Here is a 144,179-nt window from a genome sequence, read left to right on the forward strand (position 1 = left end):
GCAGGAAACTGGTATTGTTTTAAGGAAATAAATATGTCAGCCTCCCTATCCCTCTCACTTTAGGTGTGTTTTAAATAATTTTAGACCCCTTTGCAAGATTTTAGATTGGGCCCCCTAAGGGGCATAACTAGAAGTTCCCGCACCCCTTGCAAGAATTTGAGCGGGCCCCCACACCCCCACCCTGGGGCCCGCTCATGGCCATTTGGGGGGGGCAGGAGGGGTCGCAGCATGAGGGGAGAGATTTGCACATCAGCGGGGAGGGGGGACAGTCCCCCCTCCCTCACCTCAGGCTCTCCCCTCTGCGCTCCCCCTTCTGCATCTATCTAAGTGTCAGCAGCAGCAGCTATAATTACCTCCATTTACCGCGGAGGTTGTCGATCTGCAAGGGCTTCACATTACTTCCTGTTAAAACAGGAAGTGATGTGAAGCCCTTGCAGATCGGTGGTGAATGGAGGTAATTATAGCTGCTGCCGCTGCCGCCGCTGCTGACACCTTCATATATGCAGGAGGGGAGCGCAGAGGGGAAAGCCCGAGGTGAGGAGGGGGGACTATCCCCCCTCCCCACTGATGGGCAAAGCTCTCCCCTCATGCTGCGACCCCTCCTGCCCCCCCCCAAAACGGCCATGAGCGGGCCCCAGGTTGGGGGTGCCCGCTCAAATTCTTGTAGGGGGGCCCGGGGACTTCTAGTTATGCCCCTGAGGGGGCCCAATCTAAAATCTTGCAAAGGGGTCTAAAATTCGGTAAAACCCCTTTCTGGGGTCAGTAGTGTCTGAATCACACACCTAAAACTAGCATGTGGAATCCAGGCACTCAGTCTCCAGTCAGAAAAATCCGATCTGCGTGCTTGTTCAGCGTCTATGGCTAAATTATTAGAGGGAGGGTGAGCAGAACAGGCAAGCAATTTGAATTATTTAAAAGTAAATAAATATGTCAGCCTCCATTTCCCTCTCACTTCAGGTGTACTTTAAGTACGTAAGTGTACATGAAGGTAAGTAGATATTGAGAAATGTTTATTGGTGAGCTGCAAGAGGACCTTTGGCGTTTTTCTTGTTTTAGTAGTCACTGCATAATGTGTAAACCTGCACAGTGCCATTGCATTGCCTATGCCCTCCATCCTTCCTCAGCTCAGTCCTACACCCATCTGAAATTTCTCATATTTACCTTTCTCATTTGATACACATGTAAAAGGGCAATTTCAAAGCAATTAAAAATTACACTAAAACCAGACATTGTGCAGTGATGTATGATGTTTATTCAGCTTTGGTTCATCTCACAGGATGTAGACACAGGTTCACTTTAAGCAGTGGCCTGTTCAGTCGTCCATGCATATAAACCAAGCACGGCAGCACACATGAAAAAGCCTAAGAAAAGAAAATGCTTTTGGTAATGGGTAAAGTTACAAAGAATTTTCCCAAAGTATAATGTACCAAACATAACTGTTTTTACATCTTAATGTGTTTAAGTGGATATATAGCAATCTCCATCAACACGTAGCATTGCTCGGCTGTTCCTCATTTTTCAGCAAAGCTCTGGAGCTCGTCTCTGCAATCTGCACCCAGCAACATCAATAAAGCAGAGATCATTGTGCTTTGTCAGGTTTTGTTTTGCAACATTATGGGACATTTTCTACTGTTTTGGATGAGTGCATAAACTCTTATTGCTTGACAATTAACAAAGCTAGTAATAGAGATGCAATGTAATTTACCTTAATACAAGAGATCTCCGTTAAAAAATTAAACTATTGAACTCTTCTATTGTAATAAAATGGGAATTCTCCTAATTTACTTTTTATAACAAATTCTAATGGGACTGAATTCTGCTATGTGTGAATAGTTCTACATGGGAAGCAAAATTAACTAAATCTACCACATTATGCTTTGGAACAACACAGACGATTGGGGTCATAAAATGCGTAGCAAGATCAGGACTGCGTTGTAAACTGTTATTTTCTGATGAGATGTGGACACGTCTTTACTGCCATCATAATCAACTTAGCGACAAACCTTAAGCCAAAACAGCTGGTTATCCACACACAGAAATAAAAATAAATGGATAGCTAGATAGATAGATAGATAGATAGATAGATAGATAGATAGATAGATAGATGAAAAACTTAACATAAGTAAAACAGAACTAATAATTTTTCCACCGTCTCTGGCCACCTCTCTGCCTGAAGTAACTATAAATGTTAATAACACTCCCATAACTTCAGTTCCCAAAGCACGGTGCTTGGGGGTAATAGTCGACTCTTCTCTCTCTTTTATTCCTCATGTTAACTCCATAACCAGCTCCTGCCATCTCCAACTCAAAAATATTTCTCGTATCCGTCTCTTTCTCACTCAAGACACAACCAAAATGTTAATACATGCTCTTATAATTTCTCGTCTGGACTACTGCAACATACTACTTTGTGGACTACCTTCTAACAAACTGGCCCCGCTCCGGTCGGTACTGAACTCAGCTGCTCGTCTCATTCATCTTTCTTCTCGATCTTCCTCTGCGGCTGATTCCGCGTCCAGCGCGGCGGTTTGCACGCAGCAGCGTGCGTCTTGTGTGGCTGGGTTTGTTAGTTCACACAGGTTGAGGAATACGCGCGCACGTGCTGAGAGGCAGAACCTTTATGACAAACGAGGAGGGATCAGCTGACCAGGTTGGTAAGCTGACCCCAGAGCAAGTGGCTATTGGTTGATCGGTCATGGGTGGCGCCGTAGAGCGTCGCTCTATATATAGTCACTGCTGGTCAGTCTCAAGTTGTCTGCTGTTGCGAACACTTACGTGAAAGCACTCAGACCATAGTCAGATCCCACAGTGTGTTAGAACCAGGAGGACCTGGGAATTCACACTGAGCCAGATTACTTCTGTGTTATCTTTGTGTTATACTTCAGACTAGTTCCAGGGTGTCGAGACCACAGACCTCACACCCAAGACTAGGGATTCTGTGTTATCATTGTGTTATACTTCAGACTAGTTCCGGGGTGTTGAGACCACAGACCTCACACCCAAGACTAGGGATTCTGTGTTATCATTGTGTTATACTTCAGACTAGTTCCAGGGTGTTGAGACCACAGACCTCACACCCAAGAATAGGGATTCTGTGTTACCATTGTGTTATACTTCAGACTAGTTCCAGGGTGTCGAGATCACGGACCTCACACCCAAGACTAGGGATACTGTGTACCATCATATTATACTTCAGACTAGTTCCAGGGTGTTGAGACCACAGACCTCACACCCAAGACTAGGCATTGTTTGATATCTGTTATGACCTATTGCATTTCTGACTATCCCTCTGCTTTCTGATTCGGTACCTACGCATATCTGATTACCTGTTGCCAACCCTGCCTGCCCTTGGTTACCGAATCAGCCTTCTGTCTCTGTACCTTATCTGCCTGTGTGTTGCCGACCTGGCTTGCCCGACCTTGAGAGCTATCCCTCTCCTTGAGAGATTAGTCTCCAGACCTGCTGGTGACACCCATCTTCCAGGTGTCACTCAGCCTCAGGTCCTTCCTGCTATCCAGCCTGGGGCTCCACCCCTTTGGATGTCTCAGGCTGCTGGAAGGTTTTTGCACTTCCCAGAGGAAGGCATTTCTCATACTGTCAAGGACCACCTGCTCCTCGGGTGGTCCCACTCAAAGTCATTACTGTTGCACCAAACACTCACACTATAGAGTTGTCCAGAGGTTAGTTATACTTGGATTATCGGTGATTCTGCAGATCATCAATAATCAGGTATATATCTGTATTCTTGGTGATACTGCAGATCACCAAGAATCAGATTCTCTCTGTGTGCTGACACCGATCGTTACAGGCACACAATCTTCTGTTGGCCTCCTCTAGAATCACCTCCTCACATTCATGCTTACAAGATTTTGCACGCGCTTCACCCCTTCTCTGGAATCCGCTCCCACACCACATCCGTCACTCGCCAACCTTTGTTACTTTTAAACGCTCTCTAAAAACTCATTTGTTCTGACAATCATATGCGCTACCTTAGTCCACTTCCCTTTGTCCTAAGACCAAATTGCACTCCTACTAGGTATCCTAAAACACACTGTCTTTATATATTTTATCATATACTACCCCTCCTCTTGTTTCCCCCATTCCCTTTAGATTGTAAGCTCGCAAGGGCAGGGCTCTCTCCCCGTTTTGTGTCTTGGAAATCATTATACATTTTATTCATCATGTTACTTTTATCAATGTCATTACCACTTCTGTATTTTGTATTCTGTATGCTGTATCATTTTTTTTTGTATTTTGTCACTAATTATGTATCTTGTATATTAGTGTACACCATTGTCTGTATTATGTACCCCATGTTTGTTTCTTACTTTGTACAGTGCCACAGAATATGTTGGCGCTTTATAAATCAATAATAATAATAATAATAATAATAATAATAATAATAATAATAAATAGATAGATAGATAGATATTATACTTTCGTTTTTTTTTAAATGTTGACACAGCATAGTCATTTGAAGAGTACACTTGGCATGTTTAATATAAGGGCCCGTTTCCACTGTGCATGGCAAGCATCTTGCGAGACACAATAGCGATACAGCTATGATGCAAGTTGCATGCGAACCCCTCCAGCCGTGCCATGATTTGCATGTATTCCCTGTTTTTGTGCCGCTTGCCATCCAATTTTTTCCCGGCAGGCAAATTGGATGGGAGCCTATTGATTTCAACAGGCTGTGTTTCCTCATTAACATTTGCGTGTGGGGAAGTGCAATGATTCGCACACATTGGAAATGGGCTCTAAATTCTCTGCCTCTGTTATAAATGGGGTCATATGGCAACTACTAACAGGAATGGGTTAAATAAAATAGTTCAAGCCAACAATATAAAATAAAATACAATAAATGCAGCTATGTATTCTGATATCTCTAACAGAGCATTTTCATTATCACCTTATATTATTAGGGATCAGTCAGCACTACTAGACACAGTTAGTTGTTTGAGCCCCTCCTTCTCCCTAGAGAAATGGTATTTCTGGGAAACCAGCAGGTATACAAGCTGTGGGGTGAAGTCAAGGTTTGCAGTCTGTGATGGTTTGGTCTTCACAGGGCCACCTATCACAGGTTCACATAGCTTTTCTACAAGGTCTCTTTCAGATGGAAGCACTTCACAAACACATCACAAAGAAAGCAGTAGGATGGTAAAATAAAGGATGGAAGCAGGAATAACAAAATTAAGTGTAGGCAAACAATGGATAAGTTCAAATCCAAACAGACAAACACTGGGGTTGTCTCTTGGAATCAATATTCTTTTATTTATTCTACGTTCACAGTTTCTTCAGATTGCAGACAAAAAGTATCGACACAGAGTTCCAATTCACATACAAGACTGCCTGGCTGACACATGTTTCACGGCCAAAAAGCCGCTTCCTCAGAGGCACATCGTATACAAACATCCAATGCGCCACAGTAAAAAAACACAGCAATCTGAAGTTCGTTGAGATACTGTGCTCAGCGATGAACCATGAATGTGAATTGGAACTCTGTATCGATACTTTTTGTCCGCAATCTGAAGAAACTGTGAACGTAGAATAAATAAGAGAATATTGGTTCCAAGAGAAAACCCCAGTGTTTGTCTGTTTGGATTTGAATTGTTGCAGTAATTAGGGGTGGAACAATGTTATTATTTTTATTCGTACTTGTAGTGCTGTAAACAATGGATAAGGCAAACACCAAAGCAAAAAGGATAGTAAACACAGGGAAATTAAGATCTATAAAACTGATAGTTAACACAAAAGTAGTAAGATCTAGAACACTAAGGAAGTGCACAAAAATATAAGTAATATCCAAAAACAGGAGGCACAAGGAGGGAACATATTCATACACATGTCTGGTGTAGAAGTTAAGAGCAATGGCCCAGTTAAACCCATAGCCACAAATACAAAAACTAAGATAAAATTGAGTAGTAGAGATGGCAATGTAATACCAGAGGCATAGATAGCTGGACTATAGAAAAAAAACTATCCACAGGATGGAGCAGTGATTAACAAATGGCGAGATAACCAAATACTAAGGCATCATGGATAGTAGAATAATACACAAGGCGAATTCAAAGACAGGAAGTCAGTGTTACAGCAACACAGATCAGAAAGACCAAAAGCCTGTACACAATTGCAAAAGTGACCTTTTGAAATGATCATTCTTGATCATTTTGGTGGGCTTCTACTGTACAAAGATGCCGTTCAGCTAGGGAAGGAAGAAGATGAATGGGAGTGAGCTTCCAGGGACTGCAGAAGCATATAACACACATGGTATTGTAGCAAACCAAATCACTAATGGCCAGTCAACAGGCTGAATCAAATGACTGAGCAACCTACATTGAAAATTGGTTCAGGCCTAATGCTCCCAAGTGTACTGAAGGACAGACCAGGTGTAAACCAATGAGATTACAGAAGATCTGAAACAAGTATAGAGAGATATAGAAAATTAATTAATATTAAATAGTTGGTCAAATTAACCTAGACTCTTCTCAAGAACCTAAAACAAAACAAACTAGACTTTTATACTAGGAGAACATTATGAGACATCCCTTTGGTCTGAAGTAGACTTTAATGCTTGGGAAGGTAAGAAAGGAGGAAGACTGTCAGTTAGGGCTGGTGCACACGAAGAGCGGTTCAGAGCATTTTTAAAAATGCTTGCACTTTGAAAAGAGCTTGGTTAATGCATTTCAATGGGATGGTGCACACCAGAGTGATTCTGTAATGCTTGGGGGGTATACTTTCTGAGTCAGCGTGTGTGCTCAAGACTATGAAACTGGGTAACGGAATAGGCTACAGGTGGCTACAGGAGTAATGAACAAGGGAGCAAGATTGCCCAGAGCAACAGCAGCTCTGGGCTTCTGATACCGCCTATCACGCTAGATGCTATGTGATACAATACACAACAGACGTGGTCGGTAACAGGCTAGGGTCATACACGTTAGATCAGATGGCTGCGGTACAATGGACTAGGCGGAATCAGAGTCGGTAACAGGCTAAGGTCATAAACGTTAGATCAGATGGCTGTGGTACAATGGACTAGGCGGAATCGGAGTCGGTAACAGGCTAAGATCGTATCTAAGTCAGTCTGGCAGTCGATAGAAATATATTAATTGAGTAATGAAAGTCGCATTATTAATATAGAATGGCTGCTTAGTGTGACACCGCACTAAACCTTGGGCTGAGTAACAAGACAAACAACAGACAGACAGATGGAATGCTTTGCCAATCTAGTCGCTGCCCCAGCGACAGCAAACATTGATGCTGACATAGACAAGACAAACAGGTAGGAGCATAACTAATGGCAACCGCTGCTTCAGTTATGTCCTCAGGAACAAGGCAAGAAGGATAACTACCAGTCACCAGCGTGGTGAAGGCTGTCTCCAATTAGCAGGATAGTGGACTTCACTGACCCTCCGCGGGTGCAGCAAACATCCAGCAGGCATGGAAATACAAAGCAAAGCAATACACAATAAATTCACAGCATGGACCCAGCAACAACTCAGGGAGCTGTACGCTATGTCGGGTCGAGCCTGAAATGGGAGGCAGACTTTTATGTGGACATTAGCCAATGGATGCAGGCATGCAAATTCACACACAGCCGAATGGTAATCACTCAATCCTGAGCTGCTCTGAGCTGCAGAATGATTGCAAATGACAATGAGACTTATTGCAAATGCACAACCGAATGCAAGCAGATAAGTCAGAACTGCCTGGTTGCAGTTCCACAGCAACTGACAGAACATGCTTACAGGAGAGATCCTGACAGATTTTTCTTTTCCCCAATCGCAAACTCGTGCCCTGTAGCATTTTTGCTAAAGTGGATCCGAGATTGACTTTTATGCATTGCATAATTGTGTTCCTTTCTTATTGTTTATAGGGCATTCCTCAAGCCAAACACTTTTTTTTGTTTGTTTTAATACTCTTATTCCCTATAAACTAAACAAGCCTCGCCCACAGGTTTTCAGAGAGCCAAGGCATTTTCAGACAGAAGCAAGGGCTCATGGGAGCTCAGTCTGGGCAGGAGGAGGGGGGGTATTACTTGCCAGAGATTTCAGAGGCAGAGGGAAGGAGGGAGGAGGACGGGGATTAGGTTTTTTTTCACAGGCTCAAGATTCAGTGCTCAAGATGCAGATAAGCTTGCCTGTTTGTAATGTTTACAAACAACATGGCTGCTGTCATTGTATCACAGGAAGAAATAGTCATATTCTATTGAAGCTGTTTGTAGCTAGATTTGCTGTGCAAATGATCTAAACTTCAGATAAGATATATAGACAAGTTACTTGTTATAGTTAGTTTTTCATCTCGGATCTGCTTTACATATAGAAAAGTGGAAAATCACTCTGATCAGATTTTCCAAGCATTTTTGTTACGGAAGCTGTTCAGTTACAGCTCGACTGTAACAAAATATAAAAAATGCTATACAAAAATGCTCCAAAAACATTAGGCATGCTTAGAAAATCGCTAGGCACATGCCTAGAATCAGCTTAAAAAATCACTTCAAAAAGCACTAAGGGTTTGCGATTATGTTAGTGCTTTTTGGTTTGCACTCGCCCTAAGACTGAATGATGTAATTTAGCAAAGTATTATATAGTTCAAACCTCTTTTTAAAACAAGGGAGAGATGCATTTCTTATATTCCAGGTCATAATGTGAATACAGCTACTTAAATTCCCCAAAGCAGTAAGAGGAACCTGGCTGTAAGTAGGGGCTCCCTGTGTCTAAAAAAAAAAAAAAATCACACATTGGGTTTGATTCACTAAACCATGATAACTCAAATATCACACCTTATCAAAGATATCACACCTTATCAAAGTTAACACGACTTATCAGAGTAGCATAACGAGTGCTACGAACCCGCAGGGGCTCAGGGCAGGACGAGTGCCATTGCCAATTACCAGGCATACTTTCGTAGCGCTTGTTATGCTACTCTGATAAGGCGTATTAACTTTGATAAGGTGTGATATCTTTGATAAGGTGTGATATCTTTGATAAGGTGTGATATTTGAGTTATCATGGTTTAGTGAATCAAGCCCATGGTGTACATGGATGATGGTACTGCCAGCTCTCAGACTTAGGCACTTTAAAATATGGCAACTTTACACAGGCTCATTGCGACTAAAAACAATTGAAGTTAAGTAACAGTGCTGTATTGGGAAAGTAAGTATGCATAGGCAAATGTAGGGAGAGATTACACGAAAAAAAGGCTCAAGGAAATTTGGGTGTCGGAGAATAGCCGATAGTAGAATATCAGTAAGATTTACTGATATTCTATAATTTAAAGAGGTAATTAAATGGTAAAATATCAGTAAATGTTACCAATATTTTACTAAAACTAAACCTAACCCTACTATCACACAGGAACCTTCCCCCTCTCTGATGCCTAACCCTAACCACCACCCCATCCCTGCCAATGCCTAATACAAGCCCCCTCCCCTAACTTTAAACCCCCCTTCCTGGCACTTATCTTTAAACCACCACCTTACTCAGGACCGGATTTACCATCAGGCACTGTAGGCATGTGCCTACAGGCGCCTGATGATGGAAAGGTGGCTCACTCCCCTCCCCTATTGCCTCCCTCCCTCCTTCCCTATGCAGAGTCCTGAACAGAGCATAAATGATGGGTATGTGCTCAGCTCTCAGAATTCCACTGATGAGATTTCCTTTCAGTCTTAATACTTCATACAGAGGGTACCTCTGGCTACCTAATTCTAAGTGACACCTGTAAAAACCTATGACAGGCAAGAGAAGTAAGGGAGAAGTGACCGCTGGGCCAGCCAGCATACTTGTGGTGCGATTTGGTGGGGGTTTGTAGGTTCATGGAGGGTGAAATCTAGGGTGCCAGGACATTTGTGCCCATAGGCTCCTGTGATGTAAATATGGGCCTGACCTTACTAAAGTCTAGCCTCTACCACACCATAAATAATGAAAAAAATTGAAATTTTAAAAATGATACATTTCAAAAATGATTAACTTCAAAAAATAATTATTTTCACTAAATGACACATTTTGGGCAGGGTGGCCCTAGTGCCATTGTTTATTGGGTGCCCACATTTCTGTTTTTTGGCACCCAGTAGCTGATATATGTGTAATAGTAATAGTGGCATCCAAAGTGTCCATTAGCTGCATGCGCCCAAGTTTCCTGCTTCTGGAATTACAGCTGCCCAGAATCCCCCCTCAGACTGGGGCTGGTGCAGTGTCTGGGGACAGGCACAAGTTGAGACATCAGAATGTCTGCAGGCATCTTGCAGCGCACAGCACCATGTTGCTGCCAGTACTATGTTACACCCTGCCCCTTTTATTTCCTGTTTACAGTTGACTTTGGATGTAGCAGCAGAATGTGTACAGAACAGCTCTGGGGAACTTGAAAGAGTCCAGGTATGAGCACAGCACTGTGCTGCTGCTGTGTGCTAGTAACGAAGGAAGTCGGGACCTTGCAAAAGGCTTCACTTCCTCCTTCATTACAGATGTCGGCTGTCCTCATTATTATCTGTATTATCCTGTAACAACAAACTGAATATGCTGCAGAGGCCAGTAGCAATGCTTACAATATACTTTTCAGCTGGCTTCTGTAGTGATAGGAGAAGAAGCACTGAGGGAGGTCTGGACAGATTGCTTGCTGGTCTCGAGCTGCCCATATGATAGCCTTCTTAAATCCAATTGCCTCTACTCCTCACTGAAGTGTGTATCTTGCAGTTGCCCATGTCTTTTACACACTCTCATTATACTTATATTTTACTATAATACTATTATATTTTTCACACATCTCAGTATAGCCCTGCAACAAAGAATAATGCAATCCTGGTCAAGTATCTCTCACTTTCTTTTGTGTTGCCTCCCATTTCCTTCTGCCCTGTCCTTCTCAGTTATGTGTGGTCCGGTATTGGTCATGGAGAGAATCCAAAGACATGACAAAAAAAGTTGTTTAGGTGATACCTTTAATGACTAACTGTACAAGATTTCTTTGTAAGCTTTCAAAACTTTGAGTTTCGAAAGCTTGCAAAGAAATCTTGTACAGTTAGTCATTAAAGGTATCACCTGATCAACTTTTGTTGTTATATCTTTGGATTCTGTCCTTCTCACTCGCCTACTCTGTCCTGCGTGTTTCTCCCTCTGTCTCCCCTATTCCTGCCTCACATTTTTCACCCTCTCCTCTCTTTCTTACCCCCACTATCTTCTTCCCCACAGATGCCCTGACACTCTTCCACTTTCCCCCCTTTCCCCCCTAAAAAATATATATTTAATAATCTATAATTCAAATTGAGAAAACTTAGGAGAAAAGGTAAATTAGATCTGAACCAATATTGTTTTTTATCAAATCTACCCGACATAAAACGTACATTGCATGTCTACCTTAACCTCCCTGGCGGTTTGTTAAAATCCGCCAGGGGGCAGCAAATACCTTTTTTTTATTTTATTTTTTTTTTCATGTAGCGAGACAATGTCTCGCTACATGATAGCCGCTGCTGAGCGGCATTCCCCAGCCCCTCCGATCGCCTTCGGTGAACGGAGATCAAGAGATCCCGTTCAAAGCCATGGCGACGGGGCGGGATGACGTCACCGATGTCATCGACGTCGTGACGTCAAAGGGGAATCCGATCCACCCCACAGCGCTGCCTGGCACTGATTGGCCAGGCAGCGCACGGGGTCTGGGGGGGGGGTGGCTGCGGCAACGGGTATAGCGGCGGATCGGCGGGTAGCGGCGGCGATCGGAGGTTACACAAAGCTAGCAAAGTGCTAGCTGCGTGTAACAAAAAAAAAAATTATGCAAATCGGCCCAGCGGGGCCTGAGCGGTGCTTCCCGGCGGCATAGCCCGAGCTCAGCTCGGGCTTAGTTACCGCCAGGGAGGTTAAACTGTAGTAAAAAAAAAAAAAATAACTTAATGAATAAAATAACTTATTTTTTATTATATTAATTTATAAATGATTTTGTCAGTCTTTCCTCATTGTAAAATCTTTCCTTACCCTGATTTATATTCTGAAATTTATCACAGCCGGCGACATCTTGGCCTGTCAGGGGATCCCTGAGGAATGTTTGTTTTCCTCCCTAGGCTAAGCATTACTAGGTGTGTGGGATTACTTACCAATATACAGCAATATATAGATTTAGAAAGTGTTTTTCTAAAACAAGGAAAATTACCATAAACGTGGGCATCCTGAATAATTTACTGCATTCTACTATATGTCACTACAGTGCCTCTTTAGCTCCATTGTGCCTGCATAGTTAGTGAGACTTATGTTATTCATGTCTTAAAGCGGTATAAAACCCCGACATAACATTCAATAAAAACATGTTTTTCTACTTTTTATATGCCATACAGTTATCATATTTGCTTTTGTGCATAAATATTATTATTCATTTAGAAATTACAAGTTCCCAAAGTACACTTTATTTGCTCTGAGAGCTGACTTTGCATTTTATTCATAACTAGTTTATTCATCGTGTAATTTAAGCTGAAATGCTTTCTGAGTGTCTGACTGTGTACAGGAGAGTCTGCAGTGTCAGAGAACTGTTTATTTAATTGTATCAAATGAGGAATGTAAACACAAGATACCATTATCTCCAGTTCGGATGCCTCCAGCTTTCCCAGCAGGGAGCTTGTAAGTCCTGTGTTTAACCCTTTGAATGCTGTTCTAGTAAAAAAAAAAACATTGGTGGCAGTATATAACATGCTGTAAATAATCTCTTAGAGCAAAGAAGAAATGCTGGGTTTCATTCCGCTTTAACCTATTGAATCTAACTCCTCCCCAGTACCAGCTAAAATACAATTACTCCACTCACATTCTCTTATACTGACTTTCCATAAGATGTATGAAATTAGTAGTAGTAGTAGTAGTAGTAGTAGTAGTAGTAGTAGAAGCAATTGTAATAATAGCAGTAGTTGTAGAAGCATTACTATCATCATAACCATCATATCAGTTTGTATTCAGTGTGGAGTTGTTGCCAATAGTTGGATGAAAGCTCAGTACTATGTGCAATGTTGCATTTGCATGGCAATTTAACTTTAACCTCGTTTAGCTGAGCTCCATCCTCGATCACACATGAACTGTCGGACATATACTACAGGAGATGATTCAGGTTGCTCTTGGCACAGTTGCTGTAGTAATGAATAAGGACGGATTATTTTCCCTGGTATCAGTTCTGGATAGTCTCTCTGCCTTTACATTCCTTAATAAGACAGTCATTCCCTCTGCTTTGGGTAGTAATGGCTGTTCAGCCCTTGATTTTCAATATAATCTCTCATTCGGAGATGATAATTTAATTACATACATTTAAAAGTGCATAGGCAATTTAAAATAACAGTTTAACAGCACTTCAAGCTTTATTAGATGGAGAAACAGCAGTGGGATATATTCATTTTGCCAGGCTTAAAATGTAACTTTGCTGAATAATAATAATCTCAGGCTGTAAAAATACCAAATTTCAAATGTTAAAAAGTAATGCTTTTAAAGGTTACACTATATTTTTTTTTTATCAGAACATTGTGCCTGTTTTGATATTTAGCGTGCTAGGCTATGTTGTTTGGATCTAATTAAAAATACACACCGAGCACAGCATTAAAAATATTTTTATTACATTGTATACTTGTATGCTGTAAAAAAAAATCTTTTCCTAATCTGGAAAAGGCTTTATGCTTGTGAATATCTATCTATATATCTATCTATCTGGACACCTTTTAAGTTTTAGAGGCCTTTTAATTGCAATTATAAAGAGTTTCTTCAGCTACATGTGCAGATAAACCCCTTACTCAGTTGCTATTATTATTATTATTATTATTATTGAGCATTTATATAACCATGTACTCTAAAAACCAATCTAATACCTGCCATTTGTATTCTTGGTTCGGAACAGGAACACCCGCATTCAGCTCCATTTCAGCATGGGACAGCAGGACGGGGTGTGTTTCATTTAACTCTGATTGGTACAAGAAGGTACTCCTTCCAAGTCCCTGAGTTAGAGGGGCCCTGATCAAGCTACAAAAATCAAATCTAGTCTTACCTGGGGTTTCCTCCATCCCCCCTGTAGCTTGTGAGGTTGCTCAGTGTCCTCTGGGTCCCCTCCGTGGTCCCACTGTTGGCTACGTTAACTCGGTGACTTCAGCTGAAGTCGTGCATAAACAGCTTTTCCGCGCACCCGCGCAAACATGTTGCAGTAAGCGTCCTGTGCATGCACGGTTCAGTCTTTCGAGAACCGCAAATGTGCTGGACAATTACGGCGACTCGGAGAGTGATTTGATGACGTGCTTGAATGGAGCTGCCAGCTGGACCACGCAAGGGCCCAAGAGGGTCCTCGCAAGCTGCAGAGGGGATGAAGGAAGCCCCAGGTAAGTTTAAATTTGAATATTGTAGCTCTGCTCATGGACTCTTTAAATGAAATTCACCCTGTCCTGCGTTTAAGTGCTGAAATGGTGCTGAGTTTCAAACCACAAGGTCCGGAATTCAAACAACAACTCTACCTACCTACCATTGTCACATGCCCTTACAAGACTTGAAGGCTAATTTGTATTGACATCAAGTAACTTATTAATATGTTTTCAAGGGTGAAAACCAAGGTGGCAGGAGAAATCATACACAAACAAAGGGAAGAGTTACAAACTCAGTGTAACATCCTGGCTGAGATTTGAACCTGAGATTTTAGCACTACACGGGGTTACTCAAGCAAACAAGAGCCCATAGACGCCTATTATGCAAATGGTAAATATCTGTTCAAAGGTGTATATTGTCTTCTTAATGTCTACTGAAGATAGAGCATAATGTTATTGTGATGATTAATGGAGTTTAAGGACCCTCTCCTTTGTTTAGGCATGGTTGTTTGACATAGAGATTAATGAAAGTTATGGGGGGGGGGGGCTATGTTCTTTAAATCCCCCCCCCCCAAAAAAAAAATAATAAAAAAAAAAAATGGCTGTCAATTAACATCCAGACAGCGGTCGTGCAGCCCCCATTGTGTCCAAAGTCCAACCGCACAACTGGGACATGACAGTTTTCAGCCAAGACACCTCCAAAAAATTATGCAGCAATTGTGTTTTGGGTTAAATATAGGTGGTATCAGTGGCCTGTGACACCCTGGCGGTGGGAGCTGCACAGGCAGCAGGAGCAGGGCAATGCAGCAGCAGCAGGTGTAATACATGCCATGAGCATTCCGGACAAGGCACGTGGCAATTGGCACTTGGCACGTGTCACGTGGCACTTGGCACGTGTCACTTGGCACGTGTCACGTGGCACTTGGCATGTGGCATGTGCCAAGTGCCACATGGCACGTGCCAAGGGACACGTGCCAAGTGACATGTGACACGTGCCAAGTGCCACGTGACATGTGCCAAGTGCCGAGTGACAGTCAGACAGCAGAGAAGACACTAGTGCACACTAACTGTCACACTGGCACTGCTCACAGCACAGCAGTTCTGTAGAAAGCTAACACAGTAGTACTACTACTCTAACAAATACTAGCACTGACTGCAGTACTACAGTACTAACTACACAATAACACAGTAATCCTATCCCCTAATCCTTAACCTAATCTATACTGTAGCTAGCTAAGGCTAATAGCTGGCCAGCAGGCAGCAGCTGGCCTGGTCTGTGCACAGCACACACACAGACATATAGCAGCTGCAGCAGCCCTGCAGCACAGCACACACTCTGACTGTCACACAATGAAATCAAGCTAATTAACAATACAACAATAGTGTAGTGATAGTGAAGGGGTTAATCACTGAACAGCTTTAGGTTTATCACTACATACAACACTGCTAGGCCAGCAGCACTGCAGCATATCTCTCAGTGACTGAGCAGTCACACAGGACGAGATTTCTCATCATGGCGGTCGCAGGAGGGCTGGCCATGGTTCCCTTCTGTGATTGGGTGCCAGGGCTTAGGCTGCGAGCCCTCTGATTGGCTCAATGAGGTCAGGTGGGGCTGGCCAAGGTTCCCTTCTGTGATTGGTTGCTAGGGCTTTTGCTGGGAGCCCTCTGATTGGCTCAATGATGTCATCTCCTTAGTTATAGTATTCGGATCCAGATATCCGCTGGATATGCGCGAATATCTGGGTATGCGACTAAATATCCGCGGTTTGCAATCCGGATTTGGGCCCAGGTATCTGGAATCCGAATCCGGTTGGATAGCTGAAAAAAGTTTGGTTATCCGGGTTACCCGGATATCCGGAATCTGGATGAGCACCACTGGTGTTAGGCATAGGTGGGGTAGTGTAGTGTTAGGCACATCGGTATATGAGGTGAGTGCTAAGCATAGTTAGAGGAGGGTTAATGTGAGAGTTATATTATGATAGATCATACTATAATATCAGTAACATTACCGGTATTCCACTATCAGATTCATCTGGCACACAAAATTACATTTCAGCTTTACCATGAGCAAAAATTATAGCTTGGCATAATAAAGTTAAAAATATTTTTTTTTTCTTTTTGGCCAACCAGAGCAAAATTTTTGCAGCTGCCCATGTAATCTAAGTAACCAGATGATTATTAGAGATGTCATGAATCTCCATAAGTGCAGCAAAAAAAAAAGTAAAGTGTACCTGTAGAGAGTAAGTGCTCAAGGCAGATACTCACCTTAGGAGAGGGAAGTCTCTAGACAATCCAGAGGCCCCCCACGTCAATCTCGAGCTTGTTGTTCTAGTGTGTGCACCCCCTGAACCTTTCAGACAGGGTCTTGTCAAAGAGGTTTGCATGGCCGTTCTCCCGTCCCTGTGTGAGCATGGCCCCGCCCTACTGCATAGGCGCAAGATGGCCTGTGCAGTAGCACAAAGCCATTCATGCACAGCTTTTTCCGTCATGTTTGACCAGCTGCATACTACTGTGCAGGCGCGGGCCATCAGTGAGCACGTGCAAAGCGGCCACGCTCATTCATGGATTGGAGTGCAGCTGAAAACTTTTAGAGAGTCTCGGGCAGCGGCTGTGGTCTGGCTAAGGATGTGGGAAACCTCTGGAGGATCCCGAGGCTTCCTTCTACTGAGGTAAGTATCTGACTTTTCCCCCTTAAAGTGACAGGTTTGCTTTAAGTATAATGTTATTTTCACAAACACAATCGTATATTTTTGCTGCTATTTGATTCCACTGAGTACCTGTGTGCCTCAGCCCAACAGTTTGCAGGTCTGCAATGAAACTTCAAACGGGAGCACTTTTATATTCACGTTCTGTCATCACATAAGCAGACCCCGCAGGCACACAACACGCTGCTGTGAATAGATAGAATCAAAATATAGTGTAGTCATTTTTTTTATTTTTCATATTTTCATCATCTTCACCTTGTCTTGTAAAGATTTCAAAGGAGACAGAATTTAGGCTGGGCAGAGGAAGACCCGTGGAGGACTTCCAAAATAAAAAATCATCAGGAATCAAAGCTACAGAAGGTATGAAAAGTACGCTGGAGGCTACAGCTTCCTCCATTTATTTTTCTTTCATATTATTTTGAAGATGATTGCTTCTCCACTCAGCCTCCCCCTGTGATTAAGAAAGATGATTAAAATGCATTTGTACCCCTTCCATGACCTGTTATGCTTTGTACAGTCATTTATTAACACTGCCAGTATTGAGTAAAGAGGAGTCTGGAAAATGTTAAACATACCAACCGCAGGAATTCACAGATATGTGCCATTCCATTTTATGCAGCCAATATGAGCCGTTTGTCCCAAATTTGGGAGGTCTGTGTCCTTCATTTGGATCCTATCAGCCGGAGACGAGCGAGGCCTCGGTTATTAAGCCATTATGCTAAGCACATTTCAATGAGGGCTTCTGCTTTTAACAAGTGAGAAAAAATGCTCGCATAAGAAAGGCAATTTTCATTAAAGATTCATTATGAAAAAAATTACCTGCAGTTGAAAAGTATGAAAAATCTACTGATTCATTTAGCTAACAATAATCCTCCAGCAATTAGAAAATGAATCGCCAGAAAAAGTGTTTCTTCTTCCCAGTCAATAGGCCTCATGTGGATTGTGATTATGAATAATGCTTTGCAGTGCAGCAGGGGTACAGAACCTAGGGCAATGCAGCCCAGGCTGGCACGGAAGACCTTTACTTGTGGCAGGTGATGTCAGATCTAGCCTCTCAGGAATACTTTGTGCATAGTCATCTGAGGAAGTTAGTCATACTCCAGGCTAATTTCCCAAGTGTCAGTGCTCTGTAATGGATGCATAGCACTAGTAGCTACAAATAATGGCTGGAAAGCAAGTCCACTGTCCACTCATGCACTGATATACCATACTAACGTGTAGACAACAGCTTTGAACATGTATTAGCTGCTACAGGCGTGGATTTACATCACAGAAGCCTATAGGCAAAGCTGTCCTGGTACCTTAGACTTCACCCTCCATGAACCTACAAACATCTTAGCCTAAAAGACCATTTTTCATGGACTAAAGGCAATGGTATTATTCTTTTAAGATGTCCCTTTGGGCTGGGCTATGTGGGCAAAATTCATGATCAGTCAGGGTTCATTTGAATGTATATCTTAGTTGTAAGGCGAGTCAGAAAATGTGGGTGTCTGCTATAGGTGGAAGTTTGAATGCCCCATAGGGGCCCATTTAAATATTGATTTTAAGGGGAATTTTGGACCAGATTTTTTTTTTTTAAGATTTTCCAGTGGATTAGTGAGAGGGGTGGGGGGAGCGGGTTATGATTAAAGAGAAACTCCGACCAAGAATTGAACTTTAGTCCAATCAGTAGCTTATACCCCCTTTTACATGAGAAATGTATTACTTTTCACAAACAGACCATCAGGGAGCGCTGTATGACTGATATTGTGGTGAAACCCCTCCCACAAGAAACTCTGAGGACTGTGGTACTCCTGGCAGTTTCATGTCTGTGAACCTTGTTGCATTGTGGGAAATAGCTGTTTACAGCTGTTTCCAACTGCCAAAAAAGCATGCAGCAGCTACATAACGTGCCAACAGTAAAAATGTCACCATATAATAAATGTCAGAATGTAAATCAGGGATTTAAAAGATTTAACAATAGGAAAACACTGACTAAATCATTTATACATAATTATTGTAAAAAAATCAGTTTTCTTTCAGTTATAACTGAGAGCGACTGATTAACCTACCTGGCGGTAAGCCCGTGCTGAGCACGGGCTATGCCGCATAGGGGGATTTCTCAGGCCCTGCTAGACCGATTTTCATAATTTTTTTGGGAAGAACGCAGCTAGCATTTTGCTAGCTGCATGTGCCCTCTGATCGCCGCCACTCCGCACCGATTACGCGGCGCTCCCCGCGCCGTGAGGGCCCCCCCCCAGACCCCGTGCGCTGCCTGGCCAATCAGTGCCAGGCAGCGCTGAGGGGCAGATCGGGTCTCCCAATGACGTCACGACGTCGATGACGTCGGTGATGTCATGCCGCCCGTCGCCATGGCGACGGGGGAAGCCCTCCAGGAGATCCCGTTCTTTGAACGGGATCTCCTGATCTCCGATTGCCGGAGGCGATCGGAGGGGCTGGGGGGATGCCGCTGAGCAGCGGCTATCATGTAGCAAGACTTTGTCTTGCTACATGAAAAAAATAAAAAATAAAAAAAAAGACTTTGCTGCCCCTTGACGGATTTTCAATAAACCGCCAGGAGAGTTAAAGAGAACCTGAACTGAAAATAAAAAGTCAAAATAAATATACACAGGTCATACTTAACTCAATTTAGTCTACCTCTGTAGTCTACTCCTCAATTTCTTTCTCCTCTCCTGCGTCCCATCTGTCCACTGTGATTAATGGAATTCTCCGTCCTCCATTTTAAAAACGGCCACTACCCCATAACAGCTTCCTGGTCAGCACACTGTTAAACTGCAATATCACCCACTTGAGCCATAGGGAAACATGGACATTACCTTGCACATTCAGTCGTAACTGACAGCTGCTGATATATAACTGACAGCAACTGGTATATTTCAGTTCTGCCAAAATATTGTCAGAACTGGAAGGGATCACTGTAAGAAGAAAATGGTGAGCTTCTGAGAGGAACTGACGGTGAAGTTAGTATGTAATATTCATTTGCAGGTACATTATGTGTTTATTTTAAATAATTTTACTCGCTTCAGGTTCCCTTTAAGTGTAAAAGACCCTAAATCAGTTGTTCTCAGTTATAACTGAAAGACAACTGATTTTTAAAGTAATACCAATGTGTTCCTATGGCACAGTTTCCACTATATGCGTTTTAACTGGAATCTTTTTCACAATGCACTGTGGAAAAACGCATACTAACGCACACTAACACATACCAACAAATTAAGTGTAAGGGTAGGAACACACTAGGCAGAATTGCATATGCGTTTTCCATAGCACATAGTGGAAAACGCATATGCAATTCTGCCTAGTGTGTTCCTACCATAAAAGGGTCCTCAGCCATGTAGGTGGCTAAGATTAGCTGTGGGTTGGGTGGTTAAGGTTAACCGTGGGGGGGGGGTGTTAATGTAATCCGTGGGGGGGTGGTTAACGTGTACCTGAGGCAAAAAGTAGTGCAATTATACATACCCTTGGGCTTCCTCTAGCCCCCTTCAGGCCATTGGGTTCCTCACCGTTCTTCGGGGGCCACCTCAATACTCTGCTAACTGTCCGGATAACTCTTCCAGTTGCCCCAAGTCGGCCATGTACTGCGCATGTGTGGCCCAGCCGCATGTACATTCCCATCATACACTCATCAACGGGAACATTCTGTGTCTGTGCAATACCACTGTGATGGGGGCACACGCACTGCTGCACATGTGCAGCACATGGCAACAGGTGGCGATTAGAAGATATACCTGCATGGCCAATCGGAAGAATCGAATGTTAAATACTCAAACAACCAGTAGACTGAATGTGTGACTCGTTACATTTCTCTAGTGGTCTTCACCCAATAAAGGAAACAGGGACGCTGCAAGGGTACAACCGACCCACGCAACAGCTTGGGGCCCCAGAATCTGCAGGGGCACTGGGATGGGCTGTCCTGTGCTTCGTGGCCCCCATCTGTTGTAACTCACATGGCTCTTGATCCAGCGCCGAATCTCACTGCTTTTTGCCGCTTAGTGTCTGGTCACCATGATTATATCTGGCCAGCACCTCTCATGATGTCAGAGGCAGTAACCCAGAGTTAAGTGGCTTGGAGGAGAGTGGTGAGATTCGGCACTGGATAGGGCCCATGTGAGTTACGGCAGAAGACGGCCACAGAGCACAGCAAAGAAAGGGGACCAAGAGGCAACACAAGGGGACCAAGAGGCGACACAGGGAGACTAGAGGCGACACAGGGGAACCAGAGGTGACACAGAGACAAGAGCAGACACAGGGAACCGAGGGGGACACAGAGGGCATAGTCGTTGCAACTCGGAGGGAGAAGCAATTCAGGGTCCGGCAATCGCCGGATAGCCCAATTTCCTGTACGCGGGGCGCGAACTGTAGCATTGCTGCTATAGCCACGCCAAACTCAGGCTCTAAAAAGCACTCTGTGCCCGCCAAGAAGCCCTGCCTCATTAGCATAACCCCTAAAAGGATTGTTAATGAAGTCCCATAGAGTCTCAGGTCTGTCTTCTATTGTTGATTATTGGTCACTCACAGGGCCGGTTCTAGACTTTCTGCTGCTTGAAGCAAACTTTGGAGGATGCATCCCTTTTTCCCCCCAGAAATGCTGATATATATATATATATATACAGTATATATATATATATATATATCTATGTATATATATATATATATGCACCCTATCATATATACCTCATGGGACCAATCAGGCTATATACCATATACCATGCGACTAATCAGGTAGGGGTACTCGCTCCAGACTGTCCAATCACAGCAGCTCACTACTCCCTTTGCTAACCCATGCTAATGGTCTCGCAGGCAAGACCACAGTACCGTCATTAGGCCAATCAATGCACTCGTTCAGTAGCAGTGACATCTGACACCAGTTAAAAAAAGGAGAAAACTGCAGCTGTGATTGGCCAGTCTGGTGCCAGCCCCCACACCTGATTGGTAGTGTGCCAAAGCTTCCTCTCTGACCAGCCATGGTGATATCTCCCTGGTGATAGTTTTTTCCATAGAATTACTTGATAAGAGGCATATATCGACACATCACCTACTAATGATGTCATAGGTAAGGGTGGTCGGTGCCACCAGTCGAATAAGGACGGGGATTTGGGCATGCGTGGATGAGGAAGGTAGTGTGTGTGCCAGAAAGGCGGGTGGTAGAGTGAAGAGGAGGTGTGCGCCAGGTGGCCCAAAATGTTTGTCCTAACAACACTGCCACCAAGTTTTTTTTTGACTGATTCACATGATTCAGGTGGCTTCATGGTAGGTCCGTCCCTGGTTGCTCATTGTGGATGTTCCCGGTCTAGCTAACTGGAGCAATGATATACTGTACTTGTGGATTAAAAAGGTGGCTGTATTTGCATTAGACTGTACAATAAGCATAAAAAAATACTGAACTTGAATTTTTTTTATTGGCAAATCCAAGCCCTCTAAGCTATACATAGCAGGATGCAAACTGAAGATTATTATAACATTAAATAACAATGATTTGTGAACCACTGATACACAGAATAGCATTTTATTTTAACAAAGGTGGTATTTCAATGACTATACAATAAAGATAGTTGAAAAAGGGGAGTTTCTCATGGAAAGGGGAGTTTCTCATGGAAAAGCAGCAGGTGTGCACAGTGGGAGACAAGGCTTTCTGGGGGAGGGCATGACTGGCATGATTAGGTGGGGGCATGGCTATATTTGGAGGACACCTTTCCACTGCCTGTACCGAGTACTTCCTAGGCTACGTGGGTATGGCTGACAAGCGGTGGACACACCACTGGTAGCTGCCTACATGAAATTGGCCTAACTCTTATGTGGATCATATAGGACCATAGAGGGAGGTTACTGAAAGGTTACTGAATAAGTAATTATACAGCTGCAGTCTCATGCACAAACTCTCAGAAAGAAATTCTTAAATAAATACAGGATGTTATTGTTTTATTTTGTTTTAGACTTGACTGTCTGAGTGTGTTCACAGGACTGCAGCTGCACAACTCTTACTGTACTTTACTAATTCTTAAGCAACCAACTTGATGATTCTTTTTGACTCATATGGGTGTTGCAAACTCTTCCCATCTAAATGCAGGTAATCATGTAGCTCTCAATTGAGGCTTTTTTGGAGGACCAGATGCCCCGTCCCTTCCTTCCTCATTTGTCCCTCTTTCAGAACTGATGTACACATTTCTGTAAATACAGCAGCGTCCCCAGTATCCGGCACCGGTGGGGATGTGCTTGTCGGTTGCTTGCACAACTAGCCGAAAAAGCTGGCACCTCCTTCCCAAATACTCACCGAACCTCCAGCAATGTCTTGTAGACTTCCTGCATCTCCTAACGGAGTTCTAGAAGCTTTCCGGTGTCCTCCGTGCACCGAAAACCGGTGTTTCACGTAACCCAGTGCGGGTCAGGTGACTCGCTGGCTTCTGTGCATGGACATGGGAAAGCCGCTAGCAGGGCCGGATTTGTACTTTCCAGTGCCCTAGGCCTGCTGTCACCAAGCGCCCCCCCCACCACCACCACCACCAAAAAATATTCTATCCAACACTCTGACTAGCGATCACAGGTTTCAATGGGCTCATTTCAATTGTGCTGCTCTGCCCCCCATTCAACAAATAATTCCTGTAATTTTGCGCTCCTGCCCGAATGTGCACAGCAGACGATAGTTTTCTGGGCATACATACTTGATGATGTATGACCGGTACTTGTCACGAATGCATAACACTGCCTCGGTTGTTGTGCACATCTGGGCAGGAGCGAAAAATTACAGGGAGCGCGAGTGGACAGAGCATGCGCTGCTTCTTTGTCCTCTGTGTGACTGGCTGCAATCGGAGCCACAAAGAAGTGGCAAAGCAGTGCAATGGAGAGACGTCCAACCAAAACAGAGAACAGGTAAGTAGCAAACATCCTGTCAAGAACCACTTTGGATGTTCTGTTGTAATTAGAGTGGACCTGAACTCAGAACTTACACTCTTCTCTAAAAGATATGTAACAACATAACCTTTAAAGAAAAACATTTCTTTGTTACAGCTGATACAAATCCTGCAATAAATCTGCAGCATGTCTACTTCCTGCTTTCATGGAAGCAGACATATTGATAACATCCTGTGGTTTCAAATGAGCTTAGATGTTGTAGTAGTCAGGTGACACAGTGTAGAGATCAAATTACAACTTGTTAATAGACACAGATGAGGGGGAATTAGACAGGCTCTCTAAACACATAAAGGGTGCATTTTTCTATGTTTTCCTTCTGTCCTGTGCAAGAGTTCAGCTCCACTTTAAAGCATCTGAATTACATTAATTATACTTGCTGAAAAATCTATGTATCTCTTTTGAATGCTGAATGTACATATGGGTGGTGTGCTGTAACATATTGACAGTATACAAGAACAAAGTCTGAAGAAGGCTTATTAGCAGAAAGCTTACTCTTTTTATTTTAAGCCAATAAATGGTATCATTCTGATTCAAAACTCTCTGCTTTCACTGATGGCTAAGATGGTACAATGCTCTACTGCTACAGGAAAGTAGAAGGATGCCAAACCAAACCAAACCATACACACTAGCATAGAGGTAGTAACAGCTCAGGTGACAGTTTAGCAATTAAAGGGACGCAAACAACATTTTTATTCCTGCAGTTCTCATAGATGTTGGGAGCTGAAGGACAGAAAATGAGTCAGGAAAGAGTTAACTGAAACGGAGAAGAGATCACTGCTAACAAGGGAAAAAAAGAGAAACTGAAACAGAGAAGAGATCACTGCTAACAAGGGGAAAAAAGGAGAAACAGTCATAAATTAGGGTTAGATAAGAAAGTAATTAACAACTGCTGGGGTCAGTGTCACAGCTGTAAAAGAGGTGAAGAAACTAGCAGAGCTCACTGATGTTTGTGAATGCCTGCATTAAAACTCAGTGGAACTTAGTTCTATCTGCTTTGTATTGTAAATCCCTGGTATTTTTCACATTGCTTTGTATGTCCATCATACAGAGGAATGGATCATCAGGTGACAGCAGATGCTGATTGTCATAACACATCAGGAAGTGAGAGAGAGAGAATCAGGTATTGGGGAACTCTGGAATGCATCTATTAGTGCAGAGCAGGGCACTGGCTGGCTGCACTGCGGGACCAGAAGAGATGATTTACTTTGACATATGACCTCTTCTCTCTCCAAGTCCTGATGCCGTTCTTTCCCAGAAATCTGTCCCTGGCCGCTAGTAGTGGCAGGATGGCTACAAGATGTTGCTGGAGGATCGGTTATCCCTTAGGCATGCCGGTTAGTTGAGATTTCTGGTTGCCTGAGTTCCAGATAATGGGGACTTTGCTGTATGTTTTTTCTTCTCAAAATGTGTTTGACACTAAACTTTACTCTTACCTAGGGGCATAACTATAGCCCCTGAGATCATGGGGAAGAGAAAGGGGGGTCTGAAGAATAAGGAGGCCCGCCTCTCTCTCTCACACATCTACAGAGCAGAGCAAAAAATGCCTAGCAGTGGTTCCTGGATGATTTATTTCTGTAAAAGCATTTGCATGTGAGTGTGCAGGGTTGAAGGGTTAGATGACTTTTCTGTGTTTTGTAATCTGACAGCTGATTGGTTTGTGTCCTTATCTACTATGAATATGGATTGTGTCTGCTGGGCTGCTAGGGAGGAAATAAGCAAACAGTTCATAAAACATGCTTTAGCTGGCTAACCTGTATTGTGGCACCTATAGCTGGCTAACCTATAGTGCGCTACCTATAGCTGGCTTACCTATACAGTGGCACCTATAGCTGGCTAACCTGTACTGCAGCCCCTATAGCTGGCTAACCTATACTACGGCACCTATAGCTGGCTAACCTGTACTTCGGCACCTATAGCTGACTAACCTATAGCCACCTATAGCTGGCTAAACTTCAGTGGGGGAACCTATACTTGGCTACTTATACTAGGGGCACTTATACTCACCATTGACATTGCTGAACCCTTGTCATGTACCTCCAATTCCCTAGCGTTCTGTGTTGATGACACCAGGGTCAGGCAGCGTTATCAACATCTGGCAGCAATTTTTTTTTTAAATTGAATTTAATAAAATAACCTGCTGGGGGATTCCGAGGACACAGGAGAGCTAATGTATAAATGCACACACCGGGGGTACATTTATACACTAGGAGGAAGTGGTGAGGCAGGCGGCAGACATGGCCAATTCCCTAGAGATTTCATGCTGAAATTGATCGGGAATCGGCCTGTGGTGTATGGGCAGCCGACAGATGTCTCTCTAATCAGATTCGTTCAGAAAGAGATTTGTCTCTTGGTTAAATCTTCCCATCATCGCTAGATGTATGGCTACCTATCCAATTGTATTAGTGTTTGTTGAGCAGCTGCAGCTTGGAAGTGTAAATGATCAGAGATTTGGGGGAGTAATTTTGAAATTTAGTTTTGATTAGATTTTGTGGTTCAAGTTTTTATTCTACTCAAAATGTATTGCTTGACACACTTTGGAAAGTTACAGGAAAAAAGAGTTATGAAAATCAACTGAAATACCTTTTGCACAGAAATCCAGCAGAAACTGAATGCAAGGGAAGTTAAAAAAAAGACCTTCAGCTTTATAGTATGTGAATCATGTACATTACAACATTTTAAGAAAAATGCACACCTCACACAGGTTGACATGAGGAGTATTTTGTCAAACCAAACCATGGTGAGTTAAAGTTTTAGTGACGCAATGTTTCCTTTGAATGTATACACAGCTCTCTAAAGAGAAGAAAAATGTTGTGTGATGTGGCAGATCCTGTAAAATGTGATAAAAATCTAATAAACAGTCTAGAGAACCTTGGAAATACTGCAGTATCTGCCAAAGTCAGCTGACGGCTCTTCCCAGAGAAAATAAAGACGCTTAGGATTCAAGGTCATTACGCTCACAAATCAAGTGACTATGGAACACTGAAGTCAGCTTATGACCATCACTACTGTCTCTCGGAGTGGACTTCAAACACAAGAAAATACACCGGTGCTAAATATAGTCATATTATCAGTCAGTGTCCAGCCTTGAGGTCTTCAGTTACTTGATTTTGTATTACTGCCTTCAATGTAAAGTGGGGATATTCTCTCTTTGGTTCTTTGGAGAAATTAAAAAATAAAATAAAATCAGATTTGTGGGAATGACTACACAGGCGTTAGAAGATTGCACCTCCTCACATAAATTGGCTATTCACTCTGGGACTAGAGAACAGGCTGTTGCTAGCCATTTTGCTTCTCATTGCCATAATGTCAGCCAGTTGAGGGTCCAAGTCATTGACCCCCCCCCCCACACACACACACACACACATACACACACACACACACACACACACACACACACACACACACACACACACACACACACACACAGGGAAGGTGACAGGGTCAAATTGTTGCTAAGACTTGAGGTATTCGGGATCAGGAGGTTGGATGCAATGGGACCTGGGGGTCTCAATCGAGATTGCGATTTGGGTCATTGTGTATAATAACAGATGTTTTGGTGTTTACAATAATGACCGGGGCGCTTGGGGCCTGCTCTTTCCCGTGGGTCTTATTTTTGTATTTTTTTGCATTTTTATTGTTTTGGGGTCCCCATCCCTGACTGGCTGCCACCTTTGTGAATTTGCTGACCCCCTCCATGCCCTCTCCTCCACTCTCCCCACCCTAACCTGTCCTAATCTTGCTGCAGCTTAGTATCACCAAACTCTCTGATCAGCCCTAGAGAAAGCTGCTCCACCAATATTTCGCCGCAACCGACCCCCTAACCCCCAGCCCTGGTGCACTACCCATACTCGCAACCTCCAGAGAAAAACTAGACTTAACCAGGATTTCCTACAGTACAAGACCAACCTGCTGAAGTTCCACACTGCCCTTGCTCATGCGAAGCAGGAATACTTTACCAAGCTCATCGGAGCACAAGCTTCCAACCCCCGACGTCTTTTTGCCAATTTCAACTCCCTGCATAAATCCACCCCCCACCCTCCGTTTCCTCCCTCTCTGCCACAGATTTAGCCACCCACTTCACCAACAAAATTGTCTCCATCTGCCAGGAAATATCCAATCTCCAATCTTCACCTCCCACCCCCTCCCAACCAGCTCCTCCTCCACCCTATCCTCCCCCCACATCCTTCACTCCTACTACCACCGAGGGAGTCAATCACCTACTGCAGACTTCCCATACCACTACTTCCCCCCTTGACCCCATCCCTTCTGATTTACTCAAGCCTCACTTCACGGTCACGGAATTGGCCCCAGTCCTCACTACCCTGTTCAACCTCTCCCTATCCACAGGCACCTTCCCCTCAGACTTCAAGCAGGCCACTGTACTACCCCTGCTCAAGAAAGCCTCCCTCAACCCCTCGCTACCCTCCAACTACCGTCCTATCTCCCTCCTCCCCTTTGCCTCAAAACTCATTGAGCGTCTGGTTCACAAACGCCTGACCCAGTACCTCAATGCCAACTCACTGCTAGACCCACTGCAATCTGGATTTCGGCCTGCCCACTTAACCGAAACTGCTCTCATTAAAGTGGTCAACGACCTTGCCTTAGCTAAAGCTGAAGGTAAATACTCCATTCTCCTCCTCCTTGACCTTTCAGCAGCTTTTGACACAGTAGATCATCCCCTACTCCTCCAGTCCCTCCAGTCCTTGGGCATTCCTGATCTCGCCCTGTCCTGGCTTTCATCCTACCTCTCCAACCGCTCCTTCACGACCGCCTTCAATGAGTCCTCGTCCACCCCCAACCACCTCTCGGTGGGAGTCCCCCAAGGTTCGGTCCTTGGCCCTCTACTGTTCACCCTATACACATCCTCCGTTGGCAAGGTTATCTCCTCCATGGCTTTTAACTATCATCTGTATGCAGATGACACCCAGATCTATCTCCACACCCCTGACATATCCACCACTACCATGGACAAGGTCTCCTCCTGCCTATCAGCCATCTCCTCCTGGATGTCCGCTAGGTTCCTGAAACTAAATCTAGACAAAACAGAATTTATGATCTTCCCACCCCGGCCATCCACGAACCTCCCAGATGTGCATGTCACTGTTAACCACACTACCATTCGCCCTAGCTCTCAAGCCCGCTGTCTGGGTGTCACCCTGGACTCCGCACTCTCCTTCACTTCCCACATCCAAAACCTCACAAAGTCCTGCAACTTCCACCTTCGTAACATCTGTAAGATTTGCCCTTTCCTGACCTCTGCCACCACCAAACTCCTCATCCATGCCCTCATAATTTCCCGCCTTGACTACTGCAATGCCCTGCTGTCTGGTCTCCATATGACCCGAACAGCCCCACTGCAGTCCATCATGAATGTGGCAGCCAGAATTATCCACTGCTCCCATCGCTCTACCACAGCAGATCCCCTCCTAGAATCCCTCCACTGGCTTCCTATCCAGTCCAGAATCAGATTCAAGATACTGTGTCTGACCTACAAATCTGTCCACAAAACCTGTCCAACCTACATTTCCGATCTTACTCAGAGGTACACACCAGACACCAAGCTGCTCACTCCGCTCTTCCAATGAACTTTGCCTAACTGCCCCCGCGGATCACCCAGCCCCATGCACGCCTCAAGGACTTCTCAAGAGCTGTTCCAACACTATGGAACTCCCTACCTACACCCATTAGGGCAGCCCCCTCCTTTAACATCTTCAAGAAAGCCCTCAAAACTCACCTTTTCACTCTGGACTACTACCCCTCACAAGTGCTCTAAACCCACAGCTGAACTCTGGTCCCCTACCGTTCATGTCCTTACCTCTCCCACTAGATTGTAAGCCTTTGGGCAGGGTCCTCCTCCTTTTGTGTCCTACCTGATCTTGCACTTCCATTACTGTGAACCCATGCTATGCATCTGAGTGAACCTAACTTGCCTAATCTCCATGCTCCATCCAGTGACTGACTAAGCATTACCTTGTACTCATACTGTGCTGTGTGATCTGGTTTTCTTGTATTCCTGTATTGTCATATTGCTGTATGTCACCCCTAAATATTGTCTGTAACCTAAATTAATGTTCAGCTCTGCGTAATATGTTGGCGCTTTATAAATACAATAAATAAATAAATAAATTAAATAAATAAATTTATATTTTGTAGTGCTTGCGGCTGCTGGTACGAGAATGTACAGGCTTTAGTTTTGATTTATTGTGCACTGACTGGCTGATGTCTTGGGTGGCCGCTAGTCAGCAACAAATGTTTTGCTTTGTCATCCCGAACTGGCTGTCATCTTGATGCTGTTGCCAGTTTGGGAATGTTCACAAGGTTTCTTAGTTTTTGTGATTTGTGCGCTGACTGGCCCGCCATTTTTTGGCGGCCACCAGTCAGTGACACTTTTTGTATTTGTGGTTTTTTTTACATCTTCCACTTGCTTTTTCATTGGGTAAGAGTTAATAGCCCCTTTTTCTAGATTGTATTTGGATTGGTTGTTTATTGATGCATCTATGTACATGACGATTGACACTTTCCGGGTATATACGCAGACGTTTTATGCGTATACGCATATGCATTGATAAATGCATGCATATTTTTTTACGCGTACGTCATGCGTCTGATGTTTTTGACTGTGGGCTGTTTCTTTTTGACAATTGGTCAGCGTTTTCATGTTTACTTGATGGGGATCAGGTCCTCTTGCAAGTGGGTGTGTTTTTGGAGGTAGACTCTCATGGGATTGGTTGGCAACAGGGCGTCCTGGGTCCTTTTGATTGGCTCCCTAGTGGAGCAACCACTATATAATGCTGCTGTGAGTGTTCATATTCAGAGGGCATGTTGGCTTGATAAAGAGAGGAGTTCCTCTCAAAACGTCCTCGTTGTCTGCCCTATTTGCTGTATCCTGCTTTATGCCTTAAATAAATAAAGAGCTTAATACAAACTTGCTGGGTCCCTTCTCTTCGCATAGCTTTATTTATAACATTTATTTATTTAAGCATTTATATAGCGCCGACATATTACGCAACACTGTTCCAAGTATATTTTCTTGTCACTAACTGTCCCTCAGAGGGGCTCACAATCTAGTCCTTACCATAGTCATATGGCTATGTATGTATCGTTTAGTGCATATATCATAGTCTAGGGCCAATTTAGGGGGAAGCTAATTAACTTATCTGTATGTTTTTGGGATGTGGGAGAAAAACAGAGTACCCGGAGGAACCCCACGCAGACACGGGGAGAACATACAAATGCCTTGCAGATAATGCCCTGGCTGGGATTCAAACTAGGGACCCAGCTCTGCAAGACTAGAGTGCTAATCACTACGCCTCCGTGCTGCCTATAACATTGCATCGATCTGTCATATTTGCAGTTTGGAAACCACATTTTAAGCTGTAAAACAGAGCAGAGCTAATGACCCTTTGAACTTTCCTGCAGTGAAACCTTATCTCAAGCGGTCTCTCACTATTTCTTAGCTGTTTAAACTATTTATAAAACAGGGCTGAGTTCCACCAAGTTGGTTGAATAGCTTAGAGAAGCTATTTTGCATAGATAACAACTCAAGTATTTTAACTCTTCCTGTACTGGAAAAACAACAAGACATTTTTCTTTGCTACAAATGTTCCCTTTGTTATCTGTACTACACATACCATTCATTATCTCTACATTTTCTCTACACTTCAGATTTGCTTTAAACTTAAAGCCTCATACACACGACTGACTTAAAAGACTTACGAGCTGAAATAAAAAAAAAAAGTTAATTACCTTAGTGCACTATTAGAGCTCTGTGTAGACGATCTGTGCCTCCCTTGTACTTTCCAGACCCTCTGTTATCTTAATCCTCTTATCATTACAGGCCCCGACCCAGCCCAGGGTCGCCTTATCTCTGGGCACTACAATCGCCGCTTTAAAATCCCTCTGCCTGCTTAGCTCAAAGAGACGTTGCTACGTAGGATTGCAGCCCTGCTCGCAGCCCATCGTCACTCCGTACACTGAGTCATAAATCACAACATGACCGCCCACATGACTGATTTCACTTCAAGCCAGCCGGGCCCCCTCAGCACAGAATAGGAACGCTGAGAGATAGTGAAAGTAACCTAATAACAGCATTTGTTTACAGGAGATTTGGAATGTAGATTTGGAATGTAGATTTGTAGAAATGGAGATTTGGGCACGGCTGGCTTGAAATGAAGTCAGTCATGTGGGCGGTCATGTTGTGACGACCACATGATTTATGACTCAGTGTACGGAGTGACGATGGGCTGCAAGCAGGGCTGCAATCCTACGCAGCAACGTCTCTTTGAGCTAAGCAGGCAGAGGGATTTTAAAACGGCGATTGTAGTGCCCAGAGATAAGGCGACCCTGGGCTGGGTTGGGGCCTGTAATGATAAGAGGATTAAGATAACAGAGGGTCTGGAAAGTGCAAGGGAGGCACAGATTGTCTACACAGAGCTCTAATAGTGCACTAAGGTAATTAACTTTTTTTTTTTATTTCAGCTCGTAAGTCCTTTAAGTCAGATGAGGTGGCAGATAACGACTGCCCCAGCCGATAATCAGGTATGTGTACAGCAGCTGGCGACCCCCAATCCACGAACTATCCATCAGATGGATCTACTCAACCCTAGCAACGTCGATCCCATTGTTCACTCCGTTCCCCCGCCTGCTGCTTGACGTCCCACATGCGCCGCTCGTCGTCTTCCGGCTATGCTACACAGCTGACATACGTGTGTGCAGCCCGGCCCAGTGATGTCGCTCAAGGGGACCAGGTGCTGAACCCCGACATCAGATGTCAATGTGTACCTGGCCTAAGGCTCTTGGCGGGCTAGGAGTCAGAGAAATTTGACAAGGTTAGGGTTAGACTGCATGGAGGTTCCGGCCACCAGATGTCACATGGGAGGGCACTGAGATATTATTGCAGACTCTACAGCACGTGTGTACAAAACAGCAAGTTCTTTTATCTGTTTTGTAAATTGAACACAACTTGCTGTTTCAGCCTCACAAATCTTTCTAGAGTTTCCCATTTTTATTTTTTTTATGATTATTATATTGCATTGTTTTAATAAGACACCTTATCTATTGCTCAGCTGTCATATCCTAAAGAGGATCTGTCTCCATTAACAAGAAGCAATATGGAAACTCGATGAAGTGTCAGCATGTATCAATAATGTACGCTCATCTTCACTTAATAAAAAGGATGTGCATCTTGACAAAGTCTCAGCCCACCCAAAGCTGCTCGTGATTTGGATTTCTTCCCAATAACAACACTCCCTTCAAAGCTTTGACTAAGCCTGAGGCTGATTAATATTTTTGCTTGAATCAAGCCAGTCTGTGCCCAGACTGGCCCACAGGAGGTCTCTGTCGCTACAGACATGTCCTCGGGGGCAAAGCTAGTTTACCTTTCCAATTCTCTTTGTCGGTGTGATCATAAAATGCAACTTTGCTCTAAAACATATAGAGTACCCAATATTCAAAGTGCTCGAATGAAATGAGGCTGAGATAAAACACCCTGGGTCCAGATTTGGTCTCAGCATAATTGTGGACTGATTGCCAACTTTACACATTTAATGAAGACATTTCAGTTATTCTTTGCCCTTACTTACAGAGATGTCACCATCATTAAAATAATTAATGTAATTGCTCCAAGTCTTCTGACACCGGTAATCAAACATACTTTTACTAATAAACAAAACAAGCATATAAAACGAACAGTGCACCACCATTTTTTTCCTATTTAAAGTAAATCTTCAGTCCCTCTTGTAAAGAAAACTTCTTGACTGTTGTAGGAGAGTCACATGACCAGTTGAGCGTCCACTGGAAATGGTACCACCTATACCAAAGAAGACAGAAGTTGATTGTTTAGTAATCTTCAGATATGACATGATGACGGATTACTTACCTACATATTTCTTGGTACTGGCAGTTGATATTAAAGTGGAAGCTAAACATGTCCTTAGTAAACTTAGTAAGACTACAAATCCATCATACTACTACACATATGAAATTCACCAAATTTACCAGATGTACGGGTTCCATGAGCTAATAGCCTCAGCCAGGTTTTTCTAAGCTACTATGTGTCACTGAAATGCCCTATATGTATCTCTACTCTCAAGCCAAGTACACACATACGAGAATTGTTGTCCATCGGAGATTGGGAAACAATCCCTTGGGCGACAGTTCAGGGAACAATGCTGCACAGGCACATATCTAGCCTTGAGGTTAGCAATGTGTTTTGCTGCTGATGGGTGGGTGGGAGGGGGCTGGTATCGGCAGAAAATAACAATGTGATTGATGACACTCTGGCATCAGGGGTTATTAAAGAACCCTAAAGGATGGACCCTTAATGATGGCCTAGCAAAATTGATCGGCGGTTGCTGTACACACATACCAGCAGTCGTTATCAGCATTCAGCTGATGGGTTTTGCGTGTGTGTACATAATTTAAGGCTTCAACAGAATGAGATGAGCTTATCATCTTACTAACAAAGGTAAAGCTGACTGCACAGACGCATAACCAAGAATTCCTGCCACAAGTACAGAGGTGATTGCTGTCTACTGGATTTTCAGAAGAAACCACATTCAAACAGGCCACCAGTAGTTAAACCGGATCTCCGGTAGCTAAGTGCACTGCTCAGATTGTTTTAGTGTAATGCCTTACTTGCTAAAATATTTTGAATATTCTCCACCTAGACCAGTGATTTAGATAACAATCGATAAATCACATTCTGTGAGTAATGCTCGACATACACAAATGCAATTATGCGCTGGATCAAGCCGATCCCGGCGCATCCCCTCTCGTCCCCGCCAGCGCCTGTATCGATCCCCGCTCGTCCCCGCCGGCGCTCCTTATCTTCCGCTCGATTCCCTGCTTTTGTCCGTTCCACGGGGATCGAGCGGGGAATCTATCCGGCGGGTCATCGGACCTGTCAGATATTATCAATCCAGCCATCAGCGGCTCGATTGATAAGCAAGAAACTTACCGTGTATTCCCAGCATTAGATCTGCAGCTGGACATCACATACAGATGAATACAGGCTACTCTCTCAGCTTGCTGATAGGATAAAAGAGGTCAGCAGATAACCAAAGATAACTGAAGAATCACCGTACTTATGCCCACCCTCAACCAAGCTCGATTAATAGCACTATGCAGTACTGTGGTGCCACATTGGCTCACATTACAGCCCACCCTCACCCAAGTCAGTAAAAAAAAGGCTTTAAAAGACTGAAACTCCAGTCAGAGGATAACTATTCACACGCTAATCTGTCACCACAACTGAACCTTAAAAACACCCCCTCACGCGTCAGACCTTAACACCCTGCCCCCCCCCCCCCCCCCCACACACACACACACACACACACACACACACACACACACACGCACGCACGCACGCACGCACGCACGCACGCACGCACACACACACACACACACACACACACCACACACACACACACACACACACTTATGTCTTGACATATATTTTGTGTGTTAATGTCAAGACATAATCAAATATTTTAACAAGCTTTTGTTACTCAGACTTAAGTCCCAGCTATTTCCAAACTATGGGGAAAATGTTCTAGGCATTGTAGAAGAGGGTTAGAACCTACTGCTTGTTTTATTGGCATTAATATTTCCCACTTTCTGTTCCTTGGACCTCTATGACCCCTACAGAAGTTTAATTTGGGCCTTGTTAGTCTAGGGAAAAAGAAAAATAGCACACCAATAAAATGTGATGAGATACCTAACTTCCCAAATCTATGAAAATATATTTAATTCATTGTATTTAGATACAATGAATTAATACTCTGTAAGAAAATATATCTATTTTCTCTTAGGCTAGGATGTAAAGAAGACACAGATAGCCATAAAAACCTAATGAGGTATAAGTTTGCTTTGATGCTTAACAAAAATATAGCACAATTGTTTTCCCCCATTGGAATTCGGATTTAATAATAACATTGTTTAAAGAAGTATGTACAGGCTGAGATTTCACTGTCTATGCAACCCATTCAAAATTACTCTTAATTTATTTTACAGGTCGAGAACATGCCATTTAACAAAATGTCATCTTTTGGTAAGTAAAAGGGATTTTATATAAAGATTTTTATTTCATTTATTTTTTATATGTGAACTGTATCTCATCCGTCATACTTACATTTGTATTATGTTATTTATATTCACTTCATATTTGCAGTACGCTCATACAACTTCCATATAATATATACATATATCGCATGGAGATCTATAAACCGGGTGATTACATTTGTCAAGCCGGCGTTCCGCTTTGTGTACATTAAAGCAGAGATCATACCTCCACTGAGTTCCATTAGGAACACAAGCCGGTTACTGTCTACAAATCATCCCCGAGCTGAAGGTTTTTTTGGTTGCGGCAGTGAGAAGCGAAGAGGAGAGGAAAAAAAATTAGAAAAATTTCAATTTCAGGAGCATTATTATTTTCATTAATCATGGAAGGCGCTGTCACCTCTGTCCTTACACTTTAGAGGGAGATCTATTAGACGGTCCATTTAGTCTGAGCCATATTACCTCATATGTTTTCCTGGCTGACCAAATAAGACTTAAAAGATAAAACAATTTACTGTTCATTATGATCCGTGTCAGCGGAATCAATCTATTAACCTATGTTAACTGGATAGGTGCCGTTGCCCCCTCACACGCGCTCTCTCTAGATTTCAAGGCAAAAAAGAAATAAATATATAGCTAAATAAATAAATAACGGGAGGGGGAAAGAAGATGCAAAGGAAAGCAGCGCCCATAAAACGCAGCAGATGTATAATTTGCCAGGCGAATACAACTTCATTTTCCAGCAGTAACGGCTGCTCCCTCCACATCTTCATGCAGCCCCTGACCTGTGAAGAATTCTAACAAATTGGCTTCTATTGTGAAGCCAAAAGGTGTCATCAATGAAGGGACGGTTCGCTGGTCCTAAAGTATGATGGGAAAGCATTTGTGTGTGCTGGAATAAAGAGCCTTGGCTTTATGAAGGTAACCCTTTCCACGTCCAAAGCCGGTTAATGGCGCTTCTTGAAGAAGAAGGGCAGAAGTATTTTTTAAGAGACACGGAAAAAAAAAAAAGGCGCTAATCTTTGCTTAATTACAAGCCACAAAACAAGCACATTCAGTTGCTATAGCACCGGCAATTCAGTCTAAATCAATAAGGCAAAAAAGAAAAAAAAAATACAAAAACAACTAACTAGCAGTGACTGAAGTTATCTTTCCTGATCCGGCATCATTAAAGAGAAATCTGATGGACGGGGTTTCTAGACTTTGCAGTATAACTCTTCTCTTTGTACTGCTTTGTGGAAGAAGTCCTGCATTTTCTAGTTAAGCCATTTCACCCCATATTTCTAATCAGCTCAAGCATGATTTGTGAAACCGCGATAGGGTAGGGGGTTCATGAAAATTGGGTAGAGTCGGAATTCCTAATTGGCAACAAGTATCTAAAAGTGGCAAGAATAAGTAGTGATGGTTTGGGATCATGGGGCACTGGCACATTTTTGTTCCTCAAGCATGATATCTATTTCACAAAAAATAATTGTTTGATTTAGCAGCTGAAATACTGGCTATAAGAAGCTCTATTCCAAGCGTAGGGAGTTTTTAAAGTGTACCCGAGGCAATATGTGACATGATGAGATAAACATCTCATCAGTTTATTTTCACTTCGGGTTCACTTTAAGTATTTTCTGATGATGCCTACACAATTTTGGTTTAAAAAATACAGACATTATTTATTATTAGTAATAAGGGAATTAATAGACATTATTTACATTATATTTTTTAATTTGACTTCCCAGGCGCATTTCAGCTGTTTGGTAAAAATTTGTCAGTACAGGTTACTTGGCCTGCTGGGTATAAAATGAATTCTAATTTGGAGCAAATTTTTCAGGACATTTTGGCTTTCTACCTTGAGAGACCTCTCGCCGCTGCACCAGGATAAGGCCACATTCACAGTAAAGATAGATGTCACTTGAACTAGTCTTTTGTGATCACATTGGCTGACAGTGTATCGGTGCATAGACACCTACTATTTATGCAAACTGTCATGATCAAGCTTGATCCTATGGATGGCACTGCAAGCAGAGGTGTAACTACAGGGAGCAGCCCCTGCAGCTGCTGGAGGGTCCAGAGCTGTGAGGGGGCTCCTACTAACCTTACCTTCCTCCAACAAAGGGGAGGGGGGTCCTTCAGATCAGGTGTTTTTCTGGCTAAGCTTGTTATGAGTGTGAAGATTATGATGGCCACACTTGTTTTATGACTTTCACAAGATGGGCTCCCAAGCTGTGAGGGACACCAGGTGTAGGCAAGGGAAATGGGGAGAACATTGAGGGGCCCCATCAAAGTGTTGCTGGGGGGCTCATGATGTGTAGTAGGTACACCCCTGACTGCAACAGAATATTGCTGTACAGACACATCACTTTGGTGTACTAGAGTGGCATGTTCTTTTGTATGGTGAGGGGAGGAGTGTCAACAACAAGCATACAACAGAGTGGCTTCCAGTAGTTGGGACAAGGAAAGGAACACTGCTCTCCGGGGTTGCTAAAGATTAACAATCCAGATCCAGATGACTCCCTGGGGGAGTTCATGGTGGCATCTGAGAGTCCCCTTTAAGAAGGGACCCCAGATGCCCACCCCCCTTCCAAGGAGAAATGAGTATAGGGGTACAAAGTACCCCTTACCCATTTCCACAAAGGGTTAAATGATATAAAAACACAACCATGAAAAAAGTCCTTTAATAATCTTAATTAACCAGAAATACTTACCTGTACCTTTAAAAAAAAATTCCCACAGCAATATCCTCGGTAATGATCCAACGTATACAGTATCCTCTATCTTGCAATCTTCAATGAAGTTGATTGAAGATCTCCCACAGCAATTACCTATACTATACCTTACAATGCGTCCTGCCGACGTATAGCGCTGGCTCCCGCTGTCCTCCCCGCCTCCTCACCTGTCACCCTCACCTAGCCTGGCACCTGGTGCACCCATGGGTGCAATGGGTGCCAGCCTAGGTGAGGGTGACAGGTGCAGGCAGGTGGGGAGAGACAGTGGGAGCCGGCGCTATACGTCCTGCACAGGACGCATTCTAAGGTATAGTAACCGGCTCATCAATGAGCCGTTTTTTTTGTATTGAATCGAATGAATCAGCTCTGAACCGATTCATTGATGAGCCGGTTACTATACCTTAGAATGCGTCCTGTGCAGTACGTATAGCGCCGGCTCTTGCTGTCTCTCCCCACCTACCTGCACTTGTCACCCTCACCTAGGCTGGCACCCATGGGTGCACCAGGTGCCAGGCTAGGTGAGGGTGACAGGAGAGGAGGCGGGGAGGACAGCGGGAGCTGGCGCTATAAGTTGGCAGGACGCATTGTAAGGTATAGTAATTGCCGTGGGAGATCTTCAATCAACTTAATTGAAGATCGCAAGATAGAGGATACTGTATACGTTGGATCATTACCGAGGATATTGCTGTGGGAACATTTTTTTAAAGGTACAGGTAAGTATTTCCGGTTATTTAAGATTATTAAAATACTTTTCTCGTGGTTGTGTTTTTATTTCATTTAACCCATTGTTGAAATGGGTTTCTCCTGGGAGGGGGTGGGCATCTGGGGTTCCCTTCTTAAAGGGGACTCCCAGATGCCACCATGAACCCCCCCAGGGAGTCGTCGCCCCACCTCCTCCTGGGGCAGCGGAGGTGGGGAAGAGCCCCTTGTCCATGGATTGGACAAGGGCTCTGGGGGGGAGGGGGAGGCTTGGCCGCCCCTCCCCCCGGAGCCCCCCATACCATGTACCATGCGGGCTGGTATAGCTCAGGTTGCAAAGCCCCAGTCATCCGGGGCTCCATATTCTGGCTATCCCAGCCTGCATGGGGGACAAGGGGTTACAGAGGCTCAGGAGGGGGGACCCCACGTCATTTTTTTTTTTCATATTTCCCACACTCAGAACATTTCCCAAAAATAAACATTTTTCATTTTTTAAATATTGTTTCCCACTATTTTTTTAACATATCCTGCAAATTTGGTGTTGCTAGGATGTAAGGGGCCTTTGCTATTAACTGCTGGGAAATATTTCCCACAATCTGTCATTGACCGGCATTTAAATGTATCAGTTTTTTCTTTGAACATTTAAAATCGATTTTCTCAAAAAGTATAAGGTCTTTTTGAAAATGTTCCCCTTGCTCCCACTTTTCTTCTTAACATAACCTGCACATTTGGTTATTCTGGCATTTAAGGGGGCTTTGCAATTAACCCTTAAAGTCGGCACGTTTTGAATCACAAATTCATGATCACGGCCAAATTTTTCCCTGACCTGGATCCGAATGAATGCACCCGAATCGAATTCGAGTCCATTCGAATCGGGCGAATTCGAATTTGACCCAGATTCGAATTTGATTGTACTCGAATCGAATTTGGGTACATTCTAGCATGCCTGATACCCTGTACAGCGCTGCGTAAGATGTCAACACTGTATAAATAATTTTCATTATATAAATACAAAAACCAGCCTGCCAGCGCTGATCAGCCGCTGGCAGGCTGATCGCTGTGCCCCGCCGTATACAGTGACGGGAGCTTTGAGCTCCCGTCAAATCCTGCTCCTCGTGAGATGACACCAAATGGCGGCGCTGAGGAACAACAAAGCCTCTCTGCCGCCATCAATGTGCGTTAAGGTGGTTGGTAAGAGGTTAAATTTGTAAATAATCTTACTTATATATCGAAAAATAATACCGATATTTTACTACAACTTAATCTTACACTACTCTCACACAAACCTTCCCTTACCGATGTCTAACCTTTACCTAACCTTAACCGCACCCTCCCCATGCTTAGCAGTTAAAAATACACTCCTCATACCTAAACATGAAAAACAACCCCCCCCCCCCACACACACACACACCTGACCTTAACTGCAACCCTCAAGCCTAACCTTTAAAAACACCCCCACGCCTAACTTTAACACCCCTCCACACAGGGGCATATCTAGGTAATATAGAGCCTATGGCAAACACTGAAATTGCACCTCCCCCCCGCCCTCTAACCCCCCCCCCCCCCCAATCAGAGCCCCCTTCCCCTCTAAAAACAGCATCCTTTTACGTCTACATGTGTTATGGTATGTATTTTGGCTTGGGATATTGCTGAAGTTACTTTGTTGGAAACATTTCTTCTTATTTCCTCTCTGTCCTCTTTTCTAACGCTAAGCATGTGCACCCTACATACATAAGGTAAGTAGCCATGTTCCCCACATAACAGAATTATTCTGATCTGACGTCAGAGTGATGGGGAGGCATGGGGGCGCACTACAGGGACAGGTATGGTGGTGCAGCTCAGGGGCAGGCTGGCAGCACAATAGGGGCCAGGCATGGTGCCCATAGTGCTGTGGTGCCCATGGCATGAGCCATGCCTGCACCCCTCTAGATATGCCTCTGCCTCCACACTTTACCCTTAAAAACACTCCCCTCCATTACTAACCTAACCTTAATTGCCCCCCTCAGGCCTAACCCTTAAAAACACTGCCTTCAATACTTAACCATAAATACCCCCACACCTAACCTTTACTGATCTAGCCGCTATTTATAAAGACACCTATGGTGACGCCCACGTTTCTTACAATAGTGGGTGCCCAAATTTCCCGCTTCACTAATTATTGCCTAAGGTGAAGGCTTTGCATTTAATTCTCTTAGAGGTGCCTGACTACCAGAGCATGGTCCACAGAGCCGGATTTATGGATAGGCCTTCAAGGCCGGTGCCTAGGGTGGGGAATTATTTTGGGGCAACTGGGGAGTCACTTGTGTCCCACAGTCACCTCAGTTCCTTCTGTCTGTAGCCATCCGCATTGCTTTGCACTTTGCAGCATGTGTTGTTTGTGTGTGCGCAGCGGGGGGTAGGCGGTAAGTAGTGTTGGGCGAACATCTAGATGTTCGGGTTCGGGCCGAACAGGCCGAACATGGCCGCGATGTTCGGGTGTTCGACCCGAACTCCGAACATAATGGAAGTCAATGGGGACCCGAACTTTTGTGGTTTGTAAAGCCTCCTTACATGCTACATACCCCAAATTTGCAGGGTATGTGCACCTTGGGAGTGGGTACAAGAGGAAAAAAAAATTAGCAAAAAGAGCTTATAGTTTTTGAGAAAATCGATTTTAAAGTTTCAAAGGGAAAACTGTCTTTTAAATGCGGGAAATGTCTGTTTTCTTTGCACAGGTAACATGTTTTTTGTCGGCATGCAGTCATAAATGTAATACATATAAGAGGTTCCAGGAAAAGGGACCGGTAACGCTAACCCAGCAGCAGCACACGTGATGGAACAGGAGGAGGGTGGCGCAGGAGGAGAAGAAGGCCACGCTTTGTGAGACACAACAACCCCGGCCTTGCATGAGGGCAAGAAGCGTGCGGATAGCAGGCTTTGTACCGCCATGCAGTCATAAATGTAATAAAGATAAGTGGTTCAATAAACAGGGACCACGCGGCAACGCTAACCCAGCAGCAGCAGACGTGATGGAACAGGAGGAGGCGCAGGAGGAGAAGGCCACGCTTTGTGAGACACAACAACCCAGGCCTTGCATGAGGGCAAGAAGCGTGCGGATAGCATGCTTTGTACCGCCATGCAGTCATAAATGTAATAAAGATAAGTGGTTCAATAAACAGGGACCACGCGGCAACGCTAACCCAGCAGCAGCAGACGTGATGGAACAGGAGCAGGCGCAGGAGGAGAAGGCCACGCTTTGTGAGACACAACAACCCAGGCCTTGCATGAGGGCAAGAAGCGTGCGGATAGCAGGCTTTGTACCGCCATGCAGTCATAAATGTAATAAAGATAAGTGGTTCAATAAACAGGGACCACGCGGCAACGCTAACCCAGCAGCAGCAGACGTGATGGAACAGGAGCAGGCGCAGGAGGAGAAGGCCACGCTTTGTGAGACACAACAACCCAGGCCTTGCATGAGGGCAAGAAGCGTGCGGATAGCATGCTTTGTACCGCCATGCAGTCATAAATGTAATAAAGATAAGTGGTTCAATAAACAGGGACCACGCGGCAACGCTAACCCAGCAGCAGCAGACGTGATGGAACAGGAGCAGGCGCAGGAGGAGAAGGCCACGCTTTGTGAGACACAACAACCCAGGCCTTGCATGTGGACAAAAAGCGTGCGGATATAGCAGCAATGCTTTTTGCCGCCATGCAGTCATAAATGTAATACAGATGAGAGGTTCAATAAACAGGGCCCGGAAACGCAACACCATCCCAGATGTTCATTGGTCATGTTACTTGGTTGGGGTCCTGGAGTGTTGCGTAGTCATTTCCAATCCAGGATTGATTCATTTTAATTTGAGTCAGACGGTCTGCATTTTCTGTAGAGAGGCGGATACGCCGATCTGTGACGATGCCTCCGGCAGCACTGAAACAGCGTTCCGACATAACGCTGGCTGCCGGGCAAGCCAGCACCTCTATTGCGTACATTGCCAGTTCGTGCCAGGTGTCTAGCTTCGATACCCAATAGTTGAAGGGTGCAGATGGATGGTTCGACACAGCTACGCCATCTGACATGTAGTCCTTGACCATCTTCTCCAGGCGATCGGTGTTGGAGGTGGATCTGCACGCTTGCTGTTCAGTGGGCTGCGGCTGCATGGGTGTCAGAAAATTTTCCCACTCCAAGGACACTGCCGATACCATTCCCTTTTGGGTACTAGCTGCGGCTTGCGTTGTTTGCTGCCCTCCTGGTCGTCCTGGGTTTGCGGAAGTCAGTCTGTCTGCGTACAACTGGCTAGAGGAGGGGGAGGATGTCAATCTCCTCTCTAAAGTCTCCACAAGGGCCTGCTGGTATTCTTCCATTTTGACCTGTCTGACTCTTTCTTCAAGCAGTTTTGGAACATTGTGTTTGTACCGTGGATCCAGAAGGGTATAAACCCAGTAATTGGTGTTGTCCAGAATGCGCACAATGCGTGGGTCACGTTCAATGCAGTCTAGCATGAATTGAGCCATGTGTGCCAGAGTCCTACCAGAATCCTCATCATCCTCTTGTGAGCGTTGTGATAGTTGTTGTGATGCATCATAGTCGTCACCTTCCTCCTGGTCTGCTTCTGCTGACCATTCGCGTTGAATTGTGGAAGTCCAACGTGCACCGCTCTGGCCCTCGTCAGTGGTGGCATGAAATTCCTGCTCCAACTCCAGCTGTTCCTCCTCCTCTTCTTCGTCATAGCTGCTGGGGCCAGCGTTCCCTGAGGCGGATGGCCTGATGTTGGTACCATCACGCTGATCGTTTTCTCCTTCAGATTCCCCCAGTTGCATCATGACAGCTGTTTCCTTGATTTTTAACATCGACCTCTTCAGTAAACACAGCAGTGGTATGGTAATGCTGACTGAAGAGTTGTCACTGCTCACAAGCAACGTGGATTGCTCAAAATTTTGGAGGACTTGGCAGAGGTCCAACATGTTGGCCCAATCGGATCCACAGAAGCTTGGCAGCTGGCCGGATGCGCCTCGGTACTGCGCCGTCATGTACTGGACCACTGCACTCTTCTGCTCGCAAAAGCGGGCTAGCATGTGCAGCGTAGAATTCCAGCGCGTAGGGACATCACACAGCAAGCGATGGTGGGGGAGATTGAAGCGCTCCTGCATCTTGGCGAGTGCCCCCGAAGCAGTACTGGAATTTCTACAATGTTTGGACACTCGACGCACCTTCAACAGCAGATCGGGCACGCCTGGGTATGTCCTCAGGAACCGCTGAACTACTAGGTTCATCACGTGCGCCAGGCAAGGGATGTGTGTCAGCTTAGCCAACCTTAAAGCGCGAATGAGATTACTCCCATTATCACACACAACCATGCCCGGTTTCAGGTCCAGCGGTGCCAGCCACAAATCCGTCTGTTCCTTTATTCCCCTCCAAATTTCCTCCCCTGTGTGCTGCTTATCCCCAAGGCAGATTAGCTTCAGCAACGCTTGCTGACGCATGCCAACAGCTGTGCTGCACTGCTTCCACGATCCTACTGCTGCTGGGTTAGCGTTTCCGGATGAGGTACAGCTTTGAGATGCGTTGGAGGAGAAGGAGTCAGAGAGGTAGGTGCTGCTGTTATCCAGTGGGAGGGACGGCGGTGCAGCTGTTTGTGGCGTGGGCAACACCCGTGCCGTAGCAGGTGAGGAATCGCTGCCAGGCTCCACAAGGTTCACCCAGTGCGCGGTAAGGGAGATGTATCGACCCTGGCCGAACGCACTCGTCCAGGTGTCAGTGGTGAGGTGAACCTTGCAGGCAACGGCATTCTTCAAGCTTCGGGTTATTTTGCTGACCACGTGCTCATGCAACTCAGGCACTGCAGAGCGTGCAAAGTGGTAGCGGCTGGGAACCACGTAACGTGGGATGGCCACTGACATCATGCCCTTGAAGCTGTTTGTCTCCACCAATCGATATGGCAGCATTTCGCAGGCCAGAAGCTTGGCTATGCTGGCTGTTACTGCCACGGCCCGGGGGTCATTTGCTGGCAATTTCCTCTTGCGCTCAAACATCTCCGACACAGACAACTGAACCGTAGCGCTGCACACGGAAGGGCTGTTGGTTGTTGTGTTTGATGAACACTGGGAGACCTCAAGAGCACTACTCCGGAAAGTGACAGTGTCAGCGTCGTCTGATGTTTGTGAATGTTGTGAACCACGCAATGGCTGGGCTACTGCTGCTGCTGAGGCGGGTCTGGTGAACCCAAGGGAGGCAGTGTTGTTTCTGGTACCCTGTCCTGACGCGTTTGCCCAAAGAGTGGGATGTTTGGATAGCATGTGACGGCTCATGCTGGTGGTGGAGAGGTTGTTAATATTTTTCCCCCTGCTCAGGCGGGTCTTGCACACCTTGCAAATCGCCATGGTAACATCCTCAGTGCAGTCTTCAAAGAAAGCCCAGACTTTGGAGCACCTGCCTCCTTGCTGGCGATTTCTGTTTGCTCCTCTTTTGCCTCTCACTTGAACTTCCACGCTTGTGGTGCCTGAAATTGCGCGCCGCCTACCTTGTGGCACAAGGCGAACTCGTGCAGCAGTGTGTTCTTCAACAGACTCATCTGTGCTGCTGCTACGACGGCGATGTTCTCGTTCACAAACAAAATCTGGGTCTCTGTCCACATTGTCCATACCCTCCTCTTCCATCTCCTCAAACTCGTCATATGTCATTGTGGGCCACCGCCGTGGAGTAGAGCTCCCCACAACAACCTCTGCGCAGCACACTCCAACGTCGTCTTCCAGATCTTGTCGGCCGACCTCCTGCAATTGCAACCCCTCCTGCCCAAATTGCTCTGGGATTTGGGTTTCCGAGTCCTCTTCGGACTCGCCTCGTATTTCAGTGCGCGGTGCATTTCCCACAGTTAACGGTTGTGAATCCAGGCACAACATTTCTGGCTGTTCCTCCATTGACCTTTGAAAGGTGGAAGTTTGTTGGGCTGGGAATAGCTCCTGCGAATACCCCATTGTGTCCTGAGGTAATTCATCGGACTGGTTATCTGGCAGTTGTGTGCGTGGTGTCGCTGCCGGTTGTGTCAGCTTTGTGCCCACTGGCTCCTTGTAACTGGCTGAGGACTCGGACCTCGTGCGTGATGTGCTGGTGCTGCTTAACCCACTGCTGGACGCTTGAGAGGTCATCCAAGTAATTATCTGGTCCTGTTCTTTTGGATTTGTGAGGGTTGTTGTCCTGGACAACATGGGCGGTATTGAGTGGGTTTTCTTGGGTGCTCCCCTGTGGCCTGTACGTGAACCGTCAGGGGAAACACCTCTTCCCTTGCCCCTCCCTCTTTCACCGGATTTCTTCCTCATTTCACTTATCCTTACAGTACACGCTGACTGGCAGCAGTACAGTGGCAGTACAGAAATGCTATACAGTACCACTATTCCCAGCAGCGACACAGAGCACAATGCTATACAGTGACGGGTGAGCGGTGTACCACTATTCCCAGCAGACACAGAACAGTACACAGAATGCTATATAGTGTGGCTGAACGAGCGGTGTACCACTGTTCCCAGCAGACACAGAACAGTACACAGAATGCTATATAGTGTGGCTGAACGAGCGGTGTACTACTGTTCCCAGCAGACACAGAACAGTACACAGAATGCTATATAGTGTGGCTGAACGAGCGGTGTACTACTGTTCCCAGCAGACACAGAACAGTACACAGAATGCTATATAGTGTGGCTGAACGAGCGGTGTACTACTGTTCCCAGCAGACACAGAACAGTACACAGAATGCTATATAGTGTGGCTGAACGAGCGGTGTACTACTGTTCCCAGCAGACACAGAACAGTACACAGAATGCTATATAGTGTGGCTGAACGAGCGGTGTACTACTGTTCCCAGCAGACACAGAACAGTACACAGAATGCTATATAGTGTGGCTGAACGAGCGGTGTACTACTGTTCCCAGCAGACACAGAACAGTACACAGAATGCTATATAGTGTGGCTGAACGAGCGGTGTACTACTGTTCCCAGCAGACACAGAACAGTACACAGAATGCTATATAGTGTGGCTGAACGAGCGGTGTACTACTGTTCCCAGCAGACACAGAACAGTACACAGAATGCTATATAGTGTGGCTGAACGAGCGGTGTACTACTGTTCCCAGCAGACACAGAACAGTACACAGAATGCTATATAGTGTGGCTGAACGAGCGGTGTACTACTGTTCCCAGCAGACACAGAACAGTACACAGAATGCTATATAGTGTGGCTGAACGAGCGGTGTACTACTGTTCCCAGCAGACACAGAACAGTACACAGAATGCTATATAGTGTGGCTGAACGAGCGGTGTACTACTGTTCCCAGCAGACACAGAACAGTACACAGAATGCTATATAGTGTGGCTGAACGAGCGGTGTACTACTGTTCCCAGCAGACACAGAACAGTACACAGAATGCTATATAGTGTGGCTGAACGAGCGGTGTACTACTGTTCCCAGCAGCGACACACAATGACTGGGGGGGACCCTGGCTAGCGTGGCTGGAGCGCGAACTACCCTGCCTGCCTACCCAAAGCTAAACCCACAGACAAATGGCGGAGATATGACGTGGTTCGGGTATTTATTTACCCGAACCACGTGACAGTTCGGCCAATCAGAGCGCGTTCGGGTCCGAACCACGTGACCCGTTCGGCCAATCACAGCGCTAGCCGAACGTTCGGGGAACGTTCGGCCATGCGCTCTTAGTTCGGCCATATGGCCGAACGGTTTGGCCGAGCACCGTCAGGTGTTCGGCCGAACTCGAACATCACCCGAACAGGGTGATGTTCTGCAGAACCCGAACAGTGGCGAACACTGTTCGCCCAACACTAGCGGTAAGCCAGGGAAGTTAGCAGGATAACTGATAGGAGCAGGCAGCAGGAGCATAGAGGAACAAGTGCTGCACGGAAGTCTCACCACGCTGCTGGGGCAGACATACGACAAGTCAGAAACCCCAGGGCGCAGGCAGAGAAGGAGACAGACCTCTGTGCATAGTAGCACTCATCAGGAAGGCCACAGCAACTTTGTGTATCCACTCCCCCCTCCTTTGAGTCCCGACAGCAAAGCACAGGGGAGGGAGAGAGTGCTGAAATTATCGGAACTGCACGTGGGGAGAAGCTAAAGGATCGGGTGCCTGGCTTAGACTTACTTCTGCTGCAGACAGTGACTTCAAGCCCTTTGTGAGTACCTGGTCCTGACCGCCCACCCAGGAAGCAGCATTAGATGGTGACCCCTTTGTCCCCTCCACCCACCATAGAGGCACCACAGCTCATAGCATGATCCCCTGTATAGAGGCACTACAGCTCCCAGCATGCCAAACTATACAGAGGCACTACAGCTCCTAGCATGCCCACCTATACAGAGGCACTACAGCTTCCAGAATGCCCACCTATACAGAGACACTACAGCTCCTAGCATGCCCACCTATACAGAGGCACTACAGCTCCCAGCATGCCCACCTATACATAGACCCTACAGCTCCCAGCATGCACCCTCTATAGAGGCACTACAGCTCCCAGCATGCCCACCTATACAGAGGCACTACAGCTCCTAGCATGCCCCCTCTACAGAGGCACTACAGCTCCCAGAATTTCCACCTATATAGAGGCACTACAGCTCCCAGCATGCACCTCCTTCTCCTCATAGTACTGGGGTGTCCCCCATGTCCCCAGAGCCAGCTGGTAGACCCCTTCCCTCTATGTGTATAGTCATCCATGATGCCTTTGCAGAGTATTCACAGCGGAGTGCCCTCATCTGTCCCTCTGATGCACTCCTCTGGGTGCCTCTGTCTTCATTCACGCAGACGCCTCATCTCCATGACCCAGTGGCACATGAGTAATGTACATGCCGCCAGTTCATGGAGATGAGGCATCCACAAGAATGAGGCACACAGACTGAAGGAGGAGCATGCCGATTGGACAGATGAGTGCGCCCTGCTGCGAATACTCTGCAGGGGCACCGCGGACCTCTATACACATTGGGGGATGGGGTCGGCAGCCAGCTCTTGGGCCCTGGGGACACCCCAATAATATATGGAGGAGGAGGGGGAATGCTGGGAGCTGTGGTGCCTCTATGGAGAGGCGGAGCATGCTGGGAACTGTGGTGCTTCTATGGAGGGGTAAACTGGAAGCTGTGGCACTTCTATAGGTGGGGGGTGCATGATGGGAGCTGTTTGCCCCTATGGAAACAGGGGCCCTGGCTAGCCCTTCAATTGTTACCATTCTCTACCGTGGCTGACTTATTTACCCTGAACACCCCCTCAGTTCTGACTGCCAGTCTCTATTTTCTCTATCCCTTCTTACCTCACCCCAGCCTGACTGATCTCTCCTCACCACCTCTTCAGTTTTAACTGCCTTTCACCTACCTTACACCAGCCTTTCTGCCCCTAGTGCCTGGTACGCACAATGAGATTTTCTGGCAGATTTACTATCAGATCGATTATTTCCAATATGCCCGATCTGATTTCCGATCGATTTTCCATAGAAGTAAACGGAAAATCGATCAGAAATCATATTGGACATATTGGAAATAATCAATCTGACAGGCAATCTGACAGAAAATCTCATTGTGTGTACCAGGTATTAGTTCTATCCCTCTGCATGCATACATCTCCTCTAGTTGACCTTCCTCAGTTCTAACTGCCTTCTTCCATACACATGCACACACACATACACAGTTGCAGTGCTGGGTCCCTTTCTGATCCAATAGGTTACTTCAGTGCGCAAGCAGAACTGTGGCCAAGTGTATCTGTACTGGGCATGTGCAAATAAGGTTTGCATATGCTTAGTAAAATGAAATGCTTGTGCATGGAGGAAAAAAAGTGCCTTAGTTCTACTGAGCATGTGCCAACTTTACTTGTACATGCCCAGTATGGACACACTTGGCCACAGCCATGCTTGAACACTGCAGAAACACGTTTGACCAGAGATGGACCCAGTGCTGAAACGGTGGGGTGTAAGATGATTAACAGTAGTTTCAGTTAAAGTTGTGTGTTTGCTGGGGGGAAAAAAGTGTATGTGTGTGTGTGTGTGTGTGTGTGTGTGTGTGTGTGTGTGTGTGTGTGTGTGTGTGTGTGTGTGTGTGTGTGTGTGTGTGTGTGGTGAGGACACTGTTGGGGGGGGGCTGGTGACAGCGGGCCTTGGGTGGCAAAAAGTAGAAATCCGGCCCCGATGGTCCAGCACTAGCGTTGTTGTTGTCTGATTCACACAATGCGTGGTTTGGAGTCTGAGTGAATAGACACAATCAGCACCATTTCAGCCTGAACAACAGGATGGGTGCTTTTCTTGTTAAATCTGAGTTTATTTAACATCTGAGAAACATATAAAACGTCAAAAACAATTAACTGAGTGTTAGCTCTCCATCCAGGATCACCCCAAGGTTTCACACTGAGTCTTTATACTGTATCCCCTCCAATTGCTAGTTTGAAGTGGGGAGAGTTTTGGACTTTATCTATCATGTGTGGCCCGCCTACCACCAACACCTCTGTTTTGTCAGAGTTCAGCCTCAACCAGCTGGTGTTCCTCCAATTTTGTAATTCCACTAAACAGGCATTTATGGATACTGATTAGAGATGGCCTGAACCTCCGATTTTCAGTTCGTGAACCGGGTTTTGGTTCGCGCGAACTTCAGTGAACCGCAATAGACTTCAATGGGGAGGCGAACTTGAAAAACTAGAAGAAATTATGCTGGCCACAAAAGTGATGGAAAACATGTTTCAAGGGGTCTAACACCTGGAGGGGGGCATGGCGGAGTGGGATACATGCCAAAAGTCCCGGGGAAAAATCTGGATTTCATGCAAAGCAGCGTTTTAAGGGCAGAAATCACATTGAATGCTAAATTGCAGGCCTAAAGTGCTTTAAAACATCTTGCATGTGTACACATCAATCAGGCAGTGTAATTAGAGTACTGCTTCACACTGACACACCAAACTCACTGTGTAACGCACCGCAAACAGCTGTTTGGGTAGTGACAGCCATGCTGGACTGGTGCGCACCATGGCCAGATTGCTCTTCCTCACTCAGTGATGTCAGGTAATGTCTGACTGCCTTATCAACTTTCGATGGTTCTTTCTCTACCATTGTTAAAGCTTACATCTATTTTTGTAAATACTTGTTCTGCTTGCTGTTCAGTACCTGCATCGAGAATCTGTTAGGCCTCGTTCACATCTAGGGCACTTTTAAGCGCTGCTGCGCAACGCTGACACCCTGCGTACCGCCGGAACGGCAGAAGGGCATAGACTGCCCTTCTACCGTTCACATCTACTGCGCTGCATAGCAGTACAATGCGCTGGGAAGTACTTGCGTACTGCTGCATGCATTTTGCCGGAAGTGCAGAGCTGATCCCATCACTGTCAATGGATGGGATCAGCACCGCAGCGGGCAGTGGCGCAGATGGGGTGCTATTGTACACGTTGCATTCGGATTGCACAGCCATCTGCGTTAGCTAGATGTGAACGAGGCTTTATGGAAAAACAAATCAACAGTAGAGTTGGGCCGAACAGTTCGCCTGGCGAACCTCTCTGGGCCTCTTACTACTTCCGGGTCGCAATGACCCGGAGTAGTACGCCTGCGCTGCCCGGCGGAGCGCGTCCTAGATCGCGCTCTTGTTGCCGGGCGCTCTCTGCGCATGAGCGTGACGTCACTCATGACGTCACGCACATGCGCAGAGAGTGCCCGGCAACGGGAGCGCGATCTAGGACGCGCTCTGCCGGGCAGCGCAGGCGTACTACTCCGGGTCATTGCGACCCGGAAGTAGTAAGAGGCCCATGAATTTAGAGATGTTCGCCGGCGAACGGTTCGGGAACCGTTCGCCACATCTCTAATCAACAGGTCACTTCTCCATCCAGTCAAATAAGCATAATTTTTTGCATTTTAAAGAACATCACATATATACGAGGACTTACTTCCAGGGTCCTTTTCACAGGGACGATGTCAGATAGATTGCCCAGTCTCCAGTTCCAACTAGTTGGAACTGGAGACTGGGCAATCTATCTGACATCTATCTGAGATCATTTTGGATATATATGTACTGTGATACACTACAGTGTGAACTATTGTTTATTGAGCACTGTGGTGAGGCTGCAGATGCCGCTCTGAGCACCAAGCGCTGTGGATTTGTGTACTTTTTACCATGGAGGGCAAGTCTGCCATTGCGAGTGACCTCGGGTAATGGCTGGGGAATCCTGGTTCGATTCCGGTCCGGAGTGGGAGCCTAAGTAAACGGCTACCACCACCGCATATCCAAGGAAGGCAGCAGGCAGGCATGCACGTCCCGAGGTAGTGACCAAAAATACCAATACAAGAGGACTTTCGAGGTCCTGTTGTATATGTGAAATGAATCAACTTTAAATCCTTTAACGAGAATTTGTTATGGAGGGCAAGTCTGATGGTGCCTTCACTGCGACTCACCAGGTTGGTCACCTCCTCACAGAGCCGGGACAAGGTCCTCCAGCACCCAAGGCTGAGACACCAAAGTGTGCCCCTCCATCCCTCCCACCCCAGCCGTCACATACGGATTGCTATTAGACTAAGAGGGCCATAGGGCCCACAACCTCCCCAACACCTTAATATCTAGGTATCTGGCTTGCAGTCACTGCCATGTATCCCCTTTTCTTATTTCTTTCTGCTTCAAATGCAATTAGGAATGACAGCTGAATAAATTTTGCACCCCCTCCTACACTGCGCCCTGAGGCTGGAGCCTCTCCAGCCTATGCCTCGGCCTAGCCCTGCCTCCTCAAGGAGGAGAGAATCTGTTATGGAGGGCAAGTCTGCCATTGTGAGTGACCACGGCGGGTAATGGCCAGGGAATCCTGGTTCGATTCCGGTCCGGAGTGGGAGCCTAAGAAATGGCTACCGCCACACATCCAAGGAAGGCAGCAGGCATTGCATGCACGTCCCAAGGTAGTGACCAAAAATAACAATACAGGAGGACTTTCGAGGCCCTGCTGTATATGTGAAATGAATCAACAGGTAGGTAGGTATATGCAGTAATGGGTATTACAATGTGCACCTGTCACACAGACAGATAGTGGACAGGCACAGTGACACTAAGTGCGCTCACTTAGGTAGGTGGGTGTACTGCGAACAACAGGTCATCATCTGTGTAGAAGTGGTATTTGAACACAGTGTCTGCACATCAGTGTGGTCACAGTCACTGATTCCACTACATGAACAATGCCAAAAACAGAGGTGGTGAAGTCTCTGCAGAGCTCTGCTACTGCAACAGGGAATTGACTGAGGGTGGAATCGGCTGTGAGACGTAATTAGTAGACTGTAGATAATGCAAGGGGGGAGGGGGTTGTTTGGGGTGGGTACTGTTAGGCATATATGGGGGGGAGGTCAGTAGTGTTAGGAGTGGGTGGGTGGGTGGTCTTAGTGTTAAGAGCAGATGGGGAGGGTTAGTGAGAGAATTAGGGTACAGAGGTATCATTATCAGTATAATTACCAGTGTTCTACTATCAGTATTAGCTAGTGCCCATTTTTTTCAGGTGCCTCTTTTACATGTACCTGCTAATGTATGCCATCCAATAGATGATACTGTAAGTTTAAATTCATTCAGCTAAGTTTGCCAGGTCACTCAACCACTCTCCAGAGTTTTCCAACGTTAGTAGAAGATAAGGGGAAAATGTCTGTAACTAATGGCAGGCTGCTATATAGCCAAGCTTGCTGGATCTCCCTGATTCTCCAGTGTTCTTCAACCAGGGGCCTTGTAAAAGCCATAGCAGCTAAGCCCCATAGGACGTTAGGGTGTGACTCCACCTTTCCCTCTGGAGCAGCAGGGATGTGTTGCATGCAGAGGAGTTGCATTATATTATTTTTTCCTATATTTTCTAAATGCATAAAGTGGAATTATTTAGATGCAGGAAGAGACATTACTGGTCAAAGGATCCTGCATGATACAGCATTTGTGCACCTCATATATTAGCATAAGATAGCCATTGTGCCCTCCCCTAGAGAGCAGTATTAAGTAGCCTTTTGTACCCCCCACCTCCACATACATAAACATACATAAATATAAATGGAGGGTACTCTTTGTGCCAGCTAGATATAAGTATTAGTGAGCCTTTATGCTCCTCCCCCACCTAGACCTAATTCCCTCTCCCTCCTCACACACACACACACCACCACCACCATCACCACCAACGGAAAATTGATTTAGGTCATTTTTGCACCCTGTAGATGTCCACAGTAGCATATGTAACACTGTTTCCAGCACGGGCTCAGATTTCCTCCTCTCTGCGCAACCTGCTGTTCAGCTGCATAAGTACGTATGGCTTCTGTCCCAGTTGTTTGTGCATATCATGTGGCAGAACAGATCGAAGCCAGTGATGGAAACAGGTGATGCATATTGCTCCCTGTTCTACTCCATGTAATAAATTGAGAAAAAGCAGGCCCAACTGAACCCTAGTTGTGGGTCTTGCCAGGCCATTGTTATACTGTTACACCTCTGATTGTATAATAATATACACTCATATTCATAGGAAGAGGTGGTTGCTATTGCTCAAGTGTAACCAAGAGTCAAAGGCCCCGTCAAAATTTTGCTATGAGGTTCTAGGATTTGTAGTCTTTCTCTAGTCTTAGTAAATCACGTTCACTGTTTATGAGTATATGTCCTAGCACCACCACGGGAGTCGGGCACCAGGAGGTGCCACTAGTAAAAAATATTGGTAATTTAAAGCGAACCTCTAGACTAAAAATCGACTCAGCGGTACTGAAAAGGCCTGGTGTTTCTTTAACAGTTTCACAGCATCAGAACTTTGTTTCTCTTATACAAGCCTCATTTTTAGCTGCACAGAAGAAAACTGCCTGGGCAGTTTTCTCCTTATGCTGTGCAAAGCATAATGGGATTTCTGATGTTAATGTTCTCGTTCTGCTGTTTTGGTGCAATTTTTCTTTTACATTTTGAATTTGACATTTGAAGCCTAGTGTGTGCAGCTGGGAGGGGTGATCAGGACACAGGACAGTTGGAACTGTGTCTCATGCTCCCTGTCACCTCCTTTCAACCAAAAAGATGGCTGTCCCCATGACAAAGATGGCAGCCCCCATGAATCACAAACATTTGCCTGTTCTTTCAAAACAGGGTGGGTAAAAAATTATTTTGCCTATGTATTCTAATTAACATAACTAATGTAACTTAATAACAGTATGTTTGTTTAGGCTGTTGTTCCCCTTTAAACTACTGATATTTGATCATACACTAACCCGGCACCCATTCTCACTCCCCCCCACCTAAAGCCTAACACTAACCCACCACCACCCTTCTAGCGCCTAACACGTATCTCTCTCTTCTAGTGCCTAACACTAACCCCGGTGCCCAATCTACAGCTATTTGTACCTTATAGTTTCAACTGTAGACAAGACAAATAACATTTACATCACGCTTTTCTCCTGGCAGACTCAAAGCGCCAGAGCTGCAGCCACTATATGCAGTAGCAGTGTTAGGGAGACTTGCCTAAGGTCTCCTACTGAATAGGTGCTGGCTTACTGAACAGGCAGGGCAGAGATTCAAACGCTGGTCTCCTGCGTCAGAGGCAGAGCCCTTAAAGTGGACCCAAACTAAAAATACAAGATTTCAGTAGTAGTAGTAGTACTACTGTGTTAGCTTTCTACAGAACTGCTGTGCTGTGAGCAGTGCCAGTGTGACAGTTAGTGTGCACTAGTGTCTTCTCCTCTGCGGTCTGGCTGGCACTTGGCACGTGCCACAACCGGCATGCTCCTGGCACACGTTACACCTGCTGCTGCTGCTGCATTGCCCTGCTCCTGCTGCCTGTGCAGCTCCCAGGGTGCCACAGGCCACTGATTCCACCTATATTTAACCCAAAACACAATTGCTGCGTAATTTTTTGGAGGTGTCTGGGGTAAAAACTGTCATGTCCCAGTTGTGCAGTTGGACTTTGGACACAATGTGGGCTGCACGACTGCTGTCTGGAACCTAGGCCTGATGTTAATTTACAGCTATTTTTTTTGGGGGGGGGGGGGGATTTTAAGTCCCCACATCATCAATTAGTGTTCCCCTTTACAAAATAATGATGCTACATGCCTCATATACCCTAAAAACGTTTTTAAAGCAATTTAAAGGCCACTTCTGGTTTTTCTATCCGGATATCCAAATTTGCCCGGATAGCCCGGATACTGTGGTCGGATATCCGATTTGCATTCGGATCGGAAAATTTTGAACTCGGATATCCGACCCGGATCGGATATCGGGGTATCCGGATCCGAATCGGATCTGGATTTTGAAAAGGGGTATCCGAGCATCACTAGTTATAATAATAAATAGCAGGCTTTTTTCAGCTGCATGATGATAAATATAAAATATTTTACATTTATTGGAGGAACCCCTCCCTTCCTTTCATATTGCCGGCAAATAATACGGCAAACTGGTGGACTAGATGGTGTCCAGCAAAGGAGGAATTGCTAATGGCTGCCACCTGTATAACCCTAGTTATGCAAAGAGGAGGGTGAAAAGCCTGCACTGAAATGCTCATAGCCTTGAAGGAGTGTTTATTTATATTTGTATGTGTCAGAGTGGTGCAACTAAATATTTTGAATTAAAAAAATGTTTGGTTTGGGTCCGCTTTAACCATTACACCATCCAGCCACTGTAGTAGCTGATCAACTACTACTACTGCCGCATCAGACACCCAGCTCACTGCCAAGGCCCCTGATTATGGATTAACAACTAATAATAATAAGCACAGGCTAGATGCCTACCAATCCCTGCACTGAATTCACCTGATCCACTGTATAGCAGCCAGTAGATAATGTGTATAATAGTATGTCAATGCTCACAGTCTAGGTTAAAGATCTGTGTCAGTGGCCACGGTCTCTGTCATAACAGCATTTATTGGTCACAGCCAAGGGCATAGCAATAGCCCCCACGACCCCTGTAATCACAAAGGGGGGCTTGGGGTGCCTCCTCCTCCCTCTCCCCACCCGCATGCAGAGTTGCACAGGGAATGGAGTCATATTCACCTGCTTCAGTGCTCCAGTTCTCCTCCATGCTTTACAGCAACACACTCTCTGCTGCCATGTGCTGACTCAAGATCACATGACTGATGCAAGTTACTTGTTCCGGAACCAGAGGATGGCAGAACAGAGCATGCAGCCTGGCCCTGGAGTAAATAAACAGTACTCCAACTCCATTCCCTGCGCTACTTTGCATGGCGGGAGGAGGTGGCAAGGAAGGGGTTGTGTGTGTGTGTGTGTGTGTGTGTGTGTGTGTGTGTGTGTGTATATGGGCATCGCAAGTAGCTATATTTGAATTCTTTCACCCAACTCATTGCCATAATTCCTTGATTTTTCAGCAACATTAACTTGAACCAAAATGTAAAAGCTTTCTTGATAATATCACTCCAACCAGGTCGCATTTTTCCGTATGACACACATCAAGCAATATCCAGTATCTGAGAAGACTGTTCTGTACATGAGGATACATTTTAAGAAAGGTTTTTCGTGAGCGACATTGATGTGTTGTGTCTCTGTAAGTCAGGGAAACATTGCCTGATCCCGCCACGGCTAAGGGTTAAGGAAGCATCTCCTCTCCACCAAGAATAGCATCTTGGCAAGGAATATGACTTCATTCACAGGCAATGAAATGACTCCTGCTGTGCCACAGGCCACTCTGTCTCTGCTTGAGGGATCATAAGTATCCTCGGTGAGGAAACGGAATCCATAGGTGGTCTTGATGCACTTTTGCACAGCAAAATAACTTTTGAGTAAACTATAGATGAGTTAAAATGGCCCATTCTGCACAACTCATTCCATGCTTTGTCTCTCTAATGGTGCATTCACAAATACGTTTCTGCGACAAACAGGCTGAAAAGCACAGTCCAACCATAAAATAATGCAATGTTTAGACAGGACAGGAAATGAAAGCACTTGAGAACATGCATAGGTCTCCTTTGTGCTCGGAAAATGCCTTTTATACATCAACAAATGAGTATTTTACATTTCCCTAAAAGCTGTTATTACTGACAATGTTAACTGTGTCCAGCGCTCTCTTGTGGTTTCCCTCTATGAACACAAAAGCATGTTCATGTCTACCTAATTCAGTACCTAATGCAAACCTCTGACAAAAGAGGTATGGAAGCCGCCATAGCTGTCTGATCGGTTTTAAGGCTATTTTCTTGGTTGGCATGCTCATCATCATATGGCTTTTACTCCTTAGTAATAGCAAAATGAAATTGCCCCAATCAGGATGGGAGCCATAAGTAAAGTGAGTTTTTTATGTTGTTAAAGTACATGTATTGTGGTTTTGTTTTTATTCTTTAGGTTGTGTAATAAGTAGTTATATTTTGCTACATAACTTTTCCAATACAATTTTTGTGTTGATAATAAGGCCCATATGCAATTTACTTTTTCACCTGAGTTTTCTCCTAGGAGATAATTTTTCATCTTCAAATTAAAATAACTTTGCAGCACTTTTCAACTAAAAAAGTACTAAAAAGTAAATAAAAAAGTGCTATCAAAATTATTTTGAGTATTTTCTTGCTTTATGGTGGCTTAAAATGTATTTTATTAACAAATGTAAAAATATCACCCAGGAGAAAACTCAGGAGAAAAAGTGAATTGCATATGGCCCTAAATGTTGGTGAACATGCCTTTTTCTGAGATTGCTTTTTTTCAAAACAGTAATCAATGTGAGTATAATGCCAGTATTTTATGACAGAGATAAAATCAGTAACACTACATGACTGATCAGAGCCTGATTTGAAGACATTTTAACCACACTTTGGCATACTGCATAGTTATAAATCCCTAAAAAAGACACATTGGGGCGTAACAATAGGCCTTGCAAGGGATGCAGCTGCAGGGTAGCCCTTAGGGGGAGATGCCTGAGAGGGGGCCCCTGGCTCTGGGGCCCTCCAAGTAAATTTTTAAGGCCAGGAGGGAGCACACTGCAGGAATGCGGAGAAGCAGGCACAAACAGCAGCGGGAAAGGCGGGCCTGACTCCCCCCCTCCCTCACCTCAGGCTACCATCAGCGCTCCGCCCTCCAGCAATGACACCTGGGGGGGGGGCAATCCAAAGTTTTGTGGGGGGACCCAGTGATTTCTAGTTACGTCCCTGAAAAGACCTCTGGTATAATGTGAAAAGTAGTCTATGCTTACCTCCTTTGTGTCTTCATGCTGCTTGTTCCACTTATACTTTATCCACTAATAGACCTAATCTCCTGTGTACAGATCCAGCTGTCCCCGCTAGTGCCAGACATAGCTCCATCCAGCACCTTTTTTGGCCACAGATATTCGACTGTTACCTGGAGTACCATTGGATCACAAGGCACCCTTTTCCTGCTGCAGTGCTTGCTGATGGGAAAGCAGCACATCCTTTGTTCACTGAGCCCCTTCCTCCCATTGTCAAAGTGTAATGATTTCACTATAGACTTGTTTTGGTGAAAGCCAGTTAGCTGGCTAGTGTACTGGTTAAGGGATCTGCCCCTGATACAGTGACAGGACACCATGGTTAGAATTTTGACTCTTCCTGTTCAGTAAGGCAGCACCTATTCAGTAAGGAGACATTTGGGCATGGCTCCCTAACACTGCTACTGAGTGTGCACTAGCGGTTGGAGCTCTGGTACTTTCAGTCCACCAGGAGAAAAGGGCAATATACATGTTTTTTGTCTTTGTCTTGCTTAGTAATGTGTTATTTATGTATTCTGACGTGAAGACTGTGCATGTTATGTGAGAGACACATGTCTTGCTTGACATGTGAGAAATAATATCTAAAATTGTTCTGTGGGGGGCATGATATCTGTCATTTTTCTGAAGGACATGGCATGTTTTATATGGTGTATGGTAGATATCATATGGGATGTGTTTTAAAGTGTGTATGTGTGTGGTTTGAGAGGAAAAGGAAAGGGGGAGGGTGGTTGACACAACAGATCTTTTTACCCGAGGTGAAAAAAAAGTCTCTAAATGGCCCTGGCTCCACTCACTCTATTGCAGAGCAAAGCAGTGACCATACTCTAAGCTGTGTTCAATATACAGGAGACTGCAGCTGGCATGGAACTTGCTTGCAGGGGCATAGCAATAGGGGTTGCAGAGGTTGCGACCGCATCAGGGCCCTTCGGCCCTTTCTGAAGGACATGGCATGTTTTATATGGTGTATGGTAGATATCATATGGGATGTGTTTTAAAGTGTGTATGTGTGTGGTTTGAGAGGAAAAGGAAAGGGGGAGGGTGGTTGACACAACAGATCTTTTTACCCGAGGTGAAAAAAAAGTCTCTAAATGGCCCTGGCTCCACTCACTCTATTGCAGAGCAAAGCAGTGACCATACTCTAAGCTGTGTTCAATATACAGGAGACTGCAGCTGGCATGGAACTTGCTTGCAGGGGCATAGCAATAGGGGTTGCAGAGGTTGCGACCGCATCAGGGCCCTTCGGCCAGAGGGGCCCCAATGGGCCCTCCCTCAACCAAAGTATTAGCTCCCTATTGGTCCTGTGCTCATAATAATCACTTCTATAGATACTTTGAATAGTGGAAGTCATTAACAAACTGTTCCCCATCCCGATCTTGCACCTCTGACACTGTAGTTGCCATTGGCAGGTTTTGGTGCATCGTATCAGCTATGCCACTGCTTGCTAGCATCAAGACTGCCAGGGTAATCGCTTCTTCCACCATAAGGTGTTCAACTTTGTATGGAAAACCTTTTTTTGCATCCAGTTTGTGAATGTATGGATGGAAAACCTTTTTTTTTTAAACCAGATTGGGAAAGTATTTAATTATATTACTTTTACTCCTGACCTCGTAAAGTCATTTGGAGTCCTTAGCAGTGCAAAAAAGCCCCCCTGCCTCCAATTAATTAATTGCACTGTCTGGAAATGTTGGCACAACTATACTTTCAATGTAAATTTACCGGTCCCAGAATGTCTGGAAATGTTGGCACAACTATACTTTCAATGTAAATTTACCGGTTCCAGAATATCACAGGAGCAGCCTGTACAATTTGGGCGCAATAATATAATGTAACAGTTATATATCACAGTGGTTATATAATGTTATAACAATAGTGGTAACAACAACATTTTAATGGATTTAGGCAGGTTAGTGTTAGGTATGGATGGTAGGAAGATAGTATTATTGGTGGGAGGTTAGTGTTAGGTGTAGTTCGGGGGTAGATTAGTGTTACGCATAGATGGTGGTAGGTTAGTGTTTATTGTAGGTAGGGGTTAGGTTAGTGTTAAGCATAGATGCAGGAAAGGTTACTGTCAGAATAGGATAAGATAATGTGATAAAAGGACATTGGCAAAATTATCAATATTGTACCATCTGGAATAAACGCTAGTAGAATATAGGTATTACCAATATTGTACTACCCCGAATAGCCAATGGTAGAATATAGTTAAAATTACTGATATTTAGGGATGGCCCTACATAGGAGAACTGATGGAGAAACATGTAATCAGTTTTATCAGCTGATATAGATTGGAAGGTTCTGATTTGTTGTACTGCTGGACACAAACGAGTCCACGCTTCATACTGATGTTACACGTTGTTCATTTATTTCTTCTTTGCCATGGTTAGCACTCTTATCTTATAGTGCTAGGGTACCACTGCGGAGCTGGGAAAAAAAGGGCGCAGGCAGCTAGTGGACAAAAAAGGCGCCGCCATTCACTCCCATAATAAATAACGTTTAATGGGCGCAGAGCAGGAAAAAAGGGCGCCGGAGCTAAATAAAGTTTACAAACGGCGCCCGGAGATGTTTAATGATTTATAACTGAACTTGTGGTGATTTACGTTTATAAAATGCACCCGTGCCGAATAACGTTTATAAAAATACTAAACATATTTATCCTATTTAACTAATTAAAACATTATTTAAAGTTTTATCCCTTACTGTTTTTAAAACATTATTCACAAAATAAAGCGATCAGTACGTAATGTAAATTGCAATATATTTTTTGGAGTCACAGTTTGTAAAACATTACTATCCACATAATAAAGCAATGACTAAGGGGGGTGGTTAGGGTTAGGCATCACCAGGGGGGTCTTAGGTTTAGGCACCACCAGGGGAGTCTTAGGTTTAGGCACCACCAGGGGAGTCTTAGGTTTAGGCACCACCAGGGGGGTCTTAGGTGTAGGCACCACCAGGGGGTCTTAGGTTTAGGCACCACCAGGGGGGTCTTAGGTTTAGGCACCACCAGGGGGGTCTTAGGTTTAGGCACCACCAGGGGGGTCTTTGGTTTAGGCACCACCAGGGGGGTCTTAGGTTTAGGCACCACCAGGGGAGTCTTAGGTTTAGGCACCACCAGGGGGTCTTAGGTTTAGGCACCACCAGGGGGGTCTTAGGTTTAGGCACCTCCAGGGGGGTCTTAGGTTTAGGCACCACCAGGGGGGTCTAGGTGTTAGGGATAGGTACAGGGAGGGTTCTGTGTGAGAGTAGGGTTAGGTATAGTTAGAGATGGGCCGAACCTCCGATTTTAGGTTCGCGAACCCTGTTCGCGAACTTCCACAAAAGGTTCGGTTCGCGAAAAAGTTCGCGAACCGCAATAGACTTCAATGGGGAGGCGAACTTTCAAAGTTTTAAAAAATTCTATCAACTGGAAAAATGATAGAAAACATGTTTCAAAAGCTGTAATACCTGGAGCCCCACCTAATTGAGTGAAATACACATCACTGCTGGTGGACCCTCCCTCCTCCAAGCAAGGTCCTTTATACCATTTGCCTACCTACACTAATTAGTTATGGGACAGCTGCTACACACTCTGCTAGGGAAATTTTAATTGGCCTCCTCCCACCTCCCCTTCTACCTATTCCCTCCTCCCTCGTACCGGAGGGAGGAGGGTCTCTTCTGCCAGGGAATTATACTATTTTAAAAACCAGTATACATCTTACCATAGCTGGTACATCATACCATAGCTGGGAATACATACATGAGTATACATCATACCATAGCTGGGGATACATACATGAGTATACATCATACCATAGCTGGGAATCAAACGCAGATCTCACTGTGTGGTGGGCACATCACCCTAAGCACTGTACCACTACAGAAGTAAGTGAAGCTAGCCTAAAATTTTACATTTATGCTCAATGCAATAGAACCATTAGGTTGCTTAAAGGAGAACTGTAGTGAGAGGTATATGGAGGCTGCCATATTGATTTCCTTTTAAGCTATACAAGTTGCCTGGCAGCCCTGCTGATCTATTTGGCTGCAGTAATAACAATAATCCAAACATTTGTATAGTGCTTTTCTCCTGTCAGGCTCAAAGCACTGAAGAGCTGCAAGCCACAGGGACACGCTCAAGAGGCCACCCTGCAGTGTTAGGGAGTCTTGCCTTGAACTCCTTACTGAATAGGTACTTGACCTAGCCAGGATTCAAACCCTGGTCTCCCACGTCAAAGGCAGAGCCCTTAACCAGTACACTATCCAGCCACTGTAGTGTGAATCACACCAGAAACAAGCATGCAGCTAATCTTGTCAGATCTTACAAAAATGTCAAACACCAGATCTGCTGCATGCTTGTTCAGGGTCTAGGGCTAAAAGTATTGGAGGCAGAGGATCTGCAGGATAGCCAGGTAACTGGTATTGCTTAAAAGGAAATCAATATGGTAGCCTCCATATACCTTTCACTACAGTTCTCCTTTAAAGGGAACCTTAACTGAGAGTGATATGGATGTTTCCTGTAAACAATACCAGTTGCCTGGCAGTCCAGCTGATCTTTGTGACTGCAATAGTGGCTGAATCACACCCTGAAACAAGCATGCAGCTAATCCAGTCTGACTTCAGTCAGAGCACCTGATCTGCATGCTTGTTCAGGGGCTGTGGCTAAAAGTATTAGAGACACAGGATCAGCAGGCGATTCAGGCAACTGGTATTATTTTAAAAGGAAAAATCCATATCCTTCTCCGTTTAGGTTCCCTTTACGGATTTGTAGCATAAAAGCCAACTCACATTGGCTGGGATTTGAACCTGGGTCTCACTGTATGGTGGACAAGCACACTAACCACTATACCAACTGAAGCTGGCCTGAAATTGCTGGCCTGAAATTGCTGGCCTAAAATGTACTATTTATGCTCAATACAAGAGAAAAAGTAGACAAGACAAATAACATGTACATCACACTTTTCTCCTGGCGGACTCAAAGGACCAGAGCTGCAGCCACTAGGGCATGCTCTATAGGCAGTAGCAGTCTTAGGAAGACTTGCCTAAGGTCTCCTACTGAATAGGTGCTGGCTTACTGAACAGACAGAGCTGAGATTTGAACTCTGGTCTCATTTGTCAGAGGCAGCACCCTTATCCATTACACCATGCAGCCACTGATTACAGATATTTAGCCAGACATGGCCTTCTCTTTTGTGTTATTTGTCTTGTCTACTTTTTCTCTTGTATTGAGCATAAATAGTAAATTTTAGGCCAGCTATTTCAGGCCAGCTTCAGTTGGTATAGTGGTTAGTGTGCTTGTCCACCATACAGTGAGACCCAGGTTCAAATCCCAGCCAATGTGAGTTGGCTTTTATGCTACAAATCCTTAAAGGGAACCTAAACGGAGAAGGATATGGATTTTTCCTTTTAAAATAATACCAGTTGCCTGAATCGCCTGCTGATCCTGTGTCTCTGATACTTTTAGCCACAGCCCCTGAACAAGCATGCAGATCAGGTGCTCTGACTGAAGTCAGACTGGATTAGCTGCATGCTTGTTTCAGGGTGTGATTCAGCCACTATTGCAGTCACAAAGATCAGCTGGACCGCCAGGCAACTGGTATTGTTTACAGGAAACATCCATATCACTCTCAGTTAAGGTTCCCTTTAAAGGAGAACTGTAGTGAAAGGTATATGGAGGCTACCATATTGATTTCCTTTTAAGCAATACCAGTTACCTGGCTATCCTGCAGATCCTCTGCCTCCAATACTTTTAGCCCTAGACCCTGAACAAGCATGCAGCAGATCTGGTGTTTGACATTTTTGTAAGATCTGACAAGATTAGCTGCATGCTTGTTTCTGGTGTGATTCACATTACAGTGGCTGGATAGTGTACTGGTTAAGGGCGCTGCCTTTGACATGGGAGACCAGGGTTTGAATCCTGGCTAGGTCAAGTACCTATTCAGTAAGGAGTTCAAGGCAAGACTCCCTAACACTGCAGGGTGGCCTCTTGAGCGCGTCCCTGTGGCTTGCAGCTCTTGAGCGCTTTGAGTCCGACAGGAGAAAAGCGCTATACAAATGTTTGGATTATTATTATTACTGCAGCCAAATAGATCAGCAGGGCTGCCAGGCAACTGGTATAGCTTAAAAGGAAATCAATATGGCAGCCTCCATATACCTCTCACTACAGTTCTCCTTTAAGCAACCTAATGGTTCTATTGCATTGAGCATAAATGTTAAATTTTAGGCAAGCTTCACTTACTTCGGAAGTGGTACAGTGCTTAGGGTGACGTGCCCACCACACAGTGAGATCTGGGTTCGATTCCCAGCTATGGTATGATGTATACTCATGTATGTATCCCCAGCTATGGTATGATGTATACTCATGTATGTATTCCCAGCTATGGTATGATGTACCAGCTATGGTATGATGTATACTGGTTTTTAAAATAGTATAATTCCCTGGCAGAAGAGACCCTCCAGTAGGAGGGAGGACGGAATAGGTAGAAGGGTGGGAGGAGGCCAATTAAAATCTCCCTAGCAGAGTGTGTAGCAGCTGTCCCATAACTAATTAGTGTAGGCAGACAACTGAGTCAAATGGTATAAAGGACCTAGCTTGAAGGGAGGTTGGGCGGGTTCTCTAGCACTGAAAGCAGTGTGTTTGACAATAACATGTCTGCTGACAGTGAAATGGAGAGTAAAAATTTTGCTCAATACAGCATTATGGGGCGAATCGAACTTCCGCAAAAGTTCGCCTGATGCAGGCGAACGCGAACCCCCAAAGTTCGCCTGGAACCGTTCGCAGGCGAACCGTTCGGCCCATCTCTAGGTATAGTAACATTACAATATAAATCACCAGGGGGTGGTTAGGGTTAGGCACCACCAGGGGGGTCTTAGGTTTAGGCTCCACCAGGAGGGTCTTAGGTTTAGGCACCACCAGGGGGGTCTTAGGTTTAGGCACCACCAGGGGGGGTCTAGGGGTTAGGCACCACCAGGGGTCTTAGGTTTAGGCACCACTAGGGGAGTCTTAGGTTTAGGCACCACCAAGGGAGTCTTAGGTTTAGGCACCACCATGGGAGTCTTAGGTTTAGGCACCACCAGGGGGGTCTTAGGTTTAGGCACCACCAGGGGGGTCTTAGGTTTAGGTACCACCAGGGGGGTCTTAGGTTTAAGCTCCACCAGGAGGGTCTTAGGTTTAGGCACCACCAGGGGGGCCTTAGGTTTAGGCACCACCAGGGGGGTCTAGGGGTTAGGGATAGGTACAGGGAGGGTTCTGTGTGAGAGTAGGCTTAGGTATAGTTTTACTACAATTTTAGTAATATTTACTAATGTTTTACAACACTTATTACAAACGTAGTTATATTTATATCATCGTTATAAAGAATATTTTCAGATTTTATTATAAGAACAAACCATAAATGAAGGTTATTCACAATAATATACAATTATAAAAAATAATCATATATTATCGTTATTTTAATAAACGTAATTATAAGTTCCACTTTTGAAACAGGGAAGATTAAAGTTTTCACAATTGCCGATTTCATAAACATTATTTAATGATTTATAAATTTGTTAAACATTATTTGTAAACGAAATATAGCACACTATTTTTATAAACGCTATTAATGATTAATTGTTAATTAGCGTTTACACCCCGCGCCCTTTTTGTCCAGGTGCCCTTTTTGTACGTACGCACCACTGCACCATGTTCAAATTACAGCTAGAACACTAACTGCATGGAGGTTGTACATTCTCCCTATGCATGTGTGATTTTTCCTCTAGGCACTCTGGTTTCCTCTCACATCCCAAAACTGGTAGGTTAATCGGCTTCCCCTCAAACCAGCTCTAAACTATGGTAATATTATTGTGAGCTCATCTGAGGAAGAGTTGGTGATGGCTATGAATATGTATGACTATCTACCCTGTAAAGGACTGCAGAAGCTGACACTGCTATATAAATGCATAATAATAATGTGGGTGGCACAGTGGCATAGTGGATAGCACTCTTGCCTTGCAATGATTTAAACCCCAGCCAAGGCACTATCTGCACAGAAATTGTATGTTCTCCTGTGTCTGTGTGGGTTTACTCCAGGCACTGTGGTTTCCTTCCATATCCCCAAAACATACAGAAAAGTAATTTGGTTTGCCCCTAAAAACTGTTCCTAAGCTACAATGGACATATGATATGACTATGGTAGGGACTAGATTGTAAGCCCCTCTGAGGGACAGTTAGTGATATGACTATTTACTCTGTAACGCACTGGGGAAGATGTCAGTGCTATTTAAATACTAAATCATCATCATCATTACAGTGATGTCCAGACCAGCGCTCCACCTCTGACATCTTAAACAGCAAGTGGGAGAGAGAATATGATCCACAACACTAGTCCTGTTATATTAATTCTACTGTTACATCCCCCACACACATACAAACACACACCCTATCCTAATTATTATAGGGCTTGTCTCTACACCCAGGTGGATTTAAGTTCCTCTTTAAACTGAAACAGCTGATTTAGAGGGCTTCCTGTCCTTGCATCTTTTATTGCTTAAACTCAGCATTTCAACTCGACCAAGGTGGGAAAGACCCACAAGGGAAATAAATGGTAAAGAAAATACTTTTATGTGTAATATACATCTGTGTGTGTGGGTGAGAAAATGTAATATGAGAATGACTCAAATAATATGGTGTAATCATTCAGAGTACTTCAGCGCTGATTACTGCGACTTCAACCAAACTGCATCTCAGCTATATTAAAACGTGTGCTACAGGAAACAGTCATCTTGCCTGTGGAAGCCATTCAGAGTCCTCAGTTCAGTTTCAAACCCAAAGCTGGAAGCTGATGGGCTGCCATGGATGAGCAAGTTTATGTTCACCTTCAAAACACTTTTTCATGCATCAGAGCCTCTGTGAGAGAAACAGCAAGAAAAACATCACTTCCTTTTAGTGTCCGCAGCTCGTTCTGTAGTAAATTCAACCCATTAGATTCATCAGTGGGGAAAAGAACAGTCTTTAATCACCCCTTAAAAGTATCGATTGTGATGGATTTAAAAAAAAAAATATTTTTCCATTAAAATAAATAAAAATCACGAGTAACCCCTCTAGCGTTGGAAAAGTCGGGTCTTCGCTGACCGCTCTAGCACAGAAAAGGTCGGTGTTAATTTCAGCGTAGGACGCTTTATGACTTACAAATTCATTTTTGGCTCAGCCAAAGATCTTTTTCAATATTCCCCACAATGCTCATTACAGTAAAACAGCTTTGCAATAAACTATCATTGTTTGTTTCTGCTGCGGGTTTTACAATAGGACGCGTTGCTCCTGAAATATAGCATGAAGCGGGCCTGGCTTGCGAGCTCTAAATTGCCTGTCTGCCTACAGGGACGCTGTGTACAATCATTAGGCTGTAACTGCATCCATTCATTCCACAAGCAGGTAGCGCGTCTGCATGGAGCTCATACTATTTCCCTCTTGCCACACTTGAACCATCATAAAGGCAATTGTAATAGTGAAGAAGCCATTTTGTCCTTTATGCCAGACAGTGAATTGATGATGTTAATCAACCAGGAAGGAATTTTTATTTTTTTTACTTTTTTCTTAAAACCACATATTTACATACCCTTGTAACACAATAACTGTTTCACTCAAACTTCTGCTTTCTTCATATCTTGTCATATTTTAATATTCTGAGTTTAGGATTTCACTAAGCCATGATTTCTGATCCTAAACAACTGGCAGGGTGATTGAACCTACTGTAATTTTCTTTATCTTATAGGACACCTGAAGTGAGAGGGCTATGGAGGCTGCTATATGTATTTCTTTTTAAACAACGCACATTGCCTGGCTGCCCTGCTAATCCTGTGCCTCTAATACTTTTAGCCATAGACCCTGAACAAGCACCTTCAACAAGTTATACAATAAAATACAATAACATTTGTAAAGTGTTTTTCTCCCATAGGACTCAAAGCGCATAGTTGTATCTCAAAACAATACAGGGTTGCAGGCTGGACTGTGTTACAGAGAAGATAGTCAGGTGTTCATAAATACCAGACTGAAGAGGTGAGTTTTCAGTTTAGACTTAAATGCTTCCAGGGATGTTGCTATCCTGATTGTGTGTGGCAGGGAGTTCCAAAGTCTAGGGGCAGCATGATAGAAGGCTCTGTCTCCAAAGTTTTGAGGTGCACTGTGGGGGTGACCAAGGCATTACATCCTTTTGATCTAAAGATTGTGTGTGTGGGGGGGAGGGGGGGGGGGCGTTGATGCAGTTGCAGCAAGTCCTTCGGGTATCCAGGGCCCATATTGTGCAAGGATTTGAATGTCAGCAAACCAATCTTAAACAAAATTCTCAATTTTATCGGTAGACAGTGGAGTGAACACAGGGTTGGTGTTATGTGGAAATGGTGGGGTTGGCTCGTAAACAGCTTTGCGGCGGCATTCTGTACTAATCGCAGGTGGCATAGGTCTTTCTTATGAAGGCCTGTGTAGAGAACATTGCAGAAGTCCAACCAGAGGCGGGACAAGGTCCTCCAGCGCCCAAGGCTGAGACACCAAAGTGCGCCCCTCCATCCCTCCCACCCCAGCTGTCACAAACTCATTGCTATTACACTAAGAGGTGCCACAGGGCCCACAACCTTCCCAACACCTTAATATCTAGTTATCTGGCTTGCAGTCACTGCTATGTATCCCCTTTTCTTATTTATTTCTGCTTCAAACACAATTAGGAATGACAGCTGAATGAATTGTGCGCCCCCTCCTACAATGCGCCCCGAGGCTGGAGCCTCTCCAGCCTATGCCTCGGCCCGGCCCTGAGTCCAACCTTGATGTGATGAAGGCATGAACTAGTGTTGGAAGATCCTCCGAAGGAATGAGTTGTTTAATCCTTGCCATATTCCTTAGGTAAAAGAAGGAATGTTGCACAACAACTGAGATTTGATTCCTGAAGCTTAATTTCTCATCAATCAGTACACCCAGGCTGTGCACAAAGTCAGAGTTGTTTAGGTCTGAGCTCCCTATCCTTAGCGGTGTTGGTTGAGACTGGGGCTGCTTTGCTGTCGAGCCTTGACCTTCGATAACAAGAACCTCAGTTTTGTTAGCATTAAGGTTCAGCCAGTTATTATTCATCCACTCCTGAAGCTCAGCTAAACATGTATTTATCTGTGGAATAGGGTTTGCGATGCCAGGTTTGAATGACAAATATAGCTGGGTGTCATCAGCGTAGCAATGATATGTCAAGCCATGTTTTTGTATGATTTCTCCAAGTGGCAGCATGTATATGTTGAAAAGTAAAGGTGATAATATCGCACCCTGGGGTACACCATATTTCAGTGGTACAGGGTTGGAGAGGAAGGGCCCTAAAGCTACCCTTTGTGTTCTGCCAGCCAGGAAGGAGTTGAACCACAGGAGAACAATGCCATCTATGCCACAGTACTCTTGTAGCCTGTTAAGCAAGATTTCATGATCAACTGTGTTAAAAGCCGCTGAGAGGTCGAGCAAAATCAGGATGGAACATTGGCCTTTGTCTCTTGCCATGAACAAATCATTGCAAATCTGGGTGAGGGCTGTTTCACAGCTGTGATATTTCCTGAAGCCAGATTGAAGAGGGTCAAGGATGCTGTTTCTGGAGAGCCTGGCTTCAAGTTGGAGGTAGACAGCCTTTTCAATAATTTTCCCCAGAAAGGGGAGGTTTGAGACAGGTCTGTAGTTATTTAGAGCGTCTGGGTCTAAAGATGGTTTCTTGAGTAGTGGCCTGACGAGTGCTTCTTTCAGACAAGAGGGAAACCACCCTTCTTGCAAGGAGCCATTTACTATTTTGTGGTATGCCGGTGTAAATTGCTCAGGGCATTTCAACATGAACTTAGTGGGGCCAGGGTCCAGATCGCATGTAGCGAAGGTTTGAGAGGATATCCAAGTTGTCTTTTTCAGTGATAACCTTGAAATCAGACCATGATGGTAGGCTATTTTTGCATCCATTATATCTACATAGGTTTCTGGGCCTGTGAATTGTATGTGAATTGTATGGCCGATCGTATGGAGGAGACTTTGTCTGAGAAGAAGTGGGCAAATTTCTCGCACAGGTCCTGTGAAGGTCTGACGCAGGATTTCTGGCAAGATGGATTGCAGAGATTGTAAACCGTGTGGAAAAGTTGGGCAGGTCTGTTGGCTGCATTTGCAATCTCGTGAGACAGGAATTATTATTATTATTTAGTATTTATATAGCGCTGACATCTTCCGCAGCGCAGTACATATAGTCTTGTCATTAACTGTCCCTCGAAGGAGCTCACAATCTAGTCCCTACCATAGTCATATGTCTATGTATGTATTGTGTAGTGCATGTATCATAGTCTAGGGCCAATTTAGGGGGAAGCCAATTAACTTTTCTGTATGTTTTTGGGATGTTGGAGGAAACCGGAGTGCCCGGAGGAAACCCAGGCAGACTCGGGAAGAACATACAAACTCCTTGCAGATGTTGACCTGGCTGTGGGATTTATAGCGGGGACCCAGTGATGCAAGGCAAGAGCGCTAACCACTATGCCACTGTGCTGCCCATACAAGAACATACAAGGAAGCAGAGGACAGGCACCATCACTGACGTATTGCGACTTGGAGGCGGACACCAGTGTTCATGGCAATTGGAAGTAACATCCAGGTGGTCCAAATGCTCTCTGGTTAACTATAGTGAGGTCGCTCGCTTTCTGGCTTCCTATACTGGGGAAGGGGGGGGGAGCTTCTTGTCTAACTGTCAGTAATGAGGGGCTCTCTGGCTACCTATACTGAGGTCGCTTTCTAGCTTCCTATACTGGGAAGGGGCGGGGGGGGGGCTCCCTGTCTGACTGTCTATAATGAGGGGCTCTCTGGCTACCTATACTGGTAAGGCTCTCTGGCTGGTAGGATTTGATTGTGAGCCTCTTTGAGGACAGTCATTAGCACATTAGGCTGCCTATGACTATAGTATGGATAAAAGTGAACCAATCCACAATTTACTGCTTGTATTAAAGCACATACCGTATAAGGTAGACATTCTTTCTGGAGCGTTACAGGACCCGGAGGGGTTAAACACGAAGGCCTCTTGCGATTTCCATTTTTTTATACAATACTATTTTTTATTCCAATTAAAAAAAGTAGCAGTATGCAGTACTTTTTTTAATCAGAATCAAAAATCAGATCGTATAAAAAATCGAAATCGCACTTAGCAGAATCCCATGAGTTTTCTACTATGTGCTATGGGGAAAATGCGATTCTGCTAAGGCCAGGGTCACACTTAGCAGAATCGCATAGTTTTCCACATAAAACATATTAGAAAATTCATACGATTCTGCTAAGAGTGACCCTGGCCTAAGTGTGTCTCCTGCCTAATCAAACAGGCTGAGGCAGGGTTCCCACATAAAAGGTGTCCAGTCCTGTCCAGTCAGTATTTGACAGTTGGCATCAGTTTTGTATTAGTTTTCTATGGCTTAATTCACACATAAATCAGTACATTTCCAGTCCAGTCCTGTCAGTTTTGTATGAGTTTTCTATGGCTTGGTTCACACGTAAAACGTGTATATTTCCGGTCCGGTCTGGTTCTGTCCTGTCCTGTCAGTTTTGTATCAGTTTTCTATGGGTGTGTTCACACATAAAAGGTATACTGTACTAATCTTGTCAAGTGTAACTGATCGAAAACTGATGCAAAACCTACAGGACTGGACTGGAACAGAAATGTACAAATTTATGTGTGAACCTAGCCTGAGACATAGCAGCCTCTCTCCCTAGTAAGTAATCGTTTCTTACATACCTCTCTTATTTTGGGATAAGAAAGAAGGCCACTTAAACCACACCCCATGTCACACCCATAACCACACCCCTGACACACTCCTAGTCAAGCATACCATAATGATTTATAAGAAAATTATGTTGTATAATAATTCAAACCACACTGGTCCTTTCTGTCCTGGTTCATTTTTTTTTATCATATTAACATTTGAACATAAGAAACATGTAAATATAAAGAATGGGAATACATTTTATAGTCAATTAAACACTTTTCTTTTCACTAGAGAAATACACATATTTAGATTGATCTGCACAGTCTTGAAAGAGGGACAAATGAAGAAGAGGGACAGGTTTCCCAAAGAGAGACTGTCCCTGCAAAAGAGGGACAGTTGGGAGCTATGGTTTCACTTCCTGTACTGGAAACAAAACGAGACTCATATCTGTGCTACTAATATTCTATTTCTTATCTGTACTACACATACAAACCATTATCTCATAAGTTTATTTTTAATTCAGAATCCCTTTAAGGATATTGCACTGATATATACTGTATATTTGTATGGCTAGCGTAACACTTACCTGCCCAAAATCCAATGACTCCTCCTACAATTCCCTTAGGGACCACACAGGCCTTCCTTGTGTCTTCCTAATCCTCTGCTCTTGTCACAGCCTCCCACGTGTGGACCGTTACGTGTCGTCGTCCCCACATGCCTTTCTTCTCCTCATTCAGAATGAGAACTGTTGTCAGTGTTTCCCTTTTTGCTGTGTGAGCACACAACGCCTACAATGTTTGTTATTCTGTTATCAAACAAGCACAGAGCAATGTCAGTTACTCACTAATATCACCGTTCCAATATGTCAGTGTTGTGAAATACAAGAAGACGCAGAAAGCCTGCAGTTTAACTGGCTATTACACCTGAAAATGATGGACGCCTGATACATGAAATTTGGAACGGATAGGGGATATAAATAACACAGCTTTGACATTTACCTCTTTGGATTTTATGAACTCCATTTATTCTAAGTATGTTAGCTGACCGTCTCTGAGTGTTTCTGTCACAGGCTTTTAATTAAACACCTACTCGCTCGTTAAGATTCTGTCCTTGGCCAGCACTGGCAGAGGAACAAGGATGTTATAGAGCTTTGGCAGATATCTGTACACATTGAGCAAAGCGGCGCTATGAGCAGCAGCTGCCAACAGCAGGCAGGACAGGAAATAAAGAAATTGGTTCCTTCATCAGTGGCATGTCATTCCTGGCGTGAAGAAGGCAGACACGGGAATAAAAAGGAATCAGAGGGCCATCTGATCTGAGATCTGCGCTCCCCAGTGACTGCGGAAGCTCGCCGCGCTGCTGTTGTATGGCTTTATAAAAAAATTACCTTCAAGGCACACGCTTCTCGTGGTAGAAAAGGTGGGGAGGTTGTGTTTAGCTTTGGCATTCTTAGAAACGCATTGGAGAAATAAAAGCAGGGAAGGTGCTCAGGAAATCATTTTCCACAGCTCAATCATATCATATAAAAAGTACCTAAAGAAACAGGTAACCAAACTTACGTTGAAATTTGCCAAATATAAATATTAGAGATGAGTGAAAAAAAAGTTGATTTCCCTCTGCTTATCCTCCCTAAACAATGGAATTAAAGTAACATATACATAGATAGAGCTGCAGCAAACAACAGGAAACAACAGTGATGCGTTTTTGGTCACGTTTTAAACCACTAGTACAAGCGCTTAAAGAGGAACGCCAGTGAAAATAATGTAATAAAAAAAGTGCTTCATTTTTACATTAATTATGTATAGATGATTTAGTCAGCGTTTGCCCATTGTAAAATCTTTTAAATCCCTGATTTACATTCTGACATTTATTACATGCTGACATTTTTACTGTTGGCAGGTGATGCAGCTGCTGCATGCTTTTTTGCAGTTGGAAACAGCTGTAAACAGCTATTTCCCACAATGCAACAAGGTTCACAGACAGGAAACTGCCAGGAGTACCACAGTCCTCAGAGTTTCTTGTGGGAGGGGTTTCACCACAATATCAGTCATACAGCGCCCCCTGATGGTCTGTTTGTGAAAAGGAATAGATTTCTCATGTAAAAGCAGGTATCAGCTACTGATTGGGATAAAGTTCAATTCTTGGTCGGAGTTTCTCTTTAAGCTCACCCACTGCATCAAAGTGTCTCTAATACGGTGAGGCCAGGGTCACACTTAGCAGAATTTCATACATTTTATCCATAGCATATAGTGGAAAGCGTATGTGATTCTTCTAAGTGTGACCCTGGCTTGAAGCTTAGTTCACACTTAAATCTCTACATTTCCGGTCCAGTCCAGTCCTGTCCTGTCAGTTTTGCATCAGTTTTCTATCAGTTTTACCTGACTGGACTGGATATGTACACCTTTTATGTGTCAACATATTCACAGAAACACATACAAAACTGATAGGACAGGACTGGACATCCTATTATGTGTGAACCAAGTTTAATGGGAACAATACCAAAACCCTAAGACCAGAGTCACACTTAGCAGAAACACATGCGTTTTCCACTATGTGCTATGGGGAAAACATGCGTTTCTGCTAAGTGTGACCCTGACCTAAAAGAGTCAACTAAATGGAAGTGAAAATGGAATTAAAAACACCTCACATTCCAACCAGCCTCTGAGACCAGGATGACACTTAGCAGAATTGCATGAGTTTTCCAATATGTTCTATAGGGAAAACTCATGTGATTCTGCTAATTGTGAGCCTGGCCTGACTGAACTCTTCTCAATTACCGTATATGCTATGACTGTGCTAGAGGTGGGCATGGTTGATTGTACTAATGATTTAAAGCGTAACAAAGAGCCCATTACTATTTTTTTTCCTGTTGTGTGCTGAAGCCCTTTGTATGAATAGATTTTTCATGTGGAGGTTGGCAATCTCCATTTCTGCGTGCATACATTGCATAAAATTGCACAACATTTGATTTGTGCAGCTCACTCCCCTACATTGTATATAATGCATATATGTATGTATATATATATATATATATATATATATATATATATATATATATATATATATAAAACATATATATATATATATATATATATATATATATACACACACACACACACACACACACACACACACAATAAAAAATTATGTCGAAATAAAATTGTGAATCTCTATAGCTGTCCTTTGCAGGTTAAGCAGCTCCATATCAATTGTTGTATATAGAGTTCTTGAAAGGCCCAAATGTAAAACTCCCACTAGGGCCCACAGTTCCTTGAAGGGGACCTGGGAGGAAAAAAAAAATACATACCTGGGGCTTCGTTCACCCCCCTTCGGCCTGATCTCTCCTCTGCAGCGTCCTCTTCCTCCTGGATCTTCCATAAGGGCTCCCGGTATCTTCAACCAGTCGGAGCTACCTGTGCATGCATACCCACCCTGCCGCAAGCGTAGAACTCTCTTGGCCGCAGGAGCGACACGCGGGAGTGTGCTCGACCGCACTGCATATGTGTCAACTGGCCCCAGTTGCTCGAAGATACCAGGAGCCTTTACATTAGATCCAAGAGGCGGAGGATGGGGCTGATGGAGTGTCAGGCCGAAGGGGGCTGGAGGAAGCCCCAGGAATTTATGATTTTTTTTCTTTTCATCTCAGGTAAACTTTAAGGTGCCTATTTATTACTCAATTTGTGTCATAAAAATCATAATGGTAGAGTCTGGCAGAGGTTAATGCTAAAACATGGCAGCCCGACTGCTCTTTTCAATTGATTTCTGGCCAACTCAATTGAAATGTTCAATCCGACATGCCATGCGTCCTTTCATCTCAGGGCCTGGATAGACCTATGTGCCGTGCACCTTCTCTAGCGTCTTCTTTCCATTGCCGCCAGGGTGCCTGTTCCCCATGACCCTGTCTCATGTACTGAGGTCACACACAGGAGATGGTGTCACAGGATACATGTGCCCCCAACGTGTCACGTGTCAGAGGGTCAGATAGGTGAGCGGCTTCAACACTAACCAGGGGCCCAGGGGGAGGGGGGGCAACACAGGGGCAAACCCAGGATTTTCAAGGGGGGAATCATTTCATCAAGCCGCACACTACCACGCATGCGTTTGGCCACAAAAGAAGGGTGCCACTCTGGGGGGAGAGGAGGGTGCCACTCTGGGTGGGTAGGAGGGTGCCATTGTGGGGGAGAGGACAGAGGAGGGTGCCAACATGGGTGGGTGGTAGGGTGCCACTTTGGGTGTGAGATGGGTGCCACTCTGGGGGGAGAGGAGGGTGTAAACATGGGTGGGTGGTAAGGTGCCACTTTGGGTGGGAGAAGGGTGCCACTCTGGGGGGAGAGGAGGGTGCCAACTTGGGTGGGTAGGAGTGGGTGCCACATTAGGTGGGGTGAAGGGTGCCACTCTGGAGGGAGGAGGATGTCACTCTGGGTGGGTAGGAGTGGGTGGGTAGGAGGGTGCCATTGTTGGAGGAGAGGACAGAGGAGGGTGCCCACATAGGTGGATGGTAGGGTGCCAGTTTCAGTGGGAGGAGGGTGCCACTCTGATGGGAGAGGAGGGTGCCAACATGGGTGGGTGGTAGGATGCCACATTGGGTGGGGTGAAGGGTGCCACTCTGGGGGGAGAGGAGGAAAGAGGGTGCCACTCTGTGCGGGTGGACTGAAGGGTGCCAGTGGGTAGAAAGCAAGATCACGGCACCAGCCGCCAAAGTGTAATGCAGGGAGGGGGGAAACATCACTCCTCCCTTCCTCTCCATCAGTACCCCCTCCGGAGTCTCCTTGCAGAGAACGCGCAGCGGGCGTTTAGTTTACCAGAGTCTCTGCGCTCTGACCAGGTTCTTCATTCTACTTCCTGTTTCGCATCATAGGAAACAGGAAATAGAATAAAGCTGGCCGGAGCTCAGAGACAGGTAACTAAACGCCCGCTGCGTGTTCTCTGCAAGGGGACTTGCACTGGCGCACGGAAGGGGTTGTTCCGGGTGTCTGGAACCACCCCCTTGCACCTAGACCGGAAGTGCCTCCGGAATCTGAGCAGCGGCAGCCACTGAATGTAATAGTGCAGCTGCCGCTTGCTCATGTGTGTGCGCAGTAGGGGGGCCCGCTAGCCGTGTGGGGGGGGGGAGCGCTGTCACCCTCCCTATTGAGGGACCCCCCAGCCAGATATGCTGCTTCTTCCCCGCAGCCCCGCAGTCTCCCGGAGGCAGATCAGCTACGGCAAGATGGCTGCCGAAGCCCTGCTCTGGAGACTGTGTCTCCAGTACAGGGCTTCGGGAGCCATCTTGCCGTAGCCCTGCACTCTGCCTGTCAGCGCGGGAGATGTGCTGCAGAAGGATCATCGGGGAGCTGGTGCCAGATGCCAGGAGAGGAGAAGACTTCTGTCAGGTAAGTGATTTGTTTTTTTTTCACAGGTGCATTTTTTTTCTAGTTTCTGCTGCCCACATTGCGATTTTCAGGTGTCTGCTGCCCACATTACGATTTTCAGGTGTCTGCTGCCCACATTACGATTTTCAGGTGTCTGCTGCCCACATTACGATTTTCTGGTCACTGCTGCCCACATTGCGATTTTCAGGTGTCTGCTGCCCATATTACGACTTTCAGGTGTCTGCGGCCCATATTACGATTTTCTGGTCACTGCTGCCCACATTCCGATTTTCAGGTGTCTGCTGCCCACATTACGATTTTCTGGTCTCTGCTGCCCACATTGCGATTTTCAGGTGTCTGCTGCCCACATTACGATTTTCAGGTGTCTGCTGCCCACATTACGATTTTCTGGTCACTGCTGCCCACATTGCGATTTTTAGTTGTCTGCTGCCCACATTATGATTTTCAGGTGTCTGCTGCCCACATTGCGATTTTCAGGTGTCTGCTGCCCACATTACGATTTTCAGGTGTCTGCTGCCCACATTACGATTTTCATGTGACTGCTGCCCACATTACGATTTTCTGGTCACTGCTGCCCACATTGCGATTTTCAGGTGTCTGCTGCCCACATTACGATTTTCATGTGACTGCTGCCCACATTACGATTTTCTGGTCACTACTGCCCACATTACGATTTTCTGGTCACTGCTGCCCACATTGCGATTTTCAGGTGTCTGCTGCCCACATTACGATTTTCAGGTGACTGCTGCCCACATTGCGATTTTCAGGTGTCTGCTGCCCACATTGCGATTTTCAGGTGTCTGCTGCCCACATTACGATTTTCTGGTCACTGCTGCCCACATTGCGATTTTCTGATGACTGCTGCCCACATTGCGATTTTCAGGTGTCTGCTGCCCACATTGCGATTTTCAGGTGTCTGCTGCCCACATTACGATTTTCTGGTCACTGCTGCCCACACATTGCGATTTTCTGGTGCCTGCTGCCCACATTGTGATTTTCTGGTGACTGCTGCCCACTTTACGATTATTTTCTGATGACTGCTGGCTGCTGCCCACATTACGATTATTTTCTGATGGCTGCTGCCCACATTACGATTATATATATACACTGGCTGTATGCAGGGGGAACTGGCTATATACATTGGCTATATGCAGGGGGATCTGGCTATATACACTGGCTATATGCAGGGGGAGGCATCTGGCTGCATACAGTGGGTATATGGGTATATACAGTGGGGGATCTCTGGCTATATATACAGGGGATCTGACTATATACACTGGCCATATATACAAGGGGGATCTGGCGAAATACAAGGGGGAATGTACTGAACGGGGAGTTATCTGGCTATATACTATAAATGGGGATCATATGGTTACTTATCCTAACTGGGGGAGGGGGGCCTCATCTGGCTACCTGTGTGATAAACGGGGGTCATCTGGTCACCTATACTAAAGAGGGGTGGGGTAATTTCGTTATCCATAATAAAGGGGGGTTATCTGGCTACTTAATCACTGCCACATTATATATATTTTGGCGAAACGCTACTGCATCATGTGTATTTTGTAGGGAAACACTGCGCATTGTGTGTATTTTGTGGAGAAATGCTGTGCATCATGTGGATTTTGTGGGCAAACGCATGCGCGGTAGTGTGCGGCTTGCCAAAAGAGACCTATCAGGAACCCCCCCCCCCTTGAAAACCCTGGATTTGCCCCTGGGGACTTGGGAGGGGGCACTGATGGAGACGTAGGGAGCAGTGATGTCGGCCTCCCTCCCCGCTTTACACTTCGGCGGCTGGTGCCGCAATCTTGCTTTCTATCCACTGGTGTGCAGGGAGAGCAGCAGGGGGGATTCGGGGCATCTGTACCCCCCCCCCCCCCCTGCGTGCGCCAGTGCAACACATTACATGGGGTAGGGATGCTCATTTCGATTCCACAGAAATGGATTTTCTGCATTTCTGATCGGAACTTGGAAATCGGATTTCTGCTAAAATACTGCATTACGCAGCTCAGTGATTTTAGCCCAATCACAGAACTCGAAAGCATAGGATCAATCAGAGAATGCAGAATTAACTTGGAAGTATTTGGCCAATCACAGCATGCAAAAAATGAACAAAATAAAGGCTCAGCAGAAAACGGAAATCATTGGAATCTGTAATCGGCATTGTCGGAAATCAGAATTTCTGCAGAATCGGAAATCAGCATTTCTGACCATTCCAACATGGGAGGGGGGAAGGGAGGAGGCAGCACAAGGTAGATTTTCAAAAGATTGAATGCTTTCTATTGGAAATTGGTGTGCAGTGTGTGGGCAAGTAATAGATCCCTCTCTGATCAGATTTGATCAGAGAGGGATTTATCAGATGGTCAATCTGGTGACCATCATGTAATGTATTTCTTAACTGACAACTTTTCAGACAAGTTACAGATAATATACGAGGCAAGATGACATGGCCCAGAATGCCTCTACATAAAACAATAAAGTTAATTAAGGTATTGTATGGAAAACATTCAAGATGGCTGCTTAAATCCACTGCAGCCAGTAGAGTGATAGGCATCATCGCTGAGATAAAGCTGAGTTTTTAGTCATCATCTTCAGCTCTTCTATAATAATTCTGCAGGTCACAATAAGCAAGAAAGGGCTCCGAGGCACGCTATATTTTATAAAAGCATTATGATGCTGATGTCATGCATTGATTTACAAAAAGGTTATTCATTTTTATAGACCTCAGTAGGACTGCAAAAGGGGACCATATCCTTCAGATCATCAGAAGCCGTGAATGATATACTGAGGTTTACTGTAATGACAATATAAAAAAGGTTTTGAGGAGGTTAAGTAGATCCGTCTGCTGTGAAAGAAGTACAGATAAATAAAGGGGTGAAAAATACAACAACAAAATATATTGTTATCCTACATGTTAGCTATAATATCACCATATATTTTGCACAAAAACTCAATATGGACTTTCTTTGTTGTCTATTTCACCATTCATTAAATGTGGCATGGAAAGAAGATATGACTACATATCAATAAAAGTGTTGGTGTTCAAATTCGGGTTGTCCTTGTATTAGACCTGAATTTGTGCCTTACTGAAACAAAAATCACATGACTAGATGGCCTGAATTTGGAGCTCCCATGGGACCCAGTGACATCCCTTCCTCCCCCTTCCCAACATTCCCAGGGCCTTCCAATCAAAGGAAGTATTCTCTCCTCCATCTTTGTGGTGGCACGCAGCCTATTGGCTGTCTGCTACAACACATGACACCAGCTCAGCTATACACTTTATAAGAAGGGGGCTTGCCTACATCAGTGAGTGACTGAGATCTGCTGGAGACGCAGCCCTGTGTCTGCTGGCAGAGTTGCAGCCATTATATTGTGCAGAGCTCCACCTGACAGGACTAAAGATGTTACCACCTGTGATAAATTTCAGAATGTAAATCAGGGTGAGGAAAGATTTTGCAGAGTACAAATACTGAGTAAATTATTTATAAATGAGTATTGAAAAAAGTAAGCAATTGTATTTATTATGTTATTTTCACTACAGTTCCTCTTTAATGTGGTCAGTCTGAAATCGAATATTAACTGAAAATGTAAGTAAATACTAAAGGGAATCTTTGGGTCAATCTTTTCAGCAAACATGCTTGTCTCTAATTTTCATTAAATACACAAAATTAGTTGCAATTGTCTACACACAAATGGGTAAACCACATGACCCTGTTTGGGTTTGGTTGTTATTCACCACTATCGTTTTTTTTATTTATTTATTTTTTAATATAAGATGCTTTGGACTATATGACTCAACTAGGTTTGGAGGGTAAAAATCAGAGGGAAAAAAATCCTAAACCTGGTGTGTCTAAAGTGTACTGGTGTCTTATGGATCTTTTACACCTAAACTGTCTCTATCTAACCACCAGCTACACCCAGCTACTCTGACTACAATACATTCACTAGGCTGACTACACACACAGCTAGCCTGACTACAATACATTCACAAGGCTGACTACACACCCAGCCACCCTGACTACAATACATTCACTAGGCTGACTACACACACAGCTAGCCTGACTACAATACATTTACCAGGCTGACTACACACCCAGCTACCCTGACTACACTCACTAGACTGATTACTGTAAGAATTCGGCGGCCCTGCTGCTGATTTACAGTTGTTGCCGTCCCTGCCGATGACTCACGTGCAGTGCTGGGCGACAGGCAGAGGACACGCCTCAGTGCACGCTCCAACTATGTAAACAGTAGTCATGTGTCTCTCTGCATGTCAGCTGACATGCCGAGCTCTGATTTGTCAGGCCTTGTATTTAAACCTGGTGAGCGCTCCAGTCCTGGCCAATGATAGCCTATGCTGGGCTTGTTGCTGAGACTGTGCTCAGACCAAGTTGCTTGTCCTGCTGCCGATTTGTGTCTGTCTCTTGACTAAGCTTCTTTCAGATTGCCTCACTGTTGCCAAGCCAACCCGGCCTGAACCTGACCACACTTAGATTACCGGTTGCCGACTCAGCTTGTACCCGGATTCCCCTGACTGCCGCCTGAAACGACCACAGCTTGTTAAAAGGATTCCCATTAACTCTGCCTGGACTGACTCTGGCCCGTTTGTCCAGGCATCTGTAGTGATTATACTTCAGCCACTACCTACTGTCTTGCCATCATCTGGATTGCCTCAACCTATAGGCCTCAGGTGACTATTAAGTATACTGTGCTTGCATTGCTCATTGCTGTGTTTGGTGATTGCCATCTGCCAGTTTTTATGCTACATCTGTCTGCAGGGTATTGTAGTTTGTATTAGGCAGTAGTTTCCGCAGGCGTTAGGTCAGTCATATGGGCATACAGCCTGACTCATAGCAGGTAACCAGACAAGCCTGAAAATTACACTCACAGCTACATTACACTCCCTATGTATGCTCTCACCTATCCAGTGTGCTCCATCCATCTGCTCTGTTGTGTGCACTCACGGTCTTATCCTTCGGGGTCATATGACGCTAATACACAACATGCCAGCCCAGGGCTGGTCCTGGACTTTCTGCTGCCTGAGGCAAAGATCGTGAAGGCGCCCCCCCCATCCTTAAAGCAAAATTAAAGACCACCGCTTCAGTCCAGCCCTCTCTCTTGTGCCTCCTTCTTTGCCACTCTCCTGTGCCTTCCTTCTGTTCCCCTCTCCTGTGCATCCTGTCCTTCCCTTCTTTGTCCTTTCCCCATGTGCCTCCCTTCTGTGGCCTCTCTTTTGCCTCCTTTGCCCCTCTCTCCTGTGCCTCCCTTCGGTGTCCTCTCCCCTGTGCCTCCTTATTTGCCACTCTCTCTGAGTCTCTCTGTCTTATGCCCCTCCTTGCAGTCACTGCCCTCCTCCCTCTCCATGTTTTGATCCCCACTCCCATGTCACCATCTTCCTGCTCCCACTTAGCCCCTTTCTTGTGCACCCCCCCTTCCTTTCGACTTTGTCATCCCCTTCATTGATTCCTGTTCCCCTTGCCAAGTCCCCTCCCCCCCCCCCCCCCAATATGTCTTCAATACTGATTCCATTCCAATTCCATCCCCACAGTACGCCCACCATTACTAATTACCTACTGTATGTCCATTACTGCTGGTGGTGCCCTGTATTATACCCCCCCGCCCCATCTGCTGTACATAACATTACACCCACATGACCGACTGTGAAGAAAGCCTGAGTGAGGCAGCAAAGTGACTGACTCACCGGGGATGGGGTCTCCCTCAGGGTTTGGCGGTGGCGGGCGTCGGGCATCCGCAGGCATCCTGCACAGGCTGGCACTGGCAGGCAGGGGACAGATGGCTGCAGCGGCCGTGGGCATGCTCCATCCATCTAGCATCTCGCGCTGGCGGGCAAGGCCGGTGAGTGGCGGTCGGCGGCAGCCAGGCTCATAATCATAGTCACGGTGACGTCGGCGGCGCTCAGTGACTGACAGTGACAATCAGGCAGGGCAGCAGAGCGGGCGGCAGCCGCCACCATCTTAGTGCTTAGGCAGCGTGCAGCCTTGGAGGAGACAGGAGAGCATACCTCCCAACTTTTTGAGATCAGAAAGAGGGACACTTCAGCCACACCCCTGCCAAAACCCTAATCACGCCCCTAGTCACGCATAATGTAATGATTTTTTTAGGAAAAATAGGTTGTATTATAAGTCAATCCACGCTGGCCCTTTCAACCCTGGTTCATTTTCCTTCCTATTTACATTTGAAAATAAGAATTATATCAATTTAAAGGATGGGGGAAAAGTTTACAGTCAATTAAACATTTTTTTTTCAGCAGGAAACTATATATACTTAAAGATCTGTACATCAGTCCTGAAAGGGGGACTGTTGGGAGCTATGGGGAAGCAACAAGTGTATGGGCATCTATTTTAATGTAAGTTTTGGGATTAAAATGTCACTGAATAAGCATTTATAAGTAGATGATCCCAGGAAGCAGAGGTCCCAAGCAACTCAGAGAAAGTAGTAAATGACACATAGGAGGCAGAGATTCCCATCAAGTCATTGATTAGCACCAAGCTGACTATTTGTGAGGGTCACATTCCATCCCCATCAGATAAACATAGCAGCCTGTGGCTTATCTTGTGCAGGGGCAAGGAGAGGAGAGAAGACAGGAGACAGAGCCTGGAGAGCTCCATAAAACTTTGCTCACCTTCCAGTAACATGGCCTCTGCCAGCAAGCCTCACTGCCATTGAGAAGCAACACTGCCGTGCAAGCTAGTTTTTTTTTTAACTTGTATAAGGCTGGAGCACATCAATGTGAACAAGAGAGCCCAAATCTAAAAATCATGCAAGGCAGCAAATAGAGAGAAAGGAATGATGCATCAGTTTGTCAATCTTACGTGCACCCAGCGATGTCTCTCCATGCATCCTCATTAGTTCCAGCTGGGTGATCTCTGCCTTCTCTCTGCATGCCCCGTCTGTGTAATCACGCGACATACAGAGGACAGGAAGTAGTGTGTAGCCGGCTGGAACTGATGAGGATAGACAGAGAAGACATCGCTGGGTGCAGATGAGATTCCCGGAGCCACACCGACAGTGCTGCACTCTGCAAAAGGGAGAGAGGAGGCCCAGGAGGGGGGCCAAGGGAGGGAGATAAAGCCGGGCCGCCCTCGCCACATCCCTGACTAATTGGCTGATGTAGAAGAGCACAGCCCGGGGGTTAAGCGGGAGGCGGGACCACGCCCCCCAACCCGTGACTGTCCCTCCGAAATCGGGATACTTGTGAGGTCAAAATCTGGCCGCAGAACTCGGAGTCGTCGGACTCGGAGGCCGGCGGCATCATGTGGGCGGCACCAGAACGGGCGGGCGGGCGGTGCACAGCTTAACGGGGGCGGGTCCCAGCCAGAACACAGACTCTACCTCGGCGGCGGAGGGTCACTCACGGTGTGTGCAGCCAGGCACGGGGTCGGAGGCACGGCCGGGCACCACAGGAACAGCCGGACTTCACTGCAGAGTCTGCACTGCAGCCTGCACAGCACTCTCTCCGGCTCCGTAGTCACTTCCTCTTTATGTCTGGTGCCGCCCCCCCACTTCCTGCCGCCTGAGGAACCCGCCTCACCCCGCCTCATGGGCGGGCCGGCCCTGTGCCAGCCCTTCAACTCAATTATCACTGTGTCCTGACCAGCTGATCCAGCCCTGCCACACTCCAAGACCTCATGAATGGTTCCTTGTCCATCGTAAGTTTGGCTGTTGCTGCTGGGGACAATCCTTATGATCAATGCGTTTGGCTGCTTGAGCTGCAGGCTTGGCAACAATGGTAGTGTCAGATGCAATGGAGCCACATGCACTCCTGGAGCCTGAAGTGCAGTGTATTGGTGTGCATAGCCGGTAAAGAAGGGCGAGTCAGCTTTTGTAACAGCGGTGCGGCTATTACACACAACTCACACACCAGGACTGCATTGCTTGCTCCCACTTGAGCAGAGAAGGGACATTTTTTTGTGTGTGTTGTCCCGGGCAAGTGGATGTGTTCCCCCCAATAGCCTATGGGGGAGCGCATCCACCCCAGACTCAGACCATTGAAGCGGATACTACACTGTTTGCTCCCGCTGGCTGTACGTGGTAGTGGTAACAGAGCCTTAGTCTTTATGCCACATCCCTTAGCGGGCAATATGCAAACTCAGTAGATTGACATGTTCTTTGTTGTTCTAAATTCTACTATAAGTTGACTATTAGTATTTATTAGCAAAAACTCATTTGATTATATCCTGGAGTTAGGGTTCACTAGCTACAATACCCATATATTTTCTTGAACTGCCTAACCTTGTTTTGTAAAATAGTTATCCCCTGAATGGAAGCAGTGTGATATCTGAGTTTACGTAATCAACTTGTGCACAGGGTTGATTGAAAAATTGCAAAAATCAATGGTGTTGAGGAGGAGGGAATTCAAAACCACTGGATAGGACATCAAATCTTGCAAGGTATCTGGATTGTGTTTTATTTTGTTCTACAGAGTAGCCAAGCAGCTTGGTGTGACCCTAAACCACAAAGAATACTAGCAGTTCTGGATGTAAGCCTAGCTTCAGGGGAGATAATTTGCATATTCAGTAGCAGTGCATTGTGGGTAACCACTTAAAGCTGAATTATCACAAATACCTTCTGTTTTAAAAAGGCAAACCACACTAAGGTCTTGATTCACTTAACGGTGACTCATATCATGGCCGCGCCAGCGTTTTTGCGTTTCTGCAAGCAATCATGAATTTTCGTGTGCACAAATTTGCGATTGCGCACGAAAATCCAAAAACGGTAGTGCGGCCATTATATGAGTTATCACGGTTTAGCGAATCAAGCCCTAAGTGTTTTGTTCTAGTTATCTTATATGGGGGAGGGGTCATATTTCCAAAGACTTTGAGAAACGGTGTTAGCAGTTTACTACTATATTATGTTTACAAATTTGCTTTTAAGGTTTATTAATCCCCTTTCAGCGCAATACAGGTGCACCCATTACATGAATTACAATGTTACCCTATTCTGTAAATGATTGCCAAACAGATGTTTGACTTTGAGGAGAAGATGATTTGGGATCACAGATCAGAAAATGACGATGCTTTTAAATAACATTTATATTTGTTACATCTTTGTGCAACTCATCCAGCAGAATTTTTATTTTCCAAGAATGGATTTACTGTTTGTGTTTATTACGCTTCTTACTGTATCTATATCATTGTTATCACCATAGAATGCATACAGACAGATTTGATTACAAATGCAATTAATGTCTTTGAGGAATCTCTCCCCCCTTCCTCTCTCTTATTGTTCTTCAAGTATCAATTAAAGCGCTGCCTCACCTTAGCCTATCTTAGCGCATAAACTTTAATGTCACTCATAGGAGTTGCCTGCAAGAGAACTAATCAGGAATATTCAAACTATAGGACGCTCTTGCCATGATAATTTATTCAGCTCGACAATGAAATCCTCATTGTCAGTGACACAAAACAGTGCAGACAGTGTGCAGACATTACATCTATTAAAGCAAAGTGTCTCCATCCTTGATTTCAATCTGTAATAATGTATGAATGTGAATAAGTGTGATGAATTAACCTACCCAGCTGTTCTCTTAAGTGGTTATTTTCTTTATAATTGTCAATGCAGTGTATATATATATATATATATATATATATATATATATATATATATATATATATACATATATACAGTATGCAATTTAGGTTGTGTTGGCATTTCGACAGGTTTTCCCTATCACTGCAATGTTGCTATGAGTTATGGGTCTCACAGGGAGAATCCAACCCCCGCTAGTATGGAGTCTGCTCATGTGTCTAGTGTCTAATATAGAAGGTGAATTTCTCATACATAACCTGTCATTTAGGATAATTTCTGGGGCAAAGTCATTGGTTTGAAAGTCTCCAAATGACTGACCGTGATCATGTGATCATGTCTTACTGCTTTCTGTCTAAGCAAATGTGAGATACTGTCACATGATCACAATTTGCCAATAAATAACTTACAAATGGATGACCTGATAATTGGATCACATACTTCTCTGTGAAATTCTACTTCAAGAAAACCTACGTAGGAAAAGTATTCTCTAGTGTCTAATATGACAAGGTCCATGGCAAAGTCGTGAATACAATAATGACATACTGGTGGGCCTACAAGCCAAGCCAGCAGAGTTTCTCCTCCTCTTCCTCTTCTCCTTTTTCCTCCTCCTGATATCTTTTATCTGATACTGATTGTTTAGCTGATCTACTTCCTTAAGGGGCCCATACACTGAGCCGATTAGCGGCCAATCGATTTCGATCGATTTCAAAATGATGGAAAATCTAGGTCGATCTATTAAGATTGCTTATCAATTTGCATTGGACCTAATGGAAATCTGATGGCAAAAAACATGCCATCAGATTGATTTTCAATAGATTTCATACTGAAATCTATTGGAAATCTGTTCCTAGTAAAAAATGTTCCTAAACACATATGATAGGTCAGAAATCTATCTGATGATCTATCTGCTGCTAATCTAACGAGTGTATGGCCACCTTTATACTACTCAGTATCAGATCTGATCAAATACTGTCATAGCCAGGCCATCAAATCATCTCCCCTTCACAGTCCACCCCTCTCATTGACCCCTAAGAAGGAGAACTTGAGGGGCCACCTTGCCCCCCGCTCCCCCCATCCCTGATTGGATGGAATCTTGACAAGCACTGCAGCTTAACCAAAATCCCCATAGCACAGCATAGAATGAAACAGTCATTTTTACCACTTACATTTACAGGTAATATACAAATATGCAAATTATATGAATATTTCCGCACACATTATTTAAATATGCATACCATATATACTCATATACAAGCCAACTTTTGAGGACAAAAAAGTGTCCTTAAAGTGTGGAGGTCGGCTTATATCTGAGTCATGTGTGAGGATAGTTTTCTCTCCTTGTCCCATGCAGTTCTCCTTGCTAGATGTCCAAGTTTCACTTTCTTCTCGTCCCGGGGAGCCACTTCCTGTTTCCTTTGCAATTCCACACTCGGCCACTAGATGTCAGCGGCTAGTACAAAGCTGCAAGGAGATGAGAAGATGGCCCAGAGTCAAAAAGACACTGAAGCCTGGATCTGTAGCAAGTAGAGCTGCAATGGAAATGGGAAGATGGCCAATGAGGAGAGGTAGCTTATGTAAACAATACTCTGCACCACATACACTCTGCTATACATACACATCATCATCATATACATACACCCTGCTATACATACACAGCTTCATCACATACATACACTCTGTAAGAATGCTTCACTCTGCATCCCTCAGAGCGACATACAGGGGGAAGGCACTCTACCCCACATATAAGAGTGAGATTAGGGGGAGATAATGGGGGGTCAGCTTATCCATGGGTCACACATTAATAGTTTTTTTTCAGGGGCAAAAGTTGGGGGGAGGGGTGTCTGCCTATACATGAGACGGCTTATATACAAGTATATATGGTACCTATGGAGGATGAACGGTGTGAGGTAATTGTGTGTGGCCACGGAGAGAATCCGAAGACATAACAACAAAAGGTGTTTAGGTGATGCCTTTAATGACTAACTGTACAAGATATCTTTGCAAGCTTTCAAAACTTTAAGTTTCTCCTTCAGGCATGTTTCAGAGCTGGATCAGAACCATATCTTTAAGTTTCTTCTTCAGGCATATTTCAGAACTGGATCAGAACCATACCTTAGTGTGAGCTAAGAGACCCTTTCCTACTCCCACGTTGTCAGCTAGGAAAACAGTAATAACCGGTTATACAAATCTAACTAAGCACATCTGTTTGATGCTCCAGTATAATTAGAGACAAGAGATGTATATAGATGAAATTGCTTCTGAGTCCATCCATGCACAATGATTATCTGATGTCTGTACACAGCTGAAGAAGGGTTAAAAGATAATCTTTTCAGAATATGAAAAGAAGAAAAAGTGTCCAAAGTAAGGATTGCCAGTAAGTGAAAGAGCCAAAATGTGAATGGGTACTGAAGGAAAATTATAATTGCTATCCATCTAAGTCCATTGAATTTTATGTTTATGTTTATTTAAGTTACCCAGAAAATGGAAAGTATTCCAAAGTAGATTCGTTTATATAAAAAGGCTATGTGAGTGAGTGTTTTTTTTATGAAGAGCAAGATAGGAAACATAAAATATAAGCCTAAAATAACGAAATGTTGGAAACTAAATTACTAATCTTTAAAAAGGACGAAAGTCTGATGTATTCCACCAGCGGAGAGACACTTAAAAAGATCTTGAGTCCTTAAAAACAGCAGATAAAAGTAATCTTGAAAGTGAATGAAATGCCTCTTAAAAATGGGTTTTTAGATGTAGAATATTTAATTCTCTGATAAAAGGGACCTTATTTCCTCAGCAAGAACTATACAAATAAAAATGCACATCTTTAAAGGAAAAGCAATGAACAAAATTGACCTTTCTGGGAGCAGGTAGATGAGAAGAAGTATTTTGCTAATCCTTGCTGTTGGTGATTGGCTAGAGAGGAGCGTGTTAAAAATATTTCCATCTGGGCTAATCTGCTCCCAGTTGAGTGAACCAAGCCCTTTAGAGTTAACCTGACATTTAGCAATAATTACCCTCTGCGTTGACCTTGACCCAATCTTCTGCTGTTATAGAAATATCTTATTTTTTGTGCCCAAAGCTTCCCCCTCTTGACTTGTTGAAGATATAAAGGTGATATAACACATGCCCAAGAATACAGACCTGAGACTATTTCGGTCACACAGAAAAATGTAAAAACAAAATAAGAAGCAATCACTTACAGTGTCATGTCTTAGTGTCACATTTTATTTGCACTGTGGATGTACATGGATTGAAGACATAGCGGATGATATGACCCCGGTAACAGAACTGTGGAAGGGGGAGGGTAGGCTAGAGATTTTTTGCTTCAAATGATGGGTAGAATAAATTAGCCCAAACCCCATGGCCCTTATAGACATATGGAAATGTTCACACAATTTTGGTGCACTGTGGAGGCTCCAAGTCTGATTAAGTAAGAACCATCTTAAATGTTAGCGGATTGGACATCAAATATGAATAACATTTGCAATTAAGAAAAGTAATTCAACAGTTGTCTGCATCAAAGGTCGTAACACTTCTCTTTAGCGAGCTATTTGATTGTTGTCATTTTAAAGAGTCAGAGATTAATGTGGAACCTGGTTAGCACCTCCAGAGATAATAACGTTGGTCTTCTTAAATGAAAGAAAGTGTACATTAATGTTAACAGAGTAACACATAATACATACCTTCCTAAAGTTCAATTAAACTTATGCTAAAAAGCTGATGGCTAACCCTACTCCATTTCCCATATTAACCTCTACCTGCCTTTTATCTGAGCCTAACCTCCTCTCTCCTCCTACTCTGTTTCTTAGCATTAAATTAAGCATACATGAAATAAAGGAGCATGGAAAAGGGGGCTAAGGTTTATCACTAAGCTAATACCGCTAAAGTTAGCAATATTGCACTAGTGAATTTTGATAGTAAAATACTGGTAATATTTACAAATATTTTACTATGGCTAAACCTAACTCTAATCTCACACAGGATTCTTCCATGGTGCTGCCTAACCCTAAGACCCTGCTTGACACTTAACCCCCCCGCCCCCCGGTGGTGCTTAACCATAGACCCCTCTCCTTAAGATAACATCCCCCACCACCCCATTACGCAAATCGTCAATATGCTGTGAAGGTAAAGCCCGATAAGCAGCAAGAGCTTATTTATGAATTCCATAATTCCAATAAAGTCAACGGGCTGACTTTGAGGCCGGCTTCAGGATGCAAATTGCTGTTAGTGGTGCACCGGCAAAAACAGGCTTTCGGGGATTACCGTGTTAGTATGTGGTAATCCATGTCTGGCACCCAGCCAAGCGGGAAGTGACGCTAACTTCCTGTTGGCCAATCAATGACATGCACGGAAGCGTAATGCTAAAATGCATGAAAAACTGGGGTGTTTTTTTCTTTTTTTTAAAAAATACATGAGCATTACCATAGACTTACATGCCTTTTGGTCCAATGCAGACAGCCACAGGTCGCCGCAGTAGCCGTGCAGTAATGAAAGTATGTCCGCACTTTACATAGGGCAGTGTACCGAAACATGGGGAGTGTGAACTAGCCCATAGACTTTCATTAGGCTGCAGTGGGGTGCAGTAAATTTACCACACTGTGCCAGTGTGAAAGGGCCCTAAAGGTTAATAGCAAAGCCCCTATACATGTTAAAACCACCAAATATGCTAGGTATGTTTGGAGAACAGTGGCAATACGGGGGGGGGGGGGGGTGTTCTGAGGAGTTGAAGCCATACAGCATCAGTTTGCTCTGCTTTCTACCGTATGATGCTTCCACTTCATGCACCACTTTTGAGCTGCAATCTTGTCCTTGATGACTGCCCTGTAGATTATCCAATATTTTAGACTTGTGGTTTTGATAAGTCTGTTTATGTATTGACAATTTTCTGATTAAATTGTATTTTTTTATATTTACAACAACATTTTGAGCCCTATGCACTGTGTTCCCCTTTACCCTCCCCCCAGCCCCCGTCCTTTTTTTTTTCAGCCCAAAAGTGTATCAAAAGGTCGCAGGTCCACCAAATATGGCCATGGGAGCTTGTCTCACCGCAGCGTCTCCAACAAAGATCTGAGTAGTTAGGTGTAAAGTAGAAGACAACAAGCAGCGTCTTTTGCCATCTTACCAGTACTCTTTGCTCTTTGTTACTGTTCCTAGAAAGGAACAGAATTCTGGGGTTCACAATATAAATACCACATAGGCCTATTCTCACATGCATGGGTGTAGGTCTGCAACCACAGGGGGAGCCAGAGCTGTAACGACTTTGCTCCCTTTGATAAAGGGTTCTATCCAGATCAGGTGTTTTTGTGGCTACACCTGGGTGTGAACCTTGCAAGATGGGCCACTGGGCTGTGAGAGTCACAAGGGAAAGGCTGTGATCATTGGGGGGCTTCATCAAAGTTTTGCTGGGGGGCCAAATGATTTGTAACTATGCCCCTGATGTGTTTCTTAAAACTGGGCAAGAGCATTTTTTAAAGTGGAGGGGGTTACATTGCCACCCCTTCTGCAGACTGCCCACCAATGTTTGACATGCTATGTATGCCTAAGTCAGTGCATGCACATGCACAATGTGTCAAAAGTGGCATCCCCATTCATCACACTGCTTGATTGCTGCATGTTTACTAGATAAATGTGTAACTAGGCCATCATCAGGCCTGTGCGATGAACTTTGATGCATGGGGAAATGTGTGCGCATGGGCTCTTTTTTCCTATTCACTTAAAGGAACTAGCTGCCAGGCTGCCGCTTCAAACATGCTACTCACTCGGTGTTGAAGCAGTCGTGGCAACACTAAGGTGAGGGATTGCGATACGCCTTAGGGCCCTTTTCCACTTGCGGAGATTGCAATGCTGAATCGCAAAATCACCAGCGATTTTTAAATCGCTAGGGTTTGATAAATAACATATTAATATATTGCTGTGGATATTCACTTGGTAAATGTGACTATGGAAAGAAATTGTTAGAATAGCAATTTTTAGAAGTTTCGTTATCTCTGTTTGTCAGCTTCATTGTAAAAGTGAATAAAGAGCAAGCTGGTCCAAACTGCAAATTGCAGTGGGAACATCAAACTGTCAAGCAATAAATACCAATGATAATAAATAATACACAAAAAAAGGCTAAATGAAAGGTAGTGTTCGATGAACTTAACATACTGGCCCTTTAACCTTTCAGTTAACAAGGTAATCTGATTGGCATTGATTCCCCCCCCCCCCCAACCTATTACTAACAAGGTGATAGAATGATGTCCAAGCAGATGTATTGAATCAAATATTAAACAAAAGCACAACATAAAATACAATTATCGGTGCCCTTTCTTACAGACTGCAGATTATGACATTAGTGCCTATGCAGTGTCCGGAGGACTTACAAATAGGCGCATTCTGCCTCTATTTGGAATGGCTTTATAAATAATTTAACAATAACTGCATTCCTGCTTGACTTTAAAGGAGCAGTTTGCTGATATGCATTCATGGGTTCACTAATTAACTACTTTATTCTGCTGTACAGCAGAGCTAAAAGAGAGGATGGCACAGACTCTGGAGATAAAAGGGCTGCTAGAAAGAGGGAGGCAGCAGACGAGGTGAGACTAAGGCCACTTCACATGTGATTTATCCCAGGAGGTTAGGGGATAACTATGCAGGGGCCCAGCCTTCAACCAGTTTTAGAAATTTACAGGTCACCATGGCATCTAATTTGTGGAAAACTTCTAGGGGGAAATAATAAAAAAAAAAGCTATGTTCTTTTTTCCGTAGCTCAGTTATAATCTCTTCTACTCGTTCTTTCACTTTTTTTTTTTTTCCAAAAAACTGACTGATATTTTATTTGAAAAAAAAAAAGACAAAATGAGAGATAAAGGACAAAGCGAAGATGAAAAATGAAGGGTAAAAGTGGAATGGAAAACAATGAAAGGAAGGAACAAAAAAGAAGCAAAATATCAGTAAGTGGACAAGTGACTGAGCCTGAGGACAAATACAATTCTAATAAAGCTTTTTTTAAGGGTACGGAAATAGAAAGGGTTACATTTTTTTTAGTGTGCTTGCAATACAATCCAGCTTTTTTGAGGCATTAAAAAGCAGTTGATTAAAAGCAGGTTGACAGCATACATTTTAATTTGATCGCTGTAATTCAAGCAATGCAATTTAGCAGCTACCAATAAACGCCTGATTCTCAAAAGAATCCCAAATTACAGCTGTCTACAAAGTGAATGCCACCACTGCCCAAAGCCTGTGCGCAGTCTTGTGGGGTTGGCTGTTTCCATGTATAATTTTGGGCGTCGGCTTAGTGCAGGTGGGCTTCCATGCATAATTGTAGGTGGTGGTTAATTTCGGGTGGGTGGTGGCTTGGTGTGGGCTTGTGGGAGGTGGCTTCTTCCATGCATAATTGTAGGCGGTGGCTTAGTGCAGTCTTGTGAGCGACAGTGGCTTACATGCATAATTGTGGGCAGCGTTCATGCAGTGATGTTTCTTGCGTGCGGTGACTTGGCTAGTGCATGTGTACATACTTAAAACTTTCAGTTAGTGTATAGGATTAGAGATGGCTCGAACCTCCGATTTTTGATTCACGAACCTTGAACTCGAACTTCTGAAAAAGTTTGCGAACCTGCAAACTTTTTCGAACCGCAATAGACTTCAATGGGCAGGCGAACTTAAAAAACTACAAACATTAATTCAGGCCACAAAAGTAATGGAAACGATGTTTCAAGGGATCTAACACCTGTAGGGGGGCATGGAGGAGTGGGATACATGCCAAAAGTCCCAGGGAAAATTACGGATTTGACGCACAGCAGCGTTTTAAGGACAGAAATCACATTTTATTGCTAAATTGGAGGCCTAAAGTGCTTGAAAACATCTTGCGTGTGTAGACAGGGATCAGAAGTTAGTGTAAGGAGTGTACTGCTTCACACTGACAGACCAAACTCACTGTGTAACGCACCACAAACAGCTGTTTGTGTAGTGATGGCCATGGTGGACTGGTGCGTACGATGGCGAGAGTGCAGGCGATGGCGGTTTTCAAGCCCATATGGTCGGACTGAGGTAGCTCAATGACAGAACAGCAGTGACTGTCCAGCTGATCAAATTTGGTCTGTCCACAATGAAGCAACGGCCTTATTATCTTGGGTGAGCCCGCCCCCCCCCAACACACTCATATAGGTCATTGCTTCATTGTGATACGCAATCCACTTCACCGCGGCAAGGTAACAATCATGAAGGGGAATTGACACATGTACATGCCTTTTGTTTTGTTGTTGCAGCCGCAGTGCAGCCAGAAAAATAAGGCATGCCATGTACATGCACTAGAAAAATTATTATTATGTTTGGTAGCAGCCGTTGCTGGCAGCAGGGGCCATAAAAATTCAGGAATCCACCTGAAGTCCTGTACCCTGTTGGTGGTGGCAGAGAAGGCAGTCAAGTGGCCTGCAGGCAGAGATGTTGTGTGGGGACTGACTTAGTCTTGGGGCAGGCAGCAGCGGGCGGCCAGCAGAGATGCTGTGTGAGGACTGACTTAGTCTTGGGGCAGGCAGTCACATGGCGTGCAGGCAGAGATGCTGTGTGTGGGGACTGACTTAGTCTTCGGGCAGGCAGGAACCCCCCGGGATCCATGCCTCATCCATTTTGATAAAGGTGAGGTACTGAACACTTTTTTGACCTGACTGCTGGTGGTATAATACAATGTACAGTTACACAGGTGCAGTGAAAAGGTATGCAGTGACTGCTGCAATAATACAATTGTGCAGTCACACAGGTGCAGGGAAAAGGTATGCACTGACTGGTGGTGGTATTGTATAATACAAAGTGCAGTCACACAGAGGCAGTGAAAGGTATGCACTGAATGTGCTAGGCCTGGCACAGTACAGCAATTAGCAAGGGCCAGCTGTGACAGACAGCTGTATATGCAGTGTCAGTGGCACACACACACACAAAAAAAAACACATCAGAAGAACATTAGCTCTCAAAAGAGCTGTTTTGGGGTGCTTTTCATCAACAAATATCAGCAAGGAGCAAGCTAACAGACCTCCTAACTATCGCTTTCCCTATCTCTCCAATGTCTCTCCCTTCTCTCACTAAGGGCTAGTTCAGATGGATGACAGGGGGCGTTCAGGTGGCTGGGAAGCCGCGGCGTCATGTGACGTCTAGTTCAGGGGCGGCGGTACGGCGATTGTCGGCTTCGCGTCGTGATCAACGTTTCTCATCCCCGCAGGGGGACATGACGCTGCATGCTACTTCTAGGGCCGGCCGACACGTCGTGTTAAATCAGGATCGGAACGCCGCATTTGCGCAATAGATGGCAATCGCCGGTTCACTTGAATGGGAGTGTTTAGCCAACGAGTCCAAAAGGCTTGGCGGTAAACGCTGCCAAGCATCCGTGTGGACCAGCCCTAATACAGCAGCACACAGAGTGAGAACATGGCAGACGCTGCTGCCTTTTATAAGGGGGGGGGGGGGCTCCAGGAGGGAGTGCAGCCTGATTGTCTGCCATGTGTCTGCTGACTGTGGTGTAGAGGGTCAAAGTTTAGCCCAATGATGTAGGGAGCGGGTCGAACTCGCTAAGTGTTTTCACAATGGTTAAAAAATGTTTTTCACCAATGTTGTAAATGTCAGTTGAGTTTTAAAAACGGACAGACAATAAGTCCTTTATTGTGTAATGCCAGCACTTGATATGTGTTTTTGCACTGTATTCACACACAGTCACAGTTTGTGGAATGTCAAGCAGCATATGCTTGCATGACAAGCATAATGCAGCCCTCTGTTACACATCACCGCTGGATGGGAAGTCCTCGCCCCTTAAACCCTGACCTCCCTGACACAACTCTATGCACCAATCACGAGCGTCGAAGGCGTGGCTCCTGAACTTTATGCAGGAAACCGCACGGTGCCGCGTTTGACAAGGACACAAGAATGTGAACAAGCGAAACGGCTGTAGTGCCGTCCTCTCATCCCCCCCCCCCCCCCCCCCCAGTCACCCGAGCCCTGTACAACCCAGCACCAGCATCTGAACAGGTTTGCATACACCTATGTGTGTCTGATGTTTATGTACCAATGTGGCATGAAGATGGAATAAAGCCCTTAAAGTGACAGTCGCCCGGGCTGCCTTGATGTACTGTACCTTTGCCATTTGTTTCCATGTGACTCATACTGGCTGCAAGTCCTTTCCCTTCCACCGTGTGCCGCAGCATAGGCGTGTTTTGGGGTGAAGATTGTCTGTCTGCATGATGCATATGCAGGGCGGCAGGCCCCTCCTAAAGTAAGGTTAATGAGTGCCGAGTTGTTGCAATTTCCTACAGTGTACTGTTTCTTTCTATATAGGATATGCCACCTCAGTTGCCAGGTGGTTGATCCTGGTGTTGTCATTAGACTACATATCATCAGTTGGGCATAGTCATGTGGCTATGAAATAGCTAAATCTCCCCCCCCCCACCCCCCCGAAGCCCAAGGCCCAGCCAATAGACTTGGCAAGCAGTTTTCCTGTTGGCACTTCCCACCCACTCCTCCTCCTCGCCTGGCCCGCCCCTCTCTCTAGCAGCAGCCGCACGGTTTGTTTACTGCGTGCGTGCAGTGCCAAACAAGTGGCTGTAGAGACAGATGAGTATGGGGAGCCTAAGGTAAGCAAGATCCTAGGCTAAAAATAAATGTAATAATTGCTGCGCAGCACTCCCTATTAAAACAAGTGGACCTGAAGTCTTGCGCAGCATTGGACAGAATGAAAACATATAGAAATGCACCGTGTATAGATGTAGAGTTTAGTCTGTTTAATTCCCCCTCATTTGTGTCTAATGTAATTTGATCTCTCCCATGTGTCACCTGACTGCCATAGCAAATAAGTTTATTTGAAAGCACAGGATGTTAACAATATGTCTGCACCCATGAAAGCAGGAAGTATAAACAGTGCAGATTTATTTCAAGATTTGTATTAGCTGTAATAAAGAAATGTTTTATGTTTAAAGTGAACCTCCGACACTAAAAATCTACTCAGCAGAACTGAAAAGGCTTGGGGCTTGATTCACAAAGCGGTGCTAACCTACTTAGCACGTCTAAAGTCTTTAGACGCGCTAACCAGGGTGCTAAGTAGGTTAGCACTGGATTTCTCAATCAGATCACGCGCTAACTTTGCGCGCGTAAAGTTTTACGCGCGCAAAGTTTTACGCGCGCTAAGTCCCATAGGCTTTAATGGGCACTTCGCGCGGTGCCCCCTGCGCTCTGTGCAGTACGCGCATAAAGCTTTACGCGCATAAAGTTTTGCGCGCGTAAAGTTTTATGCGCGAAAAGCTTGTTTAGACGTGCTAAGGGGGTTTTCACAGGCGTGCTAACAGTTAGCACCGCTTTGTGAATCAAGCCCTTGGTGTTTCTTTAACAGTTTCACAGCATCAGGACTTTGTTTTTCTTACCAAAGCATCATTTTAGCTGCATTTTTATCTAAGCTCCACCCATCGAAGAAAAAAAGCCCGGGCTTTTTTTCCCTGATACGGTGCAGAGCATGATGGGATTTCCTATGTTGTTATTCACGTTGCCTAGCAACTGGGAGAGGTGCTCAAGACACAGGACAGTTGGAACTGTGTCTCATGCTCCCTGTCACCTCCTTTCAACCAAAAAGATGGCTGCCCTCATGAAATCAAACATTTGCCTTTTATTTTAAAACAGTGTGGGTATTGGGTAAGAGATTATATTACCTATCTATTTTAATTACATAACTAATGTAACTTAATGACAGTATGTTTGTTTAGGCTGGAGTTCCTCTTTAAAGTGTACCAGAGATGAAAAGCGTCTCTGGAACAATACTTACCTGGTGCTTCCTTGAGCCCCAATAGGGAAGCTCATCTCTCACTGTCTCCCTGGGTGACCCCTGTCACCCCCAATTGTCCCCAAATGCCTGGCCGAGTCGTGCTCCATCGCACAAGTGCTGTCCGGCCAGGCATGCTCCTGTCCATGGGAGTGCAGCAGGGGAGCACGTCTGACCAGGCCGCAAATGTAAGACAGAGATTGACTCAGCCAGGCTTTCAGGGACAATTGTGGGTGATAGGAGTCACCAAGGGAGATGGCGAGGGATGAGCAGCCCTAACAGGGCTTGAGGAAGCCCCAGGTAAGTATGGAACCTGAGACGCTTCTTGTCTCAGGTTCAATTTAAAAGTTATTATGCTGTTGCGTATCTTTAAGAGCAGAGAGGACGTTCTGAGTTCAGGTCCACTTTAATGCTATTCTAAACAAACAGTCCAACAATGTCTTATGGTTAGCCTTCATAGTAACATCTATGGGGAAACATTGTCGCATTATGATTATTTTGTGGTGAAATGCTGCTGCATTATGATTATTTTCAGGGGGGAACCACGGGGAGGAGGGGCTCTGGGGCCGCCACAGGCTTTCTCGCCTGAAGTGACAAAATGATGTAATTGGGTTAGCAAAAGACAAACACTTATATAGTGCTTTTCTCCTGGCGGACTCAAAGCGCCAGAGCTGCAGCAACTAGGACAGTAGCAGTGTTAGGGAGACTTGCCTAAGGTCTCCTACTGAATAGGTGCTGGCTTACTGAACAGGCAGAGCCGAGATTTGAACCCTGGTCTCCCATGTCAGAGCCAGAGCCCTTAACCATTACGCTTTCCAGCAACATGTCTCAGTCTGCAATAGTGATGACATCAGTCAGACAGTACATAGAGAGCAGCGTCTGATGATAACACTCATGCACTATGTCACAGTGCATACTAACAATGCACTCACTCCTGTATGTATTTTGTGCACAAAAATGCACTCAGTAGTTACAGCACATCTACCATTTGGCAAATGGAATTAACTGAACTGATTTGCTCCCCAATGACCATTTCATTATTGTCAGCAGGTCTTGGAAATTGCTCTCCTGCACAAGAGACAGAGATTTCAAAGTGCACCTCTAATTCCCTGGTGGTCTAGTGATCAACTTTCCCAGTATAGGTTGCTTATGACCCCTGAAAAGTGTTGACAACAAGAGTCCCCATCTGAGTATAGGTTGCAAGGTGAGCCCCCCCCCCCCCACCCCCCCCACACACACACACACAGTATAGGCAGTCAGAGCCCCAAACCCCCCTATCCTCCACACAGTATAGGCATCCAGATCCCCCCTACCCACACAGTATAGTCAGCAAGAGTCCTGACAACGTTATAAAAAGCATATTCCCCCTCCCTATTCCCCACACAGTATAGGCAGCCAGAGCCCCTCCCCACTCCCTCACATTATAGAGTGCCAGAGTCCCACCTTCCCCACACACTATATAGTCAGGCAGCCAGTGCCCTTCCCTCTCCCACACAGTATAGGCTGCTAGAGCCCCTCCTCCTCACAAACTGTATAGGCAGGCAGCCAGCACCCCCTCCCTCCCCACCCCACACACATTATAGACAGCCAGAGCCAGCCCCCCAATGCAGAGCGCAGTGGAGCAATTAACTCACCCTCCTGGCTGGTAATCTGTCCCGGGGTGACGTGATGAATGGCATCCTGCAGGATGGCAAAGAGGAAGACAGAAGTGTGCCTTGTCCCTGCCAGGAGGTTGAATTAATTGCTCTGCTGTGCCCTGCATCCTCCTCTCCTACCCCTCCAGAATTTTGCCCTGGGTTGTGACCCGCCTTCCCTGCCCCAAGGAACAGGCCTGCCAGCAGCATGCATCAAAAAAGTGCGCCTGGAAAAAAGGGCACGAGATATAGCCAAAATTATAGGTTGTAATGTAAAACAATATTTGTCGTTTATAGCTTATAAATGAAAATCTAGTGCAAAAGAGGTTGAATAAACAGAAATTAATTGGCAAAATACCGTCTATAACAAAATGAATTTGGAAATGAAACGTCAAATAGCGTCTATAACAAAAAAAAACGATATTTACCCTATATTAAGCATAGTATTACAATGGTAGATTTTACAGGTATTTTACTGCAATTATAACTAACTGTAGGCTCACACAGATCTCTCCCTATCCCTAACCCCTAGACCCCCCTTTGTGTAAATATAAATAATTTAACTCTAAAACCCCCCTGGTGGTGCCTTACCCTAAAACCCCCCTGGTGGTGCCTAACCCTAAGACCCCCTGGTGGTGCCTAACCCTAACCACCCTCCTGGTGGTGCCTAACCCTAACCACCCCCCTGGTGTTGCCTAACCCTAACCACCCCCCTGGTGGTGCCTAACACTAAGACCCCTCTGGTGGTGCCTAACCCTAAGACCTCCCTGGTGGTGCCTCACCCTAATTCTCCCCTGGTGGTGCCTAACCCTAGCCACACCCCTGGTGGTGCCTAACCCTAACCACCCTCCTGGTGGTGCCTAACCCTAACCACCCCCCTGGTGGTGCCTAACCCTAACTTCCCCCCTGGTGGTGCCTAACCCTAAGACCCCCCTGGTGGTGCCTAACCCTAAGACCTCCCTGGTGGTGCCTTACCCTAAATCTCCCCATGGTGGTGCCTAACCCTAACCACCCACCTGGTGGTGCCTAAACCTAACCACCCCCCTGGTCGTGCCTAACCCTAACTCTCCTCCTGGTGGTGCCTAACCCTAACCATCCCCACTGCACAAACACTCTTACACACATATAAGCAATAATATATGTAATCCTTAAAATGCTTCACTATAAATAACACGAATAGAATAATTTATATATTTGTAAATAGCCTTAAAATCATGTACACATTAATAATATTATAAATAGAAAAAAGATATATATATATATATATATATATATATATACATAGAGAGAGAGAGAGAGAGAGAGAGAGAGAGAATAAATAGCCTTAGTTAATAAATAAGAAAACTATAACCGACACATTATAAGTCTAAAAAACTAAGTTAATACCAAAAGCGATGTATTTCTAATAGAAGGTTGTAAACGATATTTAAGCATTATACGAATGAAAACTAATTTTAAAATGATAAAATAAGTGTAAATGAAAATTTACTTGTTACAGTCCTGAAAGTGAACTTTAAAAACGAAAAAATAAGTAAAACTTCCTATAAGCAAAATTTTAAAACAATAAAATAAGTAAAACACAAAGTCAAAACGAATTTGTAAACGATATTTGTAATAAACCTTATTCTGTAAACAAAAACTTTTGTTAACACGATCCCTGTAACCGCTATTTCTCCGGCGCCCAAATTTCCTGTTGGGCGCCCAATAGCCGATACTTTGCATTGCAGTCTATGGCGCCTTTTTTGTCCATTAGCCATACTGTATGCTCCCCTTTTTACTGCTTCCCTGCCAGCAACCCTTGCACTGCCAGCCTGGTCACCCCTGAATGTGTACCTAGGCCTGACCTTGATTGTCAGACCTTGGCAAGGTTTCTGTCTCGGTAGGCAAAAGAGTGGCAAGCCTGAAGAAAATAAAGTCCTTGGAAGGCCTTTAATCTTGTAACAAAAATCAGAGCTTTATATCTATGGGTTTGCAGGTCAAAAAGTGCACTCTTACACCCCATGGGTTTGCCATGGAAATATGTTTTTTATTATTATCATTGTTAGTCAACTCAGCAGCAGTACCTTTGAAAAGTAGCCTTGTCTTAAGGCACATTCCCACAACCTAACTTTTCATGCAAAATCCCTCATTTTAGGTTTAGAAACTAAGGTGGGAGTGAACAGACACATAGACATTTTAAAAGCATTTTTAGTTTTATAACAATATATATATATATATATATATATATATATATATATATATATATATATATATATATTTATCCAGGAACGTAATATTGATGTATAGCAAATTGTATATAGAAGAAGATTCCTATTGTTCAATGAAAAAAGTCCCAGCAGTCTCCCCTGTCCAAACATTTTTTATAATGTTTCAAATTCTAGAGGTGAGCTTTTAAAGGAAAGCACCAGGCTCTCTTGGTCACAGCCGCTAAGTGGTTGGGTTGCCCTGTCCAATCAGTGACTAATCCACTAGCAAAGTAGCCAATCAGAGAATGTTTTTTCCACTAAAGGCCCATTTTTAGTGGTATAAATAATAATAATAAAAGCTGTTGACAGTTGGTCATTGACAATTTCAACTAAAGCAACTTTTGCAATTTCGCCAAAAATTGTGTTTCTAGACTTGTTTTTCAATAACCAGATAATTATTCCAGTTTTTTGTATAGCGGTTTTCTCCTGCTTGACTCAAAGCACTTGTGAGACAGCCACTAGAGCGCACTCAGTTGGCACTTAGGGAGTTTTGCCCAAAGAACTCGCTACTGAATAGGTGCTGGCTTACTGAACAGGGAGAGCCGCGATAACTAACAATGGAGATAGGTTACAATCTTATAGAAAAAGTGTGATCACACCAAGGCCCGTATGCAATTTGCTTTTTCTCCTACGTTTTCTCCTTGGTGATATTTTTAAATTTGTCAACAAAATGCATTTTAAGCCATCAGAAAGCAAGAACATGCTCAAAATAATTTTGACAGTCCTTTTTTATGTACTTTTTGGTACTTTTTTAGTTGAAAAGTGCTGTAAAGTTATTTTAATTTGATGATGAACAATTATCTCCTAAGATAAAACTCAGGTGAAAAAGTGAATTGCATATGGCCCCAAATGTTGATTTGTTTTCTATGTATTTGCACTTTTTTGGTTGTTGTTAATTGACAAATACAATTCATTAATTGCTTTACCGGTAGTTTAGATATTATTTTGGTTCATTTGAATGGCTGTTCACCAGCTCAATACTGGTCTTTTTCCCAGGAAAAAATAAAAATGAAATAAAATTATGTAGATTCTCTACATGAAAAAAAATGAATAGGAAAGTATATCATAATTCCCATACCAACAGAACATTTCATTTAGAACGCAACCTTACAAAGTATTTGCTTTTCCCATAATATTTGTAAGATTTTTAATGTTGATCTAGTCATATCTTACTGATATGTAAGATAGGCTAACGCCAAGACGTGTAGGAGATTTTGGACACATGGAGTCATTAAAAATCTCTCTCAATGATGCAGAAATATTTCAATCAATAATTTTTGAAAATACAAAGCTTTTGGGCAATTTCTCAATAAAGCAGGCAGTGTGATGGAGTACAACACTGGTATCAAATGGTAGCAATAAATCAACCTCTAACTATTCTACTTAATATTTATACAATCTACTTGTGTGACTTTGATAAATTAAAGTGTTCATATCTGTGTTTCATTCAAAACCCTCTAGGCTTTTCAGGTTCCATCTTTCTTATTGTTCTGTTAGCAAACATGGCTTACATTCAGAGCTTCAGATACTTTGAGGCCAGTTTCTAATTATGATTTTAATTTATATGATTAGGCTAGTTGTATCTCGAGCATAGTGATCAAATCTTCTGGGCAGAATCACATAGTGTACACCTAAACTCATTTTTTTTTTTATTTCAGGTAAAGTGGGGAAGTGTTTGAACCATGACTGATCTGTTCTCTTCTGTGTCTCGATTTTTCTGTCTTATGTCCAATCTGTACGTGGAAAAAACAGTGAGTGAAAGAACATTTAGAAGTGCACTGTAGGAAGAGACAAACTCGGCACTCAGTACCTGTTACTGGGAGGGTAGGGGCCTCAGCCTGCATCTGTTGCGTATATAGTACAATTCTTCACCCCAGGGAAGACACCCGTATCTGGGCACTTGACACTAAGCTGGAGGACGTGCAGCCGGTTGTATACAATGGAAAACAAATGTCAAAGCACTGTACCAAAAGGCAGACTGGGCACTTGTCACTCAAACTGCTTTATTTCTCATCTTCATGCCACAGTGGATACAACGACATAATTCACAGATAAGACATCAAACCTGTAATGGTGATGGTGCTGGGGTGTACTGGGTGCTGGTGACCAGGGCAGTAGATGGATGGCACTACTGCCATCCATCTACTGCCCTGGTCACCAGCACCCTGTACTCTCCAGCACCATCACCATTACAGGTTTGATGTCTTATCTGTGAATGATGTCATTGTATCCATTGTGGCATGAAGATGAGAAATAAAGCGGTTTGAGTGACAAGTGCACAGTCTGCCTTTTGGTACAGTACATTTGGAGGTGCACAGAAAGCAATAAAAACTGAACTGAGGTTTGATTTCATCCACATTCCATTCTAGAAAGGTTTAGTTTTTGTTATCTGTTCTTTTCAAGTGTTTTTCCTTACTTCCCGTCTTCTGTGGTATACATGGGAGCAAAAGGAAGTTAGTAAAATGCTCTACACCAAGGACTTGCAAAGCAGTGAAGAGATAGCAGAGGCTCCAACCCTTCTTCCAACCCAAACTCACTAGAGAAGTTACCTGGTTAGAGTTAGGATTTACCTAGAATAGAAAAATATTTTCAAAGTGTAAAGTGATTTTAAAGTAATATGAATGAAGTGATTACTGTGGCACAATCCTGGTGAAAAATAGGACCCGATCCAATTCACTTTTTCCCCACGTTTTCTCCAAGGTTATGTTTTCACATCTTATCAATTAAATGCCTTTTAAGCCACCAGCAAGAAAGAAAATAATTTTGATACTACCTTTTCACCAACTTTTTGGTACTTTTTCAATTGCAGTGCAAGAGTCCTTTGCAAGAGTCAGGTCCACTTTAAACAGAAGATGGGAAATTAGTGTTGTAGTTTGATTTGGGGTTGCATGTTTGTAACTACATTGGTACAGTCATAGATTCTCTAACTTTCCAGTATCCTGCACTATTTTGTAATATTACCCAAGCTTAAATATTCAAATGTTTTCTACTTAAAGGGACCCTGAGCAGTGACTTAAATTAAATGATTTAACTTACCTGGGGCTTCCTCCAGCCCACGGTAGGCCTGGAGGTCCCCTGGCGTCCTCCTGGCTCCTCTCCATGTCCCTCCGGCGGCTCCCGTTACCGGCGACACCTGGGCCGGCTCTTCCTGGATCCTGACGCTCATTGTCATCACGCCGGCCACTACGCGTCATCATGGCAGCTGGCATGACAGGTCTGCGCATGTGCGGTTTAGTGTTAGAAAACCGAGCTTGCGCAGACCTGTCACGCTGACCACCATGATGATGCGTAGCGGCCGGTGTGATGACACCATGCATCATGATCCAGGAAGAGCCGGCCTGACAGGCCCGGGTGTCCCCGGTAACGGGAACCACTGGAGGGACACGGGAAGGAGCCAGGAGGACGCCGGGGACCTCGCGGCTTACGGTGGGCTGGAGGAAGCCCCAGGTAAGTGAAATATTTTATTTTAAGTCACTGCTCAGGGTCCCTTTACTAGCAAGAAAATCTTAATACATTCAGGTCAGGTTTGCTGAATTATGTATGTTCTTCAATTCTCCCTGGCTTGGGGAATACCATAGAATGTGAATGCAAAAATATTTTACCGTGCTGCGTATCCTGTTACCTGTTCAGCCGCATTTCATTTAAAGAGTTCTTTATTTTTACCAAGTCATGGTAAATATGTACCTTCTTGACTACATTTAAAAGAATATGTTCATGGTTACTGCAGTGCCCTTAGTCTTAGCTTTTGTTCCTTATTGTTTCAAACTCTTTTGCCATGACTTCTCTCTGTCTAGAAATCTTTAGTTGCCATGTGATAAATTGTATATCTTTGTGATTTTTCCGAGAGAAGCTGAGGAAAGGAAAGGGAGGTTGTGATTGATTAAATTCAGCAGGATCTTCATTTTTCATCCCTTAAAGATGTTGCAGCAGTACCTTTTAGCTCTAACTCAATTTTGGTTCAAATTTCATGTAACTCTATGAGTCCTCTTGACCACAGAATCCCAGAGCTGCAGTTCTCTCAATTAATTAAGTGTTGCGGAGGTTAGTAACGATTTTTTTTGGCTTCCCAATGAAATCACTTTACAAAGTGGCAAATTTTCTTGCGTGTTGTTCGCTGTTTATTTGGATTATGGTTGGAAAAATAGATTTTTACTGGGAGATTAGCAGGGCACAGTACTGTTGACTTCAAACCCAAACAGATTTGATTGCCACAGACACAATTAGTTGTTTAGTTTCTAGATTCTGGATCATTTTTAGTAGATATATTAACTTATTTGCTACACAATAGCTTATGATGGATTCTTCACCTGAGGCCTCATGGCCCATATGCAATTTACTTATTCTCCTGAGGAGATCATTTTTCATCTTCTCTTTAAAATAACTATTAGCACTTTGCTTTTGAAAAGGTAGCAAAAAGTAGGTGAACAAGTGCTATCAAAAATATTTTGAGTATTTTCTTGCTTGTTGAAGGTTTAAAGGGCATTTTATTGCCAAGTTGTGAAAAATATCACCTAGGAGAAAATTCAGGAGAAAAAAGTTAATTGCACATTGACCATGAATCTAATGCTAATGCTTTATCAGGAAGTTTAGCCATTACTCAGAGCACAGTCATTCTATGTTCTTTTACAGTAGTCTAAGAATGATTGGGGAGAAGTATTGTGTGAAATAAAACCAGAAGCATCTAAAATAGTGCAGGTGGTAGACTCCAAGAATGAAGAGAAAAGTAGCATACTGGATACAATTGGGTAAGAAAGCATATATGGCACTTACATTTTAAAGTTATCAGGGAATTTGAAGATGAGGAATTCTTCTGGTTTCAGGTTAAGAACGGACCTAGATTCCCTATTACATTCATTAACCGGGGACTAACTGTATTTCATTAGTATTTGGCCCCACCCACATCATGTCATGGCCACACTCACTTTTGGCATAGAGCACTTCACGCACCAATTTTTTTGTTGGAGGTGCAACGCCCATTTTTCACAGTGTTCGGGGAGGGGGGGGGAGGTCCTTAAATTGTGGGCTGATTGGGGTCACAAAAACCTTAGCTGCACCCCGCTCTATATTTGATAGGCAAATTTATTGGTTGATATGTGATGGGTGTTTTTGTGATGCCATTGACATTGATCCAGACACAGAACTTTGAGGAACGCCACCTTGCATCACTGCTTCTGTCGCTCCGCTGCTACATTGCTGGACTGCCTTGCCCGTGAACAAGAGGCTTGTTTTGCCTCAGGGGTAATATGGACATTACTCTCCTCCTCCTCTGATTGTTATAGAGATTTTTTGTTGTACATTGGCTTCCCTTCTTTCCTTATCTTTTTGATACTGTTGTTGCTGCTAATACACTGTACGCTCATTTAATCCCTGCTAGCGTTTTCTGTATTTATTGCTGAATCATTGCTGTGCTAATTTGCTAATACACATTTTGCATATAAAATTATGCTGGTGTGCGTGTTACTTTTTTGAAACAATTGATCCATGCCATGCACTGATGAAGACCAACCAGTCTGAAACAATCTGTATACATGTTTAACCACTTCACCACTCAGGGGGTTTACCCCCTGACCACCTGAGCAATTTTCACCTTTCAGCGCTCCTTCCATTCATTCGTCTATAACTTTATTATTACTTATCACAATTAAACGATCTATATCTTGTTTTTTCCACCACTAATTAGGCTTTCTTTAGGTGGGACATTATGCCAAGAATTATTTTATTCTAAATGTGTTTTAATGGGAAAATAGGAAAAATGTGGGAAAAAATTTATTATTTTTCAGTTTTCGGCCATTATAGTTTTTAAATAATGCATGCTACTGTAATTAAAACCCATGAAATGTATTTGCCCTTTTGTCCCGGTTATAAAACCGTTTAAATTATGTCCCTATCACAATGTTTGGCGCCAATATTTTATTTGGAAATAAAGGTGCATTTTTTTCAGTTTTGCGTCCATCCCTAATTACAAGCCCATAGTTTAAAGTAACAGTGTTGTACCCTCCTGACATAAATATTTAAAAAGTTCAGTCCCTAAGGTAACTATTTATGTATTTTTTTTATTGTACATTTTTTAATTTTTTTTTAATTACAAAAAAAAAAAAAATTGGGAGTGTGGGAGGTAATGAGTAAATTTTTTGTGTAAAAGTAATTTATTTGTATGTAAAAAATGTGTAGGGTGTAGTTTTACTATTTGGCCACAAGATGGCCACAGTAACTTTTTGTTTTAATGCGACCTCCAAGCGTCCTTCCGGAAGCTTGGAGGAAGTACTTGGAGGCTGGGTAAGTGTTTACTTTTCATAATGATCGCGCTGCTCATCGGAGAGCAGCGGATCATTGCGGGGCTTAGATCAACGAACGGGAATGGATTTTCCTGTTCATTGATCTCCGAGCGAGTGGGCGGCGGCGTGTTTACTAGCGGTGGGCGGCGTGTTTACGAGCGGGAACGCGGAAAGTACGGATTTCTCCGTCCCTGGGGGTTAAAGGATGGAAAAAGGGTCGGAGAAATTCGTACGGGCGGGGGTAAAGTGGTTAATTAATGTTGCTCTGTAATATTTACAAACTGACACATCATTGCATTCCAATTGATCTGGAGGTGTGTTTAGCTCACAGGGACAACAATGGGTGATTTGCATAGTAAGAGGGCTTTTTGGTCTATTGTAGCCCCTTACACACTCCTAGGAGTTCTGGTTCACCATGAGCTTGCTGGGTACTCTGTGTTTTTTTTAATGCGTTTTTGTCTCTGCATACTTTTTCTATGTAGTTGTGTTGCTTTTCACCACTGTATGGGGGTGCGCAGGAGATGCCATATCAGACGTGAGGTTGTGTATAGGGGATGCAGGCTAAACACTGTTGAGGGCGGAACATTTTCTGCTATGTTAACTGACATACAGAGAACGCTACTGTTATTCCTTCTAAACAGTGCACTTTAGAAGCTGAATGTTACAAATGATATATCATGTGAATCTGATGAAAATTACAAGCTCTTTCCTGATTACTGTGTAACATTTGCTGATAGGGGTAAGATACAGCATAAGAGTTAAATTACAAGGATCTTTGCAGATTCTATCAACTGTGGTATTTTAAACAAATTATTCAATCAAGAAAACATTTGTTGCTTCTGTTTGTATAATTGTAGCCCACATGTGGTATGAATTAATAATAGGGCAAAACAAACAGAAAAACTACTGTGGCTGAGATTCAATCTACGACTTACATTCCTTTCCACAATGTTCTACTGGATGTGAAAACCACTTTCCATTACATTTCCTTGCCACTTACCAACCAACACAAATGTAATGCAAAGATTACAAACTATTAAAGGGTACTTAACACATGATTAAACTTTTGTAAACATTAGTAAGCTGGAACAGGATAGATTTTCCTATAAGTTTTACCTTTTAGTGAATTTACCAACCTGCTTAAAAACAGTTTAATTTGTCTCCAATTCCTTATTAATCTAATTATAATAACTCTTGTTCACTTTTTTTTCACTCGATAACTTTATTGGTATTGTACAGAGCACAATACAGACAATACTAGGGAAGATAATTGCAGAAGATAATTACAAACACAGTTCATTCATCGTAATACAACACAACACAAGTAACAAATGCATACGCAGTTAAAGTGTACCAGAGCTGAAAAATAATAAAAGATTTATTCATACACGCGGCTTCTTCCAGCCCCATCCGCATGGATCACTCCCATGCCACCATCCTCCGCTGCCTGCAGCTCTGGTACCGGGTCCCGTATCTTCCTCCAGTCGCGGCCAGTCTATGCAAGAAGAAGTGCACCATCAATGTATCTCTACAGCGGCCGCTGGAGAATTACGTAGATGGCAAGAAATTCCAGAAGGTCTGCACACTCATAAGTACCAAGTCCTATTTATTCAAAAACATGACATAACCATTACCATTCTGTACTAAAGCCTTGACAAAGGGAACCCCTCAGAGCCCCAAAACGATTTGTTGGTTTTCTGGAATGGTTGTGTCACATTTTTGAATGAATAAGACTTGGTACTTATGAGTGTGTGGACTTTCTGGAATTTCTTGGGGATTATAACTTGGGTCCAGCACCTCACCAGTGGTGTGCGATTCTATCTCTTGTGTATTTGATTACGTAGATGACACACTTTTCTTGCGCAGACTGGCCGTGACTGGAGGAAGATACGGGACCCAGTACCGGAATTGCAGACAGCGGAGGATGGTGGTGTGGGTGTGATCCATGCAGATGGGGCTGGAAGAAGCCCTAGGCCCAGATATGTATAAATCTTTTATTATTTTTAAGCTCTGGTTTTCATTAAGAAGAGTATAATTATTTGATAGGATAATTTTCAGAAATTAGAAGAACTGTAGGGAGGATCCTGTCCTTGCAATCAATCTAGAGAAGATTGGTTAGGTAAGGAGACTAAAGCCTTCTAAACACGCTACATCAGAATCAGGATCAGATTTATTCGCCAAGTGAGACAGGAGTCGTACTCGGAATTCTTTGTGGTTCACATGGCATAGGCAAGTACATAGACAGGCAAACAAATGCGCAAGCAGACAAGAAAGACATTTACCAGTGTTCAAAGCTACATAGACATTTACCTGGAGGTCAACAATTAGAGCAAGCCTGTGGGGCCTACATAAAGTCATTTAGTTCAGAAAGTCTCAAACTGGTTGTGTGGCTGTACTGTCCCATGTGGTGTGAGGATCAATGAGCGGCTGAGAGGTTTCCTGACCTAGGAAAGTACTATTTCAGAATCAGAATCAGAATCAGAATTTATTATCGCCAAGTACAACGGTGGATTGTACCCGGAATTGGTTTTGGCGCATACAGGGTCGTCGATGAAAAAGAAAAACAGGATAGCATACGGTTAAGCATACATAGACATGGGACAAGCATACATAGGACAACATTACAGCTTGTGCGTACAATTAAGCAGAGTGCAGCATCGCATACAGTTAAGCATGGTACATACATATAAACAATAAAAAAGCAACAGTAAAAAGCAAAACAGAGCATTACAGCATACACGTACAGTTAACGAAATACAAAACATAGCAAGAACATACACTGTTTGCAGGAACAGAAAAAGAGTGGGACTGGAGGAGCATCCTGAGAGCTGATATGAACGCTGCCATTTTCGGCACTGGACGCTACACAGCGACACGCTCCCAACAAGACAGGTGCTACTGATTGTCCACGAAAGTAGAGAGAAGGCTGTGAAAGCTGAGGGGCATCATGATGGAGGCGGACAGCAGAGTTCACTCGGACCAGGTTGCCCGAGGAGTAGTGCTCCTGATTACAAGTCCGCACGGCTGGTAATGGGAGGTGCAGACACAGTGGGGGCCCTGTGGGGCCAGGGGGCACCTTTGCTGGGCCGCAGTGGTGTTGGATGTGGGGCCAGGGGGCACGTTTGCTGGGCCGCAGTGATGGTGGGGCCGGGGGCCACCCCGGCTGGGCCTCAGTGATGGTGGACGTGGGGGCCGGGGGCAGCAGTGGTGGGCAGGCCAGGAGGTTTACCTTGGTGGTGGCAGGATACCAGATGCAGCAGCCACTGCCAGCTCCACTGGGAGGGGGGCAGCATCCCCACCTCTGTGGCTGCGATGGGGCAGCATCAGGCCCTCCATTGATGCGGTGGTGGTGTGGATCCAGGCAGCCCAGAGCGCTCCGAGGTGCATGCAGAGTGGATCCAGGCCACTGCTGCATGCAAGGCTGTCAGCAGCGATGGAGATCCGGAGGTGGCTGCAGGACTCTACTGCTGATGACCGGGCAGCAATGGGGAGAGATCCAGAGAGGCTGCAGCTCGGGCGGAGGAAATCCGGGTCCTCCTTGGCCAGGTCCGCATCGGGCAGAGCATGCCCCGGTCTTCCCTGCAGCGACGAGAGAGCGGAGGACAGATCCGGAAACCCAGCGCAGCAAGAGCACGTGGGCGCGATCAGCTGAGCGCCCGATCAGCTGGCCGCCCACCTCAGACCTGCGCCTCCACGTGTTCCGGGCAGGCTCCTCGTCTAGGCCCCCCAGGCTGTGTGCCGGCCGGTGATGGAGCTGCCGGCGAACAGCTGCGATGATGGGGCTGCCAGCGAGCAGCAGCAGTGACCCCCGCCCCTCCACCATTCCCCAGAGGGAAAGAAAGAGCAGGTGAGAGGGGAGAAAGGAGAGAAAGGACCGGAGCCCTGTGGCCGCGGCGTCCTGTTACGGCGCCATCTTAGCTGTACTATTTTCACTAGTTTAGCAGCAGAACTGCTTGGGGGAAGAAGGAGTTTCTGCGCCTGGTGGTTTTGGATGGGATAGTTCAATAGCGGCGACCTGACGGGAGGAGATCAAAGTAGCAACTGCCAGGGTGGGTGGGGTCGCGAGAGATATTCTCCACATCAGTAATGACTCTCTGCAGCTTATTCCTGTCACTGGCCATCTCACTAGCATACCAGACAATGACTGGAGAACAAATGATGGACTCAATTATTATTATTATTATTATTTAGTATTTATATAGCGCCGACATTTTACGCAGCGCTGTACAGAGTATATATATTGTCTTGTCACTAACTGTCTCTCAAAGGAGCTCACAATCTAATCCCTACCATTGCCATATGTCTATATTATGTAGTGTAAGTACTGTAGTCTAGGGCCAATTTAGGGGGAGCCAATTAACTTATCCGTATGTTTTTGGAATGTGGGAGGAAACCGGAGTGCCCGGAGGAAACCCACGCAGACACGGAGAGAACATACAAACTCTTTGCAGATAGTGACCTGGCTGGGATTCGAACCAGGGACCCAGCGCTGCAAGGTGACAGTGCTAACCACTACGCCACCGTGCTGCAATGGTTGCGGTGTAGAAGCTTGTCAGCAGCTCCCATGGCATGCCAATTTTTTTCAGTTGTCGCAGGGAGAAAAGCGTCTGTTGGTATTTCTTCTGAATGTTGGTGGTGTTCTGCCCCCATTTCAGGTCGTTGGTGAGGGTTGTGCCAAGGAACCGCACCGATGGTACCTTAGAGACTTCGGTATCACCTATGAGGACTGGTGGGAGGGGTGCCTCCTGAAATCAACAATCAGTTCAACAGTCTTTGCTGCATTGAGTACTAGGTTGTTATCCTGGCACCAGTTGCAGATTCACTCAACATCGTTTGCGGTACAAGTGCTCTCCGTTTTTGACAATTAGGCTGATGATGGTAGTGTCATCTGCAAATTTGATGACCTTCACAGAGCCAGCAGTTGAGGTACAGTTGTTGGTGTACAAGGAGAACAGGAGTGGGGACAGTACACATTCTTGCAGAGCACCAGTATTGGTGGTTCTCACGCTGGAGGAGCAGTAGCCAAGCTTGACCAGTTGCGTTCTCTCTGACAGGAAGTCCTTGATCCACGCACAGAGAGTTGAATCAAGTCCGAGTTGTGCCAGGTTGACAAGCAGGGTATCTGGGGAGATCGTATTGAATGTTGAGCTAAAATCCAGGAACAGGATCCTAGCGTAGGAGTCAGGTCTGTCCAGGTGCTCTGTGTTATATGCCAGGCTGACGTTAATGACGTCCTCAACAGACCTGTTGGCCCTATATGCAAATTGGAGCGGGTCAAGGAGGGCGTTGGTGGAGCTCTTGAGGTGGGCAAGGACCAGTCTCTCTAGGATCTTCATGATGTTGGAAGTTAAGGCCACAGGTTTAAAGTTGAATAAGATCCGTGCTGCCTGTTTTTTGGGGGGACTGGTATAATTGTGGATCTCTTGAAAGAGGAGGGGACTGCACCTTCTGATAGTGACGCTTGAATAGGGAGGTGAGCACAGGAGATAACTGGACTGCGCAGGTTCTTAGGCATAGCGATGACACACCATCCCGGCCAGAGGCCTTCCTGGGGTTCAGCTTGCTAGCTAGATAGTTCTCGGTCAAGGAGGTGGGGCCACCTCTGCCAAGAATCTTGTGTGTGTTCAGTGGCCCCCAACCTCCCCCAGTGCCCTGGCCAGTGATCAGCCTGGTGTATTAACTCGGCCGAGTGCAGGCCAAGGGCACTATTCTTACTCAACTTGACCTCTCTGTGCACTCCACCATGCATCACTTTGTTAGCCCTTTCCCTCCTGCATAGCAACAGAACTGTACAGTCTGTGCAGCGTTGGCCATGCACTGTCACCCGAGGGATCTAGTTCCGATCCCTCTCTGATAACAGTCCTAATGCATGTGTACAAACTTTAGTGTCTAGTGGGTGAGGTAGTGAGACAAAATTTGATGCAGATGTGAAGATTATAAGCTTGTCTAAAGAAGTGCATTTTAATGCATGTAGTTCAACCCTTGGTAAATGGCTAATAAGCATTTCTACAGTAACCCACATTACACAACTTGCATAATGTGTATTACCATAGTAACACTCCAGTTAATCATGTACCATGGGTAACACTCAGGGCTGGATTTACCATAAGGCATTGGAGGCACGTGCCTATAGGCACCTGATGATAGAATGGCGGCTCCCCTCCCCAAGTGCCTCCCTGCCTGTGCAGAGTTCCACTGCTCTGCAAAAAAATAAGAAACAACATGAAGACAAAAGAACTCTTAGCCTTTATCAGATTAATTTCCTGAATACAGATACATAATGAGAACAATATGTGTGATGATGGATGTAGATAAAGAATCTTCAATATTTTCCTAAAATACCTCCATCCTCCCCCCATAAAAAAAGGGAAAAAAATATTCAATACTGTATACATGGCGTACGAGAGATAACGGCGCTGGAGACTTGGGCGCAGGATACAGCCGGTATATGGCTGATCCTGCTGCTGCACAAGTCCCGGCCGTATTAAATACTATTCCCCCTCCAGGCCGCCATGGATGGTGGGGAATGAAATAATTTGGCTTCCAGATATTGCTGGAAGCCGGATTATTGTGTTTTAAAAGTAACTTCAGCTCCGTCTTCTGACGTCGCTGAAGTTACTCCCTGTGCCTGCTATAGCCGTAATTCCTATTATGGCCTATGGTGGCGCCGCTGCGCCCAAATCTCCTGCACTGGTTTCAGCATGTTCGGTATACATGGGCCCATTTTTACTACATGCGAATCGAGGTCATTTTCCGCATACGACTTTGGTTGCAGAAAGGAAACCTATTGAAATTAGTAGGGCTGAATCCCCCCCCCAAAAAATAAGCGTGCTGCAGTTTTTTGCAGAACGCATCCAAATCCTTAAAGCTGTGCATGGCACGGCTATAGCAATTCCTCCTCACATCAGCATGGGTGCCGTGTCCATTTTGGAAATGGACGTGGCACTACAGTGGAAACGTGGCCTTAAAGAATTAGCATTTAGTTGTGATTCTCTTCATTAGATCCTGAGTGTACAGACTAAACTTCCAAACTTTTACATAGTGTGTGAACACATTCTAAATGAAAAGTTTTATATTGTAGTGAAGTAGAGAGATAAATCGGCACCAGCTGCCATTTATCTTACAAACTCAGGAACATTAGGTGCAGTCAACTGTGCCTCCAGGAGTAGATTCAATCACAGCAACAAGGGGATAGGAAATCCGGGCACCAGTTGATTTGCAAGTCACCTCTTTATTTAGCTCCGGACACCTTCAAACATACATGCAATAAATCTTGGCCTTACAGCCGTTTTGCGGTGTAACCCTGCTTCTTCAGAGGCAGAACATTATACTGATTATACTGTATTATAGTATAAGCTTCTGCCTCTAAGGAGTTAGGTTACCCTGCAAAACGGCTGTAAGGCCAAGATTTATTGCATGTTTGTTTGAAGGTGTCGGGAGCTAAATAAATAGGTGACTTGCAAACCAAGTGGTGCCTGGATTTCCTATCCCTTTGTTGCTGTAAATGAAAAGATGTTAATGGGTCAAAATTGTTATTATCTTCATTGGATCCTGATTGTACACTAAACTTCCAAACTTTTGCATAGTGTATGAACACATTCTAAATGCAAACATGTTCATAGGCCAAAATAAAATGGAGTCCCAGCCTCCCAGGTAAGAGCAGAGAATACAATATTCCACCATTTTCGTTTTTTACATTTTTTTTTAGATGGTACCAGAGCACTAACAGTTATAATAAAGCAACAGAATACAAATACTGTTTTTTTTTTTTTACTTTTTTCTTTTTTTTCTTTAAATGATTTATTTATTTTGGGAAAGTGCAATAAAGTGGGTTTGTATTTGGTTTCCTCTTTTCGGCTTTATTTTGTTAACTGCTATCATCACCCATGGCTTGTAATTACCGCTCTCCTCTAATGCTGTACTTTGCACAGTTGTTTGCTCAGCTCCCATCTACATATGTGAAAATATAATGCAAAGTTATTATAATTATTTTCCATAGGGACGTGCAGCGCTGCTCCCATCTTTTTCAAGGAAAGCAAACATCACATTATGAGATTATTCAATGGGAATAAAACACCGAGATCAGTAAGCTGATGCCACATAACATTGACTGTGTGTTTTGCAAATGTACACAGGAGGAATTAAGTTGGACTAGAAGGGCTTTGAATGTTATCTTTGCAGGTCTGACCAAGCATATTAATAAGATACATCTATCTGATCAGGGATATAGCAAGGTCTGTAACTGGGTAGTTAGGAAAGACAAAAAGTCAATATTGTAGCAATGTTGGAGATATCTTTGAAAAGCTGGAAATTAGCATGCATACTGATTATAATGAAGGTCTAGATCATTTAACCACTTGCCCGCTGTTGCCGACTCCCAGGAGAACTATTCGTGAAACTCGTATAGTAACAGGAGGCATCTTTTTACTGGTTCAAAATATCATTTGATCCTGCCCGTGCAAAGTAAATAAATAAAAATAGCTCTGCAATAGAACTGTAATGGTGCCCATAGGCATAGACAACGATTACAGACAGAATGGGCAATGTTCCTGATGTCTACAGCACCATCAGACCTCCACAGCCATCACCAGCTGACTCTTCTCATGGTAAATGTATTATTAATAGTGGCTGGATGGGTACTTTCCACAACCTCTGGCTCTAACATTCGTGATTGTTAACCCAGGTTGGAATACGGACGTGGAATCGGGAGGTGTTGTCAGCTTTATCACTGCAGCTAAAATAATTTTAACACCAAATATGGAGCTGAAACTAGGAACAAGCTCGCTTAGAAGGTGACACAGCCCAGAAATTTTTTTGTTGAACCTAAAAAAAAATGTAGCAAATGAATGCAATTGTAAGACTCTTTGATTAATAAAATTCTATGTACATATACGCTGTGTGTTGTGTGGGTTCACACTGTGCACTCTGTTTTCCCCCTTAAATTATGGGGTGGGGAGAGTTAGAGTTTAGGTTAAACTTTAGGTTATCAGCTCATAAGGGCAGGGTTCATACGGCTTTTGTTGTTTTTTTTGTTTTGTTTTCTGTTTTTTGTAATTTGCTGTGTTTTGTTACATACAGAATATTAAGCTCCCTACACACATCCAATTTTAATCTGCAGATGACTGACTAATTTTATTACTTCCATGTAGTATGATAGCATACCTACACAGTCTTTTCATAGTATTCAACAGCTGCTGGCCCTTATACTACATGGCAGTAGTAAAATTGACCAGTCATCTTCAGATTAAAATTGGAAATGTGTTTACGGAGCCTCAGTAGTCACTTTAACATCAATGAAGTGAAGCCCAACTCTATTGAAAAATGTGTAGAAGAATACAGAGGGCAACAGTCACCCCCCAACACTGCTATTATGTTTTAGGGTTCATTCATACTTATGTGTGGTGCTGTCATGACGCAATGCACACTGTGTCTGGAACGCAGGTAGCATGAAAGTCTATAGACTTTCATGCTGCCATTCACACTACAGAGTGCGTTCCTGTGTGCTGCGTTATAATGTGGCCGAGAACATCCTAGAACACGATGCACGCATTTTCGATGCACGCATTTTCATGTATCTTTTCAATGGAATGGAAGCCGCCAATGTATGCGATTTAGATTGTTGTTATGAAATTGGGTTTGTGCATGCGTTGCCCAGTGTGAAAGAGTCCTTAGACCTCCTGGTGCTTACTGATAGCCAAATGGGGTTACTTTTAAACCTAGCTGGCTCATCCTCCCATAAAATATTAACTCCCAAGATGCCAAACAAAATACAAAGGCATTAAGAGAATAAACCATCTTATGTTTTATATATTTGATTGGTTTTATACATTTGTTTGCACTTTAGGCTCTTTTTCTTTCTCTACCCCCTTGTTTTCCCTTCCTGTTTATTCTCTTAATGATGATTTTCTTGATCTTCTTCAGCTGGTGTTAGTCTAGAAACCAATGTTAGTTATGTGTTGGTGCACTCCCCAACATCATTTATTTCAACATGGGCAGTGGGCACAGGAGTTGCTGTAAGAAGGCCCATGGAGAGGTTTGCCGGACAAAAAATGGCTGAGGCATGAGAGTAGAGACAATGACATGCCCTCCGAACACAAAGTTACTCAGGTTTTAAAATAGAAGTGGATACTTTTTAGATGATTCTTCCTATAAAAAATTAGGCATGTCTGATTCCAAAGTTCAAATTCCTTGAGTGGTCTTCCCCTGCATACAGACACCTATTTATTTTAGTAATGGCTAACAAAGGGCCAGTAATGGACCAGGTGAAGTTAAAAAAACACACCTTTTCAAACTAACTTATAATTTGCTATAGCTACTTCTTCATCTTCTAACCCCTTTGTCTACTCTCCCAGTGTTTCAACCCCATTACCCTCTAGATTGTAAGCTCACAAAGGCAGAGCCCCTCCCCTTTTGTTTTCTGTTTCTGTGCAATTTATCAAATGAACATCTATCAGTATTGGTGATGTTATTCAAACTACACATCAATTGTTTGTATCAGTACTTGTGTCTCTGGTCGTCCTGATTGTACAGTATGTTGAACTGCTCATGTACTGTATCTACAGTATGCTCCCCATTGTTGTATGTTTTGCATGTTGTACAGCACTGTAGAATATGTTGGCATTCTATAAATAAAAATAGTAATGATATACAGTAGGTAATGTCTCCCCCATTCCTTTAGATTGTAAGTTCGCAAGGGCATGGCTCTCTCAGCCTTTTTTGTCTTGGAAATTGTTATTAATTTTGTAACTTGCAACCTGTTAGACATCTTATTTATCATGCTACATTTGTCACTGTAATTACCGATTCTGTATTTTGTACTAGTGTCCTTATTTGGTGCATACCATTGTCTGTATCATTATGTACCCCATGTTTGTTTTTCTTACTTTGTACAGCGGCCCAGAATATATTGGTGCTTTATAAATCAATAATAACATTAATAATAATAGTAATAATACTCATACTTGCTTGTGTAAGCATAGATACAGGATGGAAACAGGAGCTGACTGAACAGTTCTTCCCAATGCACAAATATTGGCAGAATGCCCTTTATTATGTTCGTCCCTGGCCTATAAACACCTACACAATCACAGGTTGTGGCCAGCAGTGGTCCATCCATGGTTGTGCCTTGGAGGAAATGAGACAGTGACAGATGGCCTTTCCTTATATACCCGTTCCATCAATGGGCCATTTTTTTATTAGTGTAGATAGGAAATGGTGGCACAATGCCGTTGGAGTGGTTGTTCCCCTTCAAACAAATACCAATCCCATCACAGATTGTGGCCAACAATAGGACCCTATGTATGTTAGTGGGAAAAAAAGGTTTATTTGTGTAACACATAAACACATGAAATAAGGCATAAAATAGGTTGTGATAACGCAGATAAAGTTTGTAATCATGTTTTTTTGTGCATCATACTTATAATCTACATATAATCAGAAAAAAATCCCGCTGCACCAGTTTGTCGGGTGAAAGTAGAAAAATCCTATATTGATACTCTAATCCATCATCAGTGTTGCAATAAATTAGCTCACGCGTATCGGAGCATAGAATGGCTCCTTAATCATAGCATGTTAACATAAATGTGTTCACAGGTTATATAGTGCATTAGGCCACACCCCTAGAGGTGTGGGCCTTGTACTTAAAGGTATACACAACACAGTATTAAAAGGTGATGTGTATCACCATAATGCATATATAAAATCCTCATTTAAAAACAATAAATACAGCATAACATCACAACAACCTACCAAAGTATCTACCTGGCATTTAGACAAGGTACAATATCATATATGTTAGATGGTACTCAATGATATTAATTATAAAAAGTATTTAAATCTAGTCTGGAATTTAATCCTGTAGGGGAACGTGTCCCCAGTTTCCAGATCCAGAAAGCTTCTCTTTTTAGGAGCCTCCCATAGATATCCCCTCCCCTCAGGGAATGTGATACCCTTTCTATACCATGAAATCTGAAGCTTGTCATATTGCCCGAGTGGACATGAAGGAAATGCCTGGAAACGCTTGAAGCATGGGTAATATAAGCTGCGTTTTTAAGACATCTCCCTGCCCCGTGATAGTGTTCGGAAATCCTCTAGCGGAGAGGGCGGGTGGTGCACCCCACGTATTGCATCGCACACTCAACACAAGTAACCAGATACACAACATTGCAGGTCTGGCAATTAATATATTGCCTAATTTCATAGTTAGTGTGTCTGGAAAGTGAGACGGCCTCCCGAGTCTGTTCATGAACACTGCAAAACCTACATGTGCTGTAGCCACATCTGTAGGAGCCCAAATATCTCAACCAAGTGGGTCTGGGTCTGTCAGTACTCTGGAACAAACTTGGGGAGAGCCTTGAGCCCAAGGTGGGAGCACGTCGTGAGGAAAAACCACAGCCCTCCGCCAATACAGCTTGTATTTTAGGATCTGAGTGGAGAACAGGCAGATATTTCTTAATGGTTTTAACAATCTGAGAATATTCTAGGCTATATGAGGTTACAAAATTAGTACCCTTATTTATTCGCTTGTTCTCACCACCAGATCGGGAAGACAGGAGGTCGGCCCTGGTTTTGCATAGGACCCGATTTCTGGCCTCCAAGATGAGATCATCTTGATATCCCCGATCTCTAAGCCTGGATTGCACCAGATCCAGTTCTTGCGTGATTCTGCCTGGATCTGAGCAATTCCTGGCTGCTCTGATCATTTCTCCATATGGAATGGATCTTAAAGTGTGTCTAGGATGGCAACTTGTGGCTAGGAGTAAGGAATTGCCCGCACACTCCTTTCTAAAGGTCCTAGTTAGTATCCTCCCCGTTGTGGCACAACCAGTCAGATGCAAATCCAAAAAATCAATCTCAGTGGCATTATGGGATATCGTAAAAGACAAGTTCAGATCGTTGTGATTGCAATACGTCAGAAATGCCGACACATCTCTCTCTGGCCCCCTCCAAACCAGCAGCAGATCATCTATATATCTAGCGTACCAGAAAACAGATTCAGAAAAGGGGTTGCACTCCCCAAAGATGCGGAGCTCCTCCCACCACCCCATGTACAAATTTGCCAAGGATGGGGAGAATTTGGCTCCCATAGAAGCTCCGCATCTCTGGAGATAGTACACCCCGTCAAACATAAAATAATTTCGGCTAAGCAGATGATCTACTGCTAGAAGGAGGAAGTCACAGACAGTAGACGTGAATGATCCATATTTCCTAATATGAAAATCCAAAGCTCTTAGGGCTAATTTATGAGGAATCGAGGAGTATAGGGAAGTCACATCCATTGTGACCCAAACAAAAGACTGGTCCCAATGGAGAGATTCTAGGCTGGATAGTAAATGAGTTGTGTCACGTAAAAATCCAGGTAAGCGGCGCACCAAAGGTTGGAGACACCCATCCACCCACTGTCCCAGGTGCTCTCCCAGGGAGCCAATCCCAGCCACAATGGGACGGCCCCTGGGAGGAACATCCGGTTTGTGGACTTTAGGTAAGTGGTGAAAAATAGGTACAATGGGTGCCTCCACCAAGAGATACTCCCGCTCTCTCTGGCTGAAAATGCCAAGTGAAACCCCCAAATCAAGTAACTGCTGAAGTTCAGCTTTAAAACATTGTGTGGGGTCACTGGGTAAGACCTCATAAGTAGCCGTATCTTCCAGTTGTCGTAATGCTTCCTTCTGATAGGCGGATGAGTCTAGGACCACCACAGCCCCCCCTTTGTCTGCATTGCGAATAACTATCGCTTTATTATTCTGGAGGGACTGTAGTGCTTCCTGCTCTCGCCGTGTCAGATCGGAAGCTGCCTTATTGGCTTTTTTAATTCGCATGAGATCTTTTTCAACTAAATCCTGGAAAGTATCCACAATCGGAGTTCTGGCCTGGATGGGGTAGAAGCGGGAATTGGAGGTGGCCACGGGGCCCAGGGCCGCCCCGGAGGCTGGGCCATCACTCATGCTGGACATCTGGTCCAACATGAGGATGAAAGAAGCCTCCTGAAATGGAGGGATCTGCCCAGCCTCCGGGGCGGAAACAGACTGGGGCCCCGGGGACACCCCCAATCCGTCCCCCACACCATCCAAGCCATCGCCCCCCAAGAAATGTTTCTTGATCATTAGGTTGCGGACAAATTTGTTCACATCCAGCATGGTGTTAAAGATGTCGAAATGGTGTGAGGGTGCATATGATAAGCCTCTAGAAAGGAGGGAAACTTGGGCTTGAGAAAGTTCAATGCTGGATAAATTGATTACATTTGAAGTAGCCGGGGAATGGATTACTTTCCGTTTCTTTCGGCCTGCCCTCCTGGTCCGTTTCCACCCCTTTTCCTGTACCTCCCCTTGTTCTTTTTGGACCGTTGATAGTAGGTCGGTTGGCCTGGAGGAGTTTCCTGGGTGGTCGGTCCGCGCTGGTCCCCCCCCCCCCCCCCGTTTGGGGGTGCCAGAAAAGACAGACTGGATCCTCTCCTCTCTATTGTCTGGTGAATCAGAGGCAGAACCTATACTGTCTGCAGAGCTGAAGCTGACTTTTTTGTGCCTGGGTCTGCGGAGAATGGATCTTGGTGATCTATGCACTGTTTCCCATCTGCCCCATTCCCACACAGATAGATACATCCGGAGCTACATTGACAACTGTAGCAGAAAACCTAAAGCTGTGCCTGAACAAAGGATCTAATCAAGCCTCCATTGATGTGAGTAGCCATCCTTATTCTACCTTGTATACTAAAGGGAATTTACAGGACTGGATAAAGAAGGGGGCTATCCCCAAATCCTCCAATGTCCAGGAACTTATTAGGGGCTTTACAGCTGCCAATGACGAACACTGTAAGAACATTAATAGTACCATGAATCCTTCTATACAGGACAATTTGCAAGTTCATGATATATGCAATATAGATACGCTTAAGAACAGTCCTGCTTTCTCTGGCCAGGATCTTGCCACCAGTAGATCATCTCCAGATCTGGTTCCAGCTGTACGGGTAGCTGACTCGGTTGGTTCAGAACCTGCGGAACCAGAACCCGATTTTGCATTGGACATTCTAGGTGAACTTTTGATGTACCCTGACAAGATTGACAAATATATGTCTGTTTTTTCCAAGCAGCCAGGAATGTATAGTATTGATCCTGCCATAAACCTGCAATCTTCCTTTTCAGGTCTGGAGGGCCTATTAGATAAAGAAATGCGATTGTGGTGGGATATCACTACTTTAAAACACTATGTGGCAGAGGGAATGATCCCTAGGGGACTACGCATTAAAAAAATCCCCACTACCATCTACTCAAATCAGTTTGTGATCGAATGGAACCAGGTGTTGACCGATTGTTCCATTCGTCTCATGAAACTGATCATAGTGTATGAAGAACAGAAACTGACAGATATCAAGGTTCAAATCTCGGATACCAGAAGAGAACTAAATAAGTTCTCTTCTTTTGAACACTTTGATGAACTCATGAGTAAAATGAAAGAAAATGTCTCTAAATTAGAAAACTTAATCATGAATACTAAACGTGTCAAATTTCTCAGGGACTCTGGGGATTATAAAAACAATGTTGTATATGAATGGGGCAGATGGGAAACAGTGCATAGATCACCAAGATCCATTCTCCGCAGACCCAGGCACAAAAAAGTCAGCTTCAGCTCTGCAGACAGTATAGGTTCTGCCTCTGATTCACCAGACAATAGAGAGGAGAGGATCCAGTCTGTCTTTTCTGGCACCCCCAAACGGGGGGGGGGGGGGAGGACCAGCGCGGCGTACCACCCAGGAAACTCCTCCAGGCCAACCGACCTACTATCAACGGCCCAAAAAGAACAAGGGGAGGTACAGGAAAAGGGGTGGAAACGGACCAGGAGGGCAGGCCGAAAGAAACGGAAAGTAATCCATTCCCCGGCTACTTCAAATGTAATCAATTTATCCAGCATTGAACTTTCTCAAGCCCAAGTTTCCCTCCTTTCTAGAGGCTTATCATATGCACCCTCACACCATTTCGACATCTTTAACACCATGCTGGATGTGAACAAATTTGTCCGCAACCTAATGATCAAGAAACATTTCTTGGGGGGCGATGGCTTGGATGGTGTGGGGGACGGATTGGGGGTGTCCCCGGGGCCCCAGTCTGTTTCTGCCCCGGAGGCTGGGCAGATCCCTCCATTTCAGGAGGCTTCTTTCATCCTCATGTTGGACCAGATGTCCAGCATGAGTGATGGCCCAGCCTCCGGGGCGGCCCTGGGCCCCGTGGCCACCTCCAATTCCCGCTTCTACCCCATCCAGGCCAGAACTCCGATTGTGGATACTTTCCAGGATTTAGTTGAAAAAGATCTCATGCGAATTAAAAAAGCCAATAAGGCAGCTTCCGATCTGACACGGCGAGAGCAGGAAGCACTACAGTCCCTCCAGAATAATAAAGCGATAGTTATTCGCAATGCAGACAAAGGGGGGGCTGTGGTGGTCCTAGACTCATCCGCCTATCAGAAGGAAGCATTACGACAACTGGAAGATACGGCTACTTATGAGGTCTTACCCAGTGACCCCACACAATGTTTTAAAGCTGAACTTCAGCAGTTACTTGATTTGGGGGTTTCACTTGGCATTTTCAGCCAGAGAGAGCGGGAGTATCTCTTGGTGGAGGCACCCATTGTACCTATTTTTCACCACTTACCTAAAGTCCACAAACCGGATGTTCCTCCCAGGGGCCGTCCCATTGTGGCTGGGATTGGCTCCCTGGGAGAGCGCCTGGGACAGTGGGTGGATGGGTGTCTCCAACCTTTGGTGCGCCGCTTACCTGGATTTTTACGTGACACAACTCATTTACTATCCAGCCTAGAATCTCTCCATTGGGACCAGTCTTTTGTTTGGGTCACAATGGATGTGACTTCCCTATACTCCTCGATTCCTCATAAATTAGCCCTTAGAGCTTTGGATTTTCATATTAGGAAATATGGATCATTCACGTCTACTGTCTGTGACTTCCTCCTTCTAGCAGTAGATCATCTGCTTAGCCGAAATTATTTTATGTTTGACGGGGTGTACTATCTCCAGAGATGCGGAGCTTCTATGGGAGCCAAATTCTCCCCATCCTTGGCAAATTTGTACATGGGGTGGTGGGAGGAGCTCTGCATCTTTGGGGAGTGCAACCCCTTTTCTGAACCTGTTTTCTGGTACGCTAGATATATAGATGATCTGCTGCTGGTTTGGAGGGGGCCAGAGAGAGATGTGTCGGCATTTCTGACGTATTGCAATCACAACGATCTGAACTTGTCTTTTACGATATCCCATAATGCCACTGAGATTGATTTTTTGGATTTGCATCTGACTGGTTGTGCCACAACGGGGAGGATACTAACTAGGACCTTTAGAAAGGAGTGTGCGGGCAATTCCTTACTCCTAGCCACAAGTTGCCATCCTAGACACACTTTAAGATCCATTCCATATGGAGAAATGATCAGAGCAGCCAGGAATTGCTCAGATCCAGGCAGAATCACGCAAGAACTGGATCTGGTGCAATCCAGGCTTAGAGATCGGGGATATCAAGATGATCTCATCTTGGAGGCCAGAAATCGGGTCCTATGCAAAACCAGGGCCGACCTCCTGTCTTCCCGATCTGGTGGTGAGAACAAGCGAATAAATAAGGGTACTAATTTTGTAACCTCATATAGCCTAGAATATTCTCAGATTGTTAAAACCATTAAGAAATATCTGCCTGTTCTCCACTCAGATCCTAAAATACAAGCTGTATTGGCGGAGGGCTGTGGTTTTTCCTCACGACGTGCTCCCACCTTGGGCTCAAGGCTCTCCCCAAGTTTGTTCCAGAGTACTGACAGACCCAGACCCACTTGGTTGAGATATTTGGGCTCCTACAGATGTGGCTACAGCACATGTAGGTTTTGCAGTGTTCATGAACAGACTCGGGAGGCCGTCTCACTTTCCAGACACACTAACTATGAAATTAGGCAATATATTAATTGCCAGACCTGCAATGTTGTGTATCTGGTTACTTGTGTTGAGTGTGCGATGCAATACGTGGTGTGCACCACCCGCCCTCTCCGCCAGAGGATTTCCGAACACTATCACGGGGCAGGGAGATGTCTTAAAAACGCAGCTTATATTACCCATGCTTCAAGCGTTTCCAGGCATTTCCTTCATGTCCACTCGGGCAATATGACAAGCTTCAGATTTCATAGTATAGAAAGGGTATCACATTCCCTGAGGGGAGGGGATATCTATGGGAGGCTCCTAAAAAGAGAAGCTTTCTGGATCTGGAAACTGGGGACACGTTCCCCTACAGGATTAAATTCCAGACTAGATTTAAATACTTTTTATAATTAATATCATTGAGTACCATCTAACATATATGATATTGTACCTTGTCTAAATGCCAGGTAGATACTTTGGTAGGTTGTTGTGATGTTATGTTGTATTTATTGTTTTTAAATGAGGATTTTATATATGCATTATGGTGATACACATCACCTTTTAATACTGTGTTGTGTATACCTTTAAGTACAAGGCCCACACCTCTAGGGGTGTGGCCTAATGCACTATATAACCTGTGAACACATTTATGTTAACATGCTATGATTAAGGAGCCATTCTATGCTCCGATACGCGTGAGCTAATTTATTGCAACACTGATGATGGATTAGAGTATCAATATAGGATTTTTCTACTTTCACCCGACCAACTGGTGCAGCGGGATTTTTTCTGATTATATTTGGACCTTGGCAATCGATTTCCGTGCTCCCCTTTGGTCATACACGTGAGTGCAGCGGTCTCTCCTCCTCTCCTTCTTTATACTTATAATCTAGTACAAAGTCACACTGACTGACAGCACAAAGCAATTATGATGATGACAATTTGTAACACATTGTTACATTAACTCTTTCGTCCCTCTGTAGTTGTAATAAATGCACAAGCTTCCCGCAGCAGCAACACATTATCATTTAACTATAAAATGACACAACTATCTCCACAACAGCTGGTTGAAGCACTCAATGGACTTCTCCAGCTATGGCATCTCTATTTTATACAGTCCAATAAGATTGACAGACCTTTCAGATCATATCCAGCAGCTGGAGCATTAGGGGATAACCCGCTGTATTTTACACAAATATAGACGGGATTCGGCTTGGCTCCAAACCAAATAGTCAGTCTATGGGCCAAAATTTACTTTTGAACAATTCCAGATGTAAACACTATCAATTAAATGTTGAGATAGTCAGTTAGACGCTAATAATTCTGGCTTGCATTCATATCTAATGTAAATTGTATGCAGCTTGGATTTGGACTAGTCCAATGTACATTCTATCGATTTTAATTGGCCCATTTCCAAGCTATACACAATCTGCATTAAAGGGACCCTGAGCAGATCGTCTGGATATGCATTTAACCTGCGGGGCGGTATGGACGAGCTCAGCTCGTCCATTACCGCCGGAGGCTGCCGCTCAGGCCCTGCTGGGCCGATTTTAATGAAATAAAAAGGAGCACACGCAGCCGGCACTTTGCCAGCCGTGTGTGGTATCTGATCGCCGCCACAATGCGGTGATCCACCGCGTGCAGCGGCAAAAGAGGGTCCCCGCAGCCGCCCGAGTTCAGCGCAGCCGGTCCAAACTGTTCCGGCCAAGGGCTGGATCGGAGGCGGCTGACGTCAGGACGTCGGCTGACGTCCATGACGTCACTCTGCTCATCGCCATGGCGACGAGGAAAGCATAACAAGAAGGGTCGCTCATCGCGGCCTTTCTTGTTACTTCTGACCGCCCGAGCGCCCTCTAGTGGGCTGAGAGTCGCCGGCCCCAGTGTAATTACAAGCGGCAGGACTGGTGGGCGGAATGCTATACATCATGGTCGGTAAGTAAGAGGGTATTACCATGTATTCGTGGGTATGCTTAAATGCATACCCACGCAATCTCAAATTCCCTTTAAATTTGTATGGCCAAAGTGATTAACCTCTCACTTACCATCTCTAAATTGACATAGCTGTGATTACTTCAGTGTTTATGGAGAACCTTTCCAGATGCTTCACAGTGGGGGTGATTTACTAAGAAGTATGAATTGTAGTCTACAATCCTTTGGCTTAGTGTGACCATCTTCAGTGGCTAATGGTTTCAATAATTACAATTTTTATATCAATAAAAAATAGCTATGAATGACAGTAATAGGTAACTCAAGCCTGGATTTACCTCACAGGAGCCTATAGCAGGGGTAGGGAACCTATGGCTTGGAAGCCAGATGTGGCTCTTTTGATGGCTACATCTGGCTCACAGACAAATCAGTAGAGGTTGATTCACAAAGCTACACTGCTCAAGCAGCACAGCTTAGTGTGGCTGCGCAAGTAACATTTTCAAAGTGCACGCTACTGTTGTTGCATGCACTACTAACTTACTCGCGCTAACCCAAATCAAACAGCTGCTCTCATTGTCCCACCCTGGACCCTCACAGGTCCAGTGACTTTGTAGAACGAGATCCCCACACTTTGATTGGCCCAATAGGCTGCCTGTCATTTGACAGACAGCCTATTGGGCCAAATTGCAGGGATCTCGTTCTACAAAGTAAATCAACCCCCAAGTCAGCTAGCCAATTGTACAAGCTGTTAGTCGGTATTTCTCCTTTCTGCCTCTCGGGAAAATTGCTGATGTTGCTGAAACCCAAGAGAAGCTGAAGACGTTTCTGACACTTCCGCTGCCCGGTGCATCAACTGTGTACACATCACCACGGCAACACGGATGTAGGCCCTACTGTCCCAGTTTGAAACATATTGTATGGCTATCACGGAATTACATTTTAAAATAAGTGGCGTTTATGGCTCTCTCTCAGCCAAAAAGGTTCCTGACCCGTGGCCTATAGGCACAGATGTCCTGACACCCTAGACTTCCCCCTTTGTGAACCTGAAAACACCCTCTGAGCCAAACGTCAAGTGTGCTGGCTGTCCCAGCCATCATTTCTCGCTTACTGCCCTTGACTGTCATAGGCAGATACAGGTGCCCCTTATTATTGGGCAGCCAGAGCTATCCTCGGTATTAAGTAGCTACAGGTGCGGACAAGTATAAGGTAGCTAGAGGTGCCCCTGACTGAAGGGAGATCTGGTCAGTGAAATTCAGAGGGCTAGGTGAGTAACCTCTCATTTACACTTCACTTGAAACTCTGCATAGAATGAGGGAGGCACTAGAGGAGAGAAGTGAGCCGCCTTTCCATCATCAGGCGCCTGTAGGCACGTGCCTATACTGCCTTATGGTAAATCCGCCCCTGAGGTAACTTGTTGCTTGTCTAATCAGGCCAGAGTTGTTAAACCATGTGTGTCCACCTTTACTCTTTTTTTTTATGCGTTTACCTTCATTTAATTTACGCCCTGCCCCTTATCCAATTCACTTTTTCTCCAAAGTTTTCTCCTTGGTGACATTTTCACAGCTTATCAATAAAATGACTTTCAAGCCACCAACAAGTAAGAAAATTCTTTTAGAGCACTTTTTCTTTTACTTTTTCATACTATTTCAATTGCAGACAGAGTACATGCAAAAAGGGCGCCGGGAAAAAAGGGTGCAGGGTGTAAACGATAAGCGGTAATAGCGTTAATACAAATATGGTGTTGTATTTTGTTTACATATAATGTTTTACAAATGAAAAAGCATTTAATAATGTGAATGAAATCGTAAATTGTGAAAACGATAATCTTCCCTGTTTTAAAAGGGAAACTTATAATTACGTTTGTTAAAAAACGATAATATAAATGTTTTATCATTGTAATTGTATATCATTGTGAAAAACCTTCATTTATCGTTTCTTCATATTAAAAAAATCTGAAAATATTGTTTATTATAACGATGAAAAAAAATATATAAGTGTGTTCGTAATAACTGTTGTAAAACATTAGTAAATATTACTAACGTTTTACTACAACTAAACCTAACCCTACTCTCCTTCCTTGTGTTTAAGGTTAGAAATAAGGAGGTTAAAGTTAAACTTAAAAATGTAAAAAAAAATCGCCACCAGTTTATCCAAAAAATAGTTTAAATAAAGTATGATTAATTGCATTTTTATAGCGATTAAGGCTCTGTCCACACTATGCCAAGCCCAGCTGGATACCATGCCGCAATACCATATTTGTATTGCATAGAATCTAGGTGTATTGTACTGTCCTGCTACAGAGACCTTTGCAGGTTCTGCTGCCAATCAGGAACAGATATGTGTGTCATTCCCTGGATGAATGGCAATGTATTTTATTGTTTAAAAAAGTCCTACTGGTCGGGCTCTTCTGCAATGGACAGCATTGCAATGGTCATGCAAAGTATACGTCTGAATGGAACCATGGAAAAACATGGGCCTTTTAACCCACACTTGATCAATGTTCATGTAGTTTTGTACTTTACTAAACAGTACAAAGCTAGCAGTGCTGGCGTTCTGACTGGAGCATGGCAGTATCTCGGTAAACAACTCATATCAGTCACAAATCGATAATTGTTTACCTGCTCTGAAGACTATTCAGTGAATATGAGTAAGATTACTGAGTAAGATAGTGTGCAGAAGTCTTTGAACATGCTTGGGCAGTTTGCATGAGTTGAGAGTGGTTTTGGTTAACTGTTTTTAGAACGGTGATCTGTGCTCCCCTGTTGCCATACCACTTAAACTAGCTGTGTGAATTAGTAGTAGAATTAGATGGGACGTGTCAGTGGATTTTATGGGGTGATATCTAATATATTTCTTTCAAAATAACAGCTTGCGCCTATTACGATATGGCAACCCAGTGTCCTATATACCAGCTACTGTATCATGCCAATCCTAGTATTACTTAGCAAACTGTGACAGGGAGCAGTTAGGTGAATTAGTGGCCCTCAAGGGCCTATTTCAGCAGGCATGCTCTTCAGAAAGGAGATCCTGTGAACTTTCCCATTATCCTTCATTGAAGGGGTTAATGGGGTTTGTGACTCTATTAACAGCTCAAGTGAGACAAGAAGTACCATCAGAGAGAAAAGAATGAAGACGAAAAAAAAAAGGATATTCAGTTTTAGTGGGGGATGACGGCCTTACCTTTCCGCGCTTAATTGGCCGTATTGTCTCCAAAAGTTAATTGGTTACTTAGTCCAGGTAGTTAGTAAAATGTTTAGCTGCGTCAAAAAGCTCAGGCTCCCACTCTTAATGGGGCGTGAAATGGAATGTTTGATGCTGCAAATAAAATCACTGATATTCAAGGATGTTATGGTAGGTAATGCGTTGAAACTGCCATTTAATGGGTCCTGGAAGATTAGGGTAGTGTCAGCTGGAACCGCCCGGTCTTTTTTCTGACATTGTTAGTTGCTTCTTCATTTACTTAACGGCTGTCTGCACTGATTACATAGGCATAAAACTCCCTGCAAAAAAACAACAGAGACATGCTCTATTAGCGGTCCAATTAGAACTATTTGCATATTACACTTCATTTCTGCTTAAGCGCATCCCTAATACAACTAAGGAATAGGAATATATAGTATCACCAAGTAATAGAAAGAAAAGGAAATATCTGGTAAGAAGTGGGATATCTGCCATTTTAATCCTGTACATTGTGAGATAACTGTACAAAGTGCAGATTTATCTGTCTGTCTATTTCTACATATGTTTATCCATCCATCCATCCATCCATCCATCCATCCATTCATCCATCTATCCTCTGCCTATCTATCTATCTATCTATCTATCTATCTATCTATCTATCTATCTCTCTATATATCTATCTGTATGTCTGTCTGTCTGTCTGTCTGTCGATTTATCCATCCATCCATCTATATCTGTGCTCATACAACACACAATCACAGCCCCCCCATTTCCCACCCCCACCCCCCTCATTTCCCACCCCCACCCCCCTCACACCACACACACGCACGCACGCACACACACACACACACCACATGCACACACATATTCAAGAATCAGAGAGCAACTGAACTCTATAAAGGTGCATGTGGGTAGGGACAGAATCATAAAGTATTTGTGGTATCATTCAAAGGTCATATTAGTGGTATTTGACTGCCTTTTAACATGAAGGTGCTGCCATGCCCAGGTACCCATTTGGCTTTAATCTGGCTCTAGTTGCAGTTTTGAGACAACTGTTGGGCTGTTGGCCGACTTTCTTGAATCCAGCAGAACTCAGGGGGAAGCATGTGGTCAGCTTAATCAGGTGACTTGTAAAGCTCTGATTGGCTGGGATAATCTCTTCCTGTCTCAGCCTACAAAGCTAACAGAAGCAACAAAAGCAAGTTATCATAAAACCAGCAAAATGGAGCCTTACAGGCCTGCCACCTGATCAGTCTGATCACATGCTTCTCCATTAATTACTTGAATGATAAATTAAAGCTACATATGTACTGGAAATGTTTTTCACCTGAAGTAATCTTGCCTAATAATTTTATATCAGCCGCCATCACAGGGGGATATAAAGCAAAACAACAGTGGCAGAGGTGCATTATACATTACCTGCTCCCAAACGCATGACAGGGTTGGAAGGCTCGGGGCTGCTTCTGTATGTAATGCACAGCAGCAATGGCAGTGGAGCATAATACATTACCTACTCCCAGACGCATGAGAAGTTCTCTTGAGTGCAGCTGCCATCCTTTTTCTTTTTGAATGCAAATTCTGTAAATGACCTTACCTTGCACAACCTATGGGAAAAAGTTACTTAGCACTTGGACCCTCCCTAGCAAATCTGACAAGAGCTTGTTAAATTTGAGCGCAGCTGCCCTGCGTCTTCGTGAGTCCTATCTATGCCTGCACTGTAGCATGAAGCTGCTTGTCCATGTTTTTGTTTCCTCTGCGCATAAGCAACTACATGTTACGGTGCAGGCGTAAAACAGCACCTGCGCAGGCACATTGAGGTCAGGCTTGTACACAAAGTTAAGCGGAGCTGTAAAGAAGAGGGTCCCAGCAAGCAGTGCCCCCAACAAGGGAAAAAAAAAAGAAAAGATAGATACTTGATCTAGAGTCTTCCCCCTTCCTTGGTAAGTATCTACCTTTTCTTCTTCTTTTTTTTATCACAGATTTGATTTAAACCTCGAAGACACGGCTGAGGACTGTCACCTGCAGGGGTCTGGATTTGATTCTTTGGGTGATAGTTTGAGGCCGAGTGCTGTACAGATTCATTGCCTAGCAATGTATTCTGTTACTATGGAGGGGTGCACAGGAACGATGGTGCAGCACATGACTGAGAGGGAGAGCTTAGGAGGAGAACAATAGCCTCAGCCTACTCTCTACCGAGTTGATCAATCATACTGCATCTCTTGTCGATGCTTCGAGCCTGCAGCACACACACTATATCAATTCATAAGTCTCAACTAGTTTTGTGGACTTGTAGAGACTCCACAGGAAATACATCAGTCATTTCTGAAAAGAGCTTTAGATATACAAAGAAAATTTATGTTTAAAATTACCTTTGCAAGCAGAGGTCAATCTTCTGCAGGAGTTCCTAGGTTCAGGTACACCTTAAAGAGAACATTATAGTATTTTTAATAACCTCTTATTGTGCTGAACATTAACATTAAAACACTTAAAAATATTGGTAAAATAGATAGACAATAGCTGCAGACAAAGCTCTGTGCTCCATCCACTTGTAAACAATCTTGCTATGCTCATCACTGTATTTATCACTCAGCTTTTGAAGGTCAGTGCCATCGGGGTAGAAATGTCTAAGTCTAACATTGTTCTATGTCTAAGTGTTTCCCTGTTGTTATTACTTTTCCCCATTCCTTTTTCCTGCTGGTAGAGACACTAATAATTTCATCAGGTGATGCATTTCAATGGCCCTGCTTGATAATTGCACAACATTTGTGGCCGGGGTTGCTGGGTGGTGCTCAGTGTCATAAGGGGACTTGAAAGAGCATGCACAATTGCAAACAGTGGTCTATGCAGCCTCTCCACCCTTCTCCTATTGGCAGGGCCGGATTTGTACTTTTTACCGCCCAAGGCCCACTGTCACCTGCTGCCCCTGACCAACATCTCAACCAACATACACACCCTATTCCTCAAACATAGGGCTTGATTCACAAAGCCCTGCTAACTGTTTAACACGGGTGTGCTAAACAGTTAGCACGTGAAGTGCCATTCGCTGACTTTTGCACGCGCAAAGTGCCGCGTTTTGCACGATCGCTGACTTTTGCACGTGCAAATAATTTGTGCGCGCAAAAGTCTGTGATCACGCCAATCGCTGCACTTTGCGCGCGCAAAAGTCTGTGAACGCCACTTCACGTGCTAACTGTTTAGCACACCCGTGCTAAACAGTTAGCAGGGCTTTGTGAATCAAGCCCATAGTCTTAAAGTGAACGTAAAGCAAAATAAAAAATAGGTACTTATCTTTGCAGATCCTCCTGGTGCCCACTGTTCCAGCACTTATACCCTCTGAGTATATTCAGACTCCACCACTGCTGTTCAGGACCCTTTTCTTCCTTGAGGCTGCCCTCCTCTCTGTGTACAAGCGCAATTATTCTGGGCATGCATAAGTCTGATCTGTGCATGTCCAGTAGCACAAAGTCACTTATATATGGCTTTTTCCTCAGACAAGCAGCTTCATGCTACTGGACATGTGCAGACTGTACACGCACATGCCCAGTACGGTTGTGCTTCTACACAGCCACAAGCATGCACTGTAAATCCAGCCTGCCAATAGGTGGCTGCATTCTTCAACAGCCCCCCCTCCCTTTGCAGATACACGAGCTGGTGATAAGAGTGGCTTAAATCTCACCTGATTCCAGCGTCACTTCTCCATGGCCGCAGGGTGTCACGTGACATGTCGTCAGGATGTGCCAGCATATTACACGCTGTCAGCCAGCATCAACTCGGAAGTATTTGGCCGATCAGAGAACGCAAAAAAAATAAACAAAATAAAGACTCCTCAGAAATCAGAATTGGAGTTCTACTGAATTGGTAAATGGCATTGGCAGCAATCAGAATTTCCACAGAATCAGAAATGGGTAATTCTGACCATCCACAACTAACTTTTGGAATTCCCTCCATCCTGGCCAGCCGTGGAAGGGATGAGTGAGGGAGATGGAGGCCCATTGTGTTGTGGATCAGTATGATTTGTCAAGTGGAAGGAGGAAAGGGGTTTGTGCTATGTCCATAAATGCTCCTCTCAGCTGTAAATGAAAAGGACACTCTGTAAATGAGTCATACTGGTTGTTTGGAGTACCATCAGAATACAGTCCATGCTAGAACCTTGAGAAAACATATTGAATACTAGTAGACCCAAGCCCGTTTTTAAAAACGGGCTCTAGGTCTTTTTTTTTAACGCCGCCACCAGTCACTGCGCATGCGCACGCATCTGCCGTGCGCACCTGCTGCACGCGCCCGGCGCGCACCCGCCGCGCGCACGCAACTGCCCACCCACCAACCTCCCTCACTGGTCTCTCCAGATGTACGTTACAGCGCACATGCGCAGTAACAAATTACCAGGGACACTGCAAACTGCTGGACGCAGCGACAGAGAGGTTTTATTAGGTAGGATGTGCAGACATTGATATGTTATGAATACACATTGCTTGTTCTTATTTGCATGCTGAGGCGACCTACTTTCACAGGGGAGTCAGCTCAAATCCACTGTTATAGATTCTCCTCTTAACTTAACACTTATTTTTAGAGTACTGATTTTGATAAATTAAAATAAGAAACAAAGGAAAACAATTGAACCTAATATCTAGGCATTTTTTAAAATCCTGTTTACATTTTGATTTAAAGGACTCCAGCTGAGTTAAGTGTTTACCTCTTTCACTTAACTACATGAATCTGAGTAAAGCATCTATTCCAGATTGTGAATCATCATTCATCAGTGAAACAGAGAGGGTCATTTTAAAATAAATGGTATTTACACCAAGAACCTTTTTTTCTACCAAAAAATCTATTGTCTTTTTTGGTACAGGATTGATAAGGAGGGTAGCAAGGGTAGTTTGTTTGATGGGATACCTTGTGGCTGTACTTGACAGAGGTCCAAGGCAGTCATCTACTAGCTTGATTTTTTGCCAATTCATCAGGTACAGCATCAACATTTTTTTGTACATGTCAGTAGTGAGTTAAAGAGGAACTCCAGTGAAAAAAATTCAATAAAAAAGTGCTTCATTTTTACCATAATTATGTATAAATGATTTAGTCAGTGTTTGCTCATTGTAAAATCTTTCCTCTCCCATATTTGCATTCTGACATTTATTACATGGTGACATTTTTACTGTGGGCAGGTTATGTAGCTGCTCCTAGCTGTTTTGGCTGTTAGAGACAGCTGTAAACAGCTAATTCCTGTCTGTGAACCTTGTTACAACGTACGTTGTAACAAGCTGCCAAAAGTACCGCGGTCCCAGAGCTTCTTGTGGGAGGGGTTTCAGCACAGAATCAGTCATACAGCGCCCCCTGATGGTCTGTTTGTGAAAAGCATTATATTTCTCATGTAAAAGAGGGTATCAGCTTCTGATTGGGATAAAGTTCAATTCTAGGTTGGAGTTTCTCTTTAAGGGGGAATTTAGCACCTCCTATATGCCAATGCTCAAAAGCATATTTACTATCTGCTGCAAGTACCCAATCCCCCCCCCCCCCTTCCCCTTTGCATTTATCATAACTTTTAAGGGCAATTGTCATTCCTCTTACTGAGGACCAGTAAACACATGTCCCAAAGGACAAGCCCTATAATTTGAATAAGCTAAAAAGTATATACAGTAACTTTATTTGTTAAAAAGGAATCCCAATAGTCTCTGTCAACTAAAAAACTATACATATAGCAGGACTGTATGCCTGTCGACTAGCTAGGCTGTGAGCCCATTGGGGTCAAGACAGAGGAGGTCCTTGTTGATCCCACACCTCCCCTACCAGGTTATCTGAAATAACCTTGGAAGGGAGAAGCCTCTGGATCCTAATGAGGTTTACTCTTTAGCCTTGGGGATCCAGTGCTGGCAGCCCCCGAACAGTATGCAGCAATATTTACCTATCCGCGCTCCTGTACAGGTGCAGTACAAGCTTCCCCTTGGTCTCAGGCGGAAATAGCTGAGTCCCATCGTGTCTGCTCTACTGCACAGGCATGAGTCGCCTGCACATTAGAGTGGACCCGATTGGACTTGGCTATATCCGCCAGACCCCCTACTGCGCCTGAGCCACGTGCATCAAAAAAGGGCGCCTGGAAAAAAGGGTGCGGGGTATAGCCGAAATTTTAAGTTTTAATGCAAAACCAAATTTTTTTTTTTTAAGGGGTTGTAAACGAAAATTTAGTGCTAAATAGGTTAAATAAACGGAAATGAAATGGCAAAATACCGTCTATAACAACAAACGAATTCTGAAAAGAAACGTCAAATATCGTCTATAACAAAAACAATATTTACACTTGTATTAGGCATAGCAATGCAATGGTAGGTTTTAGATATTTTACTGTAATTATACCAAACTGTAGGCTCACACAGATCTCTCCCTATCCCTATCCCTCTCTTTGTTTAAATATATATAATTTAATAAATTGTATATATTACATATATTGTGCTGTAACTATACCTAACCTTACTCTCACACAGAGCCCTCCCTGTACCTATCCCTAACCCCTAGACCCCCCTGGTGGTTCCTAACCCTAAGACCCCCCTGGTGGTGCCTAACCCTAAGACCCCCCTGGTGGTTCCTAACCCTAAGACCCCCCTATATAAAAAAGAAACAGAGGCGCCAAAAGAGTAAAATTGTATAAAAGGTTTAAAAGTATTTGGGTGGCGGTGGTGGCCAGGCAGCACTAAGACCCCCCTGGTGGTGCCTAACCCTAAGACCCCCTGGTGGTGCCTAACCCAAAGACCCCCCTGGTGGTGCCTAACCCTAAGACCCCCCTGGTGGTGCCTAACCCTAAGACCCCCCTGGTGGTGCCTAACCCTAACCACCCCTCTGGTGGTGCCTAACCCTAACCACCCCTCTGGTGGTGCCTAACCTTAACCACCCCCTGATTGCATATATTATACTGTTACTATACCTAACCCTCCCTGTACCTATCCCTAACCCCTAGCCCCCCCTGGTAATGCCTAAACCTAACCATCCCCACCGCACAAACACCCTAAACACATATAAACAATAATATATTTAATCCTTAAAATACTTCTCTACAAATAACATGAATAAAATAATTTATATATTTGTAATAGAATAAATAGCCTTAAAATAGCCTTAAAATCACGTATACATTAATATTATAAATAGAGAAAAGTATATATAAATATATACAATACAATAGATAGCCTTACAAGCATTAGAAATCTTAAAATAACAGTAACATTAAAAGCGATATTTTAGTAACTATAATCAACGCATTATAAGTGTAAAAACAACCTTAAAATAACAGTAATATTAAAAGCGATATTTTAGTAACTATAATCAATGCATTATAAGTGTAAAAACAAAGTTAATACCAAAAGCGATGTATTTCTAATACAATAAGGTTGAAAACGGTATTTATGCATTATACATATGAAAACAAATTTTTAAATGATCAAAGAAGTGTAAATGAAAATTTAGTTGTTATACTTTTGTAAGCGAAATTTTTAAACTAAATAATAAGTAAAAACTGATATAAGCGAAATTTAAAAACGAAAAATAAGTATAACACAAACTCAAAACGAACTTGTAAACGATATTTGTTATAAACCTTATTCTGTAAACGAAAAATTTTGTTTACACGATCCCTGTAACCGCTATTTTTCGGGCGCCCTTTTTTCCTGTCGGGCACCGAATAGCCGATATTTTGCATTGCAGTCTATGGCGACGCCCTTTTGGTCCACTATCCCTGTGCGCCCTTTTTTACTAGCACCGCCTGAGCCACCCACCGACAAACATGTTGGCGGATTTTCGGGGACTGACAGTGCTGGATCTCTGAGGATGAAGAGGATGGGGGAGGCCTCATTAGGATCCATTAGGTCCCCCCCCCCCCCTGAGGTAAGTACCCATAGGGACACTTTTTTCCATATAGTTTCTCTTTAAAAAGCAAAACCTACAAAAAATCTACAAGAGTATTAAAGGAATAAAAAATGGAAAGATGTAAAGAAAGTTTATATAACAATTTGTAAATGGCAGTGGTAATTCAAGCCTTGATTTGCCATGACTGAATAGTAGTGGACATCCTGTGTAATTCAGCAAATCTTAAAAATTGTTTGTAATTAGGTGGCAAAAGTTTGAAAAAGCTGTGTTAAATCGGGCTTTTAGTCTAATATGCTGCAGGTGAGGTTTGCAATTTTTTTTTTTATAATAGTAATAGTATTTTTAAAACCATGCAGCTTGGTCTTGCTGGATTCCTCACTGCTCTGCATTCTATGTAAGGGCTGTTTTATATTGAAAATTGCAAAACACAAACACATTGCGATTTTATGTGGTTTCTCTGCAATTGCATTTTGTGATTTTTACTGGAAGCTAGGAGGCGAGGATAAGGAGAAAGGCAGGAGAGAAGACACGCAGCATACAGGGTATTTGGGATCAGGCAAAATTGGATCGCAAATGGACTGCAGTGGTATAAAAGTGTTCCTGTGGTTTTAATTAGTTAGCTGATGCCCTTGTGTTTTGCAGTTTGCATGTGATCCAAAACGAAATGCCAAACACAGCAAATCGCTTCTATTATAAAACAGCCCTAAACAAGGATCTTAATGGGAAGGAACCTGAAGGGAGAGGTATATGGAGGCTGCCATATTTATTACGGCTTAAAGAATTCCAGTAGCCTGGCATTCTGCTGATCCTCGGCCTCGGCCTGAGCCTCTAATCATTTTAGCCATAGACACTGAGCGAGCAGATTAGATGCTTCTGACAAAAATCTGACTAGATTGAACATAAGGCGGTGTTCCCACTAGAGCTGATGCACATGGATAAATGCGCTCCATCCATTTTGCATCCACTCCATTGCTGCCCGCCATCCGAAACGATCGCCGCTCACATGTTCCGCCGCCGATCGGTCCCTTTCTGAAATCAGCCCGGAGGCCAGCAGAAGCATGGGGTTTTCCATAGGCTGCCTAAGGTCAATTTTCCTTAGCAACAGGGAGAATTTTCGGGTTTAAACATGTTACATGAATCACCTCTGAACTGTGTTTGCCACTCAGATTCAACTATGGAAATTGGCGTGGAGAAAAAAAATGTTGATGAGTTATTAGGTGTTAAAGAGGATACAAGGCGGAACAGTACAACAAAATAGACATACTTACCGAAAGCAGCTTTTCTACCTGAGTAGATTGGGACACTTCTTGATGTCCCACGTCGCTCCGTTTGTCCACCTGAAATAGTTTCACTTTTGTAAAGAAAAAAGAAAAAATTGTCCGTGACCCCCGGTCACAAGCTGCACATACAATTTTATGCTCTCCTCCGAGCACCCAGAGGAGGGAAAGGGGGCGGGTGAAAATCAAGGAGAGACAATAGGATGACCTGAGGGGTAGGAAAGGGGCGGCACACAAGACTTCCCTTTCCTTCTAATGACGCACCTTCCCCTCTAGGATCGCTAACAAGCTAAAAGGGGGGGGGGGGGGGGCTGTGGGTTGCAGGGGGCACAGAGAACAGTGCCTCGGGGACACTGATGCATGTGCTTTAGGTAGGAACATGTCTCTGTGTCCCATTTGTGCCCATTGTATGGGTATACTATAGGTAAATATATACTTTGGTTTATTGTTACACAGTGCACTACAAACGTACAGTAAACTTCCAGGGGGAATGTTTTGACGCAGCTTCTGACAGTGAGAACTCAATATCTGCTGTCAAATTTGTCAAATTAGCGTGGTTACACCACGACTTTCTTGCTGTATGAGGACACAGGGAAATGGAGGAACTTGCACTTGAGAGATTTGATTTCACAGCAGAGAAACATATGCACTTGGCCTGGTCACAGCACAGCTTCCATCCATACTTAGAAACAGTTATCTCCTCTCATGCTGTTTGATAGTAAAATGCATTCAGTCAGTAAGCAGTGATTAAGATTAGCAGTGCTGCTGTTTATCTGCACCAGCCCTGCGCTTCGGGCTAAGTTCTAGACCACACAAAAATGATACACTGTAGTGCAAAATCAATATCACTTACCATCACAACAAACCCTTCTACCCACTAAGTAACTACAACTTTACAGGAACTTAAACGGCTTTCGTATTATAGTCAATGAGGTCCAGCCAAGAAGTGATTACCACTAATTGAAACTTAAACAGCTTCTTCTATACACACTTTATTTTTTTTTGTCTTGTTTTTTCTGGTAAAGGGGAAGTATTCAGCTGCAAAGTAAATGCGCATTAGACATTTTTAATCTGGATACCACTGCATTCTACACATACCCAGAGTATATAAATGATACAGGATGTTTGAAAGGGAGGATGGTGGTGAATAGTGTTGTCCGAGCATGTCATTAACTTGGCAGTTAACCACTTCACCACTGAGGGGTTTTACCCCTTGAACACCAGAGCAATTTTCACCTTTCAGCGCTCCTTTCATTCATTCATCTATAACTTTATTATTACTTATCGCAATGAAATGAACTATATCTTGTTTTTTTCGCCACCAATTAGGCTTTCTTTAGGTGGGACATTATGCCAAGAATTATTTTATTCTAAATGTGTTTTAATGGGAAAATAGGAAAAAATGTGGGAAAAAAAATCATTATTTTTTCAGTTTTCATCCATTATAGTTTTTAAATAATGCATGCTACTGTAATTAAAAACCATGAAATGTATTTGCCCATTTGTCCCGGTTATAAAACCGTTTAAATTATGTCCCTATCACAATGTTTGGCGCTAATATTTTATTTGGAATAAAGGTGCATTTTTTTCCAGTTTTGCAACCATCCCTAATTACAAGCCCGTAGTTTATAAAGTAACAGTGTTATACCCTCTTGACATAAATATTTAAAAAGTTCAGTCTCTAAGGTAACTATTTATGTTTTTTTTTTTATTGTATTTTTTTTTTTAATTACAAAAAGAAAAAAAAATTGGGGAGTGTGGGAGGTAATGAGTTAATTTATTGTGTAAAACTAATGTATTTGTATATGTAAAATGCTTTAGGGTGTAGTTTTACTATTTGGCCACAAGATTGCCACAGTGAGTTTGTGTTCATGCGACCTGTAAGCGTCCGGAAAACGCTTACTGGAAGCAGTATGAGGCTGGGAAAATCACAATGATCGCGCTGTTTCTCATAGAAGCATCAGATCATTGCGGGGGCTTAGATCAACGAACGGAAATGGATTTTCCCGTTCATTGATCTCCG

At 44.3% G+C, this 144,179-nt stretch overlaps 1 long non-coding RNA gene across 2 annotated transcripts; it reads left to right on the top strand.

The window, feature by feature from the left end:
* The first annotated feature begins 13,323 nt into the window (after positions 1 to 13,323).
* Positions 13,324 to 105,497, top strand: LOC137561195 (uncharacterized). 2 transcript variants are annotated; one of them, XR_011029916.1, is made up of 5 exons: positions 13,324 to 13,368; positions 14,533 to 14,687; positions 17,271 to 17,361; positions 35,923 to 35,959; positions 105,413 to 105,497. It is a non-coding gene; the product is annotated as an uncharacterized lncRNA (long non-coding RNA). The 2 variants fall into 2 exon arrangements; XR_011029917.1 differs by lacking the exons at positions 35,923 to 35,959; positions 105,413 to 105,497 and adding an exon at positions 26,697 to 26,951.
* Positions 105,498 to 144,179: the final 38,682 nt, after the last annotated feature.

The sequence above is a fragment of the Hyperolius riggenbachi genome, chromosome 3, assembly GCF_040937935.1.
Source record: "Hyperolius riggenbachi isolate aHypRig1 chromosome 3, aHypRig1.pri, whole genome shotgun sequence".
NCBI lineage: Eukaryota > Metazoa > Chordata > Amphibia > Anura > Hyperoliidae > Hyperolius > Hyperolius riggenbachi.